At 44.0% G+C, this 144,179-nt stretch overlaps 3 protein-coding genes across 31 annotated transcripts in view; all 3 read left to right on the top strand.

Moving 5' to 3' along the window:
* Window positions 1-5,056: 5,056 nt before the first annotated feature.
* Window positions 5,057-26,311, top strand: LOC121574511 (annexin A5-like). Its single transcript, XM_041887123.2, has 15 exons — window positions 5,057-5,298; window positions 15,752-16,035; window positions 16,796-16,878; window positions 17,508-17,705; window positions 17,983-18,070; window positions 19,931-20,025; window positions 20,731-20,844; window positions 21,067-21,157; window positions 21,264-21,343; window positions 22,031-22,087; window positions 22,281-22,374; window positions 23,416-23,511; window positions 24,998-25,056; window positions 25,279-25,401; window positions 25,557-26,311. Exons 2-15 carry the CDS (start codon window positions 15,762-15,764, stop codon window positions 25,614-25,616), a joined length of 1,512 nt encoding a protein of 503 aa, XP_041743057.2. The 5' UTR covers window positions 5,057-5,298; window positions 15,752-15,761; the 3' UTR covers window positions 25,617-26,311.
* A 10,085-nt stretch (window positions 26,312-36,396) lies between these two features.
* On the top strand, window positions 36,397-103,924 carry LOC121574462 (disks large homolog 5). Of its 7 annotated transcripts, none has more exons than XM_041887098.2 (35): window positions 36,397-37,138; window positions 66,579-66,647; window positions 68,515-68,668; window positions 69,557-69,700; window positions 70,876-71,059; window positions 72,877-73,136; window positions 73,270-73,468; window positions 73,632-73,745; window positions 75,879-76,109; window positions 76,606-76,790; window positions 77,023-77,148; window positions 77,862-77,994; window positions 79,512-79,639; window positions 79,748-79,923; window positions 80,402-80,505; window positions 82,020-82,112; window positions 82,583-83,656; window positions 84,270-84,390; window positions 85,021-85,174; window positions 85,675-85,811; window positions 86,078-86,167; window positions 86,661-86,829; window positions 87,838-87,915; window positions 88,731-88,893; window positions 89,218-89,351; window positions 91,284-91,448; window positions 91,601-91,787; window positions 94,217-94,365; window positions 97,319-97,489; window positions 97,774-97,967; window positions 98,115-98,258; window positions 99,400-99,527; window positions 99,934-100,043; window positions 101,114-101,238; window positions 101,459-103,924. In XM_041887098.2, exons 1-35 carry the CDS (start codon window positions 36,838-36,840, stop codon window positions 101,560-101,562), a joined length of 6,198 nt encoding a protein of 2,065 aa, XP_041743032.2. In that variant the 5' UTR covers window positions 36,397-36,837; the 3' UTR covers window positions 101,563-103,924. The 7 variants fall into 7 exon arrangements, with proteins under 7 accessions (XP_041743032.2, XP_041743034.2, XP_041743025.2 ...); XM_041887100.2 differs by having other exon boundaries at window positions 68,485-68,668; window positions 85,675-85,772; XM_041887091.2 differs by having other exon boundaries at window positions 68,485-68,668; window positions 86,679-86,829.
* A 6,019-nt stretch (window positions 103,925-109,943) lies between these two features.
* The window catches only part of LOC121574320 (calcium-activated potassium channel subunit alpha-1), a 251,192-nt gene continuing 216,956 nt past the window's right edge, over window positions 109,944-144,179 (top strand). For 16 of the 23 annotated variants that reach the window (XM_041887001.2, XM_041886997.2, XM_041886964.2 and 13 more), the window contains exon 1: window positions 109,945-110,961. In XM_041887001.2, the coding sequence (XP_041742935.1) occupies window positions 110,674-110,961 (288 nt within the window). In that variant the 5' untranslated portion in view covers window positions 109,945-110,673. Of the gene's footprint in view, window positions 110,962-144,179 lie in introns of all 23 variants that reach the window. The other 7 variants (XM_041886943.2, XM_041886938.2, XM_041887041.2 and 4 more) reach the window with 2 other exon arrangements.

The following is a 144,179-nucleotide window of genomic DNA, read 5'->3' as shown; positions in this document are numbered from 1 at the left end:
ATTTAAGAATATATACATATATGGACGAGCAATTTACTGAACAAATTCTTCATTGTGTTTTGTTTGTCATCATTAAAGGTAGACTCAATGATATGACGTAGGGGCACAAAGTAAACAGCATAGTGGGTCAATTTCCGCAAAAACTAAGAGCGTTGAAGAGCGAGGCTAAACTCCCGTACTTACCACGCTCTAAGCGAACCCATGCACATGTGCAGATACTGTGTGTGACTGTGTGGCAGCGATGTCTTGCATCTCGCTCATCGCAACATCTGCGGTGCTGCTCATAGCAAAATAATTTAGCTGAGTCTACTTTTAATTACATTTACATTTACATTTTAGTCATTTAGCAGACACTCTTATCCAGAGCGACTTACAGTTAGTGCATACATGTTTATTTTTTTTATACTGGAATCGAACCCACAACCCTGGCGTTGCAAACACCATGCTCTACCAACTGAGCTACATCCCTGCCGGCCATTCCCTCCCCTACCCTGGACAACGCTGGGCCAATTGTGCGCCGTCCCATGGGTCTCCCGGTCGCGGCCGGCTACGACAGAGCCTGGATTCGAACCAGGATCTCTAGTGGCACAGCTAGCACTGCGATGTAGTGCCTTAGACCACTGCACCACTTGTCCTGTAGCCTATAGTAGATCTTCAATTCCACTGTGAATGAAATAGGCCTATTCCAGCTTAAACAAAATAATTCACAATGCTGTTGTACAAATTCCCTGCCAGTTATCAGCACCTCACAACCCTGAGCTGCACACTCCACTCCCATCCCCCACAACCGGAGTCTGAGAGTCTAGGGGGTACCATAAATCTGCCTCTCAAACTCTCCCTGACCTGTGTGACCTGTGCCCTGATAGGTTGCTAAGGATGTTACTAGGGGGCCGGACATCTGCCCATCCTTTTGACTATACAGGTCAAACAATACTTGCAGTCTCCCTCAAGCAGTGGCAGAGCGCAACATCTCTGTCTCTGCCCTTCAACAACTGGACTCACTCACATCTCTGGACTTGTGGGATGGTGTGTGTGCCCAAAGTGAGTTGTGTGACATGTATATATTGTTCTTAATAGTTAGTTGTTACTATTGTTGTAAGCTACAGTACCAGTCAAAAGTTTGGACACACCTACTCATTCAAGGGTTTTTCTTTATTTTTACTATTTTCCACATTGTAGAATAATAGTGAAGACATCAAAACTATGAAATAACACATATGAAATCATGTAGTAACCAAAACAAGTGTTAAACAAATCAAAATACATGTTATATTTGAGATTCTCAAAGTAGCCACATTTTGCCTTGATGACAGCTTTGCACACTTTTGGCATTCTCTCAACCAGCTTCATGAGGTTGTCACCTGGAATGCATGTCAATTAACAGGTGTGCCTTGTTAAAAGTTAATTTGTGGAATTTATTTCCTTAATGCGTTTGTGCCAATCAGTTGTGTTGTGACAAGGTAGGGTTAGTATACAGAAGTTAGCCCTATTTGGTAAAAGACCAAGTCCATATTATGGCAAGAACAGCTCAAATAAGCAAAGAGAAACGACAGTCCATCATTACTTTAACATGAAGGTCAGTCAATACGGAACATTTCAAGAACTTTGAAAGTTTCTTCAAGTGCAGTCACAAAAACCATTAAGCGCTATGATGAAACTGGCTCTCGTGAGGACCGCTACAGGAATGGAAGACCCATAGTCACCTCTGCTGCAGATGCTAAGTTCATTAGAGTTACCAGCCTCAGAAATTGCAGCCCAAATAAATGTTTCACAGATTTCAAGTAACAGGCACATCTCAATATCAACTGTTCAGAGGAGACTGCGTGAATCAGGCCTTCATGGTCGAATTGCTGCAAAGAAACCACTACTAAAGGACACCAATAAGAAGAAGAGACTTGCTTAGGCCAAGAAACACGAGCAATGGACATTAGACCGGTGGAAATCTGTCCTTTGGTCTGATGAGTCCAAATTTGAGATTTTTGGTTCCAACCGCCGTGTCTTTGTGAGACGCAGAGTAGGTGAACGGATAATCTCTGCATGTTTGGTTCCCACCGTGAAGCATGGAGGAGGAGGTGTGATGGTGTGGGGGTGCTTTGCTGGTGACACTGTCAGTGATCTATTTAGAATTCAAAGGCACACTTAACCAGCATGGCTACCACAGCATTCTGCAGAGATACGCCATCCCATCTGGTTTGCGCTTAGTGGGACTATCATTTGTTTTTCAACAGGACAATGACCCAAAACACACCTCCAGGCTGTGTAAGGGCTATTTGACCAAGAAGGAGAGTGATGGAGTGCTGCATCAGATGATCTGGCCTCCACAATCACCCGACCTCAACCCAATTGAGATGGTTTGGGATGAGTTGGATCGCAGAGCGAAGGAAAAGCAGCCAAAAAGTGCTCAGCAAATGTGGAAACTCATGTTGGAAAAGCATTCCAGGTGAAGCTGGTTGAGAGAATGCCAAGAGTGTGCAAAGTATAAAAAATATATTTATTGTGTGATAATTCATGAGCTGCTTTATTCCCTTCTAACCGCGGGCAGTGTCAGTGAGTCAACAGTAAAATAGTTAGAGCTGGGTCGCTCTTTTTCAGCTGTGAATGCTGTGATGAAAGATAGCCTCATCGTTATAGGCATAGTCATGTGGTCATCGGATAATGGTGCTTTCATGACAATTGGGAATCCGAAAAAACAAGGTAAAATCATGGCGTCAGGGATTTTCAGTACGGAAAGTCGGAGCTCAAGAAATATGCGGTGTTCAAAACAACTGGGAACTCGAACTGGGAACTCGGAAATCTCTGACTTTCGAGCGTTCAAGAAAACTGGAACTCGGAAAAAAACGAGCTCCGACTGAGAAAATTCGTTTTCCCGAGTTCCCAGTTGTCTTGAACGCACGAAAGTCGGAAGTCGGTAAATTCCCAGTTGTTTTGAACCCGGCATTCAGCACATAATGACGCAAGTCTGTCCTTTCAATTGTGAAAAGAACACTAACGGTCACACCTTCCACAAACGTCCAATAGCAGATAAGCTAAACTAAATAAAATATAGACTCTCTTTACTGTCAATGACCCAAATACTTCTGTAGCTAGAGGGCACACAATTCTGTCTCCATCTGGACTATTGAACAACAGGGTTGAATTAATTGGTGCACATCATAGCAAAACGTTTTGCACCGGGAAACGCAAACTCGTTTATTATTTGACAAATTCAGGTATGTCCCTCCCCGTTTCGGCCCGTTTGCTTTAGTTTGTTTCCAAGTGAATACAACCCAGCTATCTGCCCAGCTTGGCTGTCAAGTTATTATGGCCATAGACACACCCATCAAAAATAATATGTTATTACGTGGCTGGGTGGTTTAAAAATACCAACTTAACAACAATTATTTAAGACAAATGAACAGTTGCAAGTTGAATAGATGTCAGAAAAAAACAGTACACCTAAGGCTATCATTGTGCCAGCATAGATAACCATGGGCTATGCTCACGGAGGCCCGATCATTAGGCAGGATTATTGACGACGGCACTTTCTGAGCTAAACTGACCAAGATACACCTCCAACAACAACACATAAAACCTCACATAATTCTGCCCAAAAACAATGACAATTTCTCTCAACCAGTGGCATATGGGCTTTTTAGGTGAGCGCTGATTCCGGCCTTTGATAAGCAGTGCTCACTTTGTCAAAGGCAGGGGCGCAAAAATATTTTGCTTGTCCATTCCCAGCGCGCCTCTCCAGGCTGCCATTCGAAGAAACGCATCTCTGCAGCGCTCACCAACGTTCCGTAAAAAAAAAACCTAACATAAATCATATAGCAGATATAGGATATGGTAGAAAGAGTATGTGGCCTTTTCTGAAGCCTACAGGCTGGAGATAAAATGTATGACAATGTAATGAGACGGACACTTCTTACATCATGCAGGTTTCTCCGATCAAATAGCCTAACCTAAATGTCGCCCAATCAAATAAAAAATGTGCTGTCATGTTAACAAACAACATATCCTAAAAACAGGACAGGTCAAAGTAAAATGGACAATATGGAATGGACAATCACAACTGTTTTCCAGGAGTTTCAGCCCATTGTCAGTGGTTTCAATTTTTTGATAAACTGACCATAGTGAAAAATAAAATATTTCTGCATTCCCCGCTGTGTAAACACATTGCAAATAGGCTCGCGATAACTCCTGATAAAATTGGGTAGCTGATATGCAGAGCTTTTAAATAGCCAAATTGATTAATCACAGGAATCAGAACTAATAAAGCCAATGCAATGGCCTGTTTTACAAATGGGCATTCATAAAATGCCATTGCTGACCGACATGGTAGGCTATACCCCAGTAAGCAAGAGCCGACGTCTTTTGGACGTCTTTTTTTTGGTCTTGTCAGGTTATCTTTTTTTGGTGTTTTACAAACGGTAGGCTGACCACATAAATGGGTATTCATAAAATCACATTTCAGGCAACACTGTAGGCTACATCTCAGTAAGCACAGACCGATGCCTAAGCCTTTTGGAAGTCTTTTTTTGCCTTGACTTCCACATCCACAGACATTGGTTTTTGGTCCAGTCCGGACCAAATCTGAACCAATTATAGACGTCTATGTTTGGTTCAGATTTTGTCCGGTCTGGACCAGCCTTGATTTGGCACAAACATAGACGTCTATAAATTACTTATTTTCAACTTTCATTCAGAACCAGAAATGAGCATGATTTTAGCATCAGCAAAATACATATTTTCAACATCCGGAAAATACATATTTCAACATTAATTCAGAACCAAAAATTAACCTGATTTCAACGTCCGGAAAATACAGATTTGTTTACGTCCGGAAAATATACCTTTTCAACATCCTGGAAAATATGTATTTTAAACAGAAAATACCTTTTAACCTTTCATTCAGAATCTAATTTGAACCTAACTTCAACGTCTGGAAAATATGTATTTTTAACGTCTTTTCAACGTCATTTTGTTTACTGGGACTATTCTAGTTTTAGAGGCATTTTTTGGTTTCGCCTATTGTGGCAAAACTGCCAGGACCGGCCTGGCTATGCTCAATCCATTGCACCTTATGCATATGACTGAGCGAATTTGTCACTTTTTCCCTATCTCGATGAGTCACCTAACATGTCACTGTCATGAGTTCAATAGTGCGCCAGTGTTCCCACTGTGCGGTGTAACATTGGGTGTTTCTCAAAGGAAAGTATGAGGAGTCCCACCCACCTTCGTTAAATACATACAGGGGCTGAGCTTGAAAAATAGCCCAGCGCCGCCAGGAAGAGACGTCTATATTATAGCAAACCAAAGGTAAGTGTCAAACGAAATGCATTTTTCGCTTAAATCTAAGCTGAACTAGCTAGAATATATCAATCGTTTCCAGTAGCGATAGTGCATAATTAGTTAATTTTTCGAGTTTTTGACACATCGCATGGATACATTGATTTCTCTACTAGCGAGCCTTTTTGCGCGAAGGCTATACACAATATAACAAAATGTCTCATTGCACTGAGAACATGATAAAGTAGGCTAGGCCTATGGTTAGTTATGGGTCTACAGTAGGCTATTTGAAATGTATGTTTGAGTAATTTGCCTGACAACGACAGGCGGCTTCCAGGTCTTCTGTAAATTTGCTTTTGTTCTTCCGATTAGACTAGTGTGGAACCTTTACAACGTAGCAAAATTACAACTAAATACCTAATGTAAATTAAAGTTTAGCTGGCTACTTTACCCCTAAAAAGTCGACCAAAAGTTTAGTGTTGTAATTGTATTTTTGCATGGTTTCGGTATTGACTGATAAAATATGAACGATCTTTTGCTTCTGTCTATCTTGAGTTGCTGTGTAGGCTATTCCCAAAAGCCCACGACATACAGCAAAAGAGTTGGCTGAACTTTTGGTATAGGTATTCCTATACATTGGAGTCACTGAGGTTATTTTCAAACTATCTATTTTTGTACCAGTTCAAGGCCTCAACAGTAACACCCATAATTTGTATTGTATTGAACATGGGGAATATGCCCACACACTTCAGCACAATACCCACTCCCATTTGCCCAGCAAACATGGGTGTGCTTTACAGGGCCTTACACATATGGAGCCCATATGGCTACTTATATTTATACACAGATCTGTATAAATGTGTAACGTTCCTTACATTTGATCAATCAAAAGGTGCCACATTTCATTCTAATATATCAGAGCGATTGTGCCGGCTGGTAGCCTGTTTCTTCATTTAGGCTGTATTTGCCATTGATTTGTGGTTTGATTATTATGCAGGAGGCTAATAGCCTATGGGCTTTGGTGAGTATGCTGAGCTTGTGGCCTCTTGCATTGATGTCTTTGTGTCACAATTTCACTCCTGTATTACAATGTTGCTTGTTTACTTGAAATCTGTAGGCCTCAGGCCACTGATAGGAGAAAGGGAAATACATTTGTGTTGAAATTAGTATTAGTTGTAGATGGGTTAGATAGATGAGAAGCATGGTTGATTGCTTTAGCCTCTGCTGTTTGGACTTTGGCGTACTCTTTTAGTTTAATTTTAGGCTGTGGTCTAAGACTTGTGTGCATACGGTACACTCTTAGAAAAAAGGGTTCCAAAAGGGTTCTGTGACTGTCCCCATAGGATAACCCTTTTTGGTTCCAAGTTGAACTCTTTTGGGTTTCATGTAGAACCCTCTGTGGAAAGGGTTCTACATGGAACCCAAAAGGGGTTCATCAAAAGGTTCACCTATGGGAACAGCCGAATAACCCTTTTTTGTTATAGATAGCACCTTTTTTTTTCTGAGATTAAATAGGTGATGTGTGACGGTGTGATAAGTTATGTAGTCCTTAAATCCATAAATATTATACTGTATCATCTACAGAAGGGGTGTCAAACATAGGACCCGCGAGGGGGTCCAATCCAGCCCGCGGGAGGTTTGAGAAAAAAAATATCTCCAAAAATGATTGATAGAGGACTATTTTTGGCACATTTTGACAGTGAGGAAATATAACACATTTTCAGTGCGGCCCTCCGGAACTCGTTGAATACCGAATGTGCTCCTTATGGTGGCACACCTTGGGTTTAGTCAGTGATATGAAATGTTCTGAAATAGAATGAATAGAGCTGACATGATTAGATCCCTGAAGATCCCTGAAGTACTGTAAGCCTCTGGTGGATGCTCTACAACTGGGACTGAAGATGCGCTTCAGCCACATGTTTCATGTAGTCCCGTGTAGCTCAGTTGGTAGTGCAAGGCGCTTGCAACACCAGAGTTGTGGGTTCCATTCCCACGAGGGGCCAGTATGAAAAATGTATGCACTCACTAACTGTAAGTCGTCTCTGGATAAGAGCGTCTGCTAAATGACTAAAATGTAAATTATTCCCTATTCTTTCTGACAGACAGAAATGTATGGTGTAGAACAGATTTGACTATCTGAACATTCTATAACCTTACATCCTGCTGAACAGGCCCTTGACCTAGAACTGTGTTCCTATTCAAATACAACAACAGTCTGTCATTCTTTCCACTGTCACTAAAATGCTAATTATCAGAAGGAATACTTCCATGGAAACATAGGTGTCTGAGCAATGCAGCAAACACCCCACTTTCAAAGTAGGGGTGCACTTTTTTACCAGAAAATTATCATGATCCATTGGGTAATTTGGCATTTTCAGTTATTAGCAATGTTTTGAGCTAGTCTGTATTAAAATAGATATGCCAATTTTATATATTATATAATAATTAACAGATTGTATTTTGCACCTGCTCCCCAGTCACCTCAAGATGAATGGTTTTGACCACTTGAAAGTTTTGCTTTGCTCCAGTGCACCACTGATTTGTTTCAGTGCAGTTAGAAAGCACTAGATGCACCACTGGTGTTTAAAATGAAAAGGCACCTGCAAAATACAAGTATCTATTTTGTTGTGCTGTTGTTAAATTTGTATCATTGTTTCATGTCCGATGGCGTTGGTCCAATGGTGTTACATATCATTTGAACTGTGCGCACCACGAGCAAATTCAAGGCCTGTTCACACTTTACCTTAGCCCAGGGCTTAGAGCCTCCTTAGCCTAAGGGAGATTTTAGCCCGGGGCTAAGCGAGTGTTCACACTTGTACATTCTAAAGTGGGCTAGCACCAACCCAGGGCTAGCTGGCCATGCTCAAGAGCAGGGTAAGCACCGATTTATAGCCTCAGAAAAACAGTGCCAAAATAACCTGTTTGAATCAGTGTCAAGAACAACGCCTAGAATGCTTACTGTCCAATCACAAAAGCTGCACTGTCACTTAATTTACATAGCTATGGTTGTGATGCCTAATGCGTTCTGCACGTTATTTGGTTAAGCAAATCTATACTATTTCATCCTTCCATCTGAGGACAAAAAACAAAATACTTTCATCTGTACAAAACATTGGTTGCTATGCAGCAGGCTGGCTAACGTCTTCTCACTTAGCCAAATAAAGTTACAAACTCTACATCTGGAAGAGCAGTAAACGCTCAATGTTCGTCTGTTTTTATTTACATTTAATTGGATATATCCATGATGATAATAATAGTGTTGCATGATTTTGCCTGGATCAGAAAAGTTGATATCTCGTTCTTGCACAGTCAAAGCATTCTCTGTACAGGGGCGAGATCGAATTTCAAAAGTTGAATATCGTTTCCGAGGTCAGACAGGCAGAGAGCAAGGTTTATACAAACCATCACTGTTGGAAATCAAATGCTAGGCTAGAAGCAATATGAAATCTAAAGGATAAACGCCGACGTTCTGAACATTACCATGGAAATAATGGACGACGCCTGTTGCTGAAAACAGCTGGTCAAACTAGAAACATGTGGGAGGATTTGACAACATAGAGCCACTTGAGGGACCAGAGAAATTCATGTTCATCACTCACCACGTTAGGTCATCATCAGATGCTCTCTGCAAAAACAAATCAATGCTAGCTACGTTTTTTTCCTCACTGGACCAGCCTTTACAATGTATCCAATTTCAGTTTGTGTAGTTGCTGGTTTAGCTTTCTGTATCTTTGTAGCAAGTAAGGTCTGCATGCATGTGTAGGCGCATATTGCGTCATGATTGCAAGATATCTTTTCCAACTTATCTGGTTTTAATGTCCATTATTGAATGCCCTTCTAGCCAATCAGAAACGAGTATTCGACAACGCTGTGGTATAATTCTAAAGTATACAAGTGTAATTTTCCTCCACAAGCTGTCTACAGGCATTTAACACCATTCTGCATTTTTTTGGGCATATATTTTCCAATTTCAATCGGTTAAATCACATTGGTAAAACGTTTTCATGCAGTTACAAAAGTAATAGTCCTGGCTGAGCCCCATATGCGAGCTCAGCAGTGCACCATGGCCGAAATCGCGGTTACAAATCAAATTGTATTCGTGCTTTGTAAACAAAAGGTGTGAACTAAAAGTGAAATGCTTACTTTGCCAAGATAATCCATCCACCTGACAGGTGTGGCATATCAAGAAACGGATTAAACAATATCATTACACAGGTGCACCTTGTGCTGGGGACAATAAAAGGCCACTCTAAAATTAGCATGTTTTGTCACACAACACAATGCCACTGATGTCTCAAGTTGAGGGAGCATGCAATGGGCATGCTGACTGCAGGAATGTCCGCCAGAGCAGTTGCCAGAGAATTGAATGTTCATTTATCCACCATAAGCCACCATAAATCAAAGTTCACATTTGTAATTGTACTACATTATTGTGATCACATTATTTGTGACAGAAAGAAGATGAAAACTTAATGTGCAATTTAACAATGCTTTTTCTTAACTTACCAGGTACAAAATTAATATCCTTATTGGGTAAAACAATATTATTCCTCCCATTTCCGATTTCATTTCCTCATAATCATGCGATATCCTGGTCACATTCTTAACAGTTTGGCCTGTCAATCAATCACTGTTGGTGGGACTGTCAGGGGAGGGGCAGGATATTTGTGAGAGTCACAGAGTTGGTAGGGTTTCAGACATCGATCACTATGGGAGGGATTTTCAGGGAATGGGGCGGTATGTTTGAGTCACAGGGTAGGTAGGGTTTCAGACCTGTCAATTCTCAAATCAAATCACATTTTATTTGTCACATGTGCCGAATACAACAGGTGTAGATCTTACAGTGAAATGCTTACTTACAAGCCCTTAACCAACAATGCAGTTTTAAGAAAAATAAGTGTCAAGTAAAAAATAGATGAATAAAAAATAATTAAAGAGCAGCAGTAAAATAACAGTAGCGAGACTATATATACAGTGGGTACCGGTACCGAGTCAATGTGCGGGGGCACAGGTTAGTCGAGGTAATTGAGGTAAGATGTACATGTAGGTAGAGTTAGTGACGATGCATAGATAATAAACAGAGAGTAGCAGCAGCGTAAAAGAGGGGAAGGGGGGCGGGGGGGACAATGCAAATAGTCTGGGTAGCCATTTGATTAGCTGTTCAGGAGTCTTATGGCTTGGGAGTAGAAGCTGTTAAGAAGCCTTTTGGACCTATACTTGGCGCTCGGGTACCACTTGCCGTGCGGTAGCAGAGAGAACAGTCTATGACTAGGGTGGCTGGAGTCTTTGACAATTTTTAGGGCCTTCCTCTGACACCGCCTGGTATAGAGGTCCTGGATGACAGGAAGCTTGGCCCCAGTGATGTACTGGGCCGTACGCACTTCCCTCTGTAGTGCCTTGCGGTCGGAGGCCGAACAGTTGCCATACCAGGCAGTGATGCAACCAGTCAGGATGCTCTCGATGGTGCAGCTGTATAACTTTTTGAGGATCTGAGGACATGTACCAAATCTTTTCAGTCTCCTTATGGGGAATAGGTTTTGTCGTGACCTCTTCACGACTGTCTTGGTGTGTTTGGACCATGATAGTTTGTTGGTGATGTGGACACCAAGGAATTTGAAGCTCTCAACCTGCTCCACTACAGCCCTGTCGACGAGAATGGGGGCGTGCTCGGTCCTCTTTTTCCTGTAGTCCACAATCATCTCCTTTTGTCTTGATCACGTTGAGGGAGAGGTTGTTATTCTGGCACCACATGGCCAGGTCTCTGACCTCCTCCCTATAGGCTGTCTCATCGTTGTCGGTGATCAGGCCTACCACTGTTGTGTCGTCAGCAAACTTAATGATGGTGTTGGAGTAGGGCCGTGCAGTCATGGGTGAACAGGGAGTACAGGAGGGGATTGAGCACGCACCCCTGTGGGGCCTCCGTGTTGAGGAAAAGCGTGGCAGATGTGTTGTTACCTACCCTTACCACCTGGGGGCGGCCCGTCAGGAAGTCCAGGATCCAGTTGCAGAGGGAGGTGTTTAGTCCCAGGGTCCTTAGCTTAATGATGAGCTTTGAGGGCACTATGGTGTTGAACGCTGAGCTGTAGTCAATGAATAGCATACTCACGTATGTGTGCCTTTTGTCCAGGTGGGAAAGGGCAGTGTGGAGTGCAATAGAGATTGCATCATCTGTAGATCTTTTGGGGCGGTATGCAAATTGGAGTGGGCATAGAAGTAATTTAGCTCGTCTGGTAGGCTTGTGTCACTGGGCAGCTCTTATTATTGGGGGTGGGACTTGCTTCCATTCAGGTCCGGACTCTGTGCAGGCCAGTCAAGTTCTTCTACACTGATCTCAACAAATAATTTCTTTATGGACCTAGCTTTGTGCATGGGGGCATTTTCATGCTGAAACGGGAAAAGGCCTTCCCCAAAGTTGGAAGCACAGAATCATCTAGAATGTCATTGTATGCTGTAGCGTTAAGATTTTCCTTCATTAGAATTAAGGGGCCTAGCCCGAACCATGAAAACAGCCCCAGACCATTATTCCTCCTCCACCAAACTTTACAGTTGGCACTATGCATTGGGGCAGGTAGCGTTCTCCTGGCATCCGCCAAACACAGATTTGTCCGTTGGACTGCCAAATGGTGAAGCGTGATTCATCACTCCAGAGAACGCGTTTCCACTGCTCCAGAGTCCAATGGCGGCAAGCTTTACACCCCACCAGCCGACTCTTGGCATTGCGCATGGTGATCTTGTGTGTGCGGCCGCTCGGCCATGAAACTCATTTCATGAAGCTCCCGACGAACAGTTATTGTGCTGACTTTGCTTCCAGAGTCTGTTTGGAACTCGGTAGTGAGTGTTGCAACCGAGGACAACGTACTACGCGCTTCAGCACTCAGCGGTCCCGTTCTGTGAGCTTGTGGGGCCTGGAGGCGAAAGAAACGCATACCGGTTTAGGTGAGGTGCTGGCTAGCGGAGTAGAACACTTGAAAAAGAAAAGGTGAGCCGCACACTCTAGGAACTCTAATGCAATAATTTTATAACCAGCGCTTCAACAGCCAAGCTTGTGTGGCCTACCACTTTGCGGCTGAGCCGTTGTTGCTCCTAGACGTTTCCACTTCACAATAACAGCACTTACAGTTGACTGGGGCAGCTCTAGCAGGACAGAAATCTGACGAACTGATTTGTTGGAAAGGTGGCATCCTATGACAGTGCCACGGTGAAAGTCACTGAGCTTTTCAGTAAGGCCATTCTACTGCCAATGTTTGTCTATGGCGATTGCATGGTGTTGTGCTCAATTTTATACACCTGTCAGCAACGGGGGTGGCTGAAATAGCCAATTCTACTAATTTGAAGGGTGTCCACATGCTTTTGTATATAGAGTGTAATTATTATGGCAAAACCTAAGAAATTGTTGTGTTCTGGTCATAAATATGGATTCCCCCTGTTAAACAGTGTAGAATTGTAGGAAAAATGTATAAAAAAATGCAAAAATATTCGGAAGTCCCCCAGATTTGGCATGGGTCCTCAGATCCTCAAAAAATTCTACAGCTGCACCATCGAGAGCATCCTGACTGGTTGCATCACCGCCTGGTATGGCAACTGCTTGGCCTCTGACCGCAAGGCACTACAGAGGGTAGTGCGTACGGCCCAGTACATCACTGGGGCAAAGCTCCCTGCCATCCAAGACCTCTATACCAGGCGGTGTCAGAGGAAGGCCCTCAAAATTGTCAAAGACTCCAGCCACCCTAGTCATAGACTGTTCTCTCTGCTACCGCACGGCAAGCGGTACCGGAGTGCCAAGTCTAGGTCCAAAAGACTTCTCAACAGCTTCTACCCACAAGCCATAAGACTCCTGAACAGCTAATCATGGCTACCCGGACTATTTGCACTGCCCCCCCACCCCATCCCTTTTACGCTGCTGCTACTCTGTTAAGTATTTATGCATAGTCACTTTAACTCTACCCACATGTACATATTACCTCAACTACCTCAACTAGCCGGTGCCCCCGCACATTGACTCTGCACCGTTACCCCCCTGTATATATAGCCTCCCTACTGTCACTTTATTTTACTTCTGCTCTTTGTTTTTCTCAACACTTTTTTTTGTTGTTGTTTTATTCTTACTTTTTTTGTTTAAAATAAACGCACTGTTGGTTAAGGGCTGTAAGTAAGCATTTCACTGTAATGTCTGCACTTGTTGTATTCGGCGCATGTGACCAATAAAATTTGATTTGATTTGATTTGATCCCCCACCCCCCACCGCCCTCTCAAGCTTTTGCACCCACACTTTCAGTCAAACTCAAGCACCCAGGCATGGAACCATGGATGGAACAAGTTGGCATGTTATGAAATAGGAGTATGGGTTTTTCACACACAGCAGCATAATCTTGGTGTCAAATAACAAGCAGTTCTGCTGCCACCACCAAAAGTAACAAAAGCAAACGAGTGTCAAGGTTGCAACTAGGTCTTTAAAATATTATGAAAAACAATTCAACAACATCAAAAAGGGCTTCAAAATTTCATAAAAAGGCATTCTTCCATTATAATACATTATTTCTCAATTACTATTCCAGATACTTACAGTGCCTTCAGAAAGTTCACACCCCTTGTCTTTTTCAAAATGTTGTTGTGTTACAGTCTGAATTTACAATTGATTAAATTGAGATGTTGTGTCACTGGCCTACACACAATACCCCATAATGTCAAAGTGGAATTATGTTTTTAGACATTTTTACAAATTAATTCAAAATGAAAAGCTGAAATGTCTTGAGTCAATAAGTATTTAACCACTTTTTGTTATGGCAAGCCTAAATAAGTTCAGGAGCAAAAATGTGCTTAATAAGTTGGGTGGACTCACTCTGTGTGCAATAATAGTGTTTAACATTAGTTTTGAATGACTACCTCATCTCTGTACCCCACACATACAGATAATTGTAAGTTCCCTCAGTCGAGCTGTGAATTTCAAACACAGATTTAACCACAAAGACGAGGGAGGTTTTCCAATGCCTCACAATGAAGGTCACCTATTGGTAGATGGGTAAAAAAAAAGCAGACATTGAATATACCGTTGAGCATGGTGAAGTTATTAATTACACTTTGGATGGTGTATCAATACACCCAGTCACTATAAAGATACAGGCGTCCTTGCTAACTCAGTTGCTGGAGATGAAGGAAACCGCTCAGGGATTTCACCCTGAGGCCAATGGTGACTTTAAAACAGTTGCAGAGTTCAATGGCTGTGATAGGAGAAAACTGAGGACGGATTAACAACATTGTAGTTACTCAACAATTCTAACCTAAATGACATAGTGAAAAGAAGGAACCCTGTACAGAAAACAAATATTCCAAAACATCCTGTTTGCAATAAGGAATGTGGCAAAAAAATTAACTTCATGTCCTGAATACAAAGCATTATGTTTGGGGCAAATCCAACACAACACATCACTGAGTACCACTCTTCATATTTTCAAGCATGGTGGTGGCTGCATCATGTTATGGGTATGCTTGTCATCGGCAAGGACTACAGAGTTTTTTTTTTTTTAGGATAAAAATAAACGGAATAGAGCTAAGCACAGGCCAAATCCTAGAGGAAAACCTTGTTTAGTCTGCTTTCCACCAGACACTGGGAGATGAATTCACCTATCAGCAGGACAATTACCTAAAACACAAGGCCAAATATTCACTGGAGTTGCTTACCAAGACGACATTGAATGTTCCTGAGTGGCCTAGTTACAGTTTTGACTTAAATCGGCTTGAAAATCTATGCCATGACTTGAAAATGGCTGTCTAGCAATGATCAACAACCAACTTGACAGAGCTTGAAGAATTTAAAAAAGAATAATGTGCAAATATTGTACAATCCAGGTGTGCAAAGCTCTTAGAGACTCAGAAAGACTCACAGCAGTAATTGCTGCCAAAGGTGATTCTAACATGTATTGACTCAGGGGTATGAATACTTATGTAAATTAGATATTTCTCTATTTCATTTTCAATAAATGTGCAGAAATGTCAAAAGTGTTTTCACTTTGTCATTATGGGGTATTGTCTGTAGATGGTAGATGAAAAACATATATTTAATCCATTTGAATTCTGGCTGTAACACAACAACATTTTGAATAAGTTAAGGGGTATGAATACTTTCTGAAGGCACTGTATGTGTCTCAAAAAGATAATTTCTGAGTTTCTTTGTGGTAAAGTTCAGGAAAATACTCAATTTCATGAATGTAGTTGTTCCATTTTCATACAGTGGCCCAACCCATAAATTGATATTGTTAACAATTAAACCATCAGCCCAGGAAATCACGATTCCTTCCTGCTTAATAGGTCATCCTGGGGAATTTAGCCGTGTTTCTTCTCCCCAGCTAAACTCCATTGAGAGGGGAGTGGCCCACTGTGTATTTTCCTGTCATCATAACCTAACCCGGAACAGAAAAACTCCTAACAAAATGCATTTACACATAAAAAAATAGGCCTTACATTTGGATATTTTTCCTTATTTCAGACCATAAACCATGAGCTATCCAGGATACCCCACTCAAGCTGGTGGCTACCCCACTCAAGCTGGTGGCTACCCCCCACAAGCCGGTGGCTATCCCCCTCAGCCGGGCGCCTACCCACCCCAGGCAGGAGGTTACCCACCCCAGGCAGGAGGTTACCCACCCCAGGCAGGAGGTTACCCACCCCAGGCAGGCGGCTATCCCCCTCAAGCAGGTGGTTACCCCCCACAGGCTGGTGGTTACCTCCCTCAGCCTGGAGCTGGAGGGTACCCAGCCATGCCCCCAGCAGGTAAGGCCTCAGGACAACAGATCATTATATGTCTAATATATGCACATACAGCATGTTTTATAGGTGTTATACATGATATGTAATATAATCTTAAGGCAGACAGACAGACAGAGACACGTATACAGAGACAGATAGATGGAGGGACTGAAACATTAAGAGATGGTCAGGTAAAGAGGATAGGCTACTGATGGACAGACTCAGAGACTGTGTCCTCTTGTCTCAGGCCCAGAGATCATCATGAGGTTTAGATTTAATGTTGTGCTGCAAGCGTTGTGTTCTCTAAACAACCTCCGCTGTGCTGAGAGACAACACTCACAGACTAACTAGTGACTGACACAGGCCTCCCATTATGTGTGCCCTGAGTATCACTCTGCTGACTAGAATTGGCAAGTGTAAACAGTTCATTGCTAGTCCTGGTGTCTCATTCCAAAGCCAATTTAATACTGACCAATTTCCTTACCTCTCTGCCCTAGCAGAATCACCAGATATTTGTTAAAACTTCTCTAGTATGAAGTTTAAGCACTTTCTATGTTCTATTGAAAACTGAACAATTATCCTCTGGTTTCTGGTAACAGCTGATTGAAGGATTTATTGATTTATTAATCAATTGTTTGATTGGTTGACTCCAATCATATACAACCACAACATCAAAGCAAAACAGTACATACTGTTGTAAAACAGTAGTAATAGTACATAGCAATTTGTCAGTGATTTGCCATAAACAGTTTAGTGTCATGCCCATTTATGTCATCTGTTGCAGGTAGTTGGGCAGGTGGTGCTGGTTTCCCCACCATAGATAATCTGTCCATCCCTGGATTCAACGCAGGCAATCTCCCAGCCATGGTAAATCTGGCATGAAAATACACATGGAGAATATTCACAACATATGCCTTGAATTCATCCCTATCAGATGCTTGCATTACATATTTCAGTTAACATGAATTGCACGGCCAATATTGGAAATCCCAACCCAATTATTGACCGGTAAGAGTTTTTACCCAGGTCATCATCTTTTTCTCATGTCTATCTATGTTTCAGCTTTCTTGTTAACCTTCCTTACAAGTCTCTGTTGCATGACAAAAAGAATGTAGCTCATGTTTATTAGCTCAGATAGTGCTTCAAAAACATAGTCATTTGCTTCAACCTTCTCTTTCACTGTCGTAATCCTTCAAAACTCCATGTTTTGTATCATTTCTTTGTTGCATTGTCTTTTATTGTCTCTATAATCAAAAAAACAAAAGCAGATGATTAATCGACATCTATAAAACATAATTGATCATCTACAAAACAGCTTTGCTTGCATATTAATTGAAACCAATCAGCTTCCTGCCTGTGCACATTTTATTGGATGCCCATTTCTCCTGCTCCAATCACATGCCAACCAGATCTCAGCAGCCATGTTCACCCCTGGTGGATACCGCCACCCTGCCCCCCAGCCCCCTAACCAACAGCCTTGTGGCCTGTACCCCCAGCCAGGAGGGCAGATGCCCCAGCCTCAAGGCCCAGGCATGGGCTACCCACAGGCACCCTCACCCAACCCCTCCATGCCTGGTTACGGAGGAGGACCAGCGCCTAACCAGCCCATGCCAGGGTACCCTCAAGCCCCATCACCCAACCCGTCCATGCCAGGATATGGAGGTGGAGCCATGCCCGTCTCTCCTGCCATTAATGTAAGAGACACTGGGAAGATTTAACCCTATTGTGACAATAGTCCTTCAAAATACAATTTAGGACAGGTAGACATCTGGTTAAGTGTCCATACTTTATCCATGGGTTTAAACTTGAATACCTGAGTGTTCTGCACTAATATTGATCGTGCTTCTATAGTTTTCTTACTCTTCTTGAGATGTCAATGATTAGAGATTTTGCCAGGAGTTTTACTGGCAAATATCACTGACAGGGTAAAGCAATCTGGTAACATTTAGGAAAAATTCCCTTTTCTTTCAGAGAGGATTCCGGGGAACCATCAAGGATTATCCAGGAGCAGACCCACTGAGAGATGTGGAGGTTCTGAGGAAAGCCATGAAGGGCTTTGGTGAGTTGGTTACATAGGCCCAGTCCAGAAACAGCCCCTAGCCCCTTATACTGGTGTCTAGTGAGTGACTTAGACCCTGTCCAGAAACAACCCCTAGCCCCTTATACTGGTGTCTAGTGAGTGACTTAGACCCTGTCCAGAAACAACCCCTAGCCCCTTATACTGTAGTCTAGTGAGTGACTTAGACCCTGTCCAGAAACAACCCCTAGCCCCTTATACTGGAGTCTAGTGAGTGACTTAGACCCTGTCCAGAAACAACCCCTAGCCCCTTATACTGGTGTCTAGTGAGTGACTTAGACCCTGTCCAGAAACAACCCCTAGCCCCTTATACTGGTGTCTAGTGAGTGACTTAGACCCTGTCCAGAAACAACCCCTAGCCCCTTATACTGTAGTCTAGTGAGTGACTTAGACCCTGTCCAGAAACAACCCCTAGCCCCTTATACTGTAGTCTAGTGAGTGACTTAGACCCTGTCCAGAAACAACCCCTAGCCCCTTATACTGGAGTCTAGTGAGTGACTTAGACCCTGTCCAGAAACAGCCCCTAGACTTTTATACATGGGTCCAGTGATTGAATTAGTGTAGTGGGCAGCAATATTTGACAGTGTATATGATATTATAAGTACCTCACATGTGACTTGTAATAAGACTAAGCAATTAAGCCTATTAAAATGGTTATCTGACTCATAAAGATAATTAGCAATATGCAAAAGACTACAGTTGAACCATGTGCAATCGAGTATTATGTGTTTACCTGACTAAGATCAAGGAATGGTCATGAGAAGCGAATATCAAAGCAAGTATTATTTCATAACTTTGTAAAATGAATGGGTTGACATACAAGGCATAAAGCTTAAGTTACAAGGCAATACTGACATTAACAAAGCATTATTCTAGGCATATAGATTCTAAGGTTAACTTACAACGCCAAGCATGGACAAAGAGATGCTTACTAGCCAGAGGCCTAGAAGCCTATGAAATTAGAATTGATCATACAACCTTCCTCCATGGACTGGATACAGGATAAGAGACTGAACAAAGGCATTTAATTCAATTTATAACAGGTGTAACCTTTCAACCCAAATCCAACCACCTTTGACCAATCAAATGATACCAAGTTTACAGTGTAACCTGACCACCAAGGCCCGATCTCCACAGGGTGTCACAGCATTGAAATGCTTCTGTGGGGGATGAGACCAGTGTAAATATGACAGAATTCCTGAGAGGACCATAAAACCTTTTTGCATATAGTAATTCAGAATTCACCCTATACATATACACGTAACCACAGAGATCATACATGCATATAGTTAGCATCAGAGTTATCCTCAGTGATCAAGTTTCAGATAAATACCAGACATGGATACTATAGTATTATTCTATCACATTCAATAGTCAGTCTTCTGAATACTGTAACAGAGAGAAACATTTTGGCCCTTCAGAGGTGGAAGGGCTGACTAGTCCTTTGGCATTGTCTTCTGTCTTCCAACTCCAGGTGTCAGAGAGCACATAAATTAGGGCCTAGCCTACATTAGGCCCTATCTAATCTTGGAACCAGAAACAAATATTACATGTGTAATGGCCAGATGTCACGAGAGAATAGGTCCTGTCCAGAAACAACCCATTGCCAGTCCCTTATGCAATACACACTTGTGTAGATCTGAAAGGATTGGATAGGTATAATCAACACTAGCAATTACGTTGTCTTCTATCATTGATCCTTCGATCTTTGAATGACTTAATTATGTATGAAGACCTGGTAATGTTATTTGCTGAGCTATACTAGTAAAAAATAAATTATAAACCCACCAAGGGAAATGGGCTATTTTGAATGTGTGTTCTGACAGTCAACTTGTCCTACAGGTACTGATGAACAGGCCATCATAGACCTGCTAGGGAGTCGCTCCAACATACAGCGTGTTCCCCTGCTCATGGCCTTCAAAACCTCCTACGGAAAGGTAATACAGTCATAATGACATTATACTACATTGGTACAATATTCTGAACATTTTCTTATAGCTTATTTCTTATCATAGAAAGACAATAGTGACCATGACTATAAATGTTTCAAATCATTTAATTTCTTATTATGGGAAAGTATTTGGAAGGAGTAGGCTCGACTCTTGGTTACTTAAAAAAAACGTGGTACTTTATTTATCTAAGTTGAGTTATTATGGAACAATTAAAAGAATGAGTGTTACAGCATCATAAAATGGTCTGAATATGTGCCCTGAAGTGAGGGTCAGACTGCATTCTCTAGTGTGTGCCAGTAATCTCTAAACAGCAGCTGTTGGTTCTGCTAGTAAACGACGTAGCTGGGGGATTTGATTCCCTCAGACCCCATTATAGCAGTACCCGGAACACATATGGCACAGCAGTTGAACACAGATAGCATTAGTGCTTGAAGTGGACTGAAGTAGGTACCACCACTCATTTTGGGTGCCGGTACTCTTTGTGTACATTTGCCGCTACTCGTCATATTTCAGAGCCAATATTCTAAAAGAGGTGCCAGTACTCAAGCAGTACAGAAAATGACGGTGTCGATATTCAAGTCATAGAACAGTGAAGGTGTTTCTTCTCTGTACTGCTGAGCTCCGGCCCACCTCAAGAACTGCTTGGATAGCATTGAATTATACCAAGCTTGTATCCCCCTACCTTCCTAGGATCTGGTTAAGGATCTGAAGTCAGAGCTGTCAGGGAACTTTGAGAAGCTGGTTCTGGCCATGTTGAAGACCCCAGCCCAGCTTGATGCATACGAACTCAAAGAGGCCATTAAGGTTTGTGAAAGGGTTTTCATAATCACTGACATGGATATTCCCTCTTAGCGTGTGTGTGTTTGCGTTCGTGCATGCATGCAACAAGTGGAATGTTTTTGTTTTGTGGTTGACACAACTAGCTAAACTAGTTTAAGGAACAGAGAAAAACAAACCAAATCATATTTGGTAAATAATATTAATGTTGTAAACCTACCAACTGTTCTCGACTGTATGTTCTGACAGGGTGCAGGGACAGATGAGGCTTGTCTGATAGAGATCCTGTCCTCTCGCTCCAACGCAGAGATCAGAGAGATCAACATGGTCTTCAAGACAGGTAAGTTCCTCAGGCAGACAGGCAGACAGGCAGACACGCACTACATGGAGAATATGACTAGTGTACTGCACTGTACTGTGTAAGAAAGCTGTGTGTGTTATTTCAGAGAATAAGAAGTCACTGGAAGATGCCATCAGTGGGGACACCTCAGGACACTTCCGTAGACTCCTCATCTCTTTGGCCCAGGTACAGCCTATGGCCCATAGATATAGAATAATGTATACATTAGAAATACATACTGTATATACATAGGAATACATACAGTACATATAGATGTATGATTAATTATGTGCAGGGCCAGCTCTAGCCTTTTGGGGGCCCAAAGCGAGATTTAGTTGCCCCCCCCCCCTGAAATTCCACTCATTTTGCCATGGGGCAGAGATACTTTGTGCAGTTTTATAACAAATGTTATACAATTCTACTCATTTTGTCATGGGGCAGAGAGACATTTTTGAAGTTTTAAAGCTAATTCCCTGCAATTCTACACATTTTGCCATGACTTAGGCCATGTTGATGATATCTGAGTGAGAGTGACTAACAAAATCAATGGGGGCCCCCTGGAGGCCAGGGCCCTGCGCGCCCGGTCGGTATTCGGCCATGATTACTACAAGGTTTACATAACTGGCTAGACTAATTTACTAATCTAAGAATTGTTAGCTGACATGGTTCATTGAGTGACTGTCAGTGACTGACAAAACAATAGAAAAACTGCTGATGCACAACCAAATTTCTAACTTGCACGTTGTGTATTCTACTATTCTAACCCTCAACAGTAAGTTGAGACCCCGAGTCCCAGTCGGGATCCCTAAGCGATCGCTTATGTCACTTATGCCTGGAGCCAGCCCTGTTTATGTGTTGTGTTTGTGCTCTCAGGGTAATCGAGATGAAAGAGAGACTGTGGACATTTCTGTAGCCAAACAAGATGCCCAGGTAAATTACCATTTATCTATAATGAACCTTGTGACGTCTAATCCACATACTGTATTGTGTCTTCAACATACTTAGGGACAGGTGTTTTTCATGACCATTTGAGCAGGAAAAAATCTGGACACGACACAGCATACTTTAAATCTCTACCATCTCATTGAAAGACACCTGTGTGTATTGTGTGCCCTCTGTCCAGGCCCTGTATGCTGCTGGGGAGAACAAGGTGGGAACAGATGAGTCCAAGTTCAATGCCATCCTGTGTGCCAGGAGCAAACCCCACCTCAGAGCAGGTAACTACAGGGGAGAGGAATGGTACTGTGACAACAGAAGTAAAATATCAATTAAATGTACACTCAGTGGCCAGTTTATTAGGTACCCGTTCATGAAAATGGTTTGTTCCTACAGACATTGAGTAACGTGGCCGTGGCTTGCTATATAAAGCAGGCAGACAGGCATCAAAGCATTCAGTTACTGTTTGATTGAACGTTAGAATGGGCAAAACAAGTGACCTAAGCGACTTTGAGCGTAGTATGTTCGTCGGTGCAAGGCGCACCAGTTCCAGTACCTCAGAAACGGCCGGCCTCCTGGGCTTTTCACGCACGACAGTGTCTAGGGTTTACAGAGAATGGTGGGACAAACAAAAACATCCAGTCAGTGGTAGTTCTGTGGGCGAAAACAGCTTGTTGATGAGAGAGGTTGAAGGAGAATGGCAAGAATTGTGCAAGCTAACAGACGGGCCACAAACAGCCAAATAACGGCACAGTACAACAGTGGTGTGCAGAACGGCATCTCAGAACGCACTCGTCAATCCTTGTCACGGATGGGCTATTGCAGCGACCACACCGGGTTCCTATCAACTAAAAACAAGAAGAAGCGGCTCCAGTGGGCACACGATCATCAACACTGGACATTTGAGGAATGAAAAAATATTGCCTGGTCTGACAAATCCTGGTTCCTGTTGCGTCATGCTGATGGCAGAGTCAGGATTTGGCGTAAGCAGCATGAGTCCATGGACCCATCATGCCTGGTGTCAACGGTACAGGCTGGTGGTGTAATGGTGTGGGGAATTTTTTCCTGGCACACGTTAGGTCCCTTGAAACCAATTGAGCAACGTTTGAACGCCACACCTTGTAGAATCCATTCCCCCTTCAGAATTCAGGCTGTTCTGGAGGCAAAGGGGGGGGTCTGACCCGGTACTAGATGGCCACTGTGTATATGAAATATCAGTCCTCTGGTGCGCTCCGCTCATCTTGATTTGTAGCTTTTGCCGCTACCTTATCCGTGTATGTGTGTGCGTGTGTGCGTGTGTGCGTGTGCGTGCATACATGTAGTGTTCCATGAGTACCAGCAGATGTGTGGCAGAGACCTAGAGAAGAGCATCGACAGAGAAATGTCTGGAGACCTGGAGAGTGGAATGGTGGCTGTGGGTAAGAGGACACCTTTCGGTTAACACACACACATGCACTCTCACACCCATGCAGGTCTATCCAGAGTCACACCTACACGTCTCTATGCAGACACATACTAACACTCTGTCACACCCATAACAACACACACACGCAGAGAGCGACATACCCAGATGTATGTATAAGGGATTACCCAAAAAAAACTTGTACAATGGTTCCACCCAATTACTGAATGGGGTTTCACCGTTTTGACGTAACAGTAGTGGGGAATTTCTTTCTAAGCCAAATGTGTTGAATGTCTTAACACCCATAGCTTACTCATTCTTATTGTTAAAAGGTGTTATAGAAGATGCTATAACAATATGTGAGTTGTCACACTCTGTTGCTGTCTGAATGAGTAATTGTTGTTGTGTTTTCCTTCACTTGGCTATCATTGCTCAGGTTAATGGTACAGTAACTTGCTTTTAGATTCATTTGACTGAATGACATCATTGTTGTTATCTGACTATGTATCAAGAGATACTCACTCTCCATACACACTTCATAGTGATGATGTGTTGTTTGCTTGTTCCATTATGCATGATGTTTGTCCGTACAGAAGTCATGTTGATGTGATGTTTGAAAATGAATTTCACCCCTCTGACTGTATTTATTCAACTACATTCATATATTTTCATATATGCTGAGTATACAAAACATTATGAACTCTTTCCATGATATAGACTGACCAGGTGAAAGCTGTGATATCTTATTGATGTCACCTGTTAAATCCACCTCAATCAATGTTGATGAAGGGGAGGATACAGGTTAAAGAAGGATTTTTAAGCCTTGAGACAATTGAGACATGGATTGTGTATGTGTGCCATTCAGAGGGTGAATACCCAAGACAAAATATTTTAGTGCCTTTGAACGGGGTATGGTAGTAGGTGCCAGGCACACAGGTTTGTGTCAAGAACTGCAACACTGCTGGGTTTTTCACACTCAACAGTTTCTGGTGTGTATCAAGAATGATCCACCACCCAAAGGACATCCAACCAACTTGACACAACTGTTGGAAGCATTGGAGTCAACATGTGGAACGCTTTCGACACCTTGTAGAGTCCATGCCCCGAAGAAATTGAGGCTGTTCTGAGGGCAAAAGGGTTTTGTACACTCAGAGTATTTTCAAGGTCCGGTTTCAGATATGACTTTATGTACAATATTTTCAGTTTATCCCTTCATGTCATTTTAAACTGTTAGTTTTGTTTGTTTTTGAGAGTTTCCTTCAACACACGATATCAGTCACCTTGTCTCAAGTCTGTTTGTGCTCTTGCCAACTCCATTACTTAAATTTCCAAGCTAAACATTTGGCATGACAATGACTGACTAGGAGTTGGCATTGTAGCACAAACAGACTGGGCCATGTTATCAGTCCCTCCCTCTGAAGTAGGCGGGTGCTAGTCTAAGGTTCAGTAGGGTGATTAGTACATGCTGGGCATTCTAACCTTCTGCTCTCTCCATGTTCCAGTCAAGTGTATTAAGAACACACCCGCCTACTTCGCTGAGAGACTTTACAAGGCCATGAAGGTAAGACGCCCCGTTTATGTCTGTCTGTCTGGACTGATTACAAAATACTGTACATACAGAACAGAACAACAAAACTGTCCACGACTGATAAGTGCACACTGATAAGTGTTATTACAGTAATTGCTTCTGATAACTGTACTCTTCAAATCAGTGCTAAGGTCCAGCCTGACCTGTGTGTGTGTGTGTCTGTGTGTGTGTGTGTGTGTGTGTGTTTTTTCTCAGGGGGCCGGGACCAAGGACAAAACCCTGATTCGGATCATGGTGACCCGTTCTGAGGTGGACATGCTGGATATCCGTCAGGAATACGTCAAGACATACGGCAAGTCGCTCTACACAGACATCTCTGTAAGTATCTCTCCTCATCACTACACACATACACACACACCTACACACACCAATACATCAATAATGCTACTGCTATAGAGAAGGTTGGGCATTCTAGTATGATGTTCTGGACTAGTTTGTTGATGTGTTTGTGTTGTTGTTGTTGTCTATGACAGGGAGACACCTCAGGGGACTATAAGAAACTGCTGTTAAAGCTGTGTGGAGGGAGCGACTAGAGGACCCATGTCAGCTCTCTTTACAGGATCTCCCTCACGCCATCTATCTATCTATTAAGCTAATCTATGCATGCACCACAATCAGCAATAATGCATGCCAGGCTATCCATTTTCTTCAAAGCAACTTTTATCACATGTTATGATATGAGAACCTATCATAAAAGCTGCTCCTTTTCTATATTTTTTATGAGCAAGAAAGTATATATTTTTCCATAAGTGTAACATCTGTGCTGGATATTATAACTTAGTCTGGCTAAAAATGCCCTTAAATGTGCAACTTTGATTAGATTAGAATTGGAATTTAAATCTATATGTATTTTATAAAACGTTTTTATTTAACAAACCTGTGCCAATATTATACATATCTAATTGTACAAGTTAACTCAGTAGTAATTGGTTTAGTTGAGCAATGTTAAATAAATTACTCTGAAGTCTCTGAAGTCAGAATACTTAGCAGCTAAAATACCAAAGTGTTCCGTTTTATATTTGTGTTTATATGGTGTGTGTGTGTACACTATCATTGTTTGTTTTTTTACTCTTTTTTTTCACTACACTCACTCATGTTGTCTGCTTTTTGCTACAATCTCTTTGAGCATATCTGTCAATCTAACTTTTAACTTAAATCTCATTGCATCACATTTCAGTAACGGTGCTCTGATGAATATTACATCTGAAAATAAATTTTGAGAAACACGGCTGTTGTTTCCCCTAATGATGATTTCATCCATGCTAATGTTGGGTTGCATCATACTGTGTTTTAGTCTTGAGGCAAGGAAGAGCACTATTTCCTGTTTCTGCTACTATCATGACCCCTGACATTTTCAAACAATGGCTGATGTTCTTGGCCTGTTATTCGTGGAGTCAGTGAGCAAAGGAGAAACCATGCCAGTTGCAATAACCTTTATTTGAAAGCAGTCATAGCAATATGATTTTGTAGACAGGTCGTATGGGTGTCAGTGTGCTCGTGTGAGACAGAGAGAGATAGAGAGAGACAAAGGCATACTCAGTCAGCCATCACATAATTCATCCATAGGCTGTACCTGAGTATTTTGTTAATGAGGGTTCTATCCACTGGGCTGGGGTCTGGTCCTGTAGACTTTACCTCTGACTATCTTCCACATGATAAATTATTCTCCTGTCCAGGGATGACTCACCCCACACATTTGAAGGGACATTACAACATTTTTTAAATTCATGATCTCCAGCAGCACCCCAACATCAACATATTTGAAAAAGGCATGTTCCTCTCTTTTTGTAGTCAAAAAGATCGACAAGGAGATGTGTTTACGATTCCTTCATCTGGTGTACGTCACGTGATTTTATTAACCAACTACGAGTAGGCAAAAGTAGCCAAAGGCGATAGATTAAAATCACATGATACACACCGGATGTCATCGGAAACACGGCCCTTTTCACATATGTTGCGGTGGTGCTTTAGATGATAAATATGAAGTAAAAAAAATACTGAGATTTCCCTTACACCCTTTTCTTCACACTGGTCTATAAACCCTGCTCCAATACAGAAGACACTGGGACTGGAGTTCAGGCATAATCAAGAGGCCAATAGTCAATACATGTAATCAATGTTAATTTGGTGCATATATGATTAGAATCATGTTTATGAGATACAATATCCCACAATTCCTCTACCTGCCATGCATGTTATTTTCATTCTGGCCCCTAGATGGCAATAATGCCTTGTTGTAGCTCAGTACAGTTCACAGACTGCTCACTGAGAGACCATGGTTGTATTAGCGGTTGATAAAAAGCCAATATGTGTAACTACATTGTACGTACACTTTATCTTCCTATATTAACTAACTACCATGTAAATACATAGGTATTAGGGACACAGCAGGACACATGAGCATTGTTTTGGGATTATTTTTTTGTCCCTGTAGCTGGAAAAGAACATCAGACATCTGTTCATAACTAATCCTTTCTATTTTTACAGACTGATCTTTTCTTCTGCAATCAGAATTTGCGTGTGAGTGCAGCATTATTTCTAAAACCATTTACTAAGAAACAGATTTTCAGCATTTTTTAGAAACATACAGGGAAATCTGGTGATATATTTAGATTGAGTAGCCAGGGTCTTAGTTGAATATATTCAGCACTGTGGCATATCTGTAGAAGTGTGCCTTCAATGAAGGCTAACATGACCTTCCATACACAGACACCATCAGCCCAGCAACAATCCATACATGAAGGCCAGGTCATGCATTCTAGAACTTCTTACAAATCCACAGAGTTCTTAGAATCTTCCATTTAATTTGAATGCCAGGGCATTCTAGCGATTCTCTGAATTCTTAAAACCTAAGATGTAACTGATGGCCATGATACAGAAGTTATTCATAGCATTAGGGAATAGAAGACACTCATATGCTCAGACACGTTCCTCACCGTTGGAGTGCCTCAGAAGTAGAGGATGTGAAGTGAATGGAAATAGTAGCCAACCTCTATTCAACCCTTATTGTAGTGTTGCAAGTAATAAGGTCACAAAATAAAGGGATAAGTTGTGTTGGAAGTGCAACAAAAGACATATTGCTGAGCAAAAATGTATTTTAGACCATCTCTGAATGTCAAGAATGCTGTAGGTGGGTGTAGTGGTGGAATCAAGCGCAGGACACCGAAGTATAGTCCAAAATACTTTAGTTCAAATTCCAACAAGGAAAAATACAAACTAAACTTGCCCGAAGGCGAAACTACGCACGAAGGCGACACAAACAAAAAGCGCACTAAACATGTGCGTAAACGCTCCAACACAGTGGAGTGAAGCTCAACCGAGCGAAAGCAAAACAAGCACAACACATGACAGAAATAATCACACACAAACACAGACACACCCAACGAGACTTAAATAGAACACTAATGAGGACTAACTAGACACAGGTGTACAACATCAAGACCAAACCAAACGAACATGAAACATAGATCGGTGGCAGCTAGTACTCCGGGGACGACGACCGCCGATGCCTGCCCGAACCAGGAGGAGGAGCAGCCTCGGCCGAAACCGTGACAGTACCCCCCCCTGGAGCCGCGCGCCGACCCCGGCCTCGGGGACGACCAGGAGGACGCGGAGCAGGGCGCGCGGGATGGTCCCGGTGGAACTCCGACAGGAGAGATGGGTCTAGGATGTCCCTCCGCGGCACCCAGCACCGCTCCTCCGGGCCGTACCCCTCCCACTCCACGAGATACTGGAGACCCCCCATCCGGCGTCTGGAGTCCAAGATGGACCGAACGGTGTACGCCGGAGCCCCCTCGATGTCCAATGGGGGCGGAGGAGTCTCCTATCTCATTTTCCTGGAGTGGACCAGCTACCACCGGCCTGAGAAGAGACACATGGAACGAGGGGTTAATATTCTTATATTCAACAGGTAGATGTAACTTATAACACACCTCGTTCAATCTTCTCAGGACTTTAAAGGGCCCCACAAACCGCCGACCCAGCTTCCGGCAGGGCAGGCGGAGGGGTAGGTTTCTGGTAGAGAGCCAGACTCGATCTCCGGGTGCGTACACCGGCCCCTCACTGCGGTGGAGATCGGCGCTCGCCTTGTGACGACGGACGGCCCGCTGCAGGTGGACGTGGGCAGCGTTCCACGTCTCTTCCGAGCGCCTCATCCAATCATCCACCGCAGGGGCCTCGATCTGGCTCTGCTGCCACGGTGCCAGAACCGGCTGGTAACCTAATACACATTGGAAAGGGGTTAGGTTGGTAGAGGAGTGGCGGAGAGAATTCTGGGCTATCTCGGCCCAGGGAATGTAACGCGCCCACTCCTCAGGCCGGTCCTGGCAATACGACCTCAGAAACCTACCCACATCCTGGTTAACACGTTCTACCTGCCCGTTACTCTCCGGGTGGTACCCCGAGGTAAGGCTAACCGAGACCCCCACACGCTCCATAAACGCTCTCCACACCCGGGAGGTAAACTGGGGGCCTCGATCAGACACTATATCCTCGGGGACCCCGTAATGCCGGAAGACGTGGGTAAATAGGGCCTCAGCGGTCTGTAGGGCAGTAGGAAGACCCGACATAGGGAGAAGACGACAGGCCTTAGAGAACCGGTCCACAACGACCAGGATGGTGTTATTCCCCTGAGAGAGGGGAAGGTCTGTTACAAAATCCACCGAGAGGTGGGACCATGGTCGTTGTGGAACGGGTAGGGGCTGTAACTTACCCCTGGGCAGATGTCGGGGCGCCTTACACTGGGCGCACACCGAGCAGGAGGAGACGTAAACCCTCACATCCCTAGCCAAAGTAGGCCACCAGTATTTAGTGCTAAGGCAATGCACTGTCCGGCCAATACCCGGATGTCCAGAGGAGGGTGACGTGTGAGCCCAGTAGATGAGTCGATCCCGAATCTCGAGCGGAACGTACCTCCGACCCTAGTCTTGCTGAAAACCAGTGCTAAATCCTCATATTCAGGGGGAATGTGCATTGCGGACACCTGGTTTGGATCTCCCCCGATGTTGCCCCTATGGAAACACCTAGACATCTCCCTACACACTGGGCAGACCATTCCATAAGAGCCCTCTGTTGCCACGCAATGGTAGGATCATGGGTGCTTAACCAGGGAAGCCCCAGCACCACGGGATACGCAGGAGAGTCGATCAGATAAAACTAAATGATCTCCTCATGACCCCCCTGCGTAATCATCTTCAGTGGCGCTGTGACTTCTCTAATCAACCCCGACCCCAGCGGCCGGCTGTCTAGAGCATGAACTGGGAAAGGGGGTTCCACCGGCCGAAGGGGAATTCCTACCCTGGAACAAAATACACGATCAATAAAATTCCCAGCTGCGCCTGAATCTACTAGCGCCTTATGCTGGGAATGAGGTGCCACCTGTGGAAATCTCACAGGTATACACAGGTGTCCAACAGAGAGCTCTGGGTAAGTGGGGCATCTACTCACCTGAAATGGCTCCCCAGTGCGTGACCTGTTGTCCCCTGTCCCAGGAGACCCTCCCCAACACCTAGCCGCAGTGTGCCCTCCACGGCCACAGTTGGTGCAGGGGACGGCCCCCCTCGGGTTCTCTCTCCTCCTCTCCCTAGCGCCTGCACCCCCGAGCTCCATGGGAACCGGCTCGGCGGTGCTGGAGGATGGAATGGACGACCCCCATTCGGGACGTCCGCGTGTAGCCAGCAGGGTGTCGAGACGGATGGACATGTCCACCAACTGATCGAAGGTGAGGTTGGTGTCCCTGCAGGCCAGCTCACGACGAACGTCCTCTCGTAGGCTGCATCGATAATGGTCGATGAGGGCCCTCTCATTCCATCCCGCATCTGCCGCTAGCGTCCGGAACTCCAGGGCGAACTCCTGGGCACTCCTCTTCCCCTGTCGGAGGTGGAACAGACGCTCCCCGCCGCCTTCCCCTCAGGTGGATGATCGAACACTGCCCTGAAGCGGCGGGAGAACTCCGCGTAGGTGATGGTAGTGGCGTCTATTCCCCTCCATTCGGCGTTAGCCCACTCCAACGCCTTGCCGGAGAGACAGGAGATGAGGGCGGAGACGCTCTCGTATCCCGAGGGCGCCGGGTGTATGGTGGCCAGGTAGAGTTCCACCTGCAGGAGGAATCCCTGACACCCGGCTGCGGTACCATCATATGCCCTCGGGAGCGAGAGCCGAATGCCGCTGTGTTCCGGTACTGGGAGAGGAGGACTGGCCGATGGTGATGGTAAGGTGTGCGAAGATGTGGGCACCTCGCCCGTAACCAAACGGCGCAGCGTGTGGGACAACTCGTTCATGGCGACCCCAAGTTGCTGGATCATGGTGTCTTGATTGCTGATCCTTTCCTCGAGGGACTTGGGTGCCGCCGTTGCTCCTGCTGACTCCATGATGGTGTGTTATTCTGTCAGTGTTGGTGTGGGTGCGTGGAGAGGAGTCAGACGCAGGACGCATAAGCTAAGTCGAACAGGACTTTACTAGATGCACAACCAGTACAAAATAAAGTGCCTCTAACGAGGAGGCAAAACGACAACGCAACACAGTGCGTAATAATAACAATGCCAGAGTACTGCACAGGATACCACCAACAGACAGGAACTAAAATAACACACAACTAACGAACACAACCACAGGAAACTTATAAGGCACATAATCAAGACCAAACGGACACAGGTGTAACAGACAGACCAACCAAACGAACATCGAAACATTCAACGGTGGCAGCTAGTACTCCGGGGACGACGAACGCCGAAGCCTGCCCGAACAAGGAGGAGGAGCAGCCTCGGCAGATTCCGTGACAGTATGCTTGGGGTCATTGTTCATTTGGAAGACCCATTTGCGACCAAGCTTTAACTTCCTGACTGATGTCTTGAGATGTTGCTTCAATATATCCACAATTTTCCTTCCTCATGATGCCATCTATTTTGTGAAGTGCACCAGTCCCTCCTGCAGCAAAGCAGCCCCACAGCATGATGCTGCTACCCCCGTGCTTCACGGTTGGGATGGTGTTCTTCGGCTTGCAAGCTGCCCCCTTTTTCCTCCAAACATAACCATGGTCATTATGGCCAAACAGTTCTATTGTTTCATCAGACCAGAGGACATTTCTCCAAAAAGATCTTTGTCCCCATGTGCAGTTGCAAACCGTAATCTGGCTTTTTTATGGCGGTTTTGGAGCAGTGGCTTCTTCCTTGCTGAGCGGCCTTTCAGGTTATGTCGATATAGGACTTGTTTTTCTGTGGATATAGATACTTTTGTACCGGTTTCCTCCAGCATCTTCACAGGGTCTTTTGCTGTTGTTCTGGGATTGATTTGCACTTTTCGCACCAAAGTACGTTCATCTTTAGGAGACAGAACGCGTCTCCTTCCTGAGCGGTATGACGGCTACGCGTCCCATGGTGTTTATACTTGCGTACTATTGTTTGTGCAGATGAATGTGGTACCTTCAGGTGTTTTGAAAAAATTGCTCCCAAGGATGAACCAGACTTGTGAAGGTCTACAATTTTCTTTCTGAGTTCTTGACTGATTTCTTTTGATTTTCCCATGATGTCAAGCAAAGAGGCACTGAGTTTGAAGGTAGGCCTTGAAATACATCCACATGTACATCTCCAATTGACTCAAATTATGTCAATTAGCCTATCAGAAGCTTCTAAAGCCATCATTTTCTGGAATTTTCCAAGCTGTTTAAAGGCACAGTCAACTTAGTGTATGTAAACTGAGTTTGAAGGTAGGCCTTCTGACCCACTGGAATTGTGATACAGTGAATTATAAGTGAAATAATCTGTCTGTAAACAATTGTTGGAAAAATTACTTGTGTCATGCACAAAGTAGATGTCCTAACCGACTTGCCAAAACTATAGTTTGTTAACAAGAAATTTGTGGAGTGGTTGAAAAACTAGTTTTAATGACTCCAACCTAAGTGTATGTAAACTTCCGACTTCAACTGTAAGTGTTGGAACTCATCCTCTAATTTACAGTCATCGTCACAGGGGTTTATAGTTGATTCAGTGACGGACAAACCTGTGGATGGATAACAATGAAAAGAAACCAAAATGGAGAGAAGATTTAATACAAATATGTATGAAGATTTGATCTCCCCTTTTGGACGTCTGTCTGCTGAGAAGATCATGTTTCAACATAGGGAAGAATAAGGTGCAATAGCTGGTTGGCTCCACCACTTGGTAATCAACAGTACCGACAGTCCACTCTTGCTGGACAGGGACATCTGAATCTCATCCTAATCTCAAATTAGTGAAATGACTTTAGTTTGAGCATTAAAGGATAATTTAATTTCTTTAGACTTGGCTCTTTTTTCACTCACCCTGAAAGTAGTCTATGGGCCAGGATATGGTCATCCACTGTTCAGATTTGTTTAAAAAAAACCTGCTAAACAAAAAAGTGATGTGATCAAACTCACCATGTTTACATTTTGTAACCAAATCACATCTAACTTCAAAAACCAAGTCATACAATTTTGAACAATTGTGAGCTTGCCCTGATCACTCAAATTGATATTTGATTAGCAATGTTTTCTGAAACAAATCTGAAGGTGAATGACAGTTGCTCCATAGACTACTTTCAGTTCATAACCAAGTGGGAACGTGGTATTTACCACTTAAGACAGAGAAAAATCCACGTGAACGCCCCTCCAACTGGTAATTACTAGCGTGAAACTCATCTATCATGCGTGAGCTCTGACTTCTCCCACATGCTGATCTCTGAGGTCACCTACTAAGGAAATTACCTCGATAACAGCATTTTCTGCAGTTACATGCAACAACAAAACATTATTTATAAAAAGCAATCTATTAATATGGTTTTTGAACACTATAATATGTTTACAAGCATGATAGCTGTACGTTTAGTTTATGGTTGACGCAGCTTGTTGGCCATTAGCCAATTGCGCAGCATGACTTCTCAGCAGATCTGGGGAGCATTCAGTTAGATTAAAATATGCTACATTGCGTTATGATTCCCCAAAATGTTCTTCAACGTTCTTGAACAGACTTTGAGGTACGTTTTCTACATTTGGTGGGTGTGGTGGGATGTGGCTTGAAGCAACGAGTGATGTATTTAAAGGGCAGCGGCCATGCTGACAGCTTTTCCCAACCCACAGCCCAAACCCTCCCAGTTTTCCAACTGGTCGTTCAGAGCAGCACCGTTTCCGTTTAATTGAACATTACATTACGTTTTATCGTACTGAACACAGCCATGGGCTCAACTACATGTGTATTTGAGTATTTGTTAAATTAAAAAAACTGTGTATTTGAGTATTTTCAAATACACAGCCCAAAACTAGTACATTTATTTGAGTATTTTAATGCTTATTTGCAAAAAATAAATAGTCGACCAAATTGTATTTTCAAATTCTTACTTCAAATACTATTTTCAAATACCTGGGTTAAATACTTGGAGTGTATTTTAGTATTTTCTAATACTTTCCAAATGTATTTCCAAATACATTCCAATATTCAACTACAGTGGGGAAAAAAAGTATTTAGTCAGCCACCAATTGTGCAAGTTCTCCCACTTAAAAAGATGAGAGAGGCCTGTAATTTTCATCATAGGTACACGTCAACTATGACAGACAAATTGAGGAAAAAAATCCAGAAAATCACATTGTAGGATTTTTAATGAATTTATTTGCAAATTATGGTGGAAAATAAGTATTTGGTCACCTACAAACAAGCAAGATTTCTGGCTCTCACAGACCTGTAACATCTTCTTTAAGAGGCTCCTCTGTCCTCCACTCGTTACCTGTATTAATGGCACCTGTTTGAACTTGTTATCAGTATAAAATACACCTGCCCACACACTCAATCAAACAGACTCCAACCTCTCCACAATGGCCAAGACCAGAGAGCTGTGTAAGGACATCAGGGATAAAATTGTAAACCTGCACAAGGTTGTGATGGGCTACAGGACAATAGGCAAGCAGCTTGGTGAGAAGGCAACAACTGTTGGCGCAATTATTAGAAAATGGAAGAAGTTCAAGATGACGGTCAATCACCCTCAGTCTGGGGCTCCATGCAAGATCTCACCTCGTGGGGCATCAATGATCATGAGGAAGGTGAGGGATCAGCCCAGAACTACATGGCAGGACCTGGTCAATGACCTGAAGAGAGCTGGGACCACAGTCTCAAAGAAAACCATTAGTAACACACTACGCCGTCATGGATTAAAATCCTGCAGCGCACGCAAGGTCCCCCTGCTCAAGCCAGCGCATGTCCAGGCCTGGATGATCCAGAGGAGGAATGGGAGAAGGTCATGTGGTCTGATGAGACAAAAATTTAGCTTTTTGGTCTAAACTCCACTCGCCGTGTTTGGAGGAAGAAGAAGGATGAGTACAACCCCAAGAACACCATCCCAACCGTGAAGCATGGGAGGTGGAAACATCATTCTTTGGGGATGCTTTTCTGCAAAGGGGACAGGACGACTGCACCGTATTGAGGGGAGGATGGATGGGGCCATGTATCGCGAGATCTTGGCCAACAACCTACTTCCCTCAGTAAGAAGATGGGTCGTGGCTGGGTCTTCCAGCATGACAACGACCCGAAACACACAGCCAGGGCAACTAAGGAGTGGCTCCGTAAGAAGCATCTCAAGGTCCTGGAGTGGCCTAGCCAGTCTCCAGATCTGAACCCAATAGAAAATCTTTGGAGGGAGCTGAAAGTCCGTATTGCCCAGCGACAGCCCCGAAACCTGAAGGATCTGGAGAAGGACTGTATGGAGGAGTGGGCCAAAATCCCTGCTGCAGTGTGTGCAAACCTGGTCAAGACCTACAGGAAACGTATGATCTCTGTAATTGCAAACAAAGGTTTCTGTACCAAATATTAAGTTCTGCTTTTCTGATGTATCAAATACTTATGTCATGCAATAAAATGCAAATTATTTACTTAAAAATCATACAATGTTATTTTCTGGATTTTTGTTTTAGATTCCGTCTCTCACAGTTGAAGTGTACCTATGATAAAAAATTACAGACCTCTACATGCTTTGTAAGTAGGAAAACCTGCAAAATCGGCAGTGTATCAAATACTTGTTCTCCCCACTGTATGTTGGATACCAAAGAAAATGTTTAATTGGCTACAACAATGTTTGCTGAGTTGGTTGTCACTACTGCCTCTGCTTCAATGTACTGTATCACTGCTACAATGTATCACAGAAACGTTTTCATGCTAATTTTTTAATCCATTCTCATCTTTTCTGCCTGGGATTTCAGAACGTACTACCAAGCACAACCATTGAAAATTCAGGTGTGTCTTGGGGTAAGGCCCGCCCATTTTACCTTACATGGCATTGTATGGGAATTTGATTGACAGCAGGCAGCAGCTGCTGAACAGCCCAGACATGGCGGAGGATACAGTGTAAGTGGGGAACGGCGAGAGAGTTACGATAGTTTTCCTAGCAGTTGAGTCGGTATAGTGCATTATGGAAAAAGCAAATGTGTTAGGGCAGGTTTTCGTCGGAATAACGCAAAAATGGAATAAGTTGCCAGACGTAAGTAAGCTGGGAAAATGTATCTCTGTTTAGTGCAGTCTACGGCTGTAGGCAACAAATATGGCTTCTTGTGCCTTTTCCTATTTGTTATAAACAACTGCTCTCCCATGCCATTACATATCATGGCTGTTCTGCAAAATTCATACAAGTGACCATTAGGGAGTTCGTTCCTTGTTCGCTTACCGGGCAGGGGGTCATTTTGGAGAAATAAAGCCGAGGATACGTTAGCTAACCAGTCTGCTAGCTAGTTAGCTAGCTACGGAACTAAAGCGAACGGCAATGGAGCCAAAGCACAAAGAGTTGTTAGACCAATGCCACCAAAACTTGCTGGACTCCATAACAGACGCAGACCGACTGATAGAGTTGCTGATACTATCCGGTACTCTGAGCCAGCTCGACCGCTTCGAACTGGACCAAAACTGCTCTTCCAGCGCGGAGAAAGTGAACCAGCTTTTGAAGATGCTTGTGAACAAGGAAAGCGACCATTTCCTCGAGCTGTGTGTGGCCTTGGAAAAGGCGTACCCTGACCTGTATTCTGCACTCTTTACTAACGGCGGTGGACCCGTGGACCATTCGTCCGGTAAGGCACCATGCACGCATGCAACACTTTTGCACAGTAGGATGCATGCTTGCTACATTCCTCTACACAGCATGTGAGATATTGAACAAGTGTTACGGCTACCCCAAGTCTCATAATGCACTTACAGGGTGGTCCCCCGTGCAATACTTCTATGGATAATTGACTAGGTCATTCTCATTATGTTTATTAGCAGAGCATGTTGACATTAGGGGTGTTGATATGCTGCATTCGAAGCCATAACTTGATAACTTTGGTAACAACCTAAAATGTCACAAAATTTCCATTCCGTTTTCAGCATCACATTGTTCATTCCACAGCAATATTTCACCTTCAAAAAGCTAGTAATCACCAGCAGAGGCATAGAGGCCACAGGCTCTAAAACCAAACTCATCACATCATCACTTTTCTACATGGGAGTGAGTGGACTCTGCTACTCTGTGGCTAGGCAGTAGATGCTAAATTAACATACTTGCAGTCCCTCCATTTGAATGAGAACAGTTTAGTCATTTAGCAGATGCTCTTATCCAGAGCGACTTACAGGAGCAATTAGGGTTAAGTGCTTTGCTCAAGGGCACAGTGACAGATTTTTAACCTAGTCTGCTCTGGGATTCCAATCAGCGACCTTTCGGTTACTGGCCCAACGCTCTTAACCTCTTATTTTATTTATTCCAGACACACTTCAGAGACCTTATGTATCCAGGCCACAACATATTCGGCACAGTTGCAATGTAGGCTACATAGCCTGTAGTAAAATCATGGAGTGGCCTACAAAGTGGACCTATTCTACAGTGTATAGGATACAAATGGGGCTATTTCACTGTATTTAGGTTTCATTTTTTCCATCAAACTAATTTGTGTCCTTTTAATTTAGATTATTAGGGGAACTGAAATGCAGTAGGGTAATTCCATGGTTACGGAATTACGCTGACTTTTTTACTTTATAATGTATACCAAACAAAAACCATTGATTTCAAAGTTTGATCAACCCATAGAACTCTATGCACAAGGACTACTTTTAACAATTTCCACTGACAATTTTACAAAAACACATTTACAGGAAGAACTGTGCAGATACAATGTTTGGTAACAGAATAAAACTGAGGAAGATTTTACTGTAATTCTGTTACCAAACTATGCATCTGCACAGTTTTTCTAGTAAAATATTTGTTCTTTACTGTGTAAATTGTTTAAAGTAGTTATTATTCATAGAGTTGTATGGTTTTTTAAAGTTCAATGCAGCCGTTTTTATCTCCATATCAAAACATTTCCGGGTAACCATTTAAATACCTTACTGTGATTTTTTTCAATTAAAATGGTCAAATGAAGCAAGGAAGATTTTCGCTAGGACTGTCTGGGAGTGGGGAGGGGAAAACTGAAAACTAGCTATTATTGGCAAAGAGGTTTGGAACTCTCTTTCTTATTGGTCTATTAACTAATCTGGTTATTATATATATATATATATATATATATATTTTTTTATATGCCATTTAGCAGACGCTTTTATCCAAAGCGACTTACAGTCATGCGTGCATACATTTTTTTTTTGTGTATGGGTGGTCCCGGGGATCGAACCCACTACCTTGGCGTTACAAGCGCCGTGCTCTACCAGCTGAGCTACAGAGGACCACATCAGGCAGGCCAAAACTCCATCCCACCAAAACAGGCTGAAATTCAGGCTGTCTTTTCAAACAGCTCTTACCCTAAAAGGGATATTCCAACCGCACAGTGTGGAAATGTATATAAAACACAGGAAAATCCTGTTTTTGTCTGCAATGGGTCTTTAAACTTTGAAATCAATGGTTTTTGTTTGGCATACATTTTAAAGTAAAAAATCAGTCTCACTGTAATTCCGTTACCGTGGAATTGCCCAGTAGTTTATTCTAGGGTTAGATGTGCACAGCAATCTCCCAAGTTGCCATCAATGGTTTTCAATACTAATATCATGTAATTTGCATTTCCATCCAAAGACAAGTGCTTCCTCCTATATTATATGCTCACAGATTAGATAGCCTGACTTGTTTCCATGGAAACGCTCTTGCGGCTGACGTGCCGTTTCATATCGACCCTAGCGTGGCATGCGTGCGTAAAACCATGCTTATAAATCCATAATATGGCACCAGTCATATTCTCTATTTTCCATGTACAGGAATGGGCCTATAAGCCAGTAGTATACTATACCCCCAGTTATTGTCCTACTAGACCATTAAAATGTCTGTTAGACAGTGGCTGTGTGGGGAGACAGGAGAGGCTAAATCAAGACAGTCTCAAGTCATTGCATTTATCAGGAGTTTACTTTATAGGCCTATTACTCTCCCATGATGAATCCTACTGGTCATCTGAGAGACCTATATGAAAACGTTAATTATGAAGAGAGTTAACACAAGTCTTCAGGTCTCACGCAAGGTCACTTATCACACAGGCATGGTTCACTCACTGAACCACCTCTGGTACACTTGCAACATTTGCTATTTGCACATTGCAACCTTGGTGTTTAATTCTGTAGATGAGAGGAGCAGCAGCAGGGCTGTATGTATGTAACCTCGGCTGCATCCCAGAAGGCACCTTATGGGCCCTAGTCAAAAGTAGAGCACTACATAGAGGATATGGTGCCATTTAGGGCGCAAACCTAGTGGGTTCATGGTGGTTATTCACCAGAGGATTAGCTCTACTCTGCCTGCCTGTTGTAAGCTCTCTCTGTGAGACCTGTATTATCATGCCTCCACAGCCCTCTCCTCTGTATTAGCTCCTGCTCCCTCCCGGCTGCTGCTGCCTTGGCACAGAGAGAGAGCAAGGCAGGCGGCTGTAGTCGAGAGGTATTTTTGAACACTTTTCATTATCTTTAGTGCAGCGATTCAGGCTGACGCGATTACTGCATTTAACCAGGCTGCCTGGCTGGTGAGAGAGTGGAGACGAGCCTCCTAGTTGCTTCAGGCAGAGAGCGTGAGGGAGCGTGGAGATGAGACTGAGCTCCAGTGTGTGTGTGTGTGATCTGCGCTGATAGCAACCTGCTCTCAAGCCATTCTCTCATACTGGCTGCCTTTGCTGTTCCTCACTGGCAGGCTCCCTCTGGCCTTCACTGAGACACTCACACACACACACCGAGACACACCCCTCTAACTTAAAGCCGCACTCACACACACTTGCATGCACGTAGACAGTGACAGCAGGGATGGTTCAAAGCAGAGTTCTCCTCCTCCAACCCTCCCAATATGGCTGCTGTAGGAAACTGAGATACATTTTGTCCCTTTATTTTATGAACCATTAATTGAATCTCAAAATCCAGGCATGTCACATCATTGCACAAAAAACAGGGCCCTAATTCCACGTTTGTTTATCATGTTAATTATTTTAATGGAATATTTAAATTAATTAATCCTATAAATCCGTCAAACTGCCAATATGAGAATTGTTTTATATTTAGTCAAAATGAGAATATATCGCCTAAGTAGACTACACCAGTATCATTGCTTTGCCAATAAGAAACCATGCTAGAGCATTTCAAGCTGATTTCATTCATACACATTGCAATAATCAAAACCAATTTCATTCCTTGACTTCGTCCTCTGCAGTGCTTTGTTGTTGTTTCACCTATAGTGTAGTTATACCTATACCTCTACTTACTGTGTGTGACATTGATTCAAACACACACAAGGTGTGACGCAATGCTCCCTGACAGGATGCTGTGTCTGCGTCCACTCCATCTCCTGCTCCCTCGCTTTGTGTGTGTAGAAGATGGGCCATTGCCTCTGGGTGACTGTGCTATACCGCAACTCAGCTCAGAGGTGTGTGCGCTAGTGCTGGCACAATTAACATACAACTGTGTAACCGACGGTTATGGTTGAAGACCGTTATGAAAATAAAATAACCATTGAATAGAACGAATACAATAGGCTTTGAACCTCTAACCCTAGCAATTTCACTGGTAAACTCATTGGTACACTCGCAATGGCTGCCTAGTCTTGTAATGCAATAATTTCCATGGCAATGTAGAATGTTAATTCAAATGATATTAACTGATGTGGCTCATGCAGTGGAATGTATTTTTTGTAATGTCAGTTGAGTTCAACCAATCACAGCACATTTTTGCACATATTTTACTTCCTGCTTTGCTCCTATGGTTACACTTGCATTGACCGCCAGTCCACCCATTATGGCATCATTGGCTTGAATGGGGAGGAAATGTCTGTTCTATTCATTCTATTTCTATGGCAGCACATGCAGTCAGGAGTGGAGGAGAGGAGAAAATGTGCATAAAAAAAACAAAAAACAAAATATTTTAAACGTGCAATATACAGAAATCACTCCACAATTTCCTGGTTGCAAAAATTATAATAGTTCGCCTAATTTCAGTTTGTGACAATACAAGCAGTGCATAGTGTAGAGAATTTGTATGTTTTTTAATTTAATTAAATTTTTTTGGGGTAGATCAGCTTTAATATTGCAGATAGATTGTAACTTCCATCCATGTAATTGTCTGCATCACTACCAATCCCCCATATGTTTTTTTTCTTCTCCAAATATATATATATATATATATATATATATATATATATATATATATATATATATATATATATATATATATATATATATATATATACAGTGAGGGAAAAAAGTATTTGATCCCCTGCTGATTTTGTACGTTTGCCCACTGACAAAGACATGATCAGTCTATAATTTTAATGGTAGGTTTATTTGAACAGTGAGAGACAGAATAACAACAAAAAAATCCAGAAAAACGCATGTCAAAAATGTTATGAATTGATTTGCATTTTAATGAGGGAAATAAGTATTTGACCCCTCTGCAAAACATGATTTAGTATTTGGTGGCAAAACCCTTGTTGGCAATCACAGAGGTCAGACGTTTCTTGTAGTTGGCCACCAGGTTTGCACACATCTCAGGAGGGATTTTGTTCCACTCCTCTTTGCAGATCTTCTCCAAGTCATTAAGGTTTCGAGGCTGACATTTGGCAACTCGAACCTTCAGCTCCCTCCACAGATGTTCTATGGGATTAAGGTCTGGAGACTGGCTAGGCCACTCCAGGACCTTAATGTGCTTCTTCTTGAGCCACTCCTTTGTTGCCTTGGCCGTGTGTTTTGGTTCATTGTCATGCTGGAATACCCATCCACGACCCATTTTCAATGCCCTGGCTGAGGGAAGGAGGTTCTCACCCAAGATTTGACGGTACATGGCCCCATCCATTGTCCCTTTGATGCGGTGAAGTTGTCCTGTCCCCTTAGTAGAAAACCCCCCCAAAGCATATTGTTTCCACCTCCATGTTTGACGGTGGGGATGGTGTTCTTGGGGTCATAGGCAGCATTCCTCCTCCTCCAAACACGGCGAGTTGAGTTGATGCCAAAGAGCTCGATTTTGGTCTCATCTGACCACAACACTTTCACCCAGTTCTCCTCTGAATCATTCAGATGTTCATTGGCAAACTTCAGACGGCCCTGTATATGTGCTTTCTTGAGCAGGGGGACCTTCCGGGCGCTGCAGGATTTCAGTCCTTCACGGCGTAGTGTGTTACCAATTGTTTTCTTGGTGACTATGGTCCCAGCTGCCTTGAGATCATTGACAACATCCTCCCGTGTAGTTCTGGGCTGATTCATCACCGTTCTCATGATCATTGCAACTCCACAAGGTGAGATCTTGCATGGAGCCCCAGGCCGAGGGAGATTGACAGTTCTTTTGTGTTTCTTCCATTTGCAAATAATCGCACCAACTGTTGTCATCTTCTCACCAAGCTGCTTGACGATGGTCTTGTAGCCCATTCCAGCCTTGTGTAGGTCTACAATCGTGTCCCTGACATCCTTGGAGAGCTCTTTGGTCTTGGCCATGGTGGAGAGTTGGGAATCTGATTGATTGATTGCTTCTGTGGACAGGTGTCTTTTATACAGGTAACAAACTGAGATTAGGAGCACTCTCTTTAAGAGTGTGCTCCTAATCTCAGCTCATTACCTGTATAAAAGACACCTGGGAGCCAGAAATCTTTCTGATTGAGAGGGGGTCAAATACTTATTTCCCTCATTAAAATGCAAATTGATTTATAAAAATTTTGACATGCGTTTTTCTGGATTTTTTTGTTGTTATTCTGTCTCTCACTGTTCAAATAAACCTACCATTAAAATTATAGACTGATCATGTCTTTGTCAGTGGGCAAACGTACAAAATCAGCAGGGGATCAAATACTTTCTTCCCTCACTGTATGTATATATATATATATATATATATATATATATATATATACACACACACACACAGTGGGGAGAACAAGTATTTGATACACTGCCGATTTTGCAGGTTTTCCTACTTACAAAGCATGTAGAGGTCTGTAATTCTATACATACGTACATACAGTGGCGTGCGCAAGTATTCACCCCCCTTGGCATTTTTCCTATTTTGTTGCCTTACAACCTGGAATTAAAATTTATTTTTTGGGGTTTTGTATCATTTGATTTACACAACATGCCTACCACTTTGAAGATGCAAAATATTTTTTATTGTGAAACAAACAAGAAATAAGACAAAAAAACAGAACTTGAGCTTGCATAACTATTCACCCCCCCAAAAGTCAATACTTTGTAGAGCCACCCTTTGCAGCAATTACAGCTGCAAGTCTCTTGGGGTATGTCTCTATAAGCTTGGCACGTCTAGCCACTGGGATCTTTGCCCATTCTTCAAGGCAAAACTGCTCCAGCTCCTTCAAGTTGGATGGGTTCCGCTGGTGTACAGCAATCTTTAAGTCATACCACATATTCTCAATTGGATTGAGGTCTAGGCTTTGACTAGGCCATTCTAAGCCATTTAAATGTTTCCCCTTAAACCACTCGAGTGTTGCTTTAGCAGTATGCTTAGGGTCATTGTCCTGCTGGAAGGTGAACCTCCGTCCCAGTCTCAAATCTCTGGAAGACTGAAACAGGTTTCCCTCAAGAATTTCCCTGTATTTAGCGCCATCCATCATTCCTTTAATTCTGACCAGTTTCCCAGTCCCTGCCGATGGAAAAACATCCCCACAGCATGATGCTGCCAACAACATGCTTCACTGTGGGGATGGTGTTCTTGGGGTGATGAGAGGTGCTGGGTTTGCACCAGACATAGCGTTTTCCTTGATGGCCAATAAGCTCAATTTTAGTCTCATCTGACCAGAGTACCTTCTTCCATATGTTTGGGGAGTCTCCCACATGCCTTTTGGCGAACACCAAACGTGTTTGCTTATTTTTTTATTTTTGCAATGGCTTTTTTCTGGCCACTCTTCCGTGAAGCCCAGCTCTGTGGAGTGTACGGCTTAAATTGGTCCTATGGACAGATACTCCAATCTCCGCTGTGGAGCTTTGCAGCTCCTTCAGGGTTATCTTTGGTCTCTTTGTTGCCTCTCTGATTAATGCCCTCCTTGCCTGTTCCGTGAGTTTTGGTGGGCGGCCCTCTCTTGGCAGGTTTGTTGTGGTGATGTTCAAAGTTTGGGATATGTTTTTATAACCCAACCCTGATCTGTACTTCTCCACAACTTTGTCCCTGACCTGTTTGGAGAACTCCTTGGTCTTCATGGTGCCGCTTGCTTGGTGGTGCCCCTTGCTTAGTGGTGTTGCAGACTCTGGGGCCTTTCAGAACAGGTGTATATATATATATATATATACTGAGATCATGTGACACTTAGATTGCACACAGGTGGACTTTATGTAACTAATTATGTGACTTCTGAAGGTAATTGGTTGCACCAGATCTTATTTAGGGGCTTCATAGCAAAGGGGGTGAATACATATGCACGCACCACTTCTCCGTTATATATAAAAATAAAAATATAACTTGTTTTATATAAGTTATTTTTTTTATTTCACTTCACCAATATGGACTATTTTGTGTTTGTCCATTACATGAAATCCAAATAAAAATTCATTTAAATTACAGGTTGTAATGCAACAAAATAGAACAAACGCCAAGGGAGATGAATACTTTTCCAAGGCACTATACATACACATTAAAAAATATATATTCCCCTTTATTACTTTCCAACCCCACCACCCCTTCCGTAATTGGAGTAAACTAGTGAACAACAACGCTTAGGCCTCTGCTTCCAGCTTATACTATAGTTGGTCCCGTGTAGCTCAGTTGGTAGAGCATGGCGTTTGCAACGCCAGGGTTGTGGTTTCGATTCCCACGGGGGGGCCAGTATGAAAAACGTATGCACTCACTAACTGTAAGTCGCTCTGGATAAGAGCGTCTGCTAAATGACTCAAATGTAAATGTAATATACATTTTATGGACACAGTCAATTTTACAATAATTATATTTTGTTTGTTTTTACTCCTGAACTTCCTCAACCTCTCCGATCATTTTCATGATCTCCATCCGGTTTTCTTCTATATGCCATATCTTTCTAACTGTGTTCTTTCACAAAAGCTCTCAACCTATAACCTATATACTTATTATGGACACAGTATGCTTTACATTAGTTATCTTGTTATTATTAGTTGTTATTAGTCCCATCTTTCAGCTCCATTCAACACCTCCGATCTATCGCTTAACACCATCCATATTGGATTTCCATTTGCCATAGATTTTTCAACTGTACTGTGATGTTTCACAAAAGTTCTGAACCTTTCTATTCTCATTGTTTCTACAAAAGTATTATTATATTATTGATCGATCCACAGGGTTAGCTCCAGGAAAATATTGCAATCCTTCAGCCATTCCTGGACCTGTGACCAAAAACAAGCTACAATTGGACAGTACCAAAACAAATGATCTAATGATTCTGTCTCTTCGCAGCAAAATCTGCAGAGCTGGGAAGATTGTATCCCCCATATGAATAACATTCTATTGGTAGCAAGAATTTTGTGTAATTTAAATTGACAAATTCTAAGTTTTGAATTCAGCGTCGTTTTGCGTATCAGTTCATAAACACTATGCCATGGAATCGGTACGTAAAAAATCTCTTTGCAACTATGTTGCAATCGATATGGGACGGCTGTCAATCCTTTGGTCCTTAAATTAACAAAGTATACCAGTTTCATTTATCACAATTTTCTTTAACCAATTATTTTCTTTAATGCAGGGCTGACTGACAAGATCCTTACCTTTTCCACTTTCCACTTCCATTTTTGCGGTAATGCTGCAATTATTTGGTTGTAATTTTGGGTAGAGCAGACATTTCCATATGTTTTTGTTAGCTGCATGTGCGACAACTCCACCAGTCCTACCTATGATGTCATTTACGAAGATTATACCTTAAAAAAAAAAAAAATCTTCAAAAGATAATATTTTTTTATCAATTAGTATATTTTAGTTTAACCACAATATTTGTTGCATTATTTGTTCTGTCGTTTCTGGAGGATTAAATTGAAATTGCAACCAACTTTCTATGGCTTGTTTTAGAAATAGTGATATTTGGGAGATTATTTCCTTTTCAAATAACTGAAAGTGAGAGGTTGTAATCTGAATAAAGGGGAAAAGGCCATTCTTGAACATGGGGTGAGACAATTTTACTAATTTGCAAGAGAACCAGTTCGGATTTAAGTATAACTTTTGTAGGACTGAAGCTTTTAGTGATAGGTCTAATGCTTTAATATTTAATCATTTCTGTCCTCCGAATTCATATTCATTATATAAATAGGCCCGTTTAATATTGTCTGGCTTGCCATTCCAAATAAAATGGAATCTTTTTTTCTCATGTAATTTAAATAACTGTTAGCTTGGCGTAGGCAAGACCATAAGCAAATAGGTAAACTGGGATAATACTAAAGAGTTAATCAGGGTGATTTTTCCACAAATAGACAAGTATTATTTACCTTTCCATGGTAGCAAGATCTTATCTATTTTTGTCAACTTTCTATTAACATTTATTGGAGTGAGATCATTTATTTCATTTGGGATATGTATTCCGAGTATATCCACATCACCATCAGACCATTTATTAGTAAACTACATGGTAATGTAAAATTTTTATTTTCTAGTGATCCAATACATAATATAGTACATTTTTATCATAATTTGGTTGTAATCCAGAGAGGTTAGAACATTTATCTAGATCCTCTATGAGGCTGTGGAGGGATTCAAGTTGTGGATTTAAAAGAAAACATGAATCATCAGCGTACAATGACACCTTTGTTTTTAAGCCCTGAATTTCTAATCCCTTGATATTATTGTTGGATCTGATTTTAATAGCTAACATTTCGACAGCCATAATAAATAGATATGCCGATAGTGGACAACCTTGTTTTACTGTCCTTGACAGTTTAAAACTTTCTGAGAAATAGCCATTATTGACTATTTTACACCTAGGGTTACTATACATGATTTTAACACATTTTATAAGAGATTCTCCAAAATTGAAATGCTCCAGGCATTTATATATCAACTCAAGTCGTACTTTATCAAATGCCTTTTCAAAGTCTGCTATGAATAGCAGGCCTGGTTTACCAGATTTTTCATAGTGTTCTATTGTTTCCAGTACTTGCCTTATATTATCTCCAATGTATCGTATTTTTAATTTGATGCGCTATACATTTTGCTAGAATTTTTGCATCACATAGTGTAGAGAATTATTGAACCATCTAAATCGCTGTGAAATATATATAGTCAATAACCAAAAATATTGTATTTTCAGCTGTTTGAAGCTGGTGTACAAAACCGAAGGAGGCGCAAACACAAAACTTAAGAGCGGGATGCATAGAAATGACGTTCATAGAACAGATCTACTGCTTCTTAGACTTGCCTTCAATTAGAATGACAGATCTATAACTCACATTCTATGTGAATGTGGTAATGTCGCCCAAAAAGTTACATATTGCAGCTTAATTTGTTTAGCTATTCTAGCAGTTATTATGGTGACCGCGGTCATTTAGCTGGCCAATTGCCATCATCTGAAATTCTGTGACCGTCACAGCCCTAGTGTGCAGTGTACTCAGAAAACACCTCTGTTTTTTCTACATCACCACTGATCTGTGGTGAAGTGAGAGGCAGTTGTTAACAGCAGGCATCTCTTTCTGTATTCTTCTCTCACCAAATCCTCTAGCTATCTCACCCACCTTCCCAGTTTCTCTCTTTCTATGTGCCACAATTTCTCTTTTTTTTTAGTTTTTCTTCAAACTTGGCAGAGTGGTGGTTACTCCTCTGTGGTGTTAGAGGGACTGGCGAGAGGTTTCTAGATGAGAGAGAGAGAGGGATACACACAGACAACGGGCCTTTTGTTTTGAAGTGTAACAGGCCCAAAGTGCTCAGTCAGGAGTTTGCTGTTGTGTGTGTGTTTGTGCGGACTAGGACAGGACCAGTGGGGCTGTCCGCCTGCCTGTCAACCAGTGTCCCACTCCTGGCAGCACATAAACCATGGGGACACAGTGAGTTATGTCCTGACACTGTCACTACCAACTAATGCTTTTATATCTCCTGGTATCTGACTACTGTAGCTTCTAGCTACATTCTATCTCGTTCTCTCTACCCCCTCTCTCTGCCACCCTACCCTCTCTCTCTCTTTCCCTCCCCCCTCTCTTTCTCTCTCTTTCCCTCCCCCCTCTCTTTCTCTCTCTTTCGCTCCCCCCTCTCTTTCTCTCTCTCTTTCCCTCCCCCCTCTCTTTCTCTCTCTCTTTCCCTCCCCCCTTTCTCTCCATGCATGTGTGTGTCTAGATTAGGCCATCAATCCATCCATTGTACACCCAGCTTGGCTGCTGGATATGATGTCATTTTATAACCCTTATTTTATACTACATGTAACAGGGCATTTTATTATTGCGCATTGCCGTGCTGGTGTATCCACTCCAGCATAACAGGTTACAACTAAAATGGGTAAAGATTGCTCTATTTTGTCAGACATAAACTGTAAAACGATCATTGCTGGAGGTGTTGTGACTACTCACTAATATTGACCAATAAATCAATCTGATTAAAGCCACATGTAGCCAATAAGAGATTTACGTGTTTTTTCTGGGTCAGTGGTGCCATCATCCCAATTTTAACTCTATTGATCTCTGATAGCCTATTACCCTGACCCTTTGTTTTCAATGCAGTGGGCTGATGTAAATGTTGATTTGGAAGTGGTGAGAGAGGTCGTCTCCTCTCCTTGGTGTGTGTGTGGTTGATTTCTGTGTGTGTGTGGTTTGTGTTCTGACTGTGCCAGAAGGCAGTGCAGCAGTAAGAACAGGGCTTCATTACCATTTACACGTGTTGTTGCTGTGCTTCCTAATCACCCCGCGAGGCAGAGGAAATGCCACAGTCTAAACTCGCACAGTGTGGTGAGGTCATGGAAATAAACAGACATAAGTACTCTCCTCTACAACTCTGTGACTCTCTTTCATCTACCACTCTCTCGTCTACCCCTCTCTTGATCATCGACCCCTCTGTCTTTCTCTCTCTTTTGCACCACTGTTTGTTCTTTCTCATCTGCCACTATCTCCTCTACCCTGGTTCTGTCTGTCTACCCCGCTCAGTCTCTCTCCTCTATCCCGGTTCTGTCTGTCTACCCCGCTCAGTCTCTCTCCTCTACCCCGGTTCTGTCTGTCTACCCCGCTCAGTCTCTCTCCTCTACCCCGGTTCTGTCTGTCTACCCCGCTCAGTCTCTCTCCTCTACCCCGGTTCTGTCTGTCTACCCCGCTCAGTCTCTCTCCTCTACCCCAGTTCTGTCTGTCTACCCCGCTCAGTCTCTCTCCTCTACCCCAGTTCTGTCTGTCTACCCCGCTCAGTCTATCTCCTCTACCCTGGTTCTGTCTGTCTACCCCGCTCAGTCTCTCTCCTCTACCCCGGTTCTGTCTGTCTACCCCAATCAGTCTCTCTCCTCTACCCTTCTCTTTCTACTCTACCCCTCTGTATTTCCTCTTTTGCCCCTCTCTTGCTCTCTTCTCTACCTCTTTCTATCTCTCTCTCCCCCCATCCAGTCTCTGATGCATGACAAAAGGCCCATGTTTCCCTTCACTGTATGTAATGTCATGATAATGTATAGATCCGGTGTGATAATAACATACACTATATATACATAAGTATGTGGACACCCCTTCAAATTAGTGGATTCGGCTATTTCAGCCTCACCCTTTGCTGACAGGTGTATAAAATCGAGCACACCGCCATGCAATCTCCATAGACAAACATTGGCAGTAGAATGGCCTTACTGAAGAGCTCAGTGACTTTCATCGTGGCACCGTCATAGGATGCCATCTTTCCAACAAGTCAGTTTGTAAAATTTCTGCCCTGCTAGAGCTGCAACTGTAAGTGCTGTTATTGTGAAGTGAAACTCCAGGAGCAACAACGGCTCAGGCGCAAAGCGGTAGGCCACACATGCTCACAGAACGGGACCTCTGAAGCGCGTAGCATGTAAAAATTGTTTGTCCTCGGTTGCAACACTCACTACCGAGTTCCAAACTACCTCTGGAAGCAACGTCAGCACAAGAACTGTTAGTCGGGAGCTTTGTGAAATGGGTTTCCATGGCCGAGCAGCTGCACACAAGCCTAAGATCACCATGAGCAATGCCAAGCGTCGGCTGGAGTGGTGTAAAGCTTGCTGCCATTGGACTCTGGAGCAGTGGAAACGCGTTCTCTGGAGCGATGAATCACGCTTCACCATCTGGCAGTCCGATTGACAAATCTGGGTTTGGCAGATGCCAGTAGAACACTGCCTGCCCGAATGCATAGTGCCAACTGTGAAGTTTGGTGGAGGAGGAATAATGGTCTGGGGCTGTTTTTCATTGTTTGGGCTAGGCCCCTTAGTTCCAGTGAATGGAAATCTTAACGCTACAGCAAACAATGGCTTTCTAGATGATTCTGTGCTTCCAACTTTGTGGCAACAGTTTGGTGAAGGCCCTTTCCTGTTTCAGCATGACAATGCCCCCGTGCACAAAGCGAGGTCCAAACAGAAATGGTTTGTCGAGATCGGTGTGGAAGAACTTGACTGGCCTGCACAGATCCCTGACCTCAGCCCCATCAAACACCTTTGGGATGAATTGGAACGCCGACTGCGAGCCAGGCCTAATCGGCCAACATCAGTGCCCCGACCTCACTAATGCTCTTGTGGCTGAACGTAAGCAAGTCCCCGCAGCAATGTTCCAACATCTAGTGGAAAGCCTTCCCAGAAGAGTGGAGGCTGTTATAGCAGCAAAGGGGGGACCAACTCCATATTAATGCCCATGATTTTGGAATGAGATGTTCGACGAGAAAGTTTCCACATACTTTTGGTCATGTAGTGTGCTTACCTACATTGTTCATAAAGGAGCTACGGTATCTCTCATGGTTCTGGTCTTAGAGAAGATTTTAGAGAGAATTCAAGATTACATTCAGAATTTACGGATTACAACTGCATTCCTATGTAAAGCTATAGCCTAATGATGACTAAAAGCTTAGTACATAGCCAAGTGGTCACAGCATTCTGCTGCAGTTCTGCTGGTTTTCCCGTCTCCCTGGCATTTGATGCTACTGATTGGCTAGAGAATGCACACACTTGGAGAAGTGAGTCACTAGTCAAAAGACAAGGGAGAAATTCAACAGGACTACATCCCCTAGAGGACCAGTGCTGTTCACCTCTGTGTAGAGTCATGAGCTGCTATCATATTTCACCGTTGTTTTTTTAATTTAATAGTGGACCTCAACCCATGGCACAAGCAAAGGCTATACAGTATGAAGATGGGCAGAAACTGCTTATCCAATAGAAATTCCCGATCACACTTTGTAGGTTATGTCATGGCGACTTTGGCTAGCTAAGCCCATGCGCAGAAACACGTCATCGGTTCTAATGGTTGTCTCGCGCCGAACTGCGCATGTGCAGGCCATCAAATCAAAGGGTAAAGTTGTTTTTGAAGAAAATTTTAACGTATCAGTATGTCACTTTAACAAGGTTGGAGTAATAACATTTTCAACTACTTAAGACATTCGCTTGAGTCTACGTTGTGCCTTTAGATTTCGAGAAAATTAACAACCAAGGAAGGATTTTTCACTTCTGTCATTGACTTCTCAAACCCCAGCCTGGTCTGTTTAGTCTGTTTCGCAAGTGTTCCCGAAAGTCTCGCGATGTACCCCCCTTGACGCGCGGCTCCAGCCGTGCGCTGACCCCGGGCTCGGGGACGGCCAGGAGGACGCGGAGCAGGGCGCGTGGGATGACTACGGTGGAACTCAGTCAGGAGGGATGGATCTAAAATGTCCCTCCTAGGCACCCAGCACCATTCCTCCGGGCCGTACCCCTCCCACTCCACGAGATATTGTAGACCCCCCATCCGACGTCTCGAATCCACGATGGACCGGACCGAGTACGCCGGAGCCCCCTCGATGTCCAGTGGGGGCGGAGGAGTCTCTCTTATCTCATTGTCCTGGAGTGGACCAGCTACCACCGGCCTGAGGAGAGACACATGGAACGAGGGGTTAATGTGATAATCATTAGGCAGTTGTAACTTGTAGCAAACCTCGTTCAATCTCCTCAGGACTTTAAATGGCCCCACAAACCGCCGACCCAGCTTCCGGCAGGGCAGTCGAAGTGGCAGGTTTCGAGTCGAGAGCCAGATTCGATCTCCAGGTGCGTTGGGATTGGGATGAGACGACAGGCCTTAGAGAACCGATCTACAACGACCAGAATAGTGGTATTCCCCTGAGAGGGGGGAAGGTCCGTAACAAAGTCCACCGAGAGGTGAGACCACGGCCGTTGTGGAACGGGCAGGGGTTGTAACTTCCCCCTGGGCAGGTGTCTAGGCGCCTTACACTGAGCGCACACCGAGCAGGAGGAGACATAAACCCTCACGTCCCTAGCCAATGTTGGCCACCAGTACTTAACACTAAGGCAGTGCACTGTCCGGCCAATACCTGGATGTCCAGAAGAGGGTGACGTATGAGCCCAATAAATGAGACGATCACGGACCTCGAGCGGCACGTACGCCCGACCCACTGGACACTCTGGGGGAGTAGGGTCGGTGCGTAACGCCCGCTCAATTTCCGTATCGACCTCCCATACCACCGGTGCCACCAGACAAGACTCTGGCAGTATGGGAGTGGGCTCAATGGACCTCTCCTCTGTGTCATACCGCCTGGACAGGGCGTCTGCCTTACCGTTCTGGGACCCTGGGATGTAGGTTATCTTAAACACGAACCGGGTCAGAAACATGTTCCACCTAGCCTGACGAGGGTTCAATCTCCTAGCTGCCCGGATGTACTCCAGGTTACGGTGATCAGTCAGAATGCGAAAAGGGTGTTGAGCCCCCTCAAGCCAATGCCTCCACACCTTTAGAGCTTGAACCACGGCTAACAGCTCCCTATCCCCTACGTCATAATTACGTTCCGCCGGGCTGCGCTTTTTAGGAGGCGTGCCTGAGCGTTGCGACAGTACTGCCCCAATCCCGGCCTCTGACGCGTCCACCTCTACCTGGAACGCTAAAGCGGGGTCCGGGTGCGCCAGCACCGGAGCCGAAGTGAACAGGTCCTTCAGTTTACCAAACGCCCTGTCCGCTTCAGCCGACCACTGCAAACGGACCGGGGCCCCCTTCAGCAGGGAAGTAATGGGAGCTGCTACCTGTCCAAAACCCCGGATAAACCTCCGGTAGTAATTGGCAAAACCCAAAAACTGCTGCACCTCTTTAACAGTGGTTGGGGTTTGCCAGTTACGCACGGCTGACACACGGTCAATCTCCATCTTCACCCCTGACGCGGACAACCGATGACCCAAGAAGGAGATGGACTCCTGGAAAAACAGACATTTCTCTGCCTTGACATACAAGTCATGCTCCAACAGCCTACCCAACACTCGGCGCACCAGGGCTACATGCTCGGCTCGTGTAGAAGAGTACACTAGGATGTCGTCAATGTACACTACCACACCCTGCCCATGCAGGTCCCGGAAGATCTCGTCCACAAATGATTGGAAGACTGAAGGAGCATTCATTAACCCGTATGGCATGACGAGATACTCATAATGACCTGAGGTGGTACTAAATGCCGTCTTCCATTCATCTCCCTCCCTAATGCGCACCAAGTTATAGGCGCTCCTGAGATCCAGGTTTGTGAAGAAACGCGCTCCGCGTAATGATTCAGTCATACTCGCAATCAGAGGAAGAGGGTAACTGTATTTAACCGTGATCTGATTGAGACTACGATAATCAATACACGGGCGCAACCCTCCATCCTTCTTCTTCACAAAAAGAAACTCGAGGACGCAGGGGAAGTGGAGGACCGTATGTATCCTTGTCTCAGGGACTCGGCTATGTATGTCTCCATAGCCGCCGTCTCCTCTTGAGACAGAGGATACACATGGCTCCGCGGGAGTGCCGCACCTGTCTGGAGGTTTATCGCACAATCTCCCTGTCTATGAGGTGGCAATCACGTCGCCCTAGTCTTGCTGAACACGAGTGCCAAATCCTCATACTCAGGGGGAATGTGCATTGCGGGCACTTGGTTCGGACTCTCCACCGTGGTCGCCCCAACGGAAACACCTAAACATCGCCCAACACACTGGTCAGACCACTCCTTGAGAGCCCTCTGTTGCCACGAAATGGTGGGGTCATGGGTGATTAACCAAGGAAGCCCCAGCACCACGGGATACGCAGGAGAGTCGATCAGGTACAACTGAATGATCTCCTCATGACCCCCCTGCGTCTTCATCTTTAGTGGCGCTGTGACCTCCCTAATCAACCCAGATCCCAACGGGCGGCTATCTAGGGCATGGACAGGGAAGGGTACAGTGGGGAAAAAAAGTATTTAGTCAGCCACCAATTGTGCAAGTTCTCCCACTTAAAAAGATGAGAGAGGCCTGTAATTTTCATCATAAGTACACGTCAACTATGACAGACAAAATTAGAAAAAAAAATCCAGAAAATCACATTGTAGGATTTTTAATGAATTTATTGGCATATGATGGTGGAAAATAAGTATTTGGTCAATAACAAAAGTTTCTCAATACTTTGTTATATACCCTTTGTTGGCAATGACACAGGTCAAACGTTTTCTGTAAGTCTTCACAAGGTTTTCACACACTGTTGCTGGTATTTTGGCCCATTCCTCCATGCAGATCTCCTCTAGAGCAGTGATGTTTTGGGGCTGTCGCTGGGCAACACAGACTTTCAACTCCCTCCAAATATATTCTATGGGGTTGAGATCTGGAGACTGGCTAGGCCACTCCAGGACCTTGAAATGCTTCTTACGAAGCCACTCCTTCGTTGCCCGGGCGGTGTGTTTGGGATCATTGTCATGCTGAAAGACCCAGCCACGTTTCATCTTCAATGCCCTTGCTGATGGAAGGAGGTTTTCACTCAAAATCTCACGATACATGGCCCCATTCATTCTTTCCTTTACACGGATCAGTCGTCCTGGTCCCTTTGCAGAAAAACAGCCCCAAAGCATGATGTTTCCAACCCCATGCTTCACAGTAGGTATGGTGTTCTTTGGATGCAACTCAGCATTCTTTGTCCTCCAAACATGACGAGTTGAGTTTTTACCAAAAAGTTATATTTTGGTTTCATCTGACCATATGACATTCTCCCAATCCTCTTCTGGATCATCCAAATGCACTTCAGACGGGCCTGGACATGTACTGGCTTAAGCAGGGGGACACGTCTCGCACTGCAGGATTTGAGTCCCTGGCGGCGTAGTGTGTTACTGATGGTTGGCTTTGTTACTTTGGTCCCAGCTCTCTGCAGGTCATTCACTAGGTCCCCCCGTGTGGTTCTGGGATTTTTGCTCACCGTTCTTGTGATCATTTTGACCCCACGGGGTGAGATCTTGCATGGAGCCCCAGATCGAGGGAGATTATCAGTGGTCTTGTATGTCTTCCATTTCCTAATAATTGCTCCCACAGTTGATTTCTTCAAACCAAGCTGCTTACCTATTGCAGATTCAGTCTTCCCAGCCTGGTGCAGGTCTACAATTTTGTTTTTGGTGTCCTTTGACAGCTCTTTGGTCTTGGCCATTGTGAAGTTTGGAGTGTGACTGTTTGAGGTTGTGGACAGGTGTCTTTTATACTGATAACAAGTTCAAACAGGTGCCATTAATACAGGTAACGAGTGGAGGACAGAGGAGCCTCTTAAAGAAGAAGTTACAGGTCTGTGAGAGCCAGAAATCTTGCTTGTTTGTAGGTGACCAAATACTTATTTTCCACCATAATTTGCAAATAAATTCATTAAAAATCCTACAATGGGATTTTCTGGAATTTTTTTTCTCAATTTGTCTGTCATAGTTGACGTGTACCTATGATGAAAATTACAGGCCTCTCTCATCTTTTTAAGTGGGAGAACTTGCACAATTGGTGGCTGACTAAATACTTTTTTGCCCCACTGTACATCAACGGGCAGGAGGGGAATCCCTAACTTAATACAACATTTCCGATCAATAAAATTCCCAGCTGCGCCTGAATCGACTAGCGCCTTATGCTGGGAATGAGATGCAACCTGAGGAAATACCACAGGTATACACAAGTGAACAACAGAGAGCTCTGGGTGAGTGGGGCGCCTACTCACCTGGAATGACTCCCCAGTGCGTGACCTGTTGCCCCGACTCCCTGGAGACCCTCCCCAGCACCTAGCCGCAGTGTGTCCTCCACGGCCACAGTTGGTGCAGGGGACGGCCCCCCTCGGGCTCTCTCTCCTCCTCTCTCTAGCGCCAGCACCCCGAGCTCCATAGGGCTAGGCTCGGAGATGCTGGGGGATGGAATGGACGGCCCCAACTCGGGACGTCCGCGGGTGGCCAGCAGGGTATCCAGACGGATGGACATGTCCACCAGCTGGTCGAAGGATAGAGTGGTGTCCCTGCAGGCCAGCTCTTGTCGAACGTCCTCACGTAGGCTACACCGATAGTGGTCGATGAGGGCCCTTTCATTCCACCCCGCATCCGCCGCTAGAGTCCGGAAATCCAGGGCGACCTCCTGTGCGCTCCTCTTCCCCTGTCGGAGGTGGAACAGACGTTCCCCCGCCGCTTTACCCTCAGGAGGGTGATCGAACACAGCCCTGAAGCGGCGGGAGAACTCTGCGTAGCTGATGGTGGCGGCGTCTATTCCCCTCCATTCGGCGTTGGCCCACTCCAACGCCTTGCTGGAGAGACAGGAGATGAGGGCGGAAACGTTCTCGTATCCCGAGGGCGCCGGGTGTATGTACCCGGCTGCGGTGCCATCATACGCCCTCGGGAGCGAGAGCCGAATCCCACTGGACTCCGGAGCTGGTCTGGTGGGGCTGGCCGATGGTGGTGGTAAGGTAGGAGGAGGTGTGGGCACGCCTCCCCTTTCCCATCGGCGCAGGGTGTTCATCACCTCTTGCATGGCGGAGACGAGTTGCTGGATCCTGGCGTCCTGGCAGCTGACCCGATCCTCCAGCGACTCGGTCGCCGCCGCTGCTCCTGCTGACTCCATAGTATTGGTGTGTGATTCTGTCACAAGCTGATGTGGATGCGGTGTTGGAGTCAGGCGCAGGACACAGAAGCTCAGTCAAAACGACTTTACTAGTCAACAAGACAATACAAAATAACGGGCCTCAAACACTGGAGGCGAGCGATTACGCATACAGTGCGTAAATACACTATAAACACGAGAACAAATACCATACATCAACGGACAGGCGGACAATCACACACAACTGCAAACAAAACTAAAGGAAACTTATAGGTGACCTAATCAATACATAATACGAAACAGGTGCACTAACAAGACAAGACCAAACAAACATCGAGACATCAAGCGGTAGTAGCTAGTACTCCGGGGACGACGAACGCCGAAGCCTGCCCGAGCAAGGAGGAGGAGCAGTCTCGGCGGAATTCGTGACATGAAGCGCCTCTGGGTTTAGAAACTCTTTGGCACAAGTGTGCTGCTCAGAAGGCACTTATGCTTAATTTATTATGACTTATAGTGTTCTTCACGGGTAAAGCACCACTAGCTTGGCTGACAATAGGCTGTGTGTTCGCTGTAATGAAAGTAACGGCATTACTGGACCAGCTAGACTGCTGCTGTTCAGCATTTTTGATGGATCTTATTGTCTGGGGTGAAGGCCAAGGGCCTATCATTCTGTTAGAGGGGCAGAGAGCAGCTCTACTCAATGCATCTCAATATTCAGACTCTTTACCCCAGCCTAGTCCCAGATCTATTAAGTGCCACCTTGCACTTGGTCATCTTTATGCTAAATGCCAGCGACCATAGGAGTTGGGCTATACAGCACTTGAGAGATCTAGGTCCAGGCTAACTTCAGCCAGCCTCAACTCCTTCAGTGCTCACAGATCTGAAATGACTGGATAGGTATAAGCTAGATGGGGATCATGGCATGTTGTTGTTGTTGTTGTAACCCTCTGGTAAATTTATAGAAGTTCCTCCACCATGTTTTGATTCTCCTATCAAGGTCTTTTCAGATGTTTGAATAATGAAGGGATGCGAGACTAGGTGAACAACCACACCACTAATGTTTGTCATTTAGGATTATGTTTTGTTCTCTAGCAGTAATGGTGTATTACACCGCTATAAATCACACGACTGCTCAGTGATGACTATCAGGTCTTTTATTTAGCAATATTTGTTTAGTTTGAATTTCAGTCCTGAGGAAAAGACTAGGTGGTCTCAGATTTGTTTAGCCTGTGTTCGTGGCTTAGGCCATGCCATGTACTGGGTGGGATTCAGAAGGGCACAATGTTGCAAAACATTTTTGCAAGGTATTACAAAAAATTCTCATTAGACAAGTTCAGGGGTGTAATCATTATTCCAAACAGTTTCAAAATGGAATGTTTTGCAACTAAAACAGGAGTTTCTGTTGGACAAATTCAGGTATGTCCCTCCCCGTTTTCTTCCGCTTGCTTCCGTTTAAGAAACCTTTTACAACAGAATTGGCGTAATGAATACACCCCTGGTAGTACCTCCCTGTTTAAAAATGTTTTCGTTCTATTGACCACGACCCTGGAGACACTTTCTGGTCATGTGACCCAGCAGCCATTGGCTCACTCCCCAGAACCCTGGCCCTTGGTGCCACTGCCATGCATGGCCTTGTTGTGAGAGACAGACCCCCTAGCCAATCAACAGTGGCCTTTTCTCTCTTTATAACACACACACACAAATATACACACATATACACACACAGTTTGTTGCTGAATTCAGACACAAAGTGAGAGGAGCTGACGGTGGGTAATACAGAATAGCAGATGTAGTATTATTTTTGGAATGTAACAGTAATAACCTTCCTTCTCCAACAGCCCCTGAAGTTTTATTTTTCTCCTCGAAGTGAATTCCTTGCATCAGATCCATAGTTTCAGAGTTGTCAAGATCTTAAGATAGAAAGTGTTTGAAATGACAGAATCCGATTCCTTACATTTTGGGTTGTTGGTGCATTTTTAGGTAAGAGAATTCTCTGGGTTGCAGCATACATTTTTTTTGTCACAGTTGACTCTCTCTTCTCTCTGATAAGAATGAGGGGAACACTGTCGTTCCTCGCCACTCTTATTCTTCTACCCTTTTCCTATTTTCGCCAAGCTGCAGAATTGAGTATTCGTCCACTCCAGGGAAGGGGAAGATAATCTGGTTTTATGGAACAACAACTGTTGGCCTGGGGGGGGTCAGAGAGAGAGAGGATAGGAGCGGAGATGAAGAGGGAGAGGAGGCCAACAGGAGATGGAGAACGAGGGTAGACTTGATAAAGGGAGATGATGAGAAGCTTCAGAGTTGTAGAGGGGGAACTAGGAGGATAGAATGATGAGAGGGGAGGGGGGGTGAGTAGTGGAGCCCCCAAGGCAGAGCCAGGGTTCCCCTGACCTAGTTAAAGACATGGGGGGAGTCAGGAAGAGGAGAGGAGACAAGCCTTTGTTCTAGTAGCCGTGACTGTCTACCATCAGCTCAGCTCTCATGTTACTATATCCTACTGGATCTCTACTATCATTACACCCACACACTCTTAAGTAGTAGTAGGCTATAACTCACCTCTGGGTAGCTACAGTAGCTAGTGGCTTCATCTGCACTTGAGGACCATATACAGTGGGGTAAAAAAGTATTTAGTCAGCCACCAATTGTGCAAGTTCTCCCACTTAAAAAGATGAGAGAGGCCTGTAATTTTCATCATAGGTACACGTCAACTATGACAGACAAATTGAGAAAAACAAAATCCAGAAAATCACATTGTAGGATTTTTTTATGAATTTATTTGCAAATTATGGTGGAAAATAAGTATTTGGTCACCTACAAACAAGCAAGATTTCTGGCTCTCACATACCTGTAACTTCTTCTTTAAGAGGCTCCTCTGTCCTCCACTCGTTACCTGTAAGTCGCTCTGGATAAGAGCGTCTGCTAAATGACTCAAATGTAAATGTAAATGTTACCTGTATTAATGGCACCTGTTTGAACTTGTTATCAGTATAAAAGACACCTGTCCACAACCTCAAACAGTCACACTCCAAACTCCACTATGGCCAAGACCAAAGAGCTGTCAAAGGACACCGGAAACAAAATTGTAGACCTGCACCAGGCTGGGAAGACTGAATCTGCAATAGGTAAGCAGCTTGGTTTGAAGAAATCAACTGTGGGAGCAATTATTAGGAAATGGAAGACATACAAGACCACTGATAATCTCCCTCGATCTGGGGCTCCACGCAAGATCTCACCCCGTGGGGTCAAAATGATCACAAGAACGGTGAGCAAAAATCCCAGAACCACACGGGGGGACCTAGTGAATGACCTGCAGAGAGCTGGGACCAAAGTAACAAAGCCTACCATCAGTAACACACTACGCCGCCAGGGACTCAAATCCTGCAGTGCCAGACGTGTCCCCCTGCTTAAGCCAGTACATGTCCAGGCCCGTCTGAAGTTTGCTAGAGTGCATTTGGATGATCCAGAAGAGGATTGGGAGAATGTCATATGGTCAGATGAAACCAAAATATAACTTTTTGGTAAAAACTCAACTTGTCGTGTTTGGAGGACAAAGAATGCTGAGTTGCATCCAAAGAACACCATACCTACTGTGAAGCATGGGGGTGGAAACATCATGCTTTGGGGCTGTTTTTTCTGCAAAGGGACCAGGACGACTGATCCGTGTAAAGGAAAGAATGAATGGGGCCATGTATCGTGAGATTTTGAGTGAAAACCTCCTTCCATCAGCAAGGGCATTGAAGATGAAACGTGGCTGGGTCTTTCAGCATGACAATGATCCCAAACACACCGCCCGGGCAACGAAGGAGTGGCTTCGTAAGAAGCATTTCAAGGTCCTGGAGTGGCCTAGCCAGTCTCCAGATCTCAACCCCCATAGAAAATCTTTGGAGGGAGTTGAAAGTCCGTGTTGCCCAGCGACAGCCCCAAAACATCACTGCTCTAGAGGAGATCTGCATGGAAGAATGGGCCAAAATACCAGCAACAGTGTGTGAAAACCTTGTGAAGACTTACAGAAAACGTTTGACCTGTGTCATTGCCAACAAAGGGTATATAACAAAGTATTGAGAAACTTTTGTTATTGACCAAATACTTATTTTCCACCATAATTTGCAAATAAATGCATTAAAAATCCTACAATGAGATTTTCTGGATTTTCTTTTCTCATTTTGTCTGTCATAGTTGACGTGTACCTATGATGAAATTTAAAGGCCTCTCTCATCTTTTTAAGTGGGAGAACTTGCACAATTGGTGGCTGACTAAATACTTTTTTCCCCCCACTGTAGCTTGGTGAAACCAGACTGAACGCTGCGCTCAACGTGATGTGAAACCAAGCATATCAGTTTGAATGCCAGGCTACTTATTTAAAGACCCACTCCAGATATTTTTTTACTTTCCGTTTTGAAAAACAATATCCCAAGTATTAATACAGTAATGTACGCACACTAAGGGTGAAAAATACCTTTTGCGCAAAATAATGTAATTTTAGAGACAACTGCAAACTTCAAGGAGTAGGCCATTCAAGAAGTTGGTCTGATGGGTGCACTCTGTCATCGGTCTCCCCAATTGCCTGCGGGAACAATAGAGGAGAAATGGTGAACAAAAGAGGAAAGCCCCCCCCCCCCACACTTGTGCCATGTCATGAGGATACCTGGACCACCTATTGACATGTGTCTTTTATTAAGTAAATCAGGTGATAAATCAGGTGAAAATGAGACTGGAGTGCAACTTTAATGGCCCTTCATTGAATGGGTGTGACAGTGCTGCAGCAGTCTCAGCTCCAGTGGCTAATACAGGCCTAGATGTTGTTTCATGGCTTCAGTGTGTTTGAAGGTGTGTTGAGATTGCAGTAAACTTCCAGACTGTCAGGATAGATATTTACATTTAAGAGGGACTTACAAATTGGTGCATTCAACTTAGGATAGCCAGTGGGACAACCTGTTTTTTTTTTTATGGGGGGGGGGGTAGAAGGATTACTGTTATACTATTTCAGGTATTCCTTAAAGAGGTAGTAGGGCTGTGAACGTTTAAACGAAATTGGGATCATTAACATTAAGAAAAATGATCAGTGTGTGTTCAATCTTCGGTCTGTTGCGTTTACAATATTCTAGGCCCTGCTTTACAGCTTTTGATTGCTGATAGATGGGCCTAGTGCGCAGTGTGCCTGGTGGCCAACCTGCCTATACTGTACCCCTCCCTCTCCGTCCCTCGCTCGCTATGAAAATATGCAAGTGTTTGTGTTCTCGGCAACTAATCAGTCTCCTCCATTCCAAAACTACTGAATCTTAAGAGTCGATTCCTAGCGGAAGATGTTTTCTTTCTACTAAATGTCTTGGTAAGTCACAGTATTTAACAAACTTTTAAGTGCTTTTTTAGGAGAGGGTAGTCTGGGCACAGGCAGCTCGAGATTATTTGATGACTGTGGTAGATATAACTTCATTACCCAGCCCTAGCGGTCATACATATGTAATATGCCCATTATCCTGCATTGTGAATTGACGTGGAGTTTTATGATTTATCTCGTATTTAATTTGAACTTTTTCTCCCCAATTTTGTGATTACGATCTTGTCTCATCGCTGCACCTCCCCAACGGGCTCGGGAGAGGCGAAGGTCGAGTCATGCGTCCTCTGAAACATGACCCGCCTAGCCGCGCTTCTTAACACCCACCTGCTTAACCCGGAAGCCAGCTGCACCAATGTGTCGGAGGAAATACCGTTCTGACGACCGAAGTCAGCCTACAGGCGCCCGGCCCGCCACAAGGAGTCGCTAGAGCACAATGAGCCAAGTACTGCCCCCCCGACCAAACCCTCCCCTAACCCGGACGACTGGGCCAATTGTGCGGGATTGAACCCCAGGCTGTAGTGATGCTGCAACACTGCGATGCAGTGCCTTAGACCGCTGTGCCACTCGGGAGGCGATTTTTCTTGTTTTAATGAAAAAACGATAAAATAATTGCTGTTTTAACATTTAAGCTACATTTTCCATTTGTCACATCCCTAATCTGTAGGAATGGGACCTGGATGTCACATTGCAACGCTCAAGGCTTGACAATGACTGACTGACTGGCATAAGGTGGGTTCTCCAAGGTCGCCTTCAGAATTCCTACACTTCTTCATAAAGTGTGCTTTGCTCACTCACCCTCAGTGATTTAAAAGCATTGGCTTTTGGTGAACGAGTGCACACTTCGGGTTGCATTCTGATTCCCCACACTTGTTCCTAAAGTGTCCATTTACTCACAACCCCCCCATGGCGCGTGCACACTTCAGGATAGAAGGGTAGAGAATTGGACTGTCTGCAGCCTAAGTGCCGACCACTAGATCTTTTGCAGCTCTTCATTCATGCACTATTTATTGATGCTGTCAGCTTGTTTACAAATGAACGGCCTGGCTGAAAGAGGCTAATGTCTAATTCCTATGGATGATAAAAGGCCTGTTGGAGAGGTCTATCGCTGCCGACCCTTCCACCACCAGATGGCTTACTGCCATTCAATATGCTATCTATTCTGCCTCATTGGCCTGCTAAGAGAGACTTGGTGTAGACTATGTCGCCACTACTCACATTATTCAGAATTTCATTCATTTCTATACTCTTTCGCAATGTCCATGCTGTATGTTATACCATACTCTATCTTTGAAGTGAGAACAGCGTAGGAGAGGCCAGCCGCTAGCGTTTTGGACAAATTCAATCTGTAGTGAGCGGTGACTATTACATAAAAGTGATTATGGTCTAAACAATGTGGCATGACATGCTGGTCCGAGAGGGGATGAATAACGGAGAATCTATTTATTTTAGTGTTCTGGGGCTGGCTTTTTCAAATCACACATCTCCCAGCCCTGTTTAATCCCTAGCCCAGAATAAACGTTTATTTGTTGTATTGGTTAAAAAAAAGCTGAGGAGCAAGAGTTCTAGTGTAAAAAAAGAAAAAAGATCTGTGGTTCACTTCACACTAGTCTTCAAGATCTGACACAACTTTAGAAAGTTGTGGCCTACTACTTGTAAATGCATGTGGGAAGATGTGTGTAAGAGCCGCCCGCCTGCCTTCAGTGTGCAGCAGAGGTGTAGTAGGCTCTGCGTGGTTCTCATGTCAAGCTGCTCTGAATGTGTTCCACAGTGGAGAGCAGCAGCAGCAGAGCGAGCAGTGAGCACAGAGCTTCAGGGAGTGTCAGAACAGATTAAAAGCCAGTCTCCTCTCTTCTACCCCCATTTTACTTATTTTCTCTCTCTCGCTTGCTCGCTCCCTATATATACACAGAGTCTCAGCGAGGGAGAGATCCTAGCTAATGAGGCTTGGCCTTGTCTGATCTGCAGGGTTGGTGCTGTAAGGACTTTAGCCGGCACAGCAGGGTGGGAAGGACACAGATGGACATCTGGGATAGTGGGATTTGATCAATGACCTCTTGACTTTATCACTCCCCTTGGTGTGTGTCATGACTAGGTTTTAGAGGACACACTTTAATTGCAGTCTTATAGATGCTTGAAATGTGACAGAGATGCATCCTAGTTGATCACAATATAGCTATTAGGCTGTTTATAACCAGCTATTGTATATCTGTGTGGCTTCTTAATGCTCTAAGAGCACTAAACGTTATATCTATATATGCTGTTCTATGGCAAACCTTTTAATTTATTCTTATAGATGACACCACCAATGGCAGCTAATTCAATCTTTACTGAACAGTAAAAATCCCAAAGTGGAACACTGAAAATGACGACATTCTAAGAACTCACTCTACACTCGACAAAGGGTTTAAACCCATGATATGTTTACGTGGCCCTTTAGAAAAGGCAGTCAATTTGCTACTGCAGCTAGAGCTGTGATGTGCAGCAGAATGACATATACTATAGCCCCCCTATGGATTCCTCTACATGAAATATCCTGGGCTTAGCAGTGTGCAGCACTATGCAAATAGGACATCATTGTCCTGAGTGCCGTCTCCATGTGCTGCTTGACTTAGAAAGGAGAAAATCACATTCTAACCGTGACACTCTGCTTGACTAGCATGGACATACAGGGAATATACATCAAAGCAATGTACTAGGTGCATGGAGAGGGGACATGAATAAAGAGGAGGAGTCCTGAGTTAAGAACTAGGAGTCCAGAAATACAGGAGGAAATATATGTACACTACATGACCAAAAGTATGTGGACACCTGCTTGTTGAACATCTCATTCCAAAATCATGGGCATTAATATGGAGTTGGTCCCCCTTTGCTGCTATAACAGCCTCCACTCTTCTGGGAAGGCTTTCCACTAGATGTTGGAACATTGCTGCGGGGACTTGCTTCCATTCTGCTACAAGAGCATTAGTGAGGTCGGGCACTAATGTTGGCCGATTAGGCCTGACTCGCAGTCAGCGTTCCAATTCATCCCAAAGGTGTTCGATGGGGTTGAGGTCATGGCTCTGTGCAGGCCAGTCAAGTTCTTCCACACCGATCTCGACAAACTATTTCTGTTTGGACCTCGCTTTGTCATGCTGAAATGGGAAAGGCCCTTCACCGAACTGTTGCCACAAAGTTGGAAGCACAGAATCGTCTAGAATGTCATTGTATACTGTAGTGTTAATATTTCCATTCACTGGAACTAAGGGGCCTAGCCCGAACCATGAAAAACAGCCCCAGACCATTATTCCTCCTCCACCAAACTTTACAGTTGGCACTATGCATTGGGGCAGGTAGCGTTCTCCTGGCATCCGCCAAACCCAGATCCGTTCTGCACTTACAGTTGACTGGGGCAGCTCTAGCAGGGCAGAAATTTGACAAACTGTCTTGTTGGAAAGGTGGAATCCTGTGACGGTGCCACGTTGAAAGTCCCTGAGCTCTTCAGTAAAGCCATTCTACTGCCAATGTTTGTCTATGGAGATAGCATGGCTGTGTGCTCGATTTTATACACCTGTCCGCGACGGGTGTGGCTGAAATAGCTGAATCCACTAATTTGAAGGGGTGTCCACATATGTTTGTGTGTATATATATTGTATTTTTCCATTTATTTCATGCAGATTTGTATTGGGGTATGAAGCTCATGTTACACTATTAATTCATCATCGATTTGACGAACCAAACCAATCGTTTCAAGAACGACTTCAAGGAGAAGCGCATATGATTTTGGGATGATTTCCTTTTTTACTGATTACTGATGTCGTCTCTCTTCTTCTTCCCCACATCACTCGATCTACAGGCTCTACATACAGTGTTCTGTCCACCATGCCCTCAGACTCTGAGAGTAGCAGTTCCCTAAGCAGTGTCGGTAAGTATGGGGCCAAGACGTGTGTGTGTGTGTGTGTGTGTGTGTGTATAATCCAAGTCATGGTTTCGGTAGTCTCAACGCCACGCAGTGCAGCTTTGTTTATACCAGAATAACCCCACTAGTCCAATAAGACATCATTCAGTAAAGACTCATTAGTGCTTGCCAATGTTCCCTACGGCAGCCCAGCTGGACCCATGCCAATCTCTCTCCTTTCTCTCCTCCATGAGTTTAGTTCACCATGCTACCTCCTTAACATGCACACTCACTTACTCACTCTTGCTACCAGAGCTTGACAGGGGTCCAAATGACACTGCGCGTCACTGGCTGTTACATAAACCCTTAAGGGCCCAACCTGGTGCCAAGGATCCTCTGAGTTCCTCCCTGGCGCTGGCTCTGCCGGTCGGTCTGTCTGTTGGCCAGGCCCGCTCCTTCTGTTTCTGTTCTGGGAAGAGTGGGAAAGAGGGAGGGAGGGAGGTAGAGAGAGAGGGGGGTCTGCTGTCTGTCTGTCGGCCTCCTTGCCAGGCCCGCTCTTTCTGTTTCTGTTCTGGAAAGAGGGAGAAAGAGAGGAAGGAGAAGGGAGGTAGAGAGAGGTAGAGAGAGGTAGAGAGAGGTAGAGAGAGGTAGAGCGAGAGAGAGGTGTTTGCTGTGAAAGGGGGAGATCCAATAATTTAACCTATAAGTGGTCGCAAGGAAGAGACACAAAGAAAGGTAGCTGTTTTAAAGTATTGGGACACAGCCCCGAGCATGGAAGATATTTTATAACCGTGGCCAAGGGAACACGGCTAGAAGGAAATTATTAATTTAAATAGAAAGTAAGCATTTCACGGTAAGGTGTACACATGCTGTATTCGGCGCATGTGACATACAATTTGATTTGAATATTAATCTTCTACTCAATGACTTACAAAGACCTTTGTATTTTTGAATGACTGCACAAATGCATTGGATAATGCAATACTATGAAAGTGTCCTAGAGACTCTGCATAAGCCAGCCAGACAGAAAGTACCAGGAATATGTTTTATTTAATCCAATATGCTGCTTGTCATTTTCATGTCAGAGATTACCAGCATTGTTGCCATGTGAATCTGAGGTTATTCTTGGAAAATGTAGAGAAGATTGTCATGGAAAAGATTTAAAGAGGAATTTCATATCAGACAACCGCTGTTCTAAAGCAGTACCTTGGTAGTAAATTTGTTCAGAATGTCTAGGACAAGGCCTAAACCACTTCAGACCTTATGTGCGCAAAGAGCATTGTACTGTATAATGCGCTACAGTTTGTTTTGTCGTAGTCCTGTGTTTGCTGTGATGTATTCAATCATCTTTTACTGTCCCAGTCTACTGGTGATGGTAACTGGGTTTTTCAGGAATATTACACTTAAACCCAACATAATATAGTATTCAGGAGAAGTTGACATAAAGTTGCATGAGGTTTAAGTGAGTCTTGGGATTTGTGTGCCTAACCTCAACCTTCACATGAATAATACTCATGTCAACATAATATTCTTGCAAAGGTCAGATTCTTGTGTAAGTACCTAACTTTTTTAACTCAAGTCAAATGTCAGCTGTGGCAGGCCTATGCAGCTGTAATAGAACTATATTCCCCCAGAATAAGACACAGGAGAACCAGATCAAGCATCATGTCCAGTTAGAATCACCTCTAATACAAAGGACTGAGCTTATAAAATGTATATACCCTTATGTGTGTGTGTGTGTGTGTGTGTGTGTCTGTGCTTGTTTGTTTATATTGTGATGTAAGTGTCTTCCTCCCCTTCCTGTCCCGTGTATTCCGGTGGCAGTGAGCTGCTCTTGCCCCTGGTGACATACTCACTGTTGCAGGTTCACCCCCCGGTACCGGTAACGGCTCAGTCTCGTCCCCGCTCCCAGCCATCAACGACAACCGGCCAGCCGGTGACAACCTGGACACCATCCTGTTCCAGCTGCGTCAGGTGACCCGTGAGAGGGACGAACTCCGCAAGCGCCTGGCCCTGGCATCGCCTGGCACCACCTTCGACGACTGCAGGTACAAACAACCCCCCCCCCCTACACATAAGTAGAGTAGATCGTCTTTATACTGTACTATACACCAATGTCTCCATGCAACAAGTATTCAAAATACAATATTTAGACAGAGCATACATTCCAGCTAATCATAAAAGTTAAGGTAGCCTACAACAGAGTAAAAAAAAAATATTCAGCCATTGTTGTATTATCTTTAAGCACCTGAACTACATCACATGGTCTGCTATGATAGACTGACTGCAACACTTGGTTAATTGCTGTCTGTATGGGTCATTACTTTGAGGTCAGTGACCTGGTGGTTTATGATTGGTCATGTTTACACACACTTTTATAAAGCCCTCTGTTTCCTGAAGCCATTGTACAGAATCAGGAGGGATGCACAATAGTGAGTTCATCTCTCACAAGCAGACATGTACCCTCAGAGAAAAGGGTTAGGGTCCGATGATGATATTAGGAACGTTTGCTAAACAAGTTAACAAACTGTATGTACAGACACGGCTATGAAGAGTAGTCTCTAGAAAGTTGCGTAGGCCTGCGTCTGACTTGAGTGCATTTATGCGCTACAGACGTTTTCGTTAGAATACCAATTTTCGGGATGCCTCATGGTCTGATAAACAACGCTGTAGCTCGGCCACCTTCCACCGCAGATGCCGAAGGCCACTGTTGGCGGATGTGGTGGATTGAGACGCAGCCCAGGCAAAAAAAACATATCTCTAGCTTAAACAGACGGATTTTGATGGGTATTTTTATTCTTATGCTAATTCAATTTCGTGGGGGGGACATCAACTAGGGGGTTAACTGACATTGGGCTGATCTTGTAGACAAGGTCTCAGGTTGTTGGTGTGATGATGTGATGCATTACTCCACTCATGTCGTTGTTTCCCCAAAGGCCGAATTCCAAAGCCAGCCACGACTACGAGCGTCTAAAAAGTCAGTGTACGAGGGCCATGGCAGATCTGCAGTCTCTACAGAACCAACACACCAAGACTCTGAAGAGGTGTGAGGAGGCCGTCAAGGAGGCTGACTTCTACCAGTGAGTACCACCATCATCAACACTGATTGGGTTGGTTGGTTGGGTTAATCGATTGGCTGGCTGGCTGGCTGGCTGGCTGGTCGGTCGACTGACTGACTGGTTTGTTGGTTAACAAAAATACATGAATTGTCTGGGGAAAGGTGGACATTTAGTAGTCCTTGAGTACACTGCCCAGCCTAATGTCAGGAATAATCTGTTAGTCCACTAACTGTTTCTGAATAGACTGTTGTAATTAGATGGGAATAATGAGAGGTTTTATGGAGTCATTGTTTTACTCATTTACAGACGGGAGAAGTGCCTGGTGAACATTTATGTGCTAATGGTCTGTTTCCATTTAACTGGAATAGGGATTACCTAAATGTGAATTAAGGAGTTGTACAGCAATATCTTTTATAGTCAATTGTGAATGAAGTCGTATCAAATTATGTTCTATAGGGCTACCAAACCCAGCACTAAACCTACAATATGTCTAGCAGTCATGCTTTTAATCTGGGGGGGGGTTTCCTTTGTACACACTTACTAGAGTAAACATAAACTCTAACAGAGTACCACACATGTACAGTTTTGCTAAGTTCTTTAAGGACAATATGTGGTAATCTGTGGCATTAAATCCAGGCATGTAAGGTGTGGGTGTGCGCACACGCACGTGTGTGTACCCAGTGAGACAGATGAGTGAGATAGATTAGGATTATCGCTCCACTCCTGTCTCTCCATCAGGCCTGTGTGTGATTGTATGGATGGATGTAAGCCCCTGTCGCTGTCTGTCCAGGAAAGCAATCAAACAGAATGGGTTAATCTCCCTCCTAACCTCTGTCTGTATAGTCATTGACTTACATGTTCCTCCCTCCCCCAGTCAACATATATTGCAATCAGTACTTATCGAATAAACTCAATTCAGGTCTGCAGAGAGGTTAGTCCGTACTTTCACTTTAACCTGCCTTTTGCAGACATAGCCTAGATAATGCAATCTGCTGTATAACTAATGTAACCTCATGGTAATCACAGCCCCTGTTTTGCTTTGCTACCAGTGTGTTTTTGGGCAGGCGGGCCGTGCTTCCAGCCTTCATGAAGAATCTCCGCTTGCTTCTATTTAGACCTTGTTATGATGTGCCATCAAAGTCAGGAAACTGTGTCTTCCCCTCCCCCAGTTTTGACCTCTCCCTCTCTGTCTCCAGTATTCTCCACAGTCGTGTGTTAGGAGATCAGTCTCAACTGAAGGAGGAGCTGGAGGTGTTGAGGAGAGACAACACTCAGCTTGTCAGGGAACACAACCACCTGAAGCAGAGCTGTGAGGAGCTCCGCAGGCTACACAGCGAGGACCAGAAGGAGGTGGCCGACATGAGGCTGCAGCAGCAAGAGGTACACACACACACACAAGGTTGCTGTGACCTATACTGGGTTGATGTGCTTTCAGATACCCACACATCCCTGGAGAAGACTGCTGCGTTGGACAGGACGTGCGCACACACAGACACACACGGCTGGGAGATGCATATTGAGCACTTCTGTAAAGGGCAGTGCTGGAGGACAAGGTCACTGGCTAATGTAAAGGGCATGTAGGCAGTAGGCACATTCCCCTTGTTCCTACTGCTCCTCCTGTGTTCACAGATCTGTAAGTTCAGGAGAAGTGTTTAAACTCACCAGGATAGAGTACTAGGTCTCCATCTCCTGTAAAGGCCACACACACCTGCATACTGCCCTGGGGTCACACCTGCTCCCACAGTAATCATCACAGACTCCAGCAAGCCTTACATACACCACACGCTCAACCAAACACACAAAAACGGCAGGGAGGTTGATGCATTTTATTTGATGATGATTTTGTGATTGTAAAGGGCCAGCAAAAGTGAAACCTAGGGGCTAGTGTACACAGGCAGAACAATTCTGATATTTTCCCAATTATTGATCTTTTGACCAATCAGATCAGATCCTTTTCCAGTAATTGGGCAAAATATCTGTATTGGGCTGCCTGTGTAAATGCAGCCTAGTAGTATTGAATAGTCCATATACTGCAGCGGCTCACTGTTGCCATCTGCTGACCAACCGGTGTAAAATGAATCAATGCTCAATCTGGCTTGGTTCTGGTTCCGGTGGCTTGGTTTGGTTACAACATGCTTGAGAAGAAGTAAATAATCTATCACTATCACTCCGGGAATTTTTTTTTGTATTAATTAAATAAAGCAACGTTTCGACAGGAAGCTTCCTTCATCTGGGTTTCAGCATGGTGCTTGAAACACCAAAATTGTTTTTTTTAATATGTCAACTGTACATAATACACTGTTACGAACCCCGTGGCTTTAAACGTCTAGGGTGGATGGAGAAGAGACCCGTAACATAAATCATGCAAATTAGAATCGTGACATGGAACAGGGAGAACAAAAACTACACGACAACCATAAACTACCGTCAAACATAAAAGGTTTATTTGTGAACACACGGTAAAGGTTTGGGAAAAAGGGCTGAGCAGGACCCAAGAAATGAAACAATAGTGTAAAACACCCCTAAACTGATCTTGCCTGCCTCAAGAACCGCTAAACTACTGCTAATCATACAAAAATACAGTGGGTGGTCCGCTCAGGTCTAACTAGTGTTTATAGACAGTTTTCTTTTTTACGGGTAATGTATGCCCAAGGGCAACTTGCTTAACTTCCCCTTTTCCCCGAAACACAAAGTTGCCAAACAGAGTAACCAGCAAATGAGTGAGTACACAGGACACCACAGTATCCATACTCACATACGAAAAGTAGTCTAGCAAAGTTACCAAACAGAGGAACCAGCAACTTAGTGAGTAAACAAAACACAGGACACCACAGTATCCATACTCACATACGGAAATAGTCTCTAACAACAAACACAACTGACCGGCTTTTAAACAATGGGATGTGTGATTGAAAAACCAAAAACAGGTGGTGCAATGCAGAGGAATGTTCACTGATTGGTCCACCTTAGCAATCAGCAGACACCCCAACGACCACCAATCAGGAACATACAGGACACCTGTGATTAGGGCAGAAGGAGAGGAAAAACACAAAAAGACACAGGATACCTGTATCCGTAACATACACTTTACTTGTATAGCACAATTCATACAGAGATGGCAACTGAAGGTGCACTAACTGTATGTGCATGTATAAACATAGAAAAGTACGAGCTCAATGACCATGTCCTTCCTCCAGGTGATGAGAGAAAACGGTTCATCAGAGGTTCTCAACAAGCTCTATGACACGGCCATGGACAAGCTGGAGGGGGTGAGGAAGGAGTACGATTCACTGAGCAAACGCTACAGCGAGAAGGTAGCCAATCACAACACGGACCTGAGCAGGCTGGAGCAGGTGGAGGAAGAGAACCGCCGACTACAGAAACAGATTGACATGCTGCTGAGACAACGAGACACGGCCATACACTACCAACAACAGTGTTCTACGTCCATGAGGAGGTAACACACAGACACACTGCTGAAACGAGACAGTTACACACATATATATATATATATATATATATATATATATATATATATATATATATATATATATACTACTACACACCTCACCTTCTTCCTCTCTCCCCAGGTTTGACTCTGTACAACAGGAGCTGAACAAGTCTTCAGCCCAGAACAAGGAGCTGCAGAGGGAGATGGAGCGGCTTCAGACGGAGGTGACACGCTGTAAGAACTTCCAGCTGAAGGCAGTAAAAGACTGTGAGAAGTGCAAGGAGGAGAGGGATTCTGTGTTCAACGAGTACAGGCTCATCATGAGTGAGAGGGACCAGGTCAGAGTCAAATACATATAATACATTAAGGCCCGGTTTTCCAGACACCAATTACGCCTAGTCTTGGACTAAGAAGCTACTTTCAATGTAGAATCTCCATTGAGTATTTTATCTTTGTGCAAGAATTCATCCTAAAGTAGTTTTTTTTAATTCTGGGGAACAGGTGATCAAGGAGCTGGACAAGCTGCAGACAGAGCTGGAGGCTGCAGAGGCCCGCCTCAAAAACACCACGTCTGAAAGGATGGTGGCCAGCGAGAAGATGGAGGCTCTCAGACAGGTACAGGTCAATGAATAATTTTATCAATCAAGTCAATCAAATCAAATCAAATCACACAAAAAATGCCACATGCGCCGAATACAACAGGTGTAGACATTACAGTGAAATGTTTACTTACAACCCTTAACCAACAATGCATTTATTTTTTTATAAAAAAGTAAAATAAAACAACAACAAAAAAGTGTTGAGAAAAAAAAGAGCAGAAGTAAAATAAAATAACAGTAGGGAGGCTATATACAGTGAGGGAAAAAAAGTTTTTGATCCCCTGCTGATTTTGTACGTTTGCCCACTGACGAAGAAATGATCAGTCTATAATTTTAATGGTAGGTTTATTTGAACAGTGAGAGACAGAATAACAACAAAATAATACAGAAAAATGCATGTCAAAAATATTATAAATTGATTTGCATTTTAATGAGGGAAATAAGTATTTGACCCCTCTGCAAAACATGACTTAGTACTTGGTGGCAAAACCCTTGTTGGCAATCACAGAGGTCAGACGTTTCTTGTAGTTGGCCACCAGGTTTGCACACATCTCAGGAGGGATTTTGTCCCACTCCTCTTTGCAGATCTTCTCCAAGTCATTAAGGTTTCGAGGCTGACATTTGTCAACTCGAACCTTCAGCTCCCTCCACAAATGTTCAATGGGATTAAGGTCTGGAGACTGGCTAGGCCACTCCAGGACCTTTAATGTGCTTCTTCTTGAGCCACTCCTTTGTTGCCTTGGCTGTGTGTTTTGGGTCATTGTCATGCTGGAATACCCATCCACGACCCATTATAAATGCCCTGGCTGAGGGAAGGAGGTTCTCACCCAAGATTTGACGGTACATGGCCCCGTCCATCGTCCCTTTGATGCTGTGAAGATGTCCTGTCCCCTTAGCAGAAAAACACCCCCAAAGCATAATGTTTCCACCTCCATGTTTGACGGTGGGGATGGTGTTCTGGGGTCATAGGCAGCATTCCTCCTCCTCCAAACACTGCGAGTTGAGTTGATGCCAAAGAGCTCGATTTTGGTCTCATCTGACCACAACACTTTCACCCAGTTCTCCTCTGAATCATTCAGATGTTCATTGGCAAACTTCAGATGGGCCTGTATATGTGCTTTCTTGAGCAGGGGGACCTTGCAGGATTTCAGTCCTTCACGGCGTAGTGTGTTACCAATTGTTTTCTTGGTAACTATGGTCCCAGCTGCCTTGAGATCATTGACAAGATCCTCCCATGTAGTTCTGGGCTGAGTCCTCACCGTTCTCATGATCATTGCAACTCCACGAAGTGAGATCTTGAATGGAGCCCCAGGCCGAGGGAGATTGACAGTTCTTTTGTGTTTCTTCCATTTGTGAATAATCGCACCAACTGTTGTCACCTTCTCACCAAGCTGCTTGGCGATGGTCTTGTAGCCCATTCCAGCCTTGTGTAGGTCTACAATCTTGTCCCTGACATCCTTGGAGAGCTCTTTGGTCTTGGCCATGGTGGAGAGTTTGGAATCTGATTGATTGATTGCTTCTGTGGACAGGTGTCTTTTATACAGGTAACAAGCTGAGATTAGGAGCACTCCCTTTAAGAGTGTGCTCCTAATCTCAGCTCGTTACCTGTATAAAAGACACCTGGGAGCCAGAAATCTTTCTAATTGAGAGGGGGTCTCATACTTATTTCCCTCATTAAAATGCATTTGACATGCGTTTTTCTGGATTTTTTGGTTGTTATTCTGTCTCTCACTGTTCAAATAAACCTACCATTAAAATTATAGACTGATCATTTCTTTGTCAGTGGGCAAACGTACAAAATCAGCAGGGGATCAAATACTTTTTTCCCTTACTGTATACAGGGGGGTACCGGTGCAGAGTCAACACCTCGTCTGAGAGGTTCATAAATTATTTAATCAGTCAAAACACTTAGAGGGTGATAGCCAGGGAGGAGATTGAGGCTCGCAAACAGGTAATTATCATAGGTTAATCAATTAATATATATCTGTTTATTAATCAATCAAACTCACCTCGTCTGAAACAATGGTGGCCATTGAGGCTCTCAGACAGCTGCTCGGTCAATTAGCTAAATTTGTCGCTGCCAGATCAACAAAGGGATTTTATGATTGTGTTATGGCATTAAATATGACTTGATTGTGGTTGTTTTTAGGAGCTGAACTCGTCGTTGGTGGACCGGGACAGGGCAATCTGTGAGAGGAACGAGCTGTTGGAGAAGTACTGCCACGAGGTGAAGGACAAGGCTGAGGCCCAAAAGGAGCTGAGCCAAGCCTGTAAAGATATTGAGACGGTCCGGGAGGAGAGAGACGTGGCCCGCAAGGAGAGGACAGAGGCCATCATACAGAGAGATCAGCTACTGAGAGAATACTACCAGGCTAGACAGGTAACACAAACACACCTGAAACAACACACACACCTTACAGGTATGATACACAACTGTCTTAGAGAGAGGACAGAGGCTGTCAAAAGGTGCATGATAAAGAGCTTAGAGGATCCCATAAGCTGTCAACCATTTGGATTATGTGAGTTGCATGACCCTAAAGCGGATTTAGTGCCTTAGACAAATGCTGCTATTGCTGCTCCTGACACTTCCCTGATCAGACCACTAGATGGCCCTCCTACTGCGGTTTTACAATACAGGAGTCGGGATGCTTCAAATCTGTGATAGAAATCCCAGTTGGATGATTCCTTCGCTACTGATCCCTTCTGATTCCGGGAATTCTCCAACTGGGATTTCTGAGAAACCTGAGAACTTTGTGAAAGTTTCAGGAAATGTGTGTTTGATCTGTTGAAGTTTCATGTATTGAAAGTGGCTGACTAGCGTGTGTCCATGTGTGTCCGTGTCTGTGCGTGTGTTCATGTCTGTGTGTGCTCGACAGAAACAAGACTCTGCCACCCTGGACATAGAGCGGGCCAACAAGGAGATAGAGGTGTTGAGGAAGCAGTACGAGGCCATGTCCCAGGAGCTGAAGGAGGCTACGCAGGAGGCAGAGGTGGCCAAGTGTCGACGTGACTGGGCCTTCCAGGAGAGAGACAAGATAGTGGCAGAGAGAGAGAGCATACGGTGAGAAATAGGAAAGAGTGGCGTAGGCTCTTTTTTAATTCCTCTTTCCTTGATTCCTTGCATTTTCTCTCCTTGCCTCCTTCTGAAAACGCATTTGAGTAGAAGGTCCGAGAGGAGGAACCTTGGGTCTTCCTCAATGTGTTTTGAGAAGGAGGCATGGAGAGAGGAAGCAATTAATATTGACTGACTAAACTGTGCTGATGCTTGATAATGTCATATCCTGCCCCTCCAGGACGCTGTGTGACAACCTGCGTAGGGAGCGGGACCGGGCGGTCAGCGATCTGGCCGACGCCCTTCGTAACCTTGACGACATGAGGAAGCAGAAGAATGACTCGTCACGGGAACTGAAGGAACTCAAGTGAGTCCCAGAGCACGCAGACACACACAGAAAATGTCTGGCCTCCTCTAAATAACCTTTTTCTAAGCTGGCCCCTGTAAGAATATAGTTGAATAGCCCAGGTCTATGAGGTTAATTAAACACACACACACATACCATACCATACCACACCACACCACACCACACCACACACTTTCCACTTTCTCAACCCCCTTGTAGTGATGTGAAAAGCTCCCTCTACTGGTCAGTGTGTGACTGCCATATTAAATTATCTCCGTATCTTGACTTTGAGAGCTCGTCCTCCTTTCCTGTGACGAAGAAGAAAAGCGTAACATTTAGGTGAAGTCAACAACCCCCTCAAGGCCTGCCTCCTAAGGACATCATGTATCTTGGTGACAGTCAGCCACCATAGGCCTATTTCTCCTTCTACCTTTCCTTTACACACTGTAGAATATTACCTTGCTACTACTTTTTGACTTTGGTAACACTTCACTTGCAGCACCTTGAAAGGTGGCTTTGCCCTATAGATAACTATGGTGGGTTGCTTTGCCCTATAGATATCTATGGTGTCCTATAGATGTAGTTATACAGCATTTAGAAACTGTATGAAAATGCTACAAGGCAGAAGTTTCCTCATTTAGCAGATAGTGTACATGCCCTAAGGGACATGTAGGTCTATCCTGCACACTGTTGTTATGCGCTTTGATCTGTGTGATGTCACTTCCTGTGGTCAGAGAGAAGATGGAGAGCCAGCTGGACAAGGAGGCGAGGTTTTGTCAGCTGATGGCCCACAGCTCCCATGACTCAGCCATCGACACAGACTCTCTGGAGTGGGAGACGGAGGTGGTGGAGTTTGAGAAGGACAGGGTGAGACTCAAATAATTTTATTGATTTTATTGAATTATTATTGAATTACTATTTGACTTACTTTTGATGAGGAATCGATTGTTTGGATGGATGGCTGGATGAATTAATGGATGGATCGATTGATTGAATAAATTAATTTCTGTGCCTTTAAACAGCTTGGAAAATTCCAGAAAATGATGTCATGGCTTTAGAAGCTTCTGATAGGCTAATGGACATCATTTGAGTCAATTGGAGGTGTAAACTCAGTGCCTCTTTGCTTGACATCATGGGAAAATCAAAAGAAATCAGCCAAGACCTCAGAAGTCTGGTTCATGCTTGGGAGCAATTTCCAAATGCCTGAAGGTACCACGTCCATCTGTACAAACAATAGTACGCAAGTATAAACACCATGGGACCACGCAGCCGTCATACCGCTCAGGAAGGAGACGCGTTCTGTCTCCTAGAGATGAACGTACTTTTGTGCGAAAAGTGCAAATCAATCCCAGAACAACAGCAAAGGACCTTGTGAAGATACTGGCGGAAACAGGTACAAAAGTATCTATATCCACAGTAAAACGAGTCCTATATCGACATAACCTGAAAGGCCGCTCAGCAAGGAAGAAGCCACTGCTCCAAAACCGCCATAAAAAAGCCAGACTATGGTTTGCAACTGCACATGGGGACAAAGATCTTTTTGGAGAAATGTCCTCTGGTCTGATGAAACAATAGAACTGTTTGGCCATAATGACCATCGTTATGTTTGGAGGAAAAAGGGGGATTCTTGCAAGCTGAAGAACACCATCCCAACCGTGAAGCACGGGGGCAGCCCCATCATGCTGTGGGGGTGCTTTGTTGCAGGAGGGACTGGTGCACTTCACAAAATAGATGGCATCATGAGGAAGGAAAATTATGTGGATATATTGAAGCAACATCTCAAGACATCAGTCAGGAAGTTAAAGCTTGGTTGCAAATGGGTCTTCCAAATGGACAATAACCCCAAGCATACTTCCAAAGTTGTGGCAAAATGGCTTAAGGACAACAAAATCAATGTATTGGAGTGGCCATCACAAAGCCCTGACCTCAATCCTAGAACATTTGTGGGCAGAACTGAAAAAGCATATGCGAGCAAGGAGGCCTACAAACCTGACTTGGTTACACGAGCTCTGTCAGGAGGAATGGGCCAAAATTCACCCAACTTGTGGAAGGCTACCTGAAACATTTGACCCAAGTTAAACAATTTAAAGGCAATGCTACCAAATACTAATTGAGTGTATGTAAACTTCTGACCCACTGGGAATGTGATGAAATAAATAAAAGCTGAAATAAATCATTCTCTCTACTATTATTCTGACATTTCACATTCCTAAAATAAGGTGGTGATCCTAACTGACCTAAGACAGGGGATTTTTACTAGGATTAAATGTCAGGAATTGTGAAAAACTGTGTTTAAATGTATTTGGCTAAGGTGTATGTAAACTTCTGACTTCAACTGTAGATAACCAGTGAACAGTATGTTAAACTTTGCTGTTTTCCTGCAGGATGACATGGATTTGAAGGCACTTGGGTTTGACATAGCAGAGGGGGTAAATGATCCGTATTTACCAGGAGATTGTGGAATATTTGTGACGAGAGTGGACAAAGGAAGTATTGCAGATGGAAGGTTAAGGTAATTCTCTATGATTTGTTACATTTCTTGAGGTTCAAGTTCAAGAACCCCTGTTCTTTCCTCATCTTCATCATCCCCAATAACACATTTTTACTTCCTGCTTTTCAGAGTGAACGATTGGTTGCTGAAGATAAACGACATGGACCTGACCAACAAGGACAGGAAGCAGGTGGTAAAGGCAGTGCTTAACGGAGGCGGGCTGATAAACATGGTGGTGCGCAGGAGGAAGTCCCTGGGAGGGAGGCTGGTCACCCCCGTACACATTAACCTGATCGGACAGAAAGGTAACACTTTTTTGTGGAAACCGTTTACTCCAAATGTAAAATGTTTTGCAAAGAAAACGAGAGTTTCTATTAAACAAATTCAGGTAGGTCCATCCCCCTTTCATTCCGTTTGCTCTGTTTGCCGCCGTCTGGTTCTTAGAGTAAACTGTAAATCACTTAATCAATCATTCAACAAAACAACAAATCAACTAGAACAGGTGTGTATTCATCAGTTGGATTCTGTTGCAAAAGGTTTGGTCTGTTGCAAAACGTTTTGCAACGGAATTCGACTAATGAATACACCCCTGTTCTAGTTGATTTAATGTTTTGTTGAATGTTTGATTGGGTGATTGATTTGATTTCTTGGGTTGATTGATTGTATTATATCATTTGTATGCATTTGGTATTCTTCTAGTACAGTATTTTAATGTAACACATTGCTTTTCACAAGATGGTCTGTCATAAGATTTCTTTAATAAATATCTCTTCTCTATTCCAGACAGTGGTATAGGTCTGGAGAGTGGTGTGTTTGTGACGGCCCTTGTCCAGGGGAGTCCTGCTTCCAGGGAGGGATCTCTGACGGTTGGAGACAGACTTATCGCTGTGAGTCCTCCTCCTTCTCCTCTACCTCCTTAGTTTCTCCTTCTAATTTTCCTCATACTCTTTGTCTCCTGCTCTTCTTCTTCCTCCATCACCCCATCCACCTCACCTCCTTACCCCCCTCCTCCTCTTCCTCCTGCTTCTACTCCTACTCCTCCTCTTTTCCAACCTCTACCTCCTTTTCCTTCACCTCCACCTGATTTTACCCCTGTTCCATTTCAGTCTCTAGTGATTTGGTGACAGACAGAATCATAGCCAGTCATCACTCTACCTGGCAGAATGACCTTCTCTCTAATCATGATCCACCAACTCAATCTGCAATCATAATCCTCCAGGTCCTTACTGTGAACCTCTACAGCTTAATAAAACCACTGGGCTTAGATATCTCCCCACTCACCTCTAATGGCAGACCAAGGCTTGCGTCTCAAATTGCACCCTATTCCCTACAAAGCGCACTATTATTTACCAGAGTCCATTCGGCCAAGGTCGAAACTAATGCACAATATATGAAATAGGGTGCCAGTTCGGACGCACCCCTGTTGACACCCTCACCTTTAATAGTGAAGTCTGGCTAACTGATATGGGACATGATAGCTAAGTGTTAGTGATTAGCGAGCATAAGACCAGATGCCTGCAGATGTCAATCATGGTTGTGTATCATCTTATACCATGTCCTTGTAGTTGTTAGTAACTTAATGTAGCAGGTTATATTTCACATATACAGTAGATGTTTAATTATGTTAGTAAGCAAAGGACTTGAACGCGCTGAACCAACAGTGACATATGCAGTCAGTGCACAATTTGCATATGCCACAGCTGCACTCTTGCACTCTTAATGCTCATTACTCAGACTAGACTCCCCAGATGGAATAACATGCTTCAAAGAGTACTGTTTCATTTTAGATGTTAAAAGTTCACTGAATTCTCTTTGTTGGTGGGGGGGTATGTAGCCTAGCGGTTAGAGCGTTGGGCAATTAACCGAAAGGTCGCTGGTTCGAAAACCCGAGCCGACAAGGTGAAAAAATCTGTCAATGTGCCCTTGAGCAAAGCACTTAACCCTAATTAGCAAGGCTGACCCTGTTAAACAACACATTTCACTGCACCTATCGGTATATGTGACAAACGTTTTTTATTTTAAAGACTCAGGCTTGAATACATTACCTACTTTCCTCTTTCCCCTTCCTGCGTTCCTCTCCTCGCCGCAGTATTTTATAATTCATCTCAGGCCTATTGTCATGGAAATGTGGGGATTGAGAAAGGAGTGTGGGGGTGTTATAGTTCTAAGAAGAACCACTGGCCTAGATTTCTAATAGTATCCCACTACAGCAGCAGGCAGACTCAAGTCTCTGGCACTGTGTTCTTCAGGTGCAGGGGATCTCTATTTGGGGTTAGGGTTAGTTTAATTCTCATCCTATCTTGAAAGCAATACCACCTAGCAAAACTGTATGTGTGTTTTGAGAATGACGTGTGAGTAGTGTGTGTACTGTGTTTCTGAGTGTGTCCTCTGTTGCTTCCAGATCAACGGCATCACTCTGGACAACAAGTCGGTGACAGAGTGTGAGACACTGCTGAGGAGCTGCAGGGACTCTCTCAGCCTCTCTCTCATGAAGGTGCATCTAAACTAGCTCCTCTACTAAGCTCCTTCAATACACACTGGCCTCAAATTAGACTAAAGACAAGTTCTCCTCCAGTCAATGCGGAGCCACATAACAGCCTTATTTTACCATAGGGCTTTGACTTGAAGGTGAATCTAAACTTCACCGCTGACTGGCCTCAAATCAGCCTTAAATTAGACTCAGGTTCTCCTCATGTCCATGTAGTGCCATACGCTGCAACACCCTTATTTGATGCTATAGCGGGCACTGTTTTTAGGACAGCGACTGACTTTCTCAAGTTTGTCAAGAACAAACATGTTAGATACTACTGCACTGCAGTGACTAGATACCAGGATAGTGTAAACTTTTTTGGGGGGAAAAGTTTAGAGTTTTGGAAAAAAGGAAATGTGTGTTTACTAGTCCAATGCTATTCCTAACACCCTCTCGATCTCTATCCTCTGTCCTCTATCCTCTTATGTCCCCAGTTCTTCCCTCACAGTTCGTCGGGCCAGAACATCTTCGACAGCCTGCGGGAGTCATCGTCTAACGGCCGTCTCTCCGAGGTCCACTCCAGGAACAGCCGTAACCTCAAACACAACAGCTCCACACAGACAGACATCTTCTGCCCTGACACGGGTGACGGTGGGGGAGGTAGTAACGTCAGTGTCCCAGGAGAGAGGAGGAAGAGCAGGGGGGGTGAGCCTGAGGAGGGGATGGGGGTGTACGGGGACGTCAGGAAGCCCTTCTCCATGGGGTCTCTCCGGCCGTCCTCCGACCTTGGTCTGGGTCCCCCGGGCCGCTATGGCCCCAGCGCCTTCCAGGACTGCTGCTCTGGGTCCCCCTATGCCAAGCCCCCCCCACCCCCCATGACCTACGACCCCTCTAACCCCCCCGATTGCATCACCATGGAGACCACCCTGGAGAAGAAACACAGCGGCGGCACCTGGCCGAAGATGATCGTAGGCGGGATGTCCGTCGCCGTGGATACGACCACAGTGACGACTCCGACCCAGCTGTCCATCTTCAAGTCACCCAAACAAAGGAAGTCCATCTTCGACCCGGACGCCTTCAAACCACGGCCTGAGACTGCGCCCTCGTCTTCCAAGATTGAGAACCTGTTGCCCAGTCAGCTGGTGGCCCACTCCCCGCAGCCCTCCAAGACAGAGTCTCTCTCCTCCTCCTCTACGGCCACACCCACCCCTCCGACACCGCCCACCCGCAGCGATTCGTTCAAATTCAAACACAAACAGCAGAGCAGCTCTGTCTCCGACTGCACGCTCACCTCCGACGGGAACGGGGGCAAGGGGGAGGCTGTTTCCATGGTTACGGGGGAGGGCCACAGGGAACGAGAGAAGGAGCGAGAAAGAGAGAGGGAGCGAGACAGAAACGGGAACCACTACTTCCTGGACGGGAAGGTGCTGACATCGAGGAAGTCATGTGACGAGGACATCGGACGCACCAGGGGGGAGGAGCCTGAGGTGAAGAGGCCCCGCCCTAAATCAGCGCCGGCTCTCCGACGCAGGATGACCCCCCAGTCCATCACCCTGCCCTCCTTCCAGGTCAGTTTGATGTTAATGTATAGTACTTTTCACTAGGGCCGGTCACAATAGTCTGAAGTTACTTTCTAGCTTCTCCTCTCCCCTCCATATGCATTAACATTAAAGAACTGAACAGGTGAAGTCATCCTCTAATATGTTGCGTTCACCTACCTAGCCTATGATTTAAGATCAACAATGATCAAGGAGAGGAGACAAGAAGTGCATGCCATTTTAAGACTATTGAGATGCACCTTATGTCTCAAAACACTTAATCTAAAAAGAGAAACACCAGCACTGTGTAGCCTAGCACCCAACCAGTACTCCAGGGTGATACACGGCAGCCTTTTTGTGGCAGTATTTACAGCCCTGTCTATTTGTATGCCTCTTAACCAGGCTGCCTCAATGGTGATTGATGCCTCTGTACAGAGCTCCAGGCAATAAGCAGCCTAGGGCTCAAAGTGCTGAGTCAGGGGCCGTGGTCTCGTCCTAGCACTCTCAAACAGCTCCTTCAGTCTACTTCTCATCATTCTCATCTTTCTGTTTCAGGTCATTGAACTGTGACTGTGGTCCTTTATTGTCGTACTCTTTCTGTTCCTCATTAAACCCATTGGTTTCTGTATCTGTCAATCACCAGAGCTACTCCAATGATGATTACTCTCCAGAGCCCAGAGAGATGCTTCGCTCCTCCCCCAACCGCTCTCACAGACACAGTGTGGGCTTCGTCTCCACCGTCTACAACGGTACACTGCCTGCAAGTGAGTCACTCTCACACACACACACAAACACACACACTTTTATTTTATATATTGATTTTTTTTTGCACCTTTTTGCTCCCCAATTTCGTGATATCCAATTGCGATCCAATTACGATCTTGTCTCATCGCTGCAACTCCCCAACGGGCTCGGGAGGCGAAGGTCGAGTCATGCGTCCTCCGAAACATAACCTGCCAAACCGCACTTCTTAACACCCGCCTGCTTAACCCGGAAGCCAGCCGCACCAATGTGTCGAAGGAAACTCTGTTTACCTGACGACCGAGGTCAGCCTGCAGGCGCCCGGCCCGCCACAAAGAGTCGCTAGAGCGCAATGAGCCAAGTAAAGTCCCCCCGGCCAAACCCTCCCCTAACCCGGACGACGCTGGGCCAATTGTGCGCCGCCCTATGGGACTCCCGATCACGGCCGGTTGTGATAGTCTGGGATCGAACCCGGGTCTTTAGTGACGCCCCTAGCACTGCAGTGCCTTAGACCGCTGCATCACTCGGGAGGCCCCACATACACACTTTTCTATCCGGAGCCTCTCTAGCCAGTGTGTTTTCCTCCTATTTAACCAGTGTGATTGTTGTTGGGTTCTCTAACCAGTGGGTGTGTGTGTGTTGTGTTCTATCAGACTCAGCCCATCGTGTCCTGGCCCCGTGTCCAGCGGTGACTGCTGTGATGAGGAACCCAGTCTACACAGTCCGCAGCCACAGAGTGCACACCAACAACTGTCCCTCTGTCTCCTCCCAGATCTGCCAACACCAGCACAACAACCAACACCCCAGGTAATTACCCCAGACAGAATAACTACTCCAAAAATCAAGTGGAGCCCAGTCATTCCTAACGGGGGCTAATGATTGTTTAGTCTAAATTATTGGCTTGAAAATATGATGACATTGCTAAAGTAGGTAAATAATTAGTAGGCTTTGTATAACTTTGTCATTATGATGTAGGCCAATTTACTTTATGGCAATGTTGCCATTGGTAAGATAAGTTCGTTAAAAATACCTTGCAATGCTAACGTTAGCTAGCTGAAATCCGGTGCCCTCCCCTCAATCTTAGCTAGCTAGCTGAAGTCAATCTGACGACATTGCAATGATGACAAAAGGTTCTCCTACTAATCAGTTGCCTCCTTTTGAAATGTCGTCCTGTTTGAGAATGCATTGAGTAGAACATTCAGTCGTGCACCAGTCCTCAAGATTACTTTCATAAAAAGGGCATTAGTGACGCTATGTGCAACCCATGAATTATGTAGTGAGAGAGAGTGTGTGTGTGTGTTTGTCAGTCCGCAGCACCAGGGGCGTCTGAGCCTGGACCTGAGCCAAAAGCGTCCAGCAGCAGACTACTCCGAGTCCTCGTCACGCAGCAGCCACACCTCCCATGGTACCAACTCACTACCCTCCAGTGCTCGCCTGGGCCTTGGTCAGTCACCCATGCACGCACGCCAGACACACACACACGGTCATAGGGCGGCGCACAATTCCCATAGGGCGGCGCACAATTGGCCCAGCGTCGGGGTAGGCCGTCATTGTAAATAAGAATTTGCCTAGTTAATAAGAAATTGCCTAGTTTAAATAAAATGTTACATGCAGACACTCACACATACTAACACACACACACACTCACACAAAATACTCACATTATACATGCGCAACACACACACACTGACCTTTCCTCTATTCTATCAGGTTCGTCCAGTAACGTCCAGTACCGGACAGAGAGGATAAAGATCCCCTCCACTCCCCGCTACCCTCGATCCATGCTGGGCTCTGACAGAGGTACATACATGGATGGATGGATGGATGGATGAATGCATAATTAAACAAACAAATTAGTTAACAAAAATATGGATGGGTGGGTGGATAGACAAATTAATGAATTAACAAATGGGTGGATGGATGAATGAACACGTATTAAGATGCCTATTCCCAGAATACTGTACCTTTCGACCAATATTACCTGACGCTGGTCCCAAGGGGCCTTTAGAATGTTGATTTTCCACTCAACTAAAGAACATTATTCCAAATCAAACCGCTGACTCAGGGTATTTACAACCTGGTTACCTCTCTGAGAAATGACACTGTAACTATGGACCAATTCTCTCCCTTTCCCACTCTCTCGCTTTCGCTCTACTACCATGTTTTAACTGTTGTGAGTATTTTAATTGTTTTTACTATGGTTGTAAGAATGAGGAATTAATGAAGTACAATCTCATCTTAATATCATTTCATTTAAAGTCTCTTACCCTCTCTCCCTGCCCCCCCCTTCCAGGCTCCCTGTCACATTCAGAGTGCAGCAGCCCCAGCCTCATCACTCCCCCTCAATCACCTCTAAACCTGGAGACTTCCTCCTTCACCAGCAGCCAATCACAGAGCTCCATATCCACCCTGCCAAGAATCTCTGTCAGCCCTGTGCCAATTGGAGAGCGGAGGAAAGACCGGTAGGAAGGGAAAGACAAGAGAAGTGAGATGGGGCTGGAAGGTCTAAAACAGTGTGTGGACTGGAGTATCCCCAGCAGTTCTATTCAATTGGTCAAATAATCACCAAGCCTTTTGTTAGCTGAATCAGGTGGGCTAGTACTAGAATACATCAAATAAGTGGAACAGGCTGAGGGTACTCGAGGAGAGGTTTAGGAAACACTGGTCTAAAGGAATACAGATAGGAAGTGTGTGATGCATTGATTATATATCAGTTAAAATGCTGTTGGTATATGCAGTATAAAGCTCAGTTGAGTGTTGCTGCCATTTCTCCTTGTAGCCTGGTCCCAGATCTGTTTGTGCTTTAGCCAACTCATTTGACTATGCCAGTGGAATGATGTTAAAATTTTATTTGTCACATGCGCAGAATACAACTGGTGTAGACTTTACCGTCAAAGGCTTGCTTACGAACCCTTCCCAACGTTGCAGAGTTTAAAAATAGTAACACGAGGAATAAAATAAAAGACAGAAGAATGGAGCAATATACAGGGAGTACCAGTACCAGATCAATGTGCAGAGGTACGGGGTATTTGAAGTAGATATGTACATGGTGAAGTGAAGTGCACTACCTGAGCCACAGGGTGAAGTGACTAGGCATATCAGGATAGATAATAATAAGAGTAAAATAAAGAAGCAGCAGCAAATTATGAGTGTAAAAGTGTGTGTGTGTAATGTGTGTGTATGCATGTTTGTGTTGTGTTGGTATGCGTGGGTTTTGTGTGTTAGTCAGAAGGGTTCGCTAAACACATGCAGAAGGAACCAGGCTATTTTCCTTTTGTATTTTTTAGTTATTTCTTCTTCTCACACCAGACCTGTTCGGCCTCTGCATTTCTCTCTGTTTTCTTTTTCATCACCTCTCTGTTTTCTTTTGCTGTCTGTCTGTCCTTCCTGTCCCCTTCCTGTTTGTTTTTCTCTCGTCCGTCTCCTCCCTCGTTTCTTCTCTTCTATCTGCCGTGTGTAAATGTCTCCAGGTCTCTGCACCGTAACAGGTCTTTTCTGAGGATTCCTCTGGCTGCTAGGCCGAGGTTCTCCTCTCTCAGGAGCCTCAGGTTTGTTGACTGACTGACTGATGGTCTTACTGTTAACATGCTTGAGTGTTGGATAGAAATGCTGAAATGAAGATGTATACACAGGCCCCCTTCAGAAAGAACTCCTAGCCCCCACCCTGAGGCACTTGACTTGTGATTAGGAGCTCGGAGTTGTTTCTGGGAGGAGCTCATTGAGATCTAGTGTAGGCACCTGGAATGTGTAAAGCGTGTGTTGTGTGGAATTCCTCACCCCTGAACAGCAGTTAGGCCGACATCCCACTTCTCAGTTGAACAGGTCTGTGCATGCCAGGTTTACATTAGCTTGTTTCACTGAAAAGATCCAGAAAATATCTAATTCCTCTTGAACCGGATTTGATATAGACGTGTGCTGCGTCTCAGTTGTCACTGACAGTTTTGTGTTTGTATGGTTGGACTTGTTGAAATGACTTGGCCACTTGTTTCATGTGTAAAGTCCTCACTGAGGCTGCATGCTACTGAATGTCCGTGCCCTTTTGCAGATGGGATGGCATTCTGTGTGTCTTTGGGTCCAATGCTAGTCACCAGGTTGAATGTGAAGATACCTCTGTCCATCACACAACCTCTGGATCTTTTGCTTGTCTTCTTCTTGTAGCACACAGTCTGTCTGTCCCTGTTATTTCTGTCGGTTGGTCCTTCCTGTGATATGTAATATGCCTCCATATATGTCTCTGTGTTGTGAAAATCAGTATGTGCGTTACATAGCACCCTAATCCCTATGTAGTGCACTACTTTTGGCAATACCCTCATAGGGGAGATGAGATGCATCCCTGAAGTTTCTCCTCCCTCCCTCCCATCAGGCCGTACCTGGAGGAACCTCGGAACGTGATTGTTCATAAAGGGGCGGAGCCTCTGGGCATCTCTATCGTCAGCGGCGAGAACGGTGGCATCTTCGTCTCCAAGGTAACAGGAGGCAGCATCGCCCACCAGGCCGGCCTGGAGTACGGCGACCAGCTCCTTGAGGTAACTTCCCTTTTTTCTGTTTCATTGCTCCTTCCTGCCAGGGTTATGGGTCATATCCATTTCAGCTCAGGAGGAAATTATAAATGTGATGATGTAGACTGCAGCCAGCACAGTCGCTTGCATATCTAGACTACACATGCGCTAATTCCCCCCTCATGGAATAAAACATTACATTTTAGCAGATGCTCTTATCCAGAGTGACCTACAGTCAGACATTCATGCCTGAGAATGACATGTAGAATTAAGTTTATTTTCAGTTAGGTTTTTTCTATAACATCTTACCTTTCTCTCCTCTTTTTCATCTCTCCCCTCCTCCTCCTCCAGTATAATGGTATTAACTTGCGTAATGCCACAGAGCAGCAAGCCAGGCTAATAATTGGTCAGCAGTGTGACACTATCACCATCATGGCTCAGTACAACCCCCACATGTACCAGCTGGGAAACCACTCACGCTCCAGGTAATACACACACACACACACACACACACACACACACACCTGGAAAACCACTCACAATCCAAATAAAAAAATGAAATTTCTTCTCAGAGGTCTTTAAAAAAAAAATATATATATACACTGCTCAAAAAAATTAAGGGAACACTAAAATAACATCCTAGATCTGAATGAATGAAATAATCTTATTAAATACTTTTTTCTTTACATAGTTGAATGTGCTGACAACAAAATCACACAAAAATGATCAATGGAAATCAAATGTATCAACCCATGGAGGTCTGGATTTGGAGTCACCCTCAAAATTTAAAGTGGAAAACCACACTACAGGCTGATCCAACTTTGATGTAATGTCCTTAAAACAAGTCAAAATGAGGCTCAGTAGTGTGTGTGGCCTCCACGTGCCTGTATGACCTCCCTACAACGCCTGGGCATGCTCCTGATGAGGTGGCGGATGGTCTCCTGAGGGATCTCCTCCCAGACCTGGACTAAAGCATCCGCCAACTCCTGGACAGTCTGTGGTGGAACGTGGCGTTGGTGGATGGAGCGAGACATGATGTCCCAGATGTGCTCAATTGGATTCAGGTCTGGGGAACGGGCGGGCCAGTCCATAGCATCAATGCCTTCCTCTTGCAGGAACTGCTGACACACTCCAGCCACATGAGGTCTAGCATTGTCTTGCATTAGGAGGAACCCAGGGCCAACCGCACCAGCATATGGTCTCACAAGGGGTCTGAGGATCTCATCTCGGTACCTAATGGCAGTCAGGCTACCTCTGGCGAGCACATGGAGGGCTGTGCGGCCCCCCAAAGAAATGCCACCCCACACCATGACTGACCCACCGCCAAACCGGTCATGCTGGAGGATGTTGCAGGCAGCAGAACGTTCTCCACGGCGTCTCCAGACTCTGTCACGTCTGTAACATGTGCTCAGTGTGAACCTGCTTTAATCTGTGAAGAGCACAGGGCGCCAGTGGCGAATTTGCCAATCTTGGTGTTCTCTGGCAAATGCCAAACATCCTGCACGGTGTTGGGCTGTAAGCACAACCCCCACCTGTGGACGTCGGGCCCTTATACCACCCTCATGGAGTCTGTTTCTGACTGTTTGAGCAGACACATGCACATTTGTGGCCAGCTGGAGGTCATTTTGCAGGGCTCTGGCAGTGCTCCTCCTGCTCCTCCTTGCACAAAGGCGGAGGTAGCAGTCCTGCTGCTGGGTTGTTGCCCTCCTACGGCCTCCTCCACGTCTCCTGATGTACTGGCCTGTCTCCTGGTAGCGCCTCCATGCTCTGGACACTACGCTGACAGACACAGCAAACCTTCTTGCCACAGCTCGCATTGATGTGCCATCCTGGAAGAGCTGCACTACCTGAGCCACTTGTGTGGGTTGTAGACTCCGTCTCATGCTACCACTAGAGTGAAAGCACCGCCAGCATTCAAAAGTGACCAAAACATCAGCCAGGAAGCATAGGAACTGAGAAGTGGTCTGTGGTCACCACTTGCAAAACCAGTCCTTTATTGGGGGTGTCTTGCTAATTGCCTATAATTTCCACCTGTTGTCTATTCCATTTGCACGACAGCATGTGAAATGTATTGTCAATCAGTGTTGCTTCCTAAGTGGACAGTTTGATTTCACAGAAGTGTGATTGACTTAGAATTACATTGTGTTGTTGAAGTGTTCCCTTTATTTTTTTGAGCAGTGTATATATAAAAGTAATCAAAGACAAAATGTTAGACTCATTCATAGTTCAAAAGTGGTGTAAAGTTGACCTCCGACCATGCCATGACATTTATTATGTAAATCCCATAGTAATCATTTGGAGAAATATACAGGCATCATTTGGCACGTCTGTATCCCATTTAAATAGATGGCACCAATCTCCCATTCATTTGACTGAGGTATTAAGGTTTCTGTTTCTCTCGCTCTATGCATGTGTAGTTCTCGTCTGGAGCCGGTTAGCAGCCATTCGACTCCCCAGGGCAGTGGAGCCACCACCCCAGACAACCACTCTACTATAGACACTCTGAGTGAACAGGACGAAGGAACACTCACCCCCTCCTCCAAACAGACCACACCTACAACTAGTCCTCATAGCTTCATCAGGTAACACACACACCTCTGACCGGCCCACCTCTGACTGCTCCAGCCTCTCTAACGTAATGTGTGTGTATATTGCAGGGATTGGATACAGCAGAAGACACATTTTCGTTTCGTAAGGATTAGTAAAGTATTCTTATTCTTTCCTCCCCCTCCAGGATGTCGTCAGAGAGTAGTCGTAAGGTGTGTGAACCACGGGTGGTGACTGTGCGCAGGGCCCAGGGGGCAGAGCTGGGGCTGGGGCTGTGTGGAGGGAACCTCCGGGGGGTCTATGTAGAGAGTCTGGAGGAGGACAGCCCTGCTAGGGGAACAGAGGGGCTGCAGCCTGGGGACCTCATACTGGAGGTAGGTTATACATAAACCAGCATGTGCGCAGATTTGATTTGAGACACACTAGGGATGGGGTTTTGAAATAATTTCACTATTCGAATAGTATCATTCATTTTATCTGGATATTCGAAATACATGTACACTACCGTTCAAAAGTTTGGGGTCACTTAGAAATGTCCTTGTTTTTGAAAGAAAATCATTTTTTTTGTCCATTAAAATAACATCAAATTGAACAGAAATACAGTGTAGACATTGTTAATGTTGTAAATGGCTATTGTAGCTGGAAACAGCTGATTTTTTTATGGAATATCTACATAGGCGTACAGAGGCCCATTATCAGCAACCATCAGTCCTGTGTTCCAATGGCACGTTGTGTTTGCTAATCCAAGTTTATCATTTTAAAATGCTAATTGATCATTAGAAAACCATTTTGCAATTATGTTAGCACAGCTGAAAACTGTTGTGCTGATTTAAAGAAGCAATAGAACTGGCCTTCTTGAGACTAGTTGAGTATCTGGAGCATCAGCAATTGTGGGTTCGATTACAGGCACAAAATGGCCAGAAACAACTAACTTTCTTCTGAAACTCGTCAGTTTATTCTTGTTCTGAGAAATGAAGGCTATTCCATGCAAGAAATTGCCAAGAAACTGAAGATCTCGTACAACACTGTGTACTACTCCCTTCACAGAACAGCGCAAACTGGCTCTAACCAGAATAGAAAGAGGAGTGGATGGCCCCAGTGCACAACTGAGCATGAGGACAAATACTTTAGTGTCTAGTTTGAGAAACAGACGCCTCACAGGTCCTCAACTGGCAGCTTCATTAAATAGTACCCGCAAAACACCAGTCTCAACGTCAACAGTGAAGAGGCGACTCCGGGATGCTGACCTTCTAGGCAGAGTTGCAAAGAAAAAGCCATATCTCAGACTGGCCAATAAAAAGAAAAGATTAAGATGGGCAGTCTGAGATATGGCTTTTTCTTTGCATTGTATTTGTCCTCTTGCTCAGTTGCTTTTCAGCGTTTTCCTAACCTTAACCTCAGTCTCCTAACCTGCTACGTTAATTCGCCTAACCTGCTACGAAAAAGTAACTTCGGTATCAAAGTGGCATGAAAATAGTTTTTCCCAGCTATAGATAGCTAGGCTAATTAAGGCCACATGCTGCACTTTCTTCCCAACCCCATTCAAGTAAAACAGCCTACCTGTTGGTTTCTCGTTGTAGCCTACTCCTTCTTATTTCACTAACTTTTAATTCCGCAATTGTTTTCCATTTTGCATTGCGTTAGTGAACGCTTACTCCACTTGCTACACATTGAGCCTCTTTGCCACTTTGATTGGCCAACATAAACAAGCTACACACGTGAAGGCTACCAGTCTTTTTTATGGGGCACCGTGCACATTATAAACTACTTTGAAAAGTTTGTTTTATTAAATTAATGATTTGAAATATGGTATATCCTTGTATGTAACAATGTCACATGGATATTTGAATTTAATTAAGAAAAAGCCTTTTCAGTGTAAACATCTGGTTAAAATAGGCCTATATTAGGATATTTTTATTATTATTCCCATTCGGATATTTGAATAATCGTGCACATCCCGAACATACAAACACACACACACACACACACACACGGTGTATAATAACCTTTTTATAAGTGACAATTTTGCACTCTGCAGCATCTCTTCCAAAGCCCATCACCATTCTCCCTGCCTGTCTTTGTTCCTTCATCGATTGCCCCGCCTCCCTTTCTCTATCATGACACTGCGGTCAATCTATCTATACAGAGAGACGAAGGTAGCTAACTCATACTATCCCATTCCTGGCATGCTCCCTTCCTGTCACTATAAGCTCTGTTCTCCAAACAGGCCTAGAGCTTTGTCATCAGGACAGAACACACAGTAGAACTTAAACCTTTCATCTCCCTGGCAATTCTCCTCCTCCTCTCATCTTTGGTCATCATCCTCCTCCTCCTCCTCCTCTCCAGAACAAATCAATAGACAGACACTTCATACAGCCAAGGGGCTTCCCTCCTCCCTCTTCTTCTCCTTCTTCTTCTCCTCACTACTCAATAGACAGTCTTACAATCCAAAAGCCACAGAGTGTGAAGGAGACAGTGTTTACTCTCTGGACCAGCCCAGGGCTTTGAAATGAATTTACTGATTGGTCTAGACACTGCCAATATCTATCACTCATCTCTCTCACCCTCTCCATCTCCCTTTCTCGCTCTGTATCTCTCACACTGTTGCTCTGTCTCTGTATCTGTCTGTCTGTCTCTCGCTCTTTCTATCTCTCACACTCTCGTGCACACTCACACTATCTCCCTCTTTTCGTTCTCATTTTTGATGGTTGAAATTTGAAAGTTTGTCTTTTCCATTTGTTTGTGTAATGTATGATGTTGAACCAGTAAAGGGGAATGTAAATTATCTCTCTCTCTCTCTCAGTATGGGTCTGTGAACATGAAGAACAAGACTGTGGAGGAGGTGTATGTAGAGATGCTGAAGCCGGCCGAGACGGTCACTCTCAAAGTCCAACAACGACCGGACGACTTCAACATTGTCAAAGACACACCGGGGGACGGCTTCTATATCAGGTACAAACACACACAACCTGTCCCCAAAATGCCTGTTTTTCGTGATTCCCTCTATGCGGTCTACTGTACCTCCATGCACCTCCACTTCTATATACAGTGCCTTCAGAAAGTATTCACACCCCCTTTCCCACATTTTGTTGTTCAAAAGTGGGATTAAAATGGATTTAATTGTAATGTTTTGGGCAACCAACTACTCTGTCAAAGTGAAATAATGTATTTTCTTTTTTTTTGTAATGAAAAATAAAACTAATATACAGTATCTTGATTGGATGAATATTCAACCCCCTGAGCCAATTCGTGTTAGAATCCCCTTTGGCAGCGATAACAGCTGTGAGTCTTTCTGGATAAGTCTCTAAGAACTTTGCACACCTGGATTGTACAATATTTGCCCATTATTCTTTAAAAAATTATTCAAGCTCTGTCAAGTTGGTTGGTCAAATCAAAATCAAATCAAATTTTACTGCACCATGTTGATCATTGTCTTGCCATAGATTTTCAATGCCGATTTAGGCCAAAACTGTAACTAGGCCACTCAGGAACATTCAATGTTGTCTTGGTAAGCAACTCCAGTGTATATTTGGCCTTGTGTTTTAGGTTATTGTCCTGCTGATAGGTGAATTTGTATCCCAGTGTCTGTTAGAAAGCTGACTGAACAAAGTTTTCCTCTAGGATTTTGTATGTGCTTAGATCTATTCCGTTTCTTTTTATCCTAAAAACACCCTAGTCCTTGCCAATGACAAGCATACCCATAACATGATGCAGCCACCACCATGCTTGAAAATATGAAGAGTGGTACTCAGTAATGTATTGTGTTGAATTATCCCCAAACACTTTGTATTCAGGACAAAAAGTTCATTTCTTTGGCAATTTTTTTGCAATATCTTTTGTGCCTTATTGCAAACAGGATGCATGTTTTGGAATATTTTTATGTTGTACAGGCGTCCTTCTTTTCACTCTGTCATTTTTGTTAGGATTGTGGCGTAACTACAATGTGGTTGATCCATCCTCAGTGTACTCCCATCACAGCCATTAAACTGTTGTAAAATCACCATTGACCTCATGGTGTAATACCTGAGCGGTTTCCTTCCTCTCGGGCAACTGAGTTAGGAAGGACGCCTGTATCTTTGTAGTGACTGGGTGTATTGATACACCATCCAAAGTGTAATTAATAAATTCACCATGCTCAAAGGGTGCCCTTCTTTGCGAACCATTGGAAAACCTCCCTGATCTTTGAAATGTGCTTGAAATTCATTGCTTGACTGAGGACCTTACTGATAATTGTATGTGTGGGAGTCATTTAAAAAGCATGTTAAACACTGTTATTGCACACAGTCCATGCGATTTATGTGACTTGTTAAGCACATTTTCACTCATTAATTTATTTAGGCTTGCCATAAAAATGGGGTTGAATACATATTGACTCAAGACATTTCAGCTTTTTAAATGTTTTATTAATTTGTAAACATTTTTAAAAACACAATACCACTTTGACACAAAATCACAATTTAATCCATTTTAAATTCAGGCTGTAACACAAAATGTGAAAAAAGTCAAGTGGTTTGAATACTTTCTGAAGGCACCAGTGAAGCCCATGGAGAGGAGCTATCTCTTCATCTAAAGCAATTGGGTCCCACATCCAGGAGGACCATCTATCTCACTTTCTACAACGAGTGGGTCTAATCCTGAATGCTGATTGGCTAAACCCCAATTCCAGCTGGTGTCTACTTTATAGAACGAGTGGGTCTAATCCTGAATGCTGATTGGCTAAACCCCAATTCCAGCTGGTGTCTATTCCACAAGTTACCACCAGCTAAATCTATGACGTTAAAATGCCTATTTACACGGTTCCATCTGACTGCGAAATCCACTGTCTCATCAACCCAGTCAGGCACTTTATAAACTTGATCTCCACTTTAAAAAGCATCTAGACATTATCTCAAAAAACATTTTAGACTAACATTTAGTTTTGAGCAGTGGAGATTTATAAACCTTGCTGTCTGTCTCTCCGACATTTGCAAAATTGTTTCAAATTCAAATTCGATCTCCTGCTGTCTCATAGTATTGAACGTGTTGGGAGTCGGGACGAGACCGAGAGGCAGGCAGCGTTTCTCAACTGTTGGAATCATGAATCAGCTGGCATCATTTTTATGGATATATATTTGAATATGTTGGTAACCGTTAGATAGGTAGTATCTCTAAGTGATAAGGCCCTCGAAACCGGTGTTTGTTGGATATATTGGCACGGTTTGTTGGCCCTCAACGAACACCCGTGCCAATATATCCAACAAACACTGTCTTCTCTGGCATTATCACTTAGATAGTATCTCTATCTCACACAGTAGGGTTGGTTTACCAGCAGACAGACCAAGGAGACTGTCTCTCTTCATTGGGCCAGGTTAAATGCCCCTGTAGAGTGTGTGCATGTCTGTCACTTTGCATGTGTAGGCAGACTCTCTAAGCAGACTCTCTAGGCAGACTGAGACAGACCATAGATGCAGGCTGTGAATGAAGAGGATTAGGGGGAAGTCTGTTGGTAAGTGCAGCTGTTTGTTGTTAGAAGTCTGTAGAAAGCTGAATTTTTGTGTCCCAAATGGCACCCTATTTGCTATATAGTGCACTACTTTTTTTGTTTTAACCAGGCCCCATTGGGCTCTGGTCAAAAGTAGTGCACTATATAAGTAATAAGGTGCCATTTGGGATGCTGCCTGAGTCTCTGCATGGCAGCCGCAGTCACTAGTCATACAGGCCGGGTCGTGATGTCATCGGCAGTAAATACGCCCCACAGATACACTTAGAGTTGGGGCTCCAACCTTACTGCAAGCGCACACAAACTGTCACACTGAACACACGTGTGCGCACATACTAACCCTCTCTTCCTTCCTCCCCTCCTCTTCCTCCCCCTCCCTCCCTTCCTCTTATTATCCCTCCTTACCCTCTCCCTCCATCTCTCCAGAGCACTTTATGAGCGGACAGTGGAGGCAGAGCTGGACCTGAGTTTTAAGAAGGATGACATCATGTATGTGGATGATACTCTACCAAAGGGCAGCTTTGGCACCTGGATGGCCTGGCAGCTGGATGAGAACGCACAGCAGATCCAGAGAGGACAGATACCCAGCAAATACATGTGAGACACACACACTCCGACATGCAGACGTAAACACACACACACACACGAGTCATGGCTGTGGTCCTCTGTAGCTCAGCTGGTAGAGCACGGCGCTTGTAACGCCAAAGTAGTGGGTTCGATCCCCGGGACCACCGTTACACAAAAAAAAATTATGCACGCATGACTGTAAGTCGCTTTGGATAAAAGCGTCTGCTAAATGGCTTATTATTATTATTATTATTATTATATTATGGCTCTTGTGTAATTATATTGTATGTCTCTGTGTGCCTGTGTCTGTGCAGGATGGACCAGGAGTTCTACCGTAGACACAGTATGACGGAGCTGAAAGACGACAAGGACAGTAAGAGCCTGTCTGCCGCTGCCAGGCGATCCTTCTTCAGGAGGAAACACAAACATAAACGCAGCGGCTCCAAAGACAGCAAGGAACTGGTGGCTCATGACGCCATTAGCACAGACTCCATACCATTCCTAGAGGGTGAGGGGACACACACACCTTTACATGGATAGAGTATTGGGCTGTAGTATGTAACTCTACCTAGAGGCTAGGTGCCACTGATTGATTTTGGTATCGGACATTTGTGTGTGTAACCATATATATATGTGTCTCTCACTCCCTCTCAAGACTGTGTGAGCCTGGCGTACCAGCGAGTCCAGAAGGTAGATTGTGCGTCTCCCAGGCCGGTCCTGATCCTCGGCCCTCTCTCAGACCCCGTCAAGGACATGCTGGTCAAAGAGTCCCCCGGGAAGTTCTGCAGATGTGTCCTGGGTGAGTAAAGTACAACATAGTACCACAATATGATACTAATAATACCCCAAACTGGTTGAGTACATTACAACAGCGTACACAAGTAGCTACAAAATAGGCCTACCCCAACCTGCCAACGCTAACTATACTGAGAGCAATTCACAAGGACTGACTTTTAAGTCAGAGATTGAGTGCATCCCAAATGGCACCCTATTCCCTATATAGTGCACTACTTTTGACCGGTTCCCTATATAGTGCACTACTTTTGACCGGGACCCTGCCATTTCTGACACAGACATTGTTTTGCATGTACTCCAAAAGCCACCTTTGTCTTAAAATAATTCTAAAACAATACAAACATTTGACATTTTAGTCATTTAGCAGATGCTCTTATCCAGAGTGACTTAGTGTATTAATCTTAAGATAGCTAGGGGGGGGAAACCACATATCTTAGTCATAATAAGTACATTTTTCCAAAATATCAGCAAAGTCAATTGAAGTGCGAGTGTTAGTTTATGATTTTTTATTTTATTTTTTTGCTGTGGAGTTATTTAAGACAGGTAGGGTTTCAGATGTTTTTGGAAGATGGCCAGGGACTCTACTGTCCTAGCTTCAGGGGGAAGATGGTTCCACCATTGCAGTGCCAGGACAGAGAAGAGCTTTGACTGGGCTGAATGGGAGCTGCTATCATGTAGGGGTGGGAGGTCCAAGAGACCAGAGAGGTGGCAGATCGGCATACTTGGGTTTGAGAATAGCCTGAAGGTAGGAAGGGGCATTGTACCATGGTCTTGTAGTGGATGGGAGCTTCGACTGGGCCAATTGTGCGCCGCCCTATGGGACTCCCTGTCACGGCCGGTTGTGACACAGCCTGGAATCGAATCCGGGTCTGTAGTGACGCCTCAAGCAGTGCGATGCAGTGCCTTAGACCGCTGCGCCACTCGGGAGGCCCTCTGTATTTCATTTTCAATAAATGTGCAAACATTTCTAAAAACATGGGGTATTGTGTGTAGACATTTTGCATTGGAAATTAGCATTTCTTATTGTACAAGTTGAGGTAGTCCCTCCCTGTTTCAGTCTGTTTTCTCCTGTTTGGTGCCTAATGAATATGACCATGGTGTTACTGGTGTTCTCTGATTCTGACGTCTGTCTGTGGTTTCCTCAGAGGTGATGAAGGCGTCCCAGCAGGCTATAGAGCGTGGCGTCAAAGACTGCCTCTTCATCGACTACAAACGCAGGAGCGGCCATTTTGACGTGACCACCGTGGCCTCCATCAAGGAGATAACAGAGAAGGTACAGCGTCAGGGCTGGTCTAGGATCAGTTTGATCTTTTAAGATAATAGTGAATAAGATTATATGAACTGGGGCACCTGATCCTAAATAAACATTCCTGCATCGTTACATCCTCGTCTCTTTTGTCAGATAAGTGTTTCCCTTCGATATTTCAGAATTAGTTAAAGGTAGGTCGATTTTATGAATGTAGCGTTTTAAAGTTAGATGTGGTCAATTAATAGCAGATTTTATGCCACCTCAAAATAATTCCTTGGGTTTTTGGATTATCACAATTAACAACGTTCTGTCGTACCGGAAGTGAAGTCTCTTTCATTTGATCCATTCTGAATGTAGTATCATGTTGTTGCTTGTGATCCCAGTTGTTGTACCTAAAACAGAACTGAACTAAGATGTCCTCCTCTCCTAGGACTGTCACTGTCTGCTAGACATCGCGCCCCATGCCATCGAGAGGCTGCACTGCGTTCACATTTACCCTATCGTCATCTTCATCCGCTACAAAAACTCCAAGCAGATCAAGTAAGTAGCCAGCCAAACCCATCATCTTCACAAGACCTTTAGTGTTATAAACATTCTAGATCTTTTAAATGTTATGTTCCATTTTAGGAGTCTCTTAGCTAGACTAAGGTCTGAGATAAAATAATTCCATGGAGACTTATCTTTAGTGTGTTTTCTACTTGGTGGTTGAGTTCACAGAAAGCTTTATTGCGTGCGATGGTCCCATGGGTCAATAGCTCATTGGAGAAATGAATGGGATGTAAGGGGATTTATCACTAATTTAAAAGTACAGTATAATAATAGCGTTATAATGGTAAGCTATAGTGTATCGGCCACAGTCAGAAATCCCCAGGCTCCTTTTCTTCTTGACCCCACCCCCCACACACACACACACACAGAAATCCTCTAGCTGTATCTCAATGTTCTTTGATAACTTACTCTCCTTCTTGACCGTTCAGTAATGAAAAGGTTGGATAGATTTCCTCTGTACAATGGGACCATTAATCACTCAGCACTATTTGGATTGTCCCAGTAGTGAGTAGAGTTGTAGTGACATGCTTTGGGGATTTAGAGATATCTATCTATTATTTAGAAAATATACAAAAGTATTTAATATATTGTATAGATCAATAAATAAAAAGGCTATTTTTTTAAACATATACTGTATGGTATGTGCCCCTAAGTTTTTATCATTACAAAGATATACAAGGACCTTGAGCATTCTCTCCGGTGGCAAACTATTATCGGGGGATGGGTCTATATTAAATAATATTATTAGCTAATCACACATACATATGAGGATTCCATTGATCATTTGTCTAAATAAAAAGTGGCATTGGTGTTACTCAATCTAAATGAATGGCAATTACATTGTGAGCTAAATGAATAATCATAACACTTTAGTAAATTATTTTTAAAGGGTTAATTACCCAAAATGTCAAACCCAAATGCCACCGCAATTTAAGAAAGACCCAGAGGCTGTGTTTTAATACTCTAAACTGGCTTCCTTTCCTCTTGTACTCTGCCAACTTCTGAGAGTAGAGGTTTGTCTGTGTGTTCGTAGGGAGGCTGTGTCCTAATACTCTGCGCTGGTTTCCTCTCCTCAGGGAACAGAAGGATCCAGTGTATCTGCGGGACAAGGTCTCTCAAAAACATTCCAAGGAGCAGTTTGAGGTTGCACAGAAGATAGAGCAGGAGTATAGCAAATTCTTTACAGGTTGGCATATTGCACTGTACTATATTGTCTGTCTGTGCGTTTTTGCCTTTGGCTATGCCTATCTCTGTGTGTGTGTGTGTGGTATACAGTATGTGGGTGGATGAGTGTGCATATGTGGCTGTGTGTGGCGTCTTCCCTGATGAAGACTGCTTTTCCTTTTCTTTTAATGTGTGTGGCATCTTCCTACCTTGTTAACCTTTTCTCTGCTGTATCTTTACAGGTATTGTCCAGGGCGGCACTCTTCCCTACATTTGCACTCAGATCATGACTATAGTTGATCAGGAACAGAGTAAGGTCCTGTGGACTCCCCTTGGCTGCTCCTAGAGGGTGGAGGCCACCACTGCACCCTGCGTTACTGCGCCTCTCATCTCCACTCACCACAAACACTAAAAAACCTTCCACATTATACCAATAGGTACACTACAGTGAGCTATTACACATGTAAACTAGTGATATTTTTGTTATATAGTTTTATTATGATGTTGATTCGTATCTTAACCAGAGCATCTTCTTATTATTCTGTGTATTCTGGAGCAGGTTGGTAGCGCTGACAGTTGATGATAAAGTTCATTCGGTCTTCCTTAAGGGTTTTATGGTGGTGTTTTTGTAATGTTGCGATGTATGCATCTGTTTACAGTTAAAATATGAGTCTTGAGTATTGGTATTAAATGTTCTGCTTGAATGTGCATTACACCCCCCCCACCCATATGAAGTAAAGAACCCTGACCCAAAATCAGCCCTTAAAACAAACCTGTGTACCAAATGACATCAACCTGTTTTACACACCATGTTCAATGACTGACAACTAAAAATATGGAATAATAATATGTGTGTGTGTGTGAGTGAGAGTAATATTGTTGATAAACTGTAATTACTTTGTTGGTTGGATTGAATCATGGATTTTGATGTTGATATGAAGTTGACGCCATAGAAACGAAACCTGTAGAACAGATATCAAGCTCTCCAAGCGATATTTGTCTTATCTGTAATTTTTTTAATCCAAAAAGACGGATCGGTCAAATCAATCAATATTTCACAGCTTTCGATCAATTCTTGCTTCAGACCAAACTTCTATGTGCATCGCATGTGCAACTGTGTATCAATCAATTCAATTGTGTTTCTATAGCAAAGCAAAAGCCATGAAAATCACACATGGCAGTAGCGAATGGTGTCTGTTCTACTCGTTGCGTTTCTATGGTCACTGTACGTGAGGGGACAGTTTACGGGCCTTTCGGAAGTGCCTTCTGTCGGAGACTTAGGCTGGTCCAAAAACAGGCCCCCAGCCCTTACCCATTCAGATCTAATGGAACAGGATAAGTAGAAGCAATATGGAGGTAGAACCTCCCCACTGCCCATTGGAAGGCTAGGTGGAGCCATCACCATGTTGTTTACCCCTATCTGGTACCTTCAGATCTGTATACGCCATAGTGTTAACACTAGATCTGCAAACACCATACTGTTAACACTATAGATCCACTTATACTGTTAAGTGTTAACACTAAAGATCTGCAAATAAACACTATAGATCTGCAAGGCTAGGGCTTGTTTTGGGACGGGGCAGTACAGAGCATATGACAATGGCAAGGTTGTGAGGGCAACCACCTCAGAATGCACTCCAGGGCTAGACAGACCACTGTCTCTATCACATGCTATCTCTTGGTCACATATTTAAAGACACTATAGAATATAACAAATATATGTGTGTAGGAGTGTACATACAAACTCACAGGCACTTGAGTACCTGTATGTACAGTATGCAGATGCATCTGAAATCGTATATTAGATGTATTTTGTCTAGGTCTCAGGCCTAGGGAAGTTCAACAGTTAAGTCATGTCTTAGCAGGTATTAGCATGTTTTAACGCTTTTATTTTCGTCTTGTTTTGTGGTTTGTTGTCAGTCACTTTTTAAATGTACTCACAAACCAGAAAGACACCATGGAGCAAATGTGCAGGGGAAAATCTTTCTTAAAGAAAAAAACGTTTTTTTCTTCCTTAAATCCGTTTTAAATGTTATTTTTTCCCCAGTTGTTATTTAATTTCTTAATTTTTTTATCCAAGAGGCACAAAAATATTGCTATTGTCACTCGTTCTTCTGTTCTCCTTGAACCCCATTCTCCTGTATCCTAAAGTGGTGCCAAAATCCAGTACGTCAGTTTTATGTTTTTGTTTCTGTTTTGCACTTGTTATTCTGTGGACCTTAAAACAAATACCTGTTTCCCAGTAGACTTTATAAATAAATAGGTACTATATTATAATTTCTATTGTAACTAATTCACATTTTAAATGTATCACGTCAGTTCCTTACATTTCATTGATGGCCTTTTTATTCTTTAATAACCTTGATTAGAAAACAGCTGACTGATTGCTCCTCCTTAGATGCATTCTCGTTGAAAAAGGGATTTCTTCTTGCACAGATTTTCAAAGGAAAATTGGACCTCAAGTTTGACTATTGGGCTATATGATTAGGCATAGTAAGTAAAAGTGTAATGTTACACATTTTCTGAGTAGATGGAGATGGTTTAAAATGGGAAGAGGGATGCCACGTGACATGGTTGTATTTCTAGGAGGAATGACCAGCTGCCAGGTACTGTTCTGATTGCGGTTTTCTTTATTAAAAAGAATGTGATTTGTATCAAATGTTGAGACATTAACATCAGAATAAAAGTCTTTTTCTGTATCACAACGACATGGCTTCTGTGTCAGACTCCTTAGTGGGGACTCACACTTGGCGACAATGGCGAGACTATCAGCAAGCAGTCATTTTCAATGGAAGAAAAAGACATGAGACACACAGCGACTTAACGGTTGGCAACTAGAGAGCTAGCGACCAGTGTTCAACATTTCACAAGTTTATACAAATTTCAGCAACGTGACTGCACAACAGCCAATTGGGAGACCGCAGCTCTTGCAAGCAAGCTTTGACATTGGCTAACAACCAAACTGCCATCATGCATATTGTTTGAAGGATACACCCACCAGGGGAGATCTCGCTGACTTGATCGCTGATTATCTCGCCAAGTGTGAGTCCCCAGTTATTAGTCTCTCTCACTCTCTCCTTGTCCTTGAATGAGCTACAGTTAGCAACCTTGTTTCATTCAGTGCTAGGAAATATTAGAATTTAGACCACTTAAAAACAGCTGCATTGGACCTTTATCTCAATATCATTTCTGGGTAACAGTTAAGTACCTTACTGTGATTGTTTTCAATTAAAATCATCAAAAAAGAAACAAAAATGGCTTCTTAGCTAAGAGCAATTTCTCAAGCAAGAATTTTGCAAGGACTGTCTGGGACTGGTCTGAGTGGGGCGGGGAAAACTGAAAATTAACTGTTATTGGCAGAGCGGTTTGGAACTCTATTTCTTATTGGTCTATTAACTAATTTACTGACAACACCAGGCAGGCCAAAACTCCATCCTACCAAAACAGGCTGAAATTTAAGGCGGTCTTTTCAAACAGGTCTTACACTAAAAGGGCATTATAATTTTTACAATTTCAGAGTATTATTCCAACCTAATAGTGTGGAAACATGTAAAAGACAGAAAAAATCATGTTTTCTACTGCATTGGGCCTTTAATACTTTTCAACCCTCCCCTTTGTCTGGAAATAGAATAGAGAAGATATTTATTGTCCAATTTGCATTGAAACCAGATACCACGCACAGTTACCAAAAGGACAGCTTCGGCACCTGGAAGTCCTGGCAGCTGGATGAGAACGCACAGTGGATTCAGAGAGGACACATCCCCAGAAAATATACCAAACAAAAATACAAACGCAACATGCAACAATTTCAACGATTTTACTGAGTTACAGTACAAATAATGAAATCAGTCAATTGAAATAAATTCATCAGGCCCGATCTATTGATTTCACATGACTGGGCAGGGGCGCACTGGGGAGCCAGGCCCAGCCAATCAGAATTTGTTTTTCCTAACAAAGAAGCCGGATGTGGAGGTCCTGGACTGGGGTGGTTACACGTGGTTTGCGGATGTGAGGCAGGTTGGACGTACTGCCAAATTCTCTAAAACGACGGAGGCGGCTTATAGTGGAGAAATGAACATTCAATTCTATGGCAACAGCTCTGGTGGACATTCCTGCAGTAAGCATGCCAATTGCACGCTCCCTCAAAACTTGAGACATCTGGAATTGTCTTGTGTGACAAAACTGCACATTTTAGAGTGGCCTTTTATTGTTCCCAGAACAAAGTGCACTGTGTAATTAATGACCATTCTGTTTAATCAGCTTCTTGATATGCCACACTTGTCAGGTGGATGGATTATCATGGCAAAGGAGAAATGCTCACTAACTGGGATGTAACATATCATAAAAATGTATGGGTGAGGTAAAGGAGGTAGGGTGACGTTTTACTACTACAGGGTTGAGACATGACTGTGAGGTCTGAGGAAGAATGACTAAGTTCCTAATATGTATTCTGTACCACCTTGTCCTCCAAGTCCCCTCCTGTCTTGCCTGTTTTAGAAAGGGGTAGGGGCTCCTGCTTATGCCTACCTTCTGTGGTGTCTGTTTCAAGACAGCTGCTGACAGCTCATCTTAACTTGAGAAGACTCCAGTCTTACGGCCAGTGATCTTTGTAGTAGTCAGCCCTGGCCCAAGCTGCAGCCTTTCTCAGTTTAATGTCCCTCCAACCATGTTGCCATGGTGAGAGGTACTGTATATTTTTATTTTCATCTTTTTATCCGGGTAAGTTTTCAGCGGACCATGATTGAGGTCTTCCATCATGATGACTGCATCCAAAATGGCACCCTATTCCCTTTATAGTGCACTACTTTTGACCAGGGCCCATAGGGCTCTGGCCAAAAGTAGTTCACTATATAGGAAATAGGGTGCCATTTGGGATGCAACTGATGACTTCCAGTCCCACCCCTTCCAAATGGCCTGTAGGATTACCACCTGCCTGATGCTAAACCCTTCATCTCTTCATCGGTCCACACTGGGCTGGGTCATATTCATTAGGCACTAAACGGAAGACAACAGAATGAAACAGGGAAGGACCAGCTGAACTTGTCCAATAAGAAACGCTCGTTATTGTTTTCCATTGCAAAATGCCCAAATGAATATGACCCAGGGCTAAACTGGGTGGCTCTACCCTTCCTCAGCTCTCTGGGCCCTATAGGAACTGACTCCTCAGCTGGCACCTTGCCATGACAGCTGGCCAGCCGTGACACACACATTCTTTCCTGGAACATGATCAGTCCAGGATCCTATGACCTGTCCACTAATAAACACACTATAAACACTACGGACGATTTATAATTTAGGGCCAGGAGTTTCTCCTAACCACGTGACCGGATTAGGAAAAACTCTGGGCCCTGTAGTCATACAGTGGCTGTAGCCTGATAATTAGTAGACCATTTATTTACATTTACATTTACGTCATTTAGCAGACGCTCTTATCCAGAGCGACTTACAGGATCATATGTTATGGACACTGCATTGGATCCTGTTGAATCTTATTGCCTATAGATGATTTGTGTAGATATGATATTAACCACCAGCTACATTAGAGCTCAATAAAAATTGTTTAAAGAATGACGCTATGGAATCCATAATATATGGGTGGTTCCATATTATGTAGTAGATGTTCTCTTTACCAACGCATGGCTTACATGGGCCTTTGGCTACTTGGGACTTTCAAACTGACCAAAGCATGGTTGATTTGCAGACAACTGGTTGCTTCCTCTCATGTAGGGCCACACTAGGTCTCTGATGGGGACTATACACACACTCCTCAGCCCACCAGGGGCCCTTCAGAGTGCTGCTTGGAGTGTTGTATTTCTTTGATCTACATGTATTTCACAATCTGTTATTATGAAGTCTTTATGAAAATTGCCTTAGCGGGTAAGGAGGACACCCACTGCAGAATGTCAATCACTGTTTGGATAAGGCAAATTTCATCAACATTTGTAATATTTTTTTTATCCCAAAATAACAGAATGTGAAACACATGCAAACCAGACATTATAAAATCTAGGTGCAATACAAAAGTCAACATATACCAGCAAATCAACCATGCTTTGATCAGAGTGTGTTTCCCTTGCCTTATTGTAGAACTGATTAATGATGGGTTGATGCTAGATTAACTTCATCTTGCAGTTCTTTAAATGTCCAGCAGGAGGAGAAATAGCATGTGTTCAATCAGTCCTATACTGAGAGAGAACAGCAGAGGTTGCATTCATAACCTCTCAAAGGTTACTATTGAGTGTAACATCAGTATATCATTTAAAGCACTAAATAAAACCATGTATACATCTGTAATATTAATACTGATTAGTATAGTTTGGCAAGACCTATTAGACTCATTTCAAGTATAACAGTACAAAACACTGAATCAAAATAAAAAAGTTTAACATTTAATTAATTTAGACGTAGTTCAGTAAAGATGTGGCAAAGTGAAAGGGTTCCTACTTTCAGTAGTACAAGCCTATACATCTTCCTCTTTAATGTCGCTACACTACAGAAGATCATTAACACTGATTTGTGACATCTCCATTTAGAATTAAATCAAACTGCTTATAAAGACATACATCAAAGCTAAATTCTGCCAATAGGCTCGTCTCCACCCTTTCACAGCCCATCCCTCAGATTGCAGATTTGGTTATGACAGCTATTTCAGTTGAGGGAATAATCTTCCTAACACTATAAATCAGCAGCATATAGCTCCCACTGACTCCACAGTATATCTTCTTTACACCTCAATTAAACTGGATGTATGTTTACATTCTAAATATAAACGGTCTGACCAGGAGATCCTGTGTCCTAGTAACTAACACCCTAACTAAGACCAACATACTCTCACACGCCAAGAAAAACATGGAGTGTATGAATAAATAACGAAATGGATGGATGGACAGATGGATGGATGGATAGGTGAATGAGTGGATGGACAGATGGATGGATGGATAGGTGAATGAGTGGATGGACAGATGGATGGATGGATAGGTGAATGAGTGGATGGACAGATGGATGGATGGATAGGTGAATGAGTGGATGGACAGATGGATGGATGGATCAATGAATGAGTGGATGGACAGATGGATGGATGGATAGGTGAATGAGTGGATGGACAGATGGATGGATGGATAGGTGAATGAGTGGATGGACAGATGGATGGATGGATCAATGAATGAGTGGATGGACAGATGGATGGATGGATCAATGAATGAGTGGATGGACAGATGGATGGATGGATAGGTGAATGAGTGGATGGACAGATGGATGGCTGGATAGGTGAATGAGTGGATGGACAGATGGATGGATGGATAGGTGAATGAGTGGATGGACAGATGGATGGATGGATAGGTGAATGAGTGGATGGACAGATGGATGGATGGATAGGTGAATGAGTGGATGGACAGATGGATGGATGGATAGGTGAATGAGTGGATGGACAGATGGATGGATGGATAGGTGAATGAGTGGATTCATTAAGTTATTAACCATTAATATAGCATGGATATAGACATTTTGTTGGCCTAGCTGTCACCTTAACAAGTAGGCTACAGGTCTCCCTGAAACTGTTGATTTAGTGAGATATATTGGTCCATCCACTCATTCACCTATCCATGGTTCTCTGTAGCTCAGCTGGTAGAGCACGGCGCTTGTAACGCCAAGGTAGTGGGTTCGATCCCCGGGACCACCCATACACAAAAAAAATGTATGCACGCATGACTGTAAGTCGCTTTGGATAAAAGCGTCTGCTAAATGGCATATTATTATTATTATTATTATATTTGATATGTATGTCCTTGGTCTTATCAACACTGATCTGAGACCAGTTCAACAGTGTAGTTAATAAAGAACCTGGTGAAAACTCATCCAAGGATTTCACAGTTCACTAGTGATCAAAGGACAGAGATAATAAGGGAGGTGTTGAGACAATGTAGCACACTACAACCTCTGTCAAGACAAGAGGTCTGGAGCTTTATGACACAAGGTAGGCCTAGTGCACTTGGCATGGAATGGTGACATCACTGGTTCCAGTCTCACTCCCAGCTGTGGGTTCCCATGCCCTCTGTGACATCCTGTCCTGGGACATAGCCATGTTCTTCCATAGGCCACTGATGCACCGGTTCCAGTCTAATCCTGTGTCTAATTGTCTTCTGAATATAAATACTAATTGACCGGGGGCAGAATAAGGGCTTTGGCATTGGAAACACCTGTTATCAGTGAATGATTGAAGGAGCCTCCTTCAAATGCAGATGAAAATAAGCCAATGTCATTTGCAGATAGCAGAGAATGAGAGAACAACTTCATCATAGTGCCAGTGTGTGACAGTTGCTGTGTAGCAAGGGAATTCCTATCGGATTCAGTTCTGAGAATAAAAATGGGGACAACTGCTGTGTTGCATGCCCTCGATGGAATCATCTGTGGCCAACCCAATAACGGTCTTAAAATGGAAGCCTTGGCATTTCAAACCAAAGCTGCTGCATCACAGTAGGATAGTAATAGTGCGCTGCTGCTCAAATAAACAGAGGCAGAGTGCAGCGCGACAGTCACATATGCAGCTCAGAGACATGCGTCATTTTAAGCACAACTACATTACACCGAAAGAGCACATTGTAGGCTATTGCCTAAGCACTGACTGAGACACGGGGCTGGTTGGCACTTGGTATAAACATCTGCGCTGCGCGGTATTACTGCGCTCTTTATGCCGATCTTTATTATTAGAGCTACGCCCCGCCCCTCCTACCTGTTAATCTCTCTAGCGTTCTCTGGAGCGAGCGGATTTGACAGGCGCTATCAACTGGCGGATCTGCAAGAGCCTGGGCTGGAGCAGAGGAACAGTGGCGGAAGACGAAATTTACCCGAGCGCTTATCATTGTATGCTGAATTTAGGAAGGGAAAACGCCGTTAGATTATGTAGTTTGTGTTTTCGCATCGTGGCAACCGTTTGGGGACTTGAAATATCTTCAGCCATTCGAAAACCATGTAGGCTATCTATTACATTGGCGTTTAGAAAAGTGAAATCGATTGTCCGCGGTTAATCGACGGAATCCCTGGATGGAAGACAGCTTGAGAGGTTGGACAGAAGCTGGTTGAAGAAAACAGCCTTTTTTCAATGTCGCTGCGCCTATCATAATCTGAAACATCCGCAGCCTCGACGCCTGCTAGTTGAGACCATTTTTGCCATGGTATTGGTCCTGAAAGACTCGGAAAACACCTCAAAATGAAAAACGCTCAACGTTCATCATTACTGCGGATTTAAATGCCTCTCGCGAAGGGACACCGACCAGCTATTTCGGTCCAGTTTGTGCGTGCGGCGTTTTCCACTGTAGCAGAAATCTGAACTAGATTGCAATAAACAGTTAAGTGAAGGTGACAATAATATAGAACGCAGAGGGGGGTATTATTTTTTTTCAAGCAATATGGCTGGTGAGTGGGGCTGGGGACGCTGGCACAGGCTCTCCAAGGCTCCTAGATGCTAGCTGAGCCGGACGCCACCGTTCTCCATGGAAGCGGCAACTCAATGATGAGTAGAAATATCTATCATAATAAAAATCCGGACTCCTCGATCTCTATATCCAAGATGGACGTGATCATCCCGTTCTCGCCAGACGTGCCCTGCGACAATAATGGCCAACGCATGTGGTGGGCATTCCTCGCCTCCTCTATGGTGACGTTTTTCGGGGGTCTCTTCATCATTCTCCTTTGGAGGACCCTCAAATACCTGTGGACCGTGTGCTGCCACTGCAACACCAAAAAGAAGGTAGAGTAATGTCAAACACCTCAACCGTTGGTTGTTGATGTGGCGCTCATAACATAAACGGTATCTCGTGCGTAATTTAACCTTAATGGTGTTAAATATTGCGCCACTGTCTTTCTTTACACATTTAACTGTATACCCTATGACCCGACGTTGTCATCCATTGTTTATAAGAGCTCCCCTGCCGGGGCAGTTGATTTACCATGGCATATTGACTTGAGTCCAGTTCGTGTTGTGTTGCATTGGTCTTCACTGTGATAGTGACACATCATTACTTACACAGTATGAGGAGCTGCCCTATAGCTAGAACAACTGTCACCCACCTGCAACAACAGGCCAGTCTATGTGGTAAGGGAATACACAGAATACAGGCTACCAACTTCTCTATTTTATCTTCATTTATGGTTGTATTCCAGACCCCTAACCTACCCGTTATTACATGTTTTTCAGTAGAGTATATGCTTTGTATATATCAATATTTCAGTAGAATCATTGCTTGGTACATGGCAGTTTTTTGGTAGTATCAATACTTGGTATATTTCAGTAGAATCTGTGCTTGGTATATTTCAGTATTCAAATCAAATCAACATTTATTGGTTGAGTACACAGATTTGCAGGTGTTATAGCAGGTGCAGCGAAATGATTAAGTTACTAGCTCCAACAGTGCAGTAGAATAAAAAAAATAAATAAAAAATAACAATCCAAAGTAGATATATTAGTGAGCATGTGAGAATCCAGAATATAAATACGCGGTGTGTGTCGACAGAATACACTTTGGAAAATGGTATGTACAGTAGTAGGTATATTAGGATGAGCTATGTCGGGAATACGGTATATACTTACATATTGAGTAAACAACAATATATAAACAGAATATGAGGTGACTAGCATTCAATAACTCTATATACATGGGGCATTAGTCTCAAGGTGCGGGGCTGAGTACCGGGCAGGTAGCCGGCTAGTGATGGGCTGTTCAACAGCCTGATGGCCTAGTGATAGAAGCTGTTTCTCAGTCTCTTGGTCCCGGCTCTGATGCACCTGTACCGTCTCTGTCTACTAGATGGTAGCAGAGTGAACAGAGCTTTGCTCGGGTGGCTGAGGTCCTTAATGAGCTTCTTGGCCTTCCTTTGACACAGAGTGCTGTAAATGGAGGGTAGCGTGCCCCCGGTGATGCTTTGGGCTGACCACACCACCCTCTGGAGAGCCATGCGGTTGAGAGCGGTGCAGTTGCAGTACCAGGCGGTGATGCAGCCCGACAGAATGCTCTCTGGTGCATCTATAGACGTTCGTGAGGGTCTTAGGGGCCATGCCGAATTTCTTCAGCCACCTGCGGTTTGAGGCGCAGTTGTGCCTTCTTCACCACGGTGTCTGTGTGGTGGGACCATTTCAGGTCCTCAGTGATGTGCACGCCAAGGAACCTGAAGCTTTTGACTCTCTACTGCGGCCCCGTCGATGTGGATGGGGGCTTGCTCCTTCTTCTGTCTCCTGTAGTCCACGATCAGCTGCTTTTTGTTTTTTTTATGTTGAGGGAGAGGTTATTTTCCTGGCGCCACTCCACCAGGGCTCTAACCTCCTCCCTGTAGGCTGTCTCGTTGTTGTTGGTAATCAGGCCTACCACTGTTGTGTCATCAGCAAACTTGATGATTGAGCTGGAGTCGTGCGTAGCCACACAGTCATGGGTGAACAGCGAATACATGAGGGGGCTGAGCACACACCCCAGTGGGGGCCCCCGTGTTGAGGATCAGCGTGGTGGAGGTGTTGTTGCCTACCCTCACCACCTGGGGTTGGCCCATCAGGAAGTTTAGGACCCAGTTGCAGAGGGAGGAGTTCAGATCCAGGGCCCTGAACTTATTTCAGTATAATCAATGCTTGTTATATTTCAATATTCTTTGTCTGTGAAATGCCTGGTCGTGTTGCTTGATGAATGTAACCTGAATGGCTGATCTAGAAATAGACGGTATGGATGTCCCTGCTGTGCTGCCTGCCTAGTTGGTTCGTTCCAGTGCTACAGTATGCTAGGGGTGGCCCACATAAAGCAGAAATCATGTATGAATCACCTGTGGGTAAAAGCCTGCTTCAGTTCGTTATGACTCACTGTGTTCTATAGGATGCAAGTGGTAATCTGGTTGGTTGAGCCGGCTAGTTACAGACCTCCGAGGTGGGCACATCACAGACAAAATAACATTGCACACACAACATGCACATCATATCGTACACATAACATACACTGCAACTCAAAGAGAATTTCATAGTAATCGCTGTTGATGTTTTCTCCAGTCTCTGCACAGATGATGCTGTTGGTTAACTAAAGTCAATCTATTCAAAATGTTTAGTTTAGTTGGGGTTCTGTCCTGCTGTATTTCACCCTACCGTCTGGCATTATGGTTGAATCTGACAAGTCCTTGCTCCTATGAGGAAACCATTCTAAGAATCATGTGACACTTTGACCCAATCAGATGGATGTGTGAGAAGACATTAGTAGACAGACTGTGGCTGTGTAGTTATCCATCCATACTTAGTATCGAGAGATGGACAGAGAGAGAGACCTGAGAGCGCAACCTTCCTCACCCTTGATGCTGTTGTGTCGCTTCCAGTTCAAATAGGGCTAAGTTATGTGCCTCTCTCTCTTTCTGCCCCTCTGCAAAGTCCTCCTGGCATAGGGCGAGCAACGGCCCGTTACTGCCCATCTATGTTGAACATTGTATCGTGACAGCCAGGGGCATCAGAAGGATGACGGCAGGGCAGGCAGAGGGCTCTCTTCCCATCCTCCCTCCATCCTACACCCTCCATCTTTCCTCCACCATCCCTCTATCCTTCCTCCACTGTGTCCTGTTTTTGGGTTAGATAATAGTAGGGAAAGCACAGAACCAGATCACTCTTAGGTAGATCATGGCAGATTGCATTGCACCACTAAAGCCAATTTGGGGCGATGTGAAACCGGGCATAATGTTGTTTGTTGTTGCTGTGACAATGGCCTCTCTGGTTCTGAGTAATTAAAGACTGAATCCAAATTTGACAAATGCACGCATGAAACTACTTCATTTAAATCATCCGTTGATCTCAATGGGAAATATGTGCTAAGATTTTAGTTGCATGTGTTTGCCTGCATATGAAATTAGGATTAGGCCAGGGAGAGCTAAAGGGTTAACAGGATCTCCGAAGTCTCTGTCCTTCATTACGTCTTAATTATGAACACATCACCCTGGCCAGCCAGCCAACCAGGCATCCCTGTTGAAACACACCCAGGACGGGCCTTTGTACCTGGGGAGAGGTTCTAACACAACCAGGCCTGACCTGGGTCTCTGAATGGATCACCTGCCTTTCTCAATATATTGTATACAGATATTCAGCAACTTTTAGGAGAATAGAATTTGACAAGAAAAATAATTTTATTGTTAACCAATGGTCTGAGTTACATTTTTACATTTTAGTAATTTAGCAGACACTCTTATCCAGAGCGACTTAGTTAGTGAGTGCATACATTGTTTTTGTTATTGTTTAAAAAAAAATCATACTAGCCCCCCGTGGGAATCGAACACACAACCCTGGCGTTGCAAACGCCATGCTCTACCAACTGAGCTACATCCCTGCCAGCCATTCCCTCCCCTACCCTGGACGACGCTGAGCCAATTGTGCGCCGCCCCATGGGTCTCCCGGTCGCGGCCGGCTACGACAGAGCCTGGATTCGAACCAGGATCTCTAGTGGCACAGCTAGCACTACGATGCAGTGCCTTAGACCACTGCGCCACTCGGGAGGTGTATTTATTGTAGTGAATTCGGGGGGTAGCCCTGACCGTGACTCAAATCCGGGTCCAGCGACTGTCAAGCCAACAGAGTTGATGTCCGCATCCCCGCATAAATATAATTAGCATAATAAAAAAATCCACATAAAAATCTGTCAGTTTAAGCTACAGATATCTGTTTTTTTTGCACCACATCCACCAATGTCGCACTTCTGCATCTGCAGTGAAAGGTGACAGGGCTAGAGCGGTGTTTGTCAGACCATGAGACATCCCGAAAATCATTCTTCTCACAACATCGTCTGTACTGTCGACTATTATGACCCCTCTATGGAAAGATGAGACTCTCACGAACACGATGGTGTTCTCCGGTTTGCTCTACGATCCCCACAAGCGTCTTGGGACCCTTCTGAAGTCGGTACAGCCGATCTGCCAACTTCTGTCTGTAGCGTCCGAAACAGTTTGGGTTACAACCTAATATGAGCCCTCTGTAGAAAGACTCTCACGAACACGTACATGTTTTTCTCTAGGACGCCCACAGGCCTCACAAGAAGGTCTCAAAGTCCCCCGGTACAAGTTGAAAAACTGAATGGAAGTACAGTGAATTCGGAAAGTATTTAGACCCCTTCACTTTTTCCACGTTTCGTTACGTTAAAGCCTTACTCTAAAATACTCTTCCTAGAGCTGGCCGTCTGGGCAAACTGAGCAATCGGGGGAGGAGGGCCTTGGTCATGGAGGTGACTAAGAACCCGATGGTCACTCTGACAGAGCTCCAGAGTTCCTCTGTGGAGATGGGAGAACCTTCCAGAAGGTCAACCATGTCTGCAGCACTCAACCAATCAGGCCTTTTTATGGTAGAGTGGTCAGACGGAAGCCACTTCTCAGTAAAAGGCACATGACAGCCCACTTGGAGTTTGCCAAAAGGCACCTAAAGGACTCTCAGACCATGAGAAACAAGTTTCTCTGGTCTGATGAAACCAAGATTGAACTCTTTGGCCTGAATGCCAAGCGTCACGTCTGGAGGAAACCAGGCATCTCTCATCACCTGGCCAATACCATCCCTACGGTGAAGCATGGTGGTGGCAGCATCATGCTGTGGGGATGTTTTTCAGCGGCAGGGACTGGGAGACTAGTCAGGATCGAGGAAAAGATGAACGGAGCAAAGTACAGAGAGATCCTTGATGAAAACCTGCTCCATAGTGTTCAGGACCTCAGATTGGGGCGAAGGTTCACCTTCCAATAGGACAACGACCCTAAGCACACAGCCAAGACAATGCAGGAGTGGCTTCGGGACAAGTCTCTGAATGTCCTTGAGTGGCCCAGCCAGAGCCCGGACTTGAACCCGATCGAACATCTCTGGAGAGACCTGAAAATAGCTGTGCAGTGACGCTCCCCATCCAACCTGACAGAGCTTGAGAGGATCTCTAGAGAAGAATGGGAGAAACTGCCCAAATACAGGTGTGCCAAGCTTGTAGGGTCATACCCAAGAAGACTCTATGCTGTAATCGCTGCCAAATTTTCTTCACCAAAGTACTGAGTGAAGGGTCTGAATACTTATGTAAATGTGATATTCCGGTTTTTTCTTTGTCATTATGGAGTGTTGTGTGTAGATTGATGTAACTGTATTGATTCTCCCCCGCATCACTATTATTGATTACCTTGGTTGTAAAATGAGGCAGCGACAGCATACCTTCTTTCTCCTTACTGAAAATAATGTAAAAAAGGAGTCAGTCCATCATAGAGCCACATATAACTGTGTTAGATAATGACACTATGCTATGCTGCAGTATGTAGTCATGCTATTTAGACTGTCATTTAGCTGGCTGTCAATTCACTGTCAGTTTATTTATCCATGGCTCGGTTGATCTAAAATGGCATCATATGTCTTTTCGTATAGCTTCAAATATGCTCATACACATCAACCCACACACGGCATGATGAAGCATCCATCGTGTGTCTGCTGGTGTGCATCCCTCCGTATCCAGTTTCCTCTAAATGAGTGGAACTGCTATAAGGTCCCCACTGTCAGGGCTCCAGGGCTCCATGTTGTTTCCCTTGTGCGGGGCAGGGGAAGGCAGGGCAGAGCAGGGCTAGTCCTCGGGGGTGACTTTGGTGGGAGGGGGTTGGTTTGACACTTGGCCACAGAGGGGACAGGCTTGTTAGGAGCGTTAAGGAGGGAAACCAGATCTGTGTTCAGCTGAATGGCAAGGCCGGCTCCGTTGGCATGGTATTAGTAACGTGATGCGGGCCCACAGGGCTTAGTACTGGGGATACTGGGAATCGGGGGCGACAAAACTGGAGCTGGAAACTGACGGGTCGGGTAAGAGTCAGGAGGAGGTGGAAATTTGAGGGAATGCGGGGGTGAGGCGTGTGTGTGGTGTTGCATTTCCTGTCCCTACCCCCCTCTCTCTACCATCCCTGGGTTATGTCCCAATATTTTCAAATGGCTTCATCGCCTTTAACCTCATCTTGTTTACCTCATCTCCTCTCCTTGTCTCCTTCCCCTCCTGATCACTGGATGGGCTGCCCACTTAATTGCACTCAACTCAGGGTTCACATAGGAAAGGAGATGAGGAAAGTAAAGTATTCCAATCCAGATAATTGGAACGCAGCCTCTGCCTCTCACACCTCTCACATTCACTTTGCCAGGTGTTTTCTGCAGAAGAGGAAAATCTCCAATCCAAAACCATGCTAATGTAGCTACAGTGGGCTCCAAAATTACTGGCACCCCTGACTGGCAATGCACAAACAATACTTAAATTTTTTTGAAACAATATAATTATAGAGAGAAACTCAAAATACCAACATGTGAGAAATACTGTACTATATTAATGTTCTAATGGAACCCACCAAAATCATTTATTGATTTAATTAAAAATCAATGTCCTCCAAATCAAGGTTTCACAATTAATGGCACCCTTAAAGATTATTGTAAATAACATCTACCAACATTAAACCTGGAATTAAATTCCACTTATTTAAGTTTATCTAAGTCTTAAGGAACTATATTGAGCCATTACATCACTTCCTGATTCACTAGGATATACAAATGAGGTAACACGCATGTAATATCCCTTTGTCATCCAAACACCATGAAGAAAACAAAAGAACTGGCAGTTCAAAAGAGACAGATGGTGGTAGACCTTCATAAATCTGGTAATGGCTACAAGAAGATCCACAAACGATTGCATATACCACTGAACACTGTCAGGGCAATTATTAAAACATTTAAAAGATATGGAACAGTTGAAAACCTCACGGGTAGAGGACGCAAATGCATTTTGCCCCCCAGGATAGGGAGGAGGATGGTGAGAGAAGCAACAAAATCCCCAAGAATCACTGTGAAAGAATTGCAGGCCTTGGTGGCGTCTTGATGCTTTTTGAAACCTGGTGACCCCATCAGACGCCACCTCCACAACCACAGGCTCTTTGGAAGGGTTGCCAGAAGAAAGCCCTTTCTGACCCCAAGACACAGATGCAAGCGCTTGGAGTTTGCCAAACGTCATTTAAATTATGACTGGAAGAAGGTGCTCTGGTCAGATGAGACCAAAATTGAACGTTTTGGTCAGATACAGCATCGGCATGTTTGGCGTCGAAACAAAGATGCATACAAGGAGAGGCACCTCATACCCACAGTGAAATATGGTGGTGGGTCAGTGATGTTTTGGGGCTGTTTTAATTCAAGAGGTCCAGGGGCACTGGTTAAGATTGATGGCATAATGAATTCCACCAAGTATCAGGCAATGTTGGCTGACAATCTTGTTGCCTCTGCCAGAAGGCTGGGACTTGGCCGTAGGTGGACTTTCCAACAAGACTATGAACCAAAACATACCTCAAGATCCACACAGAAATGGTTCTGTGACAACAAAATCAATGTTCTGCCATGGCCATCTCAGTCGCCGGACCTCAATCCAATCGAAAATCTGTGTGCTGAGTTGAAGAGGGCAGTTGATAAGCGCAAACCCAAGAATGTGAAGGATCTTCAAAGGATCTGCTTAGAGGAATGGTCCAAAGTCCCTCCAAATGTGTTCCTTGTCAAACATTACAGGAAAATACTCCATGCTGTTATCCTTGCCAGAGGTGGTTACTCCATGCTGTTATCTAACACAGAGGTGTTCTAGCATACAATAGGCTAGGCTACACAGTGATGCAGTAGAGTGGGGAACACTGTTGTTGCTGTGAGCCTTATTAGTATGCGCCTGTCCTATTTTCTCTCTAATACCCCTTACATACCAATACGTTTAGCCGCCAACTTTACCATGCCGCCAACTTTTTGCCATCTTTTCTTTATATCTGAAAGGTATTGCCGGTAAAAATGCCTGTACTTTTAGTTACACCAACCGACCTGGTCATGATTGCGGTAAGGTTCTGGCTACGGATTAGTATGAAACATCGCCGTAATGCCGAAGCCGCACTGGCACACACTACGCTCTTACACTGTTTATGGTGGCTAGGCTGCGCCCATTACTAGGCCATAAAGAATTAGTGTGGATGACAAAAATATTGGAATAAAGTAGGATAATGCAATTGAAGGCATTCATCAAATTGTGGCTTACTGAAACTCCCAAAGTCATCCAATCGTTATAATACATTTGAAGCAAAAGCCTACTCACGTGGTCAACTACTACATTATAATTTCAGCACCCTTTTGATTGGGACAACGCCATCTCGGTGCTTTGAGAAAAGCGTGGGGACTCATCTTAATACATTTGTTTTTACTGAATCTCTGTTTGGATATTGGTTAGGCTACAATTAGGCTGGGGAAATATTAGCTGAGGTGAGTGCTGCTCATGATCATCTTAATCTAGTTGGCTCATTTATTAGCACTGATCAGAACATTTTGCTAGAATGTTATGTAGCTTAACCCCCTAAGTTACGTAACAAAAAAACATCTATCAGTTTAGAGATCTGTTATTTTGCATTGGATGCGTCTCAATCCACCGCATCCGCCAGTGTCGCACTTCCGCAACTACGGTAAAAGTTGGCAGAGCTTCAGTGGTGTTTGTCAGACCATGAGACATCCCGAAAATCGGTCTCCTCACGTAAACATCTGTAGCGTCTAAACGTTTTGACTTACAATTATGACTCACTCGAATGGAAAGGGGAGATTCTCATGAACACGATGGTGTTCTCCGTTTTGCTCTACGACCCCCACAAGTGTCACTGGACATTTGCTATAAAATTGCACAAATGTGTCTTTGCTCCATGGAGAATTGTAGGATATGTGTAGAATAGCAGGAAATTTGATTTAAAATTGCAAAAATGTGTCTTGGCTCCATGAAGAATTGTAGGATATATACCCTACCAAGTTTTAGAACACCTACTCATTCAAGGATTTTTCTTTATTTTTACTATTTTCTACATTGTAGAATAATAGTGAAGACATCAAAACAATGAAATAACACGTACGGAATCATGTATGAAAAAGTATGCACTCTCTAACTGTAAGTCGCTCTGGATAAGAGCGTCTGCTAAATGACTAAAAAAATTACAAATAAATGTTCTTCAAATAGCCACCCTTTGCCTTGATGACAGCTTTGCACACTCTTGGCATTCTCTCAACCAGCTTCATGAGGTAGTCACCTGGAATGCATTTCAATTAACAGGTGTGCCTTCTTAATAGTTAATTTGTGGAATTTCTTTCCTTCTTAATGCGTTTGAGCCAATCAGTTGTGTTGTGACAAGGTAGGGGGGTATACAGAAGATAGCCCTATTTGGTAAAAGGCCAAGTCCATATTATGGCAAGAACAGCTCAAATAAGCAAAAAGAAATGACAGTCCATCATTACTTTAAGACATGAAGGTCAGTCAATACTGAACATTTCAAGAACTTTGAAAGTTTCTTCAAGTGCAGTCGCAAAAACCATCAAGCTCTATGATGAAACTGGCTCTCATGAGGACTGCCACAGGAATGGAAGACCCAGAGTTACCTCTGCTGCAGAGGATAAGTTCATTAGAGTTACCAGCCTCAGAAATTGCAGCCCAAATAAATGCTTCACAGAGTTCAAGAAACAGACACATCTCAACATCAACTGTTCAGAGGAGACTGTGTGAATCAGACCTTCATGGTCGAATTGCTGCAAAGAAACCACTACTAAAGGACACCAATAAGAAGAAGGGACTTGCTTTGGCCATGAAACATGAGCAATGGACATTAGACCGGTGGAAATGTGTCCTTTGGTCTGGAGTCCAAATTTGAGATTTTTGGTTCCAGCCGCCGTGTCTTTGTGAGACGCGGTATGTGTGAACGGATGATCTCCGCATGTGTATTTCCCACCGTAAACCATGGAGGAGGAGGTGTTATGGTGTGGGGGTGCTTTGCTGGTGACATTGTCTGTGATTTTATTTAGAATTCAAGGCACACTTAACCAGCATGGCTACCACAGCATTCTGCAGCGATACGCCATACAGTCTGGTTTGGGCTTAGTGGGACTATCATTTGTTTTTCAACAGGACAATGACCCAACACACCTCCAGGCTGTGTAAGGGCTATTTTACGAAGGAGAGTGATGGAGTGCTGCATCAGATGACCTGGCCTCCACAATCCCCCTCACAGACCTGTTAGTTTTTCTTTAAGAAGCCCTCCTGTTCTCCACTCATTACCTGTATTAACTGCACCTGTTTGAACTCGTTACCTGTATAAAAGACACCTGTCCACACACTCAATCAAACAGACTCTAACCTCTCCACAATGGCCAAGACCAGAGAACTGTGTAAGGACATCAGGGATACAATTGTAGACCTGCACAAGGCTGGGATGGGCTACAGGACAATAGGCAAGCAGCTTGGTGAGAAGGCAACAACTGTTGGCGCAATTATTAGAAAATGGAAGAAGTTCAAGATGACGGTCAATCACCCTCGGTCTGGGGCTCCATGCAAGATCTCACCTCGTGGGGCATCAATGATCATGAGGAAGGTGAGGGATCAGCCCAGAACTACACGGCAGGACCTGGTCAATGACCTGAAGAGAGCTGGGACCACAGTCTCAAAGAACACCATTAGTAACACGCTACGCCGTCATGGATTAAAATCCTGCAGCGCACGCAAGGTCTCCCTGCTCAAGCCAGCGCATGTCCAGGCCCGTCTGAAGTTTGCCAATGACCATCTGGATGATCCAGAGGAGGAATGGGAGAAGGTCATGTGGTCTGATGAGACAAAAATTGAGCTTTTTGGTCTAAACTCCACTCGCCGTGTTTGGAGGAAGAAGAAGGATGAGTACAACCCCAAGAACACCATCCCAACCGTGAAGCATGAAGGTGGAAACATCATTCTTTGGGGATGCTTTTCTGCAAAGGGGACAGGACGACTGCACCGTATTGAGGGGAGGATGGATGGGGCCATGTATCGTGAGATCTTGGCCAACAACCTCCTTCCCTCAGTAAGAGCATTGAAGATGGGTCGTGGCTGGGTCTTCCAGCATGACAACGACCCGAAACACACAGCCAGGGCAACTAAGGAGTGGCTCCGTAAGAAGCATCTCAAGGTCCTGGAGTGGCCTAGCCAGTCTCCAGACCTGAACCCAATAGAAAATCTTTGGAGGGAGCTGAAAGTCCGTATTGCCCAGCGACAGTCCCGAAACCTGAAGGATCTGGAGAAGGTCTGTATGGAGGAGTGGGCCAAAATCCCTGCTGCAGTGTGTGCAAACCTGGTCAAGACCTACAGGAAACGTATGATCTCTGTAATTGCAAACAAAGGTTTCTGTACCAAATATTAAGTTCTGCTTTTCTGATGTATCAAATACTTATGTCATGCAATAAAATGCAAATGAATTACTTAAAAATCATACAATGTGATTTTCATACAATTACAGACCTCTACATGCTTTGTAAGTAGGAAAACCTGCAAAATCGGCAGTGTATCAAATACTTGTTCTCCCCACTGTATAAACATTGCCCAATTTTATTTTTACAGGCAAATCCTATGTGGAAAGTGTCTTAGTCCCAGTGATGATGACTTGCACTTCCTACTAGTGCTGCCTCACTGTAGTGCAGGGGTTCCCAAACTTTTTCACTCAGGGGACCCCCCTTCCAGCAACGGGGAACATCCCTTGCACCCGCCCACCCGACTAGAATCACTACTCTCGGCGGGTCTGACCTAGAGTATGTGGACAACTACAAATACCTAGGTGTCTGGTTAGACTGTAAACTCTCCTTCCAGACTCACATTAAGCATCTCAAATCAAAAGTTAGATCTAGAATCGGCTTCCTATTTCGCAACAAAGCCTCCTTCACTCATGCTGCCAAACATGCCCTCGTAAAACTGACTATCCTACCGATCCTTGACTTCGGCGATGTCATTTACAAAATAGCCTCCAACACTCTACTCAGCAAATTGGATGTAGTTTATCACAGTGCCATCTGTTTTGTCACCAAAGCCCCATATACTACCCACCATTGTGACCTGTACGCTCTCATTGGCTGGCCCTCACCACATATTTGTCGCCATACCCACTGGCTCCAGGTCATCTATAAATCACTGCTAGGCAAATCCCCCTCTTATCTTAGCTCACTGGTCACCATAGCAACACCCACCCGTAGTCTGCGCTCCAGCAGGTATATCTCACTGGTCATCCCCAAAGCCAACACCTCCTTTGGCCGCCATTCCTTCCCATTCTCTGCTGCCAATGACTGGAACGAACTGCAAAAATCTCTGAAGCTGGAGACTCTTATCTCCCTCACTAACTTTAGGCGTCAGTTGTCAGAGCAGCTTACCGATCACTGCACCTGTACACAGCCCATCTGTAATTAGCCCATCCAACTACCTCATCCCCATATTGTTATTTATTTTGCTAATTTGCACCCCAGTATCTCTATTTGCACATCATCTTTTGCACATCTATCATTCCAGTGTTAGTGCAAAATAGTTACAATTTCGTATTATGGCCTATTTATTGCCTTATCTCCATAATTTACTACATTCGCACACACTGTATATATATTTTCTGTTGTATTTTTGACTTTATGTTTTGTTTACCCCATATGTAACTCTGTGTTGTTTTTATCGCACTGCTTTGCTTTATCTTGGCCAGGTCGCAGTTGTAAATGAGAACTTGTTGGCTTACCTGGTTAAATAAAGGTGAAATAAAAAATAAATAAATAAAAATTTTGTGCTACAACAATATCTATGGCCAAAAAAACCTAAATAAAATAAAATGGTAGCTGACATTGTTGATCTGGACATTTCTGACTAGTTATAAATAACTCTCTAAGGTATGCAATAACTAACATGACGAGGAACTGATGATGCACTACCCAACATTGAAATTGCAACTTGTGCATTCTACTATTACAAATTTCAAGAGTACGTTTATTGCCGGACTGAGATTATTTTTTTGGTTGGGGAGGGGGTGGTATGTGCAACATAAGACAAAAAAATGACAAGGGTTTGAGTGAAAGAACTAACTGGTGTCTCCAAGTGGCCACACCTCTCCAAAGTGTGCACAGTTTCTACTTAATTTCAATGCAGTTTTATGACTCAAAGAAGAGTCTTCAACTATAAGGTGCTTTTTTAGCTCTCCTAGCTGTGCAGTTGAGGATCTAGGGCAAGCATAGGGCTGTTGTGGTGACCATATTACCGCCACACCAACAGTAATGAGTCATGACCGTAGTCAAATTCCACGTGACCGTTGAGTCACAGTAATCTCCTCTTATACGCTCTGGACATGCGTTGGTAGTACCCAACTCTCTAACTACCATCAGGTCGCTAATGGCCTGGTACTCAGTGCTCTATTGTCCCTCTAACCACTCTGACATCAATGCAAATGCAATCGAAAATCACATCAAACATTTATCAAAACAGTGTCATGCTTTTAAAACTCACCTCACTGTGGTTGATCAATTTTGAAGAAAGAAGTTCAACAACAGGTTGAAACTGAGTGGAAAACATGGTCGCTGTGGATGTTATTTCAAAGCCTAACACAACAAAATGGAAAGCTTTCTAAGGTGACGATTAATTCAAAGCATCCATACACATATTAGAGCGTATGCCTAGTAAAAGGGCTTTTTAATATTTTCATAATGAATAAGCTGACACATGACCTTTTAGCTACAGAGTATGTCACCACTGTGCGTTTCCATCTCTCTTCTCTCTCCTTCATTCCTTTCTCAAGCGCACAGAGACAGTTTAATGAAATATGTATAGTTGTGAAAACATGTTACAATCGATGTTCCCGAACAGATTTGACCTGGTTTCCCAAATGAAGCACTGGGTAGCTGCAGGGACAGGGTTGGAGAGCCCATGGCATATAGCGTTTGGATGGAATATCACCTGTGACGCAGAGAGAGGCTGCATGCTCCTCAAACAGTGGTTGATGCGTGGGGTGAAATAATCAAATCAAAGTTTATTGGACGCGTACATATTTGCAGATGTTATCGCAGGTGCAGCGAAATGGTTGTGTTTTTAGCTCCCACAGTGCAGTAGTACATAGCAATAATAATAATAAAAAAACAATACACACACAATCTAGCATTTTTTTAATTAAAGAAATTAAGAAATACATACAAGTAATATTATAAGGCCAGACATTTCTATATGCAATCCTGTGTGAAAGCAACGTTTTGATGGCTGCCACTAAAAAGAGGAGGATCCCACCTGCTACTATATTTATTTCTCAGCTGTGCTTTAAAACCTGCCCCTGTTCCTGCCCATTTGATAATGGGCCATTCTAAATCTAAACAATTTTTACATATTAGTAAAAACTAGATTAAATTGAGAATAATCTGATGGGTGAAAATATGATCACTTGATGAGAGAACAGCTGTGCAGCCTGAGGCAAGGAACAGAGTGCAAGCTTTTTTTGCTACTTTCTCAAATCATCAATAGCCTCTAGTAGCATCATGCAGTCCATATATGTTTTGATTTCTAAGGTGTGTATCATTCACAACTAAAGTTGCCAAATAACTCTTGAATCTAGTGTATAGGACCTGTGTCAAATGATCACTTTTACTCTCAACATAGCTACTTCGTATGCGCACTCGCTCCGGAATGGGAAAAATATCCTTTGTATTTTATTCAGCTAAGTTCAATTATATTCTTCTTACTATAAAATTATATAAAATAATGGCACTGGACTTACAGTGCATCTGGAAATTATTCAGACCCCTTGACTTTTTCCACATTTTGTTACGTTACAACCTTATTCTAAAATGGATTAAAAATATATATCATCCTGATCAATCTACACACAATAACCCATAATGACAAAGTGAAAACATTTTATACAAGTTATAAAAAAATCTAAAACATAACTACTTTATTTACATAAGTATTCAGACCCTTTGCTTTGAGACTTGAAATTTAGTTCAGGTACATTAATCATCCTTGATGTTTCTACAACTTGATTGGAGTCCACCTGTGGTAAATTCAATTGATTGGACATGATTTGGAAAGGCACACTCCTGTCTATATAAGGTCCCACAGTTGACAGTGAATGTCAGAGCAAAAACCAAGCCATGAGGTCAAAGGAATTGTCCGTAGAGCTCCGAGACAGGATTGTGTCGAGGCACAGATCTGGGGAAGGGTACCAAAACATTTCTGCAGCATTGAAGATCCGAAGAACACAGTGGCCTTCATCATTCTTAAATGGAAGAAGTTTGTACCACCAAGACTCTTCCTAGAGCTGGCCGCCCGGCCAAACTGAGCAATCGGGGGAGAAGGGCCTTGGTCAGTAAGGTGACCAAGAACCCGATGGTCACTCTGACAGAGCTCTAGAGTTCCTCTGTGGAGATGGGAGAACCTTCCAGAAGGACAACCATCTCCGCAGCACTCCACCAATCAGGCCTTTATGGTAGAGTAGCCAGACGGAAGCAACTCCTCAGTAATAGGCTGCCTAAGTATGGTCCCCAATCAGAGACAACGAGCGACAGCTGCCTCTGATTGGGAACCACACCGGCCAACATAGATCTAGACATACTAGAACTACAACATAGAAATACACAACATAGAAACTACACACCCTGACTCAACATATACGAGTCCCCTGAGTCAGGGCGTGACAGTCGCGTCATACTCAAGAAGACTCGAGGCTGTAATCGCTGCCGAAGGTGCTTCAACAAAGTGCTGAGTGGTCTGAATACTTATGTAAATGTGATACTTCAGTTTTTTTATTGTTTTATAAATTTGCAAACATTTCTGAACCTGTTTTTGCTTTGTCATTATGGGGTATTGTGTGTAGATTTGATGTGGGAAAAATAACCATTTTAATCCATTTTAGAATGACAAAATGTGGAAAAAGTCAAAGTGTCTGAATACTTTCCGAATGGACTGTATAAGCATATCTTGTCTGCTAAATGAACTAGCAAAGACCGTACAGTATGAAGATGGCTTAAAACTGCTACTCCAATAGAAATCTCCGATCACTCACACTTGTAGGCGATGTCATGGCAACGTTGGCTATCTGCGCAGAAATACTTCATAGGGTCTAAAGGTTGTTTCACGCCGAACTGCCCATGTGCAGGCTGTCAAATCAAAGGCACTCCTTCGATATGAAGTTGTTTTTGACGAAAATGAAAACGTGTCACTTTCACAAGGTTGGAGATGTTCAAGATATTGGCTCGAATCTAGGTTGTGCCTTTAGATTTCGAGAAAATTAACAACTAAAGAAGGATTTCCTGCCTAAAATATATAATGGATTTATTGTGATGGTGTATATTAAATGGATTTATTAGAAGAAAATAAAATATGTAGATATTCCAAAGGCGCCCATCAGCGGCTTGTATGCTTGGAGGCCTGGAGATGCTAAATGTGTTTGTTAATTAATGGTCAATTACCGTGAGACCGGCAGTAATTTGCATGACAATAATCTGCTGACAAAATGTCATGACTGCCACAGTCCTAAGCAAGCACACTTGTAGTTGTTTTGTTTGGAACACATCCCTGCATCACACAATTACTGTTGTTTACGCAATCCAAAAACGGCCTATTATAAATCACAATCTGGGTCAGGTGGGCATAATTTAAAAGCTTGTTCTATTGCCAACATGACTAGCTAAGTTATAAAATACGATCTTAGTGTTAGTCTTTCACAGGGCAATTCAGAGAAATTGTTCGTAATTTTGGTGCGCATAGAAAGGAGTCATGCGTGCATTCAGGTGCGTGTTCTGCGAGAAAAAATATAATTCTGTTCAGAACAACCCAGGGTATAACTCCATGTCATCTTGTAACTGTACATCAAACATAGTGATCATAAACGTTGACTCTATATATCATGGTTTTATGATATGATAATGTGAAGTGCACATTTGGACTCACGGGTGTTTGGCTTGCTTTTATGACAAAGCGATATTTATTCTAATCCTCAATGTCTCATCTTTCAAAATACATTGAGTCCTCTTAAAGATGCACTCTTGAACTTTAATATAATTTTAGTCGTTTTGATAGTGGTGCTCACGAGCCAAAAATGCTCCTAGTTTTTTGTATACTACGTCATCAAATCGTGTACTACGTCATCCATTTCGTACGATATGTTATAAATCCAATTCGTACTATATGTTACACATTTGTTGTGCTTAAGACCCTGAAGTGCTTTACTCTTTAATTTACAGCATTTCACTCACTCAGGCAACACAAAATGTGCAAAAGTTGCCCAATTAGGGGGAGGGATGGGGGCAACTTCTTGTCGCGTGCGGTGCTCAAGTTCAGAACGGCCGTCAGTCAAAACCCATACAGAGCTGTGAAGCCTGAGCTCTGACATCATTTATAGCATGTTACTGGACAGCCACTGTGTTACAATTTTCGCACTTATCAGTGCCCAAATCTGCCGTTTTCAACCCACATACAGGTACGAGTGTAAAGGGTTAATGTGGTGTGGATTGTGGAGGTCCCTACCCTGCAGAGAGGAACTGTTGTGTGGCTGTGTATCCCCTGTGCTTGGCAACCAGCCGGCTGCATTTTGCCAGAGCAGCAGAGAGCATACACCCTGCCTTCAGCTGTTGCTCTCACTAACCCCTGACTAGCCTAGCATAGTTCAGCCGCGGCATAGCCCAGACCAGCCTTACCAAGGCCCAGCACACCACAGTTTAGCCCAGCCCACTGTCACTCTAACTAACCCCTGGCTAGCCTAGTATTGTTTAGCCCCAGCATCAACCCAGCTCAGCTTAGCATCTTGTCAGTTATCAAAGGCTTCAAATAAGAAGCTTAGACGATCACATACAGACTGGGAAGGGCTATTTCACAATGTGCAATGGTCCATTCATCTAAGCTGTGTGTATAGGCACTGGGCAGTCTCCTGTCCTGTCCACTGTAGCCTATGTGTTGTGGTCTGCCAGTGGTTGACTTCAATGCGTCGTGTCATGTATCATTGATACTGGCATGGAGTGAACAGCGTGCCTCCCAGCCATCCATCCCGGAGCACAGCGTGACCAGTTTCTACTGACTCACACACATGTTCCTCTCTCCTGCTCTGATGTATTGGGAATAACTCCGCTGTCTGGCGAGTTTAAGTCCCAAAATACAGGAAAACAAGACAAGTTGTGTGTGGCTGGATATAGAGCCTGTGTGGTTCAGACAAATATAGGCAAGCAGAAACTTTATTTAATACTCCACTGTTTATTTTGTATTTTAGAAAACACGTAGCCAAATGTTAATTACCAGATAATTTCTTAATCCTGTAATTCTATAATGCCATAATCCTGTAATTCGTTTGGATTCTGTTGAAATGAGCAGTTCATACAGTACAGTACCAATGTGGTACCTGGTGCTTATTGTGATAAATCCTTTGAAAGAAGTACCTGAAAGTAACCATGGCCAACAGTAGTAGCTGATAAAGGATTGTAGAATAAAGTGCTTCTGAGCTCCTCTCTATCTCTATATATAAAGACAAATGTCAATGTCATTCCAAACCTATTCTTCAACATTTGTATCCTCTTTTGCTGGATTCTAATCCATTGGCCTTGTAGAGAGATACAGAGAGCCGTGGTTTGTCACCTCTGATGCCCGATAATCCACAGTGGTCATATATCAATCCCAACTATGTGTACCATGAGGTAGTAGACAGTCCAGAGCCCTCTCCCCTCACTCTCCCCTTCCCTCTACTGTCTCACCCCTCCTCTCCTCTCCTCCCCTCCCTCCTCAGTCTTCACACTCCTCTCTCCCCTTCTCCCGTCTCTCTCCTCCTCCCCTCACTCCTCTCTCCCTCTCTCTCCTCCCCTCCCCTCAGCCTCTCCACCCTGCTGTTATGTCTTCTTCCTGCTGTCACCGGACTATTAAAAGGACTTCAGCTCAGCAGGAAGTATTCCAGGGGTCAGACTGGAAGGTATACCTGGCTCCAATGAAAAGCTCTGGAGCGACGGCATTCCTATTCTCAATATTGGGAACGTTCAGTTGGGACTTAAAGCCACCTGATCCCAGCCAAGTGGCAGCGGAAAGGGCTCATCCTATGGGTAGACACACTCCATTGTTGGGGGAAAACAGCTGAAAGGGTGTCTTTTATATGGAGATTTTTCAGTGGAATGTGGACATATGGGTTTGGTATTATCAGTCAATGTTGTGTTTGCCACAATAGCAGGGCCAGTGTCGGGAACTGATGCTGGCTAGAGTGTCCTGCTCTAAATATCACAAGGGAAAAAGATGGACTCTGCATTGTCTGTCAGGATGTAAGCCCCATTTTCCACACGCTCAGAAGCCTCTCATGCTAATTTGTGTGAGTGTGTGTTTGAATGTATCTTAATGTGTGAGTGTCTGGATGTGTGCATATGCAAGTATATTATGTCGGTGCTTGGATGAGTGCAGATTTGTGTGTGTACATATTTAAGTGTATGTGCTGTTTAAATATAAGCTCCTCTATTCTGTCAGCACAGATCAACCCTGAGTGCAAGCTGACTAGCAGAGACAGACATATTATCCAAAATGCCATCCGGAGTGCCAGTTTGGTCTTGTTGGAACGATGTGCCCATGGAAATGCCCCGTCTCCCTATGCTATCGCACGGGAACACAGTGACCGGACACTGCTGGGACACGCAAAGCAATAGCCTGCTGCGACTCTTCTGGCGCTGCTGCTGCTTATTATTACTAAGGCATAGCCAGCCATCATCCTCCCCCTCTGCTCCCCCCACCTCACCCCCAGTCTCCCCCCATTCCCAACCCCCTAGCAGTCCGGGAAGGGAAGGCAGTGAACCAGTGCTCTGCAGATATCAAAACGAGCTTTAAGTCATAATTGGTGCTTTGAGCTGTGTGCGGTGATGCTGTGAGAGGAGGAGGGAGAGAGATGGAAAGAGAGAGGCAGTGTAGAGGACATGGCTATGACCTTCAGGGATCTCAGTGGTGCCTCCTCTGCTCTGTTTGCTCAGAGATCAGACTAGCAATGTGATGAAGACTGGGCTCTGTTGGCTATCTAGCTAGCCCCAGAGGGCTAACATGCAGGCTGGGCTGTCATGTAAAAAGAAAAGGAAAAGTTTCACTCTAGTAGCTCCAATGCAATCATTTATTAATCAACGTCAGATTGCATAGTGAATCACAGGTGCTCAGAACAAGATTTAAGAAAATCATGGAACGCCTGAAGCTGTTCACCATCACCCTTCCATAGAATAACAATATCATCAATGTACTGTTTCCAAATAATAATGTTTGGCAAAAATATACAGTACCAGTCAAAAGTTTGGACACCTACTCATTCAAGGGTTGTTCTTTATTTGTACTATTTTCTACATTGTAGAATAATAGTGAAGACATCAAACCTATGAAATAACACATATGGAATCATGTAGTAACCAAAAAAGTGTTAAACAAATCAAAATATATTTATATTTGAGATTCTTCATATAGCCACCCTTTGCCTTGATGACAGCTTTGCACACTCTTGGCATTCTCTCAACCAGCTTCACCTGGAATGCTTTTCCAACAGTTTTGAAGGAGTTCCCACATATGCTGAGCACTTGTTGGCTGCTTTTCCTTCACTCTGCGGTCCAACTCATGCCAAACCATCTCAATTGGGTTGAGGTTGGGGGATTGTGGAGGCCAGGTCATCTGATGCAGCACTCCATCACCCTTCTTGGTAAAATAGCCCTTACACAGCCTGGAGGTGTGTTGGGTTATTGTCCTGTTGAAAAACAAATGATAGTCCCACTAAGCCCAAACCAGATGGGATGGCGTATTGCTGCAGAATGTTGTGGTAGCGATGCTGGTTAAGTGTGCCTTGAATTCTAAATAAATCACAGACAGTGTCACCAGCAAAGCACCCCCACACACGAACACCTCCTCCTCCATGCTTTACGGTGGGAACTACACGGTTGGTTCCCTGTGGTCCCTGTGGTCCTCTGTAGCTCAGCTGGTAGAGCACGGCGCTTGTAACGCCAAGGTAGTGGGTTCGATCCCCGGGACCACCCATACACAAAAAATGTATGCACGCATGACTGTAAGTCGCTTTGGATAAAAGCGTCTGCTAAATGGCATATTATTATTATTATTATTATTATTACACATGCAGAGATCATTCGTTCACCCACACCACGTCTCACAAAGACACGGCGGTTGGAACCCAAAATCTCCAATTTGGACTCCAGACCAAAGGACACATTTCCACCGGTCTAATGTCCATTGCTCGTATTTCTTGGCCAAAGCAGGTCTCTTCTTCTTATTGGTGTCCTTTAGTAGTGGTTTCTTTCCAGCAATTCGACCATGAAGGCCTGATTCACACAGTCTCCTCTGAACAGTTGAAGTTGAGATGTGTCTGTGACTCTGTGAAGCATTTATTTGGGCTGCAATTTCTGAGGCTGGTAATTCTAATGAACTTATCCTCTGCAGCAGAGGTAACTCTGGGTCTTCCATTCCTGTGGCGGTCCTCATGAGAGCCAGTTTCATCATAGCGCTTGATTATTTTTGCGACTGCACTTTAAGAAACTTTCAAAGTTCTTGACATTTTCCGGATTGACTGACCTTCATGTCTTAAAGTAATGATGGACTGTCATTTCTCTTTGCTTATTTGAGCGTTTCTTGCCATAATATGGTCTTTTACCAAATAGGGCCTTCTTCTGTATACCACCCCTACCTTGTCACAACACAACTGATTGGCTCAAACGCATTATGAAGGAAAGAAATTACACAAATTAACTTTTAAGAAGGCACACCTGTTAATTGAAATGCATTCCAGGTGACTACCTCATGAAGCTGGTTGAGAGAATGCCAAGAGTGTGCAAAGCTGTCATCAAGGCAAAGGGTGGCTATTTGAAGAATCTCAAATATAAAATATATTTTGATTTGTTTAACACTTTTTTGGTTACTACATGATTCCATATGTTATTTTATAGTTTTGATGTCTTCACTATTATTCTACAATGTAAAAAATAAAGAAAAACCCTTGAATGAGTAGGTGTGTCCAAACTTGACTGGTAGTGTACATTTTTGAGAGGATTGAGAATTGACTGTTTCTCCATTTAACCCACATACAAATTAGCATATGGGCTGTCATGTAAACCGTTTAGGATGCTAACCGCACTGGCATAGCACATCTATGCTAATTGTGTCCGGCAATGTGGCTAAGTTAGCTTCCCAGTAACATGCTAATGGTTACCTCGTTAAACGTTAGCCTCATGGCAAGGCAGAAATGCTAATATGGTAATACCTTGTTTGGCTGCCAGCCAGCCGAGTCAGTGTGTGTTGTTAGCTAAGTGTTGTTAGCCTGATGAGATGGAGTGATTGTTATGGGGGAGCTCAGGTGACTGACAGTGATGGACGGCTCGCAACCAGAGGAGCCCTGCTCGGGAGGTGTAGATGCTAACCACTGCACCACCGCATGGACGGTGATTTACCTCTTGACTTCTTCTGACATTCTCCAAAGCGGCTACACAGAGCCGACACCCCACCTGTCAATTAAAACCTTGTTGGGTGCCGGAGAGAAGTGATATTCCAGGAGGTCCGACAGTTCGTCCTTCGTCTGCCTGTTTAGTTGCAGCCTGCCCAGACTGCCGACGCTTCGCTGAAACAATGTGTCTAGACCAGAACGAAATGAGAGAGAGCGAGATGGAGCGACGTAGGGCTTTGTAACATGAACAATATGAACTGTATTGTGTTGAGGGCTGTATGACAGCGCGTGTATGACACCCTGTATGATCCTGTATGTTTAGCGCCAGGTTCACGGCCCAGAACTCATTAAAGATGGATGATAATGCAGAGCTGTGTTTAGTAACAGCCCCAGCCTATTAAGAGAAGACAAAGCATTAATCGGATTGATAGTTTCGACGCTATTAAGTTGCCCGCCTGCCCCCCAAGGGAACACTTTGGTTGTAGAAAGCTTTTTCTTTAGCTGATGGATAACTAACTGTTGCAAAGCCAACTGGGGATTGGCAGACATTGTAAAGTGCATTCTAGATTTGACAAGCATAGCGTTTCATCGATGCAGGAATTCTCTTCTCAATATTTGATCCATCTCGGTAACTAGGTGGGTGGTTTGAGCTCTGACAAGCTAAAGCATCCCTCAAGTAGTCACACAAACTCCACGTGTATGTCCAAGTGCGTTTTCCAAAGAGTATGAAGTAATGATGCAATCAATGTTTTTTTCTCTCAAGGCCATTCAGCCTACTTCTATCATTGCTGATAATTAGTCTATCCTTTATGGCTGTAATCATGAAGGCTAAATCCATATCTCTTATAGCGGCCTATTAGAAAGACGTCTTTAATTCTCCCAATGCCACTTAATATAATGTCTTATTCTGCAGACCAGACCTGCCTCGTTGTTCACTGCTCTATAGATGGGCTTACATAAGGCCTGGCTGAGGGAGTGGAGTGCCTGGGAGTATGCTCATTCTCTCCCACTCATAACTGTATAGATTTGATAGATTCTAGCTCTGAAGTACCCTTTATATGGAGCCTTTATAGAGTACCACAGTATGAGTCATAATACCCATAAAACCTAGTGGTCAAACAAGGAAATGATTCCAATCGTTTTTCCACCATTAATTTTTCCCATAGGGGATTTTAGAAACACTTAAAATAAAGGCTGTGTTTTGTGTAGGCTTACCCTGGCGTGACGTTTTGATAAGCGTGTAAATCTCTCTAGGACAAGGTGACTTTTATCAATATATTTTCCTGTATACCCCCTGTGTCATATAATACAAGGGAAGGCACCTTGTCTCACTGAATAGTAACTAGCAAGTCATGCTTATAATCATTTGCATGTGCATTATCATTTCACTGGTACTCAAAAATAGTATACAACACGTGCTGCTGCTGCCCAGCGGCTTGTTTGGGCTAATCAAACTAGTACTGTGTGCCTTACCTCTACTTACACAAACACACAAACCACAGATGATAATTATTGTAAACGTACACAAGTCTTGAGGCACATCAAGCCGTCATCTGTATTCATCTCTGTGTTCACCACCTTTGGATGTGAATGCAAATGTTATGCATCTGAATTCTGAATGTTCCACAGTGCTGTTCCGGGTGCCTGTTAAAACCTGTGGTTCATTGATTAGGGGTTGAGGCCCTGGAAGTAGCAGGGGATGGGTAAGATCCAGGAGCTGTCTCCATCTCCGATGCACAATCCATTTGCCATGCTCGAGCAATGGCAGCACTTGTTTGAATCTGTGTTTGGATAGGTTGGATAGGATGCATAAAACATGATGGCCACCGGGCCTCTGCTATTCTGCTCAAATAGACATTTTAATTTCAGCACCATGGAGAGTGCCGAGAGGGATAAAGCGGGGGAAGGGGAGAGCGAGGGGGAGAGAGAGGGGGAGAGGGAAAGAAACAGAAAGCTATAGTAGGCCTAGCTCCCCAACCACCAGATATTTCTGAACAATATCACACACTGTGCTGCTGCAATACCCCTGTCATGTCACACGTCATAGGTGACCGACTGGCTCGACGATTAGGTCTTATGTATCAAAATTTGAAATTGTGTTTTTTACATTGGATAAAAGTAGGGACTCAGAGCTCGAAAATTGTATATCATACACTACAGTTGAGGAACAATGGGAAAGTAATTCTGCTTTGAAAGTTGATAAACTTGTAACCTCACTTTTGAGAAAATGGCCCTTGAATGTTTTTGTACCTACTGGAGAGCTCTTCTTTCTCTACACCCATTAAGCATCGTTCACACCCTTTTAAGCTTTAGCCCCACCCATTTCTTTAAGGATTCACATGTGAGATATGTACTAATACACCAAAGACTTCAAGACTAAAGGCTGGTTTATACTATGGGTGTGTTCGTAAATTTAATCTGGATAGCCAGAGCGAATTTACCAGCTACGTCTATCGACAGTTGTCTCAGTGACATCATAAACATTCTATTAAAATAGTTACTTGCGTAGTGGGGTCTTTTGTTTAAACATGTAGCTAGCTAGCTAAACAATGAACCATAATCCCAACTCATAACGTTACTACCCTGCATGAATCTGCAGGTAGCTAACCAACCAGGTGCAATGTTAGCTAGCTAACATTAGGCTATAACTAGCAATGCAAATGGCTCTGAGATACGGATAATATTACTACACAGATCATACATGTAACGTTAGCTAGCCAGACAGCCAGCTAATGTTTGCTAGCTAGCTAACAGTAAGCTTTAACTTGAAATGAAAACGACTTTCTGACAAAATTAGAAACGTGTAATATCTGCAAATGTAGCTAGCTAGACTCTCTTACCCGTATACCTGGATGGACGCTTCTCCCTCTTTGTCATGGCTGCCATGGTTGCCCTTAGCTTGAAGATGTAATCCGGAGCCTTCTGTGTTCTCTTTTTGACTCCGTGTGCATATTTGTAATTAAACTCCAGAATTTTCTCCATCTCCTTAGCTATCATATTCTAATTCCACTGATTTCAAAACTCAGTCCTCCAGAAAGTGGAGAGCAACACTTATGCATTTCTACTACGTGATATCTTTCAAAAAAGCCACATTAGAAAGGATTATCTACACATACTGACCAGCTCATATTATAGACAGAAGTGAGCTACATGGCAGACCAATCCGAACTCCTCTCTTGGCATGTCCAGCCCACTCATTATCTCAGCCAATCATGGCTAGCGGGAAGGTTGCTGTCTTTTTCCATTGCTAAACCAACTAGGCTCGTAATTTAACAATTGTATTTGTTTTTACAGATGGCATACAAGTTTGTTATTAAGGCACATGAAAGTTCACATGTTCCAGAAGGCATTTCTGCCAAAAAACGCATTTAGATAAAAAAACAGTTTACTTTCAAATCAATCAATCAATCAATTTTATTTTATATAGCCCTTCTTACATCAGCTAATATCTCGAAGTGCTGTACAGAAACCCAGCCTAAAACCCCAAACAGCTAGTAATGCAGGTGTAGAAGCACGGTGGCTAGGAAAAACTCCCTAGAAAGGCCAAAACCTAGGAAGAAACCTAGAGAGGAACCAGGCTATGAGGGGTGGCCAGTCCTCTTCTGGCTGTGCCGGGTGGAGATTATAACAGAACCATGCCAAGATGTTCAAAAATGTTCATAAGTGACAAGCATGGTCAAATAATAATCAGGAATAAATCTCAGTTGGCTTTTCATAGCCGATCATTAAGAGTTGAAAACAGCAGGTCTGGGACAGGTAGGGGTTCCATAACCGCAGGCAGAACAGTTGAAACTGGAATAGCAGCAAGGCCAGGCGGACTGGGGACAGCAAGGAGTCACCACGGCCGGTAGTCCCGACGTATGGTCCTAGGGCTCAGGTCTCTCAGTTGGCTTTTCATAGCCGATCATTAAGAGTTGAAAACAGCAGGTCTGGGACAGGTAGGGGTTTCGTAACCGCAGGCAGAACAGTTGAAACTGGAATAGCAGCAAGGCCAGGCGGACTGGGGACAGCAAGGTGTCAGCATGCCCGGTAGTCCTGACGTATGGTCCTAGGGCTCAGGTTCTCAGAGAGAAAGAGAGAACGAGAGAATTAGAGAGAGCATACTTAAATTCTCACAGGACACTGGATAAGACAGGAGAAGTACTCCAGGTATAACCAACTAACCCCAGCCCCCCGACACATAAACTACTGCAGCATAAATACTGGAGGCTGAGACAGGAGCGGTCCGGAGACACTGTGGCCCCATCCGAAGAAACCCCCGGACAGGGCCAAACAGGAAGGATATAACCCCACCCACTCTGCCAAAGCACAGCCCCCGCACCACCAGAGGGATATCCTCAACCACCAACTTACAATCCTGAGACAAGGCCGAGTATAGCCCACAGAGGTCTCCACCACAGCACAAACCAAGGGGGGGCGCCAACAAATGGCGCTCCTGTGAAGTAGTGACCCGCGACATATGCCTAGTTTCCTGAAATGACTCACATAGGGTAATTTAGAAACACTGGCATTGTCATGCAATAAAGTTTATATTCTGTTTTCCCTGAATGTTTTGTGGTCATCAGCTACAAGTTTAGAAGACCAAGGGCTTTATTATACAAGCGAGCAGATGGACTGCATAGGGATAGGTTACATACCAATTTTTCCTTTTGTTTATGTCATGCTGTATGGACAATTCTGTTGTCATAAGCATATATGGTAGTGGACTTCTGTTTTATTCGGTACATGAAAATTGAAGCGCAAAAGTGCTTTTTGTGTGCTTTAAGTCATTACGCAAAGTTATTTATCCGCAACAAGTCAGTTTGATGGCAACACACCTCTGGTGGAAAAATAAGCGTATTGTTTTTAGAATAGTTGCATGAAAATCTGTCGCCAGAGGAAACCTAGCTATAGAGGACATTAAAGCTTTATTCTAATATTTCTCTCTGCTCACATTGGATGGTGATTAATATAATGATGGTGTTTTGCTCTGTGAGTGACACTGAGTGTTGGATTGCTGTGGGCATCTCTCAGTTTCTCTCACTCTCTCTTTCTCTCTCTGTCTCCCTCCTTTTCTACCTCCCCCCTCTCTCTAGATGACACAGTGGGCGTAGTAAGGCTGTAGGCAGCTCTGCTCGGCTCTGCTAGGGCATGATAGATAGAACACTGAGCATTGCTCTGCAGCTGCTGTGCTGCAAATTGTCTCAAGCGAACACAACAGCAAGATGTGCGCAGGCACGCTCTCAAATGCCACAGGCTATCTCCCTCCTCTATCTCCCTCCTCTATCTCCCTCCTCTCTATCTCCCTCCTCTCTATCTCCCTCCTCTCTATCTCTCTCCTCTGTCCCTATCACTCTGCCCCGCCCCCCCCCATTCTCTTTTTCTCATTCTCTCTCCCAGAATGATCCTCCTCCATCTGTCCTTCAGATCTCCTTCATGGTTGTCCAGGCAGCCAGAGAGCCACAGAGGCAGTGGTTTGTGTAGCCTGTAGCCAGGCCAAGCTGTTCTCTGCTGGGCATGCTGTGGTGTTAATCTGGCCTCCTGCCCTGGAGGTCCCCAACACAATGACATAAACAAGGATGGTACTATATAGATACAATATGTTCTATTTAATTCTGTGGATTGGACAGAGATGATGTCATTGAGGATACATTGAAGGACATATGGGAGAAAAGGGACCTACTCACCGTAGCTCACTCTTTATATGGCGTCAACCTAGTCAGGGCTCCAGAAATGGAAAGCATCACGTTGTGAGCCTTGAGGTGGGGTCTCCAGCAGCGACCTTTCACTTCCTTCAAAGGGGTCAGGGTCAGAGGTGACAGCAGTCACAGGAGAAATTAGTCGTCTGGCCGCTCTCGAATGACAGCCTGCCAACAGAACAGAGACTGGAGAGATTTTTTAAAATGTAACCTTAGCTACACTCTCCGTTAGCTGCCCGCCACAATTAGCCCTGTCTATCTTCCCCTGGGGCTAGCCAAGGCAAGTCAAAGTCCTGCTAGCTGCTAGCAACACACTACGCTAAACCACTCTGTAATTACACAGCCATGACCTGCTCACACTCCTCACTCTGCCTCACATCGTCTCAGCCTTGCTCTCTGTCCATCAAAGCAACATATTCTTGGAGGTGTGTGACCCAAGTGTGTGTTATCCCAACGTTATTCCGGTTAAAAATGCATGTGTGGTCATCAAGAGTTGCGATACACAAGCCGGCAGATACATCTCATTATATATAGATGGAGAGGATTGGTCTTGTTGACCATGTCTGTGTGGACTGAGGGAGAGGATTGAACGTCATAAGGCCTGTTTCCACAAGTGGATCGACTTACACTGGAAACAAAGTGTGTTTACACTTTATTTGGATAGTCCCTAATAAAGTGTATCTTAAGCCTAAACTTAACTGTACCCCTAACCCTAAAGGATACTATCCAAAGAAAGTGTGACCAAGAAAGTGCTTTGCCATTCAATGTTAAATGCCATTTATGTTATACAGTTGCAGCCAAATATATTGGCACCCTTGCACTTTTCTTAAATAATTCCCTATTTCTCCTAAAATACTTTAAGTTGAAATTGAAAAACAAAAACGTTCGATCTTTGTTAGTGGATTTTCAACATTGCAGAACCAATTGTATTTTTGTAAACTGAAGTTTTTACAGTTTCTAATTTAGAAAATAAAAACAAATGGCATGGACAAAAGTATTGGCACCCCGGTGTTGTACAGCCTTTGGCCAAGATAACTGGCAACAAATGATTATTGTAGCCATCAATGAGCTTGCTGCACCTTTCTGTAGGCTCAGAGACAGTTTCTATCTACAAGCCATCAGACTGCTGAACACTTGAAGTGGACTGACCACCTGCACTGACTCTCCGCACCTTAGCACACATGCACTCACTCACGCACATCCACACACAAACACACACACACACATACATACATTTAATGCAGGGAAACTTAAATCCATTTTACCACATTTCTACCAGCATGTTAAAAGTGCAACCAGAGGGGAAAAATCTCTAGACCACCTTTACTCCACACACAGAGACACGTACAAAGCTCTCCGTCGCCCTCCATTTGGCAAATCTGACCATAATTCTATCCTCCTGATTCCTGCTTACAAGCAAAAACTAAAGCAGGAAGCACCAGTGACTCGGTCAATAAAAAAGTGGTCAGATGAAGCAGATGCTAAGCTACAGGACTCTTTTGCTAGCACAGACTGGAATATGTTCCGGGATTCTTCCGATGGCATTGAGGAGTACACCACATCAGTCACTGGCTTCATCAATAAGTGCATCGATGATGTCGTCCCCACAGTGACTGTACGTACATACCCCAACCAGAAGCCATGGATTACACTGAGCTAAAGGGTAGAGCTGCCGCTTTCAAGGAGCGGGACTCTAACCCGGAAGCTTATAAGAAATCTCGCTATGCCCTCCGACGAATCATCAAACAGGCAAAGCGTCAATACAGGACTAAGATCGAATCATACTACACCGGCTCCGACACTCGTCGGATGTGGCAGAGCTTCCAAACTATTACAGACTACAAAGGGAAGCACAGCCGCAAGCTTCCAAGTGACACGAGCCTTCCAGATGAGCTAAATTACTTCTATGCTCGCTTCGAGGCAAGTAACACTGAAACATGCATGAGAGCATCAGCTGTTCTGGACGACTGTGTGATCATGCTCTCCGTAGCCGATGTAAGTAAGACATTTAAACAGGTCAACGTTTACAAGGCCGCAGGGCCAGACGGATTACTAGAACGTGTACTCCGAGCATGCGCTGACCAACTGGCAAGTGTCTTCACTGACATTTTCAACCTCTCCCTGTCTGTCTGTGTTTCAAGCAGACCACATGTTTCAAGCAGACCACCATAGACCCTGTGCCCAAGAACACTAAGATAACCTGCCTAAATGACTATCGACCCGTAGCACTCACGTCTGTAGCCATGAAGTGCTTTGAAAGGCTGGTCATGGCTCACATCAACAACATTATCCCAGAATCCCTAGACCCACTCCAATTTGCATACCGCCCCAACAGATGATGCAATCTCTATTGCACTCCACACTTCCCTTTCACACCTGGACAAAATGAATACCTATGTGAGAATGCTATTCATTGACTACAGCTCATCGTTAACACCAAAAAAACAAAAAACTAAAACATGGTCCAAGCACACCAAGACAGTCGTGAAGAGGACACGACAAAACCTATTCCCCCTAAGGAGACTGAAGATTTGGCATGGGTCCTCAGATCCTCAAAAAGTTCTACAGCTGCACCATCGAGAGCATCCTGACTGGTTGCATCACTACCTGGTATGGCAACTGCTCAGCCTCCGACCGCAAGGTACTACAGAGGGTAGTGTGTACGGCCCAGTACATCACTGGGGCCAAGCTTCCTGCCATCCAGGACCTCTATACCAGGCGGTGTCAGAGGAAGGCCCTAAAAATTGTTAGACTCCAGCCACCCTAGTCATAGACTGTTCTCTCTGCTACCGCATGGCAAGCGGTACTGCAGCGCCAAGTCTAGGTCCAATAGGTATCTTAACAGCTTCTACCCCCAAGCCATAAGACCCCCCCCCCCCCACACACCTCTTGTACGCTGCTGCTACTCTGTTTATTATCTATGCATAGTCACTTTAATAACTCTACCTACATGTACATATTACCTCAATTACCTCGACTAACCGGTGCCCCCGCACATTGACTCGGTACCGGTACCCGCTGTATATAGCCTCGCTATTGTTATTTTTACTGCTGCTCTTTAATTATTTGTTACTTTTATTTCATTGGACGGTGTATATCATGCATATCCTGTACATATAACTAATAATACTTGGAACTTGAAGCAATTTGCCCCAGTCTTCAGCAGCAAACAGCTCTAATTCTCCAATGTTTGAGGGGTGCCCTCAACCAACTGCTATTTTCCAGCTCACGCCATAGGTTATGGATGTGATTCAGATCTGGACTCTTCGCTGGCCACCCCAGAACAGTCCAGCATTTCTTCTTGAACCATTCCAGGGTGCTTTTGATGTGTGTTTGGGGTTGTTGTCCTAATGGAAGACCTGCAACCTTCAACAGAGAGAGTTTTTGGATACTGGTTTGAACATTGCACTCCAAAACACCTTGATTATCGGCTGATTTCCTGATGTCTTGCACACATTCATGGCCCCCAGTACCAGAGGCAGCAAAGCAAGCCCACAGCATTATCAAACCTCCCCAATAATTGATTGTAGGGTTTCTTTTGTTTTAATGCTTAATTTGGTCATTTATAGACATAGGAAGACCCCATTGCTGAAGGAGACACAAAGCCTGATTTGAACTTCTCAAAAACCCACCTAAACAAGCCTAAATCCTGGGGAAACATTTTTCTGTGGACCAATAAAACAAAATTAAAGCTCTTTGGCAATACAGATCAGTGCTTACTGACGACCAAATGAAGCATTCAATGAAAATAACACCCTCCATAAAATCAAGGATGAGGGAGGTTTGATAATGCTGTGGGGTTGCTTTGCTGCCTCTGGCACTGGGGGTCTTGAACGTGTGCAAGGCATCATGAAATTATCAGGTGTTTTGGAGTGCAATGTTCAACCCAGTGTTTAAAACTGGGTCTCCATTGAAGGTTGTTTGTCTTCCAGCAGGACAATGGCCCCAAACACACATAAAAAACACCCAGGAATGGTTAAGAAGAGATGCTGATCTGTTCTGGAGTGGCCAGCGAAGAGTCCAGATCTGAATCACATCCAAAACCTATGGCGAGATCTGAAAACAGCAGTTTGTAGAGGGTACCCCTCAAAGAATTAGAGCTGTTTGCTGCTGAAAAGTGGGCCAAATTGTCAGTTGAAAGGTACAGCAAGCTACAAGAAGCGTTTGTCTGCAAAGGCTGTGCAACCAAGTACTTGCTCCAGGGTGCCAATAATTTTGCCCATGCCATTTCTTTATTTTCTAAATTTTAAAATTGTAAAATTAAGTTTACTAAAATAAATTTGGTTCTGCAATGTTGAAAATCCAATAAGGTGTGGTGACCAAAAGTTTATTTTCTATTTTAACTTATTTGAGAAGAAATAGGGAATTATTTAATAAAAGTGCAAGGGTGTCAATATATTTTGCTGCAACTGTATGTACTGTTATATGTGATCTATATACAGATGTTTCTTATGGCACACCAACTGAGGTTCATGTCATTATCAGTCTTAGACATAACATCATATGATGATAGGAGTGTAACTCCCCAAAGTCTTGCTAAAGGTCTTGCTAGAACAGTAAACTGTGTGTGAAGCTTTCGGTGTTGTGGGCTTGTACTGTGATGTAGAGAGATAGCAAGGTATGGTATGATTTACTACTGTGTCTCAGGGCCAGCCTTTACACACACACACACACACACACACACACGAGACATTAGAAGTACTGTAGATCAGGAGCCTGATATTCAGCCAGTGTATACCATGCATGCAGGTTACTTTAGCTGTGACACCCTACCAATGCCAAACCTGTGTGCGTGTGTCACCCCAGTTCACTGTTATGTCAAACTAAATGACACGATGCAAGTAAAGTACTTTCGTCACACATGCACACTCGCTCAGTCTCTGTCTCAATTCCCCTTTTGTGCCTCTGTCCCGAGGCTGAGGATGGCAGTGTTTGTGTGTGTGGTGGCTCACTGACCTTCCCTTCACCCCCAGTGAGGTCACTGTCTCAGGCTGCTACACTAGGAGTAGAGGGTCATTCACTGTCACCTTGAGAGGAATATGTAACCCTTTTCATTAACTGTCACCTTGAG

The sequence above is a fragment of the Coregonus clupeaformis genome, chromosome 1, assembly GCF_020615455.1.
Source record: "Coregonus clupeaformis isolate EN_2021a chromosome 1, ASM2061545v1, whole genome shotgun sequence".
NCBI lineage: Eukaryota > Metazoa > Chordata > Actinopteri > Salmoniformes > Salmonidae > Coregonus > Coregonus clupeaformis.
Note: the sequence above shows the minus strand (reverse complement) of the source record. Positions and strands in the feature narration are given on the sequence as shown.

Bases quoted from the DNA above. Each gene is read 5' to 3' on its own strand.
- LOC121574462 (XM_041887081.2), top strand. From the start codon at position 36,838: ATGGAGCCAAAGCACAAAGAGTTGTTAGACCAATGCCACCAAAACTTG. The intron at 91,788-94,216 runs GTAGGTTATACA...TCTCTCTCTCAG, and splicing joins CTGGGGACCTCATACTGGAG to TATGGGTCTGTGAACATGAA. The intron at 98,259-99,399 runs GTGAGTAAAGTA...TGGTTTCCTCAG, and splicing joins GTTCTGCAGATGTGTCCTGG to AGGTGATGAAGGCGTCCCAG.
- LOC121574511 (XM_041887123.2), top strand. From the start codon at position 15,762: ATGAGCTATCCAGGATACCCCACTCAAGCTGGTGGCTACCCCACTCAA. The intron at 20,845-21,066 runs GTTTGTGAAAGG...ATGTTCTGACAG, and splicing joins AACTCAAAGAGGCCATTAAG to GGTGCAGGGACAGATGAGGC. The intron at 21,344-22,030 runs GTACAGCCTATG...TTGTGCTCTCAG, and splicing joins TCCTCATCTCTTTGGCCCAG to GGTAATCGAGATGAAAGAGA.